This window comes from Cucumis sativus, chromosome 4 (assembly GCF_000004075.3).
Source record: "Cucumis sativus cultivar 9930 chromosome 4, Cucumber_9930_V3, whole genome shotgun sequence".
Classification (NCBI taxonomy): Eukaryota; Viridiplantae; Streptophyta; class Magnoliopsida; order Cucurbitales; family Cucurbitaceae; genus Cucumis; species Cucumis sativus.
The window spans coordinates 396726-534144 of NC_026658.2; the positions used below are offsets into that span (position 1 = coordinate 396726).

At 32.9% G+C, this 137419-nt stretch overlaps 23 protein-coding genes, 1 non-coding gene and 1 pseudogene across 31 annotated transcripts; 15 read left to right on the forward strand and 10 right to left on the reverse strand.

The window, feature by feature from the left end:
• The first annotated feature begins 6692 nt into the window (after positions 1-6692).
• LOC101207205 (ABC transporter C family member 14) lies at positions 6693-17577 on the forward strand. 2 transcript variants are annotated; one of them, XM_011654627.2, is made up of 12 exons: positions 6693-6881; positions 11122-13303; positions 13492-13812; positions 14081-14167; positions 14276-14899; positions 15016-15180; positions 15286-15580; positions 15671-15885; positions 16062-16367; positions 16568-16631; positions 16722-16961; positions 17042-17577. In XM_011654627.2, the coding sequence occupies exons 2-12, from the start codon at positions 11198-11200 to the stop codon at positions 17140-17142; spliced, it is 4524 nt and encodes a 1507-aa protein (XP_011652929.1). In that variant the 5' UTR covers positions 6693-6881; positions 11122-11197; the 3' UTR covers positions 17143-17577. The 2 variants fall into 2 exon arrangements, with proteins under 2 accessions (XP_011652929.1, XP_031740289.1); XM_031884429.1 differs by lacking the exon at positions 6693-6881 and adding an exon at positions 9609-9754.
• A 470-nt stretch (positions 17578-18047) lies between these two features.
• On the reverse strand, positions 18048-23072 carry LOC101214838 (beta-glucosidase 11-like). 3 transcript variants are annotated; one of them, XM_031884431.1, is made up of 14 exons: positions 22595-23072; positions 22275-22458; positions 22125-22188; positions 21952-22007; positions 20797-20872; positions 20605-20676; positions 20404-20491; positions 19995-20253; positions 19781-19896; positions 19384-19604; positions 19064-19092; positions 18856-18925; positions 18558-18648; positions 18048-18430 (listed from the first exon to the last, which is right to left on the reverse strand). In XM_031884431.1, the coding sequence occupies exons 2-14, from the start codon at positions 22422-22424 to the stop codon at positions 18247-18249; spliced, it is 1476 nt and encodes a 491-aa protein (XP_031740291.1). In that variant the 5' UTR covers positions 22425-22458; positions 22595-23072; the 3' UTR covers positions 18048-18246. The 3 variants fall into 3 exon arrangements, with proteins under 3 accessions (XP_031740291.1, XP_031740290.1, XP_031740292.1); XM_031884430.1 differs by having other exon boundaries at positions 22543-23072; XM_031884432.1 differs by lacking the exon at positions 22595-23072 and having other exon boundaries at positions 22275-22500.
• A 1088-nt stretch (positions 23073-24160) lies between these two features.
• Positions 24161-26280, forward strand: LOC105435153 (capsanthin/capsorubin synthase, chromoplastic). The gene is given in 3 exon segments (XM_011654629.2): positions 24161-24877; positions 25005-25596; positions 25599-26280. Coding segments are annotated over 3 exon segments (1473 nt in total). The 5' UTR covers positions 24161-24424; the 3' UTR covers positions 26027-26280.
• A 2316-nt stretch (positions 26281-28596) lies between these two features.
• On the reverse strand, positions 28597-30486 carry LOC105435154 (phytochrome A-associated F-box protein). Its single transcript, XM_011654630.2, has 2 exons — positions 29188-30486; positions 28597-29080 (listed from the first exon to the last, which is right to left on the reverse strand). The coding sequence occupies exon 1, from the start codon at positions 30404-30406 to the stop codon at positions 29267-29269; it is 1140 nt and encodes a 379-aa protein (XP_011652932.1). The 5' UTR covers positions 30407-30486; the 3' UTR covers positions 28597-29080; positions 29188-29266.
• Positions 30487-32803: 2317 nt separating this feature from the next.
• On the reverse strand, positions 32804-37108 carry LOC101206963 (NADH dehydrogenase [ubiquinone] iron-sulfur protein 5-B). Its single transcript, XM_011654632.2, has 2 exons — positions 36818-37108; positions 32804-33184 (listed from the first exon to the last, which is right to left on the reverse strand). The coding sequence occupies exons 1-2, from the start codon at positions 36965-36967 to the stop codon at positions 33083-33085; spliced, it is 252 nt and encodes an 83-aa protein (XP_011652934.1). The 5' UTR covers positions 36968-37108; the 3' UTR covers positions 32804-33082.
• A 3102-nt stretch (positions 37109-40210) lies between these two features.
• On the forward strand, positions 40211-48574 carry LOC101206725 (DExH-box ATP-dependent RNA helicase DExH8). 3 transcript variants are annotated; one of them, XM_011654633.2, is made up of 14 exons: positions 40211-40512; positions 40872-41049; positions 41155-41328; positions 41483-41630; positions 42340-42651; positions 42981-43127; positions 44145-44325; positions 45642-45919; positions 46032-46154; positions 46235-46379; positions 46506-46741; positions 46810-47001; positions 47333-47857; positions 48015-48574. In XM_011654633.2, exons 1-14 carry the CDS (start codon positions 40362-40364, stop codon positions 48249-48251), a joined length of 3027 nt encoding a protein of 1008 aa, XP_011652935.1. In that variant the 5' UTR covers positions 40211-40361; the 3' UTR covers positions 48252-48574. The 3 variants fall into 3 exon arrangements, with proteins under 3 accessions (XP_011652935.1, XP_031739695.1, XP_031739696.1); XM_031883835.1 differs by having other exon boundaries at positions 40384-40512; positions 40849-41049; XM_031883836.1 differs by lacking the exon at positions 40211-40512 and having other exon boundaries at positions 40949-41060.
• A 940-nt stretch (positions 48575-49514) lies between these two features.
• LOC101206482 lies at positions 49515-52571 on the forward strand. The gene is made up of 2 exons (XM_004152203.3): positions 49515-50378; positions 52083-52571. Exons 1-2 carry the CDS (start codon positions 49685-49687, stop codon positions 52187-52189), a joined length of 801 nt encoding a protein of 266 aa, XP_004152251.1. The 5' UTR covers positions 49515-49684; the 3' UTR covers positions 52190-52571.
• A 414-nt stretch (positions 52572-52985) lies between these two features.
• Positions 52986-54472, forward strand: LOC101206248 (mitochondrial zinc maintenance protein 1, mitochondrial). Its single transcript, XM_004152202.3, has 2 exons — positions 52986-53305; positions 54089-54472. Exons 1-2 carry the CDS (start codon positions 53068-53070, stop codon positions 54163-54165), a joined length of 315 nt encoding a protein of 104 aa, XP_004152250.1. The 5' UTR covers positions 52986-53067; the 3' UTR covers positions 54166-54472.
• A 1257-nt stretch (positions 54473-55729) lies between these two features.
• On the forward strand, positions 55730-58950 carry LOC101206002 (peter Pan-like protein). Of its 2 annotated transcripts, XM_004152201.3 has the most exons (8): positions 55730-55938; positions 56038-56149; positions 56320-56502; positions 56663-56893; positions 57170-57262; positions 57340-57527; positions 57992-58185; positions 58340-58950. In XM_004152201.3, the coding sequence occupies exons 2-8, from the start codon at positions 56132-56134 to the stop codon at positions 58465-58467; spliced, it is 1035 nt and encodes a 344-aa protein (XP_004152249.1). In that variant the 5' UTR covers positions 55730-55938; positions 56038-56131; the 3' UTR covers positions 58468-58950. The 2 variants fall into 2 exon arrangements, with proteins under 2 accessions (XP_004152249.1, XP_011652936.1); XM_011654634.2 differs by having other exon boundaries at positions 55732-56149.
• Positions 58951-67756: 8806 nt separating this feature from the next.
• LOC101205773 (UDP-glucuronic acid decarboxylase 2) lies at positions 67757-71623 on the forward strand. The gene is made up of 7 exons (XM_004152200.3): positions 67757-68536; positions 68650-68797; positions 69497-69576; positions 69657-69740; positions 70398-70472; positions 70723-70815; positions 71022-71623. Exons 1-7 carry the CDS (start codon positions 67931-67933, stop codon positions 71241-71243), a joined length of 1308 nt encoding a protein of 435 aa, XP_004152248.1. The 5' UTR covers positions 67757-67930; the 3' UTR covers positions 71244-71623.
• Positions 71624-71832: 209 nt separating this feature from the next.
• LOC101214595 (caffeoylshikimate esterase) lies at positions 71833-78936 on the reverse strand. The gene is made up of 8 exons (XM_004152315.3): positions 78412-78936; positions 78208-78301; positions 78012-78044; positions 74003-74149; positions 73289-73419; positions 73006-73143; positions 72490-72588; positions 71833-72415 (listed from the first exon to the last, which is right to left on the reverse strand). The coding sequence occupies exons 1-8, from the start codon at positions 78430-78432 to the stop codon at positions 72029-72031; spliced, it is 1050 nt and encodes a 349-aa protein (XP_004152363.1). The 5' UTR covers positions 78433-78936; the 3' UTR covers positions 71833-72028.
• Positions 78937-83181: 4245 nt separating this feature from the next.
• LOC101205540 (magnesium/proton exchanger) lies at positions 83182-90542 on the forward strand. 2 transcript variants are annotated; one of them, XM_004152199.3, is made up of 9 exons: positions 83182-83418; positions 84889-85291; positions 85620-85795; positions 85959-86077; positions 86172-86320; positions 87677-87807; positions 88955-89171; positions 89326-89455; positions 90124-90542. In XM_004152199.3, exons 2-9 carry the CDS (start codon positions 84898-84900, stop codon positions 90419-90421), a joined length of 1614 nt encoding a protein of 537 aa, XP_004152247.1. In that variant the 5' UTR covers positions 83182-83418; positions 84889-84897; the 3' UTR covers positions 90422-90542. The 2 variants fall into 2 exon arrangements, with proteins under 2 accessions (XP_004152247.1, XP_011652937.1); XM_011654635.2 differs by having other exon boundaries at positions 87689-87807.
• A 1106-nt stretch (positions 90543-91648) lies between these two features.
• Positions 91649-93307, forward strand: LOC101205063 (epoxide hydrolase A). Its single transcript, XM_004152197.3, has 3 exons — positions 91649-92322; positions 92477-92715; positions 92796-93307. The coding sequence occupies exons 1-3, from the start codon at positions 91858-91860 to the stop codon at positions 93040-93042; spliced, it is 951 nt and encodes a 316-aa protein (XP_004152245.1). The 5' UTR covers positions 91649-91857; the 3' UTR covers positions 93043-93307.
• A 542-nt stretch (positions 93308-93849) lies between these two features.
• Positions 93850-97081, reverse strand: LOC101205303 (U1 small nuclear ribonucleoprotein A). Its single transcript, XM_011654637.2, has 5 exons — positions 96866-97081; positions 96599-96771; positions 95729-95822; positions 95286-95371; positions 93850-94494 (listed from the first exon to the last, which is right to left on the reverse strand). The coding sequence occupies exons 1-5, from the start codon at positions 96951-96953 to the stop codon at positions 94207-94209; spliced, it is 729 nt and encodes a 242-aa protein (XP_011652939.1). The 5' UTR covers positions 96954-97081; the 3' UTR covers positions 93850-94206.
• Positions 97082-97830: 749 nt separating this feature from the next.
• Positions 97831-98608, forward strand: LOC105435155 (late embryogenesis abundant protein Lea5-A). The gene is made up of 2 exons (XM_011654638.2): positions 97831-97958; positions 98095-98608. Exons 1-2 carry the CDS (start codon positions 97912-97914, stop codon positions 98303-98305), a joined length of 258 nt encoding a protein of 85 aa, XP_011652940.1. The 5' UTR covers positions 97831-97911; the 3' UTR covers positions 98306-98608.
• Positions 98609-99210: 602 nt separating this feature from the next.
• LOC116403370 (protein SENESCENCE-ASSOCIATED GENE 21, mitochondrial-like) lies at positions 99211-100305 on the forward strand. The gene is made up of 2 exons (XM_031884362.1): positions 99211-99726; positions 99821-100305. Exons 1-2 carry the CDS (start codon positions 99650-99652, stop codon positions 100086-100088), a joined length of 345 nt encoding a protein of 114 aa, XP_031740222.1. The 5' UTR covers positions 99211-99649; the 3' UTR covers positions 100089-100305.
• A 1394-nt stretch (positions 100306-101699) lies between these two features.
• On the reverse strand, positions 101700-104832 carry LOC101214115 (annotated as a pseudogene).
• A 126-nt stretch (positions 104833-104958) lies between these two features.
• LOC101204815 (epoxide hydrolase A) lies at positions 104959-106402 on the reverse strand. Its single transcript, XM_004152196.3, has 3 exons — positions 105822-106402; positions 105455-105690; positions 104959-105350 (listed from the first exon to the last, which is right to left on the reverse strand). Exons 1-3 carry the CDS (start codon positions 106284-106286, stop codon positions 105104-105106), a joined length of 948 nt encoding a protein of 315 aa, XP_004152244.1. The 5' UTR covers positions 106287-106402; the 3' UTR covers positions 104959-105103.
• A 2286-nt stretch (positions 106403-108688) lies between these two features.
• On the reverse strand, positions 108689-110266 carry LOC101213874 (epoxide hydrolase A). The gene is made up of 3 exons (XM_004152313.3): positions 109608-110266; positions 109264-109508; positions 108689-109173 (listed from the first exon to the last, which is right to left on the reverse strand). Exons 1-3 carry the CDS (start codon positions 110070-110072, stop codon positions 108915-108917), a joined length of 969 nt encoding a protein of 322 aa, XP_004152361.1. The 5' UTR covers positions 110073-110266; the 3' UTR covers positions 108689-108914.
• A 2060-nt stretch (positions 110267-112326) lies between these two features.
• LOC101204575 (epoxide hydrolase A) lies at positions 112327-113941 on the reverse strand. Its single transcript, XM_004152195.3, has 3 exons — positions 113336-113941; positions 112978-113213; positions 112327-112830 (listed from the first exon to the last, which is right to left on the reverse strand). Exons 1-3 carry the CDS (start codon positions 113804-113806, stop codon positions 112581-112583), a joined length of 957 nt encoding a protein of 318 aa, XP_004152243.1. The 5' UTR covers positions 113807-113941; the 3' UTR covers positions 112327-112580.
• A 4004-nt stretch (positions 113942-117945) lies between these two features.
• Positions 117946-120506, forward strand: LOC101204329 (epoxide hydrolase A). The gene is made up of 3 exons (XM_004152194.3): positions 117946-118659; positions 119455-119693; positions 120044-120506. Exons 1-3 carry the CDS (start codon positions 118195-118197, stop codon positions 120288-120290), a joined length of 951 nt encoding a protein of 316 aa, XP_004152242.1. The 5' UTR covers positions 117946-118194; the 3' UTR covers positions 120291-120506.
• A 941-nt stretch (positions 120507-121447) lies between these two features.
• LOC101213630 (cell wall / vacuolar inhibitor of fructosidase 2) lies at positions 121448-122416 on the forward strand. Its single transcript, XM_004152312.3, has one exon. It carries the CDS (start codon positions 121545-121547, stop codon positions 122088-122090), a length of 546 nt encoding a protein of 181 aa, XP_004152360.2. The 5' UTR covers positions 121448-121544; the 3' UTR covers positions 122091-122416.
• Positions 122417-124836: 2420 nt separating this feature from the next.
• Positions 124837-128439, forward strand: LOC101204092 (endoglucanase 17). Its single transcript, XM_004152193.3, has 8 exons — positions 124837-125125; positions 125216-125422; positions 125563-125763; positions 125859-125951; positions 126085-126246; positions 127376-127490; positions 127626-127789; positions 127889-128439. The coding sequence occupies exons 1-8, from the start codon at positions 124874-124876 to the stop codon at positions 128219-128221; spliced, it is 1527 nt and encodes a 508-aa protein (XP_004152241.1). The 5' UTR covers positions 124837-124873; the 3' UTR covers positions 128222-128439.
• A 154-nt stretch (positions 128440-128593) lies between these two features.
• On the forward strand, positions 128594-128676 carry TRNAL-UAA. The gene has a single exon. It is a non-coding gene; the product is annotated as a tRNA-Leu (tRNA).
• Positions 128677-129626: 950 nt separating this feature from the next.
• LOC101203847 (sucrose synthase 2-like) lies at positions 129627-134538 on the reverse strand. The gene is made up of 15 exons (NM_001281959.1): positions 134438-134538; positions 134221-134353; positions 133907-134058; positions 133588-133780; positions 133294-133412; positions 132953-133169; positions 132649-132744; positions 132310-132483; positions 131795-131911; positions 131553-131719; positions 130785-131009; positions 130332-130653; positions 129998-130242; positions 129769-129907; positions 129627-129662 (listed from the first exon to the last, which is right to left on the reverse strand). Exons 1-15 carry the CDS (start codon positions 134536-134538, stop codon positions 129627-129629), a joined length of 2436 nt encoding a protein of 811 aa, NP_001268888.1.
• Positions 134539-137419: the final 2881 nt, after the last annotated feature.

Sequence of the window (137419 nt, forward strand, 5' to 3'; positions counted from 1 at the left end):
TAAACAAACTAAGGTTAAAAAGAAAAAGAAATGATAATTTTGAGAAAAGAAATTGGTAAGTTTTGAGAAAGTGAAAGGGACAATGGTAAACTTTATTGTGTGGTCATGAAACTGACATCATGTTTTATGCCACGCAGCAAAGTTCTCTTACAAAAAAATCTTCTTTTTTTCTAAAGTACAATAATGATTTTTAAGAAAAGTGCTCTTCATAAGGTCAATGGACCAAAATCATTTCATAAACAAATAAACCCTTACAAGGAGTTTGGAAGAATGAGTAATTTACAAGTAGTTTAATATTATTAATAATAGGAAAATTTCATGAAGTGATAAAAATATTTAGTAAAAAATAGCTGATAAGTGTAAATATGAAAAGTAATTAGATATATTATAGCTTTTAAATTTGTTACTTTTACAATTTAAGAAATGGAATGACATGAGCTCTATTATTATATATATATATATATGCTATTTATATGCAAACGCCCCACTATAATAGTTCCAGTGTTATGATAGTATGCATTTGGCGAAATGATTATGATAGATAGTGTTATGATAATAAACGTTTTAGAGAAGATATGATAGTATATGTTTAAGGGAGGATTGAGAAGGAGTGGAATAGTGAAAAAGAGAGAACATATGTTTTTCATAATCCTTCCCCTAAATGTCGAGTGAGTTAACATAACCAGCTCTACTCCCTATAATCCTAGGGCTAAACGTCTCCTTCTTCTTGATCATTAAAAATGAAATTATTTTAAATAACAAAATTTCTAAAAATATTTTTATATATAGCAATATTGTTGGTTCATTTTGGTGTATTTGAAAACAACATCATAAAAAAACTTGAGTCGTCTAATTTTTATTTGGTCAACGAATTTTAAAATGTTACACTTCTATTTTTTAGTTCTCCTTGTCAAAAGTGAGCATAGTTCAACAACAATGACAATTTTTTTAATTTACGACGTGAAAGTTTAGCCATCATTGTCGTTCATTTTCCATTTAGTTATTTTCGATTTAGTGGTAGGAGATGATATAATTGAGATTAGTGTGGAGGATAAAAGAGGTAGGTATGGTGGTAATGTTCATGAGATTTTATGTGTTTTTTCAAAGTTGAGTGGTTAGATAATTAGATTTTGTTTAGATCCAAGATTTTGTTTTTAAACAATAAAAGAATAGGGATTAGGAAATTGAATATGTGGCATTACTTGTCCTAATAACAAACCTTGTTGGATACTTTCAAAAATGTACATTTTTTCCAAATTAGCACCTAATTAATAATTAACTACAACAATGTTGCTAATTAAAATTTTAAAATCCCTCTTTCTCATACTCACTCATATAAATCCAAAACTACTTCATCAAACGTTTATATTCAATAATATTACAATAGAACCAAATAATTTCACATATATAATGTAAATAGAGATATTAGAAATATACTTAACTTGCTTCCACCCACGAGGTCACGTGCCTCTTATGATTAAGTTCTAATATTTACTGTTTTTAGGAAATGGAAATGTTTATCATGTCGTTTTTATAATCATAAATAACAACAACAAAAAATTATATAATAATTAGCAGATTTATTAAGGGACGAGCAGTCCGTACTTTTCCTTACATTCTCGATTTATTAATTTTAATGAGTCAAGTTACAATATATATTAAATAATACTTTATTTAAACTAAATTATAGTTCTAATGTAGTAGCGTGTCCCACAAAACCATAAGGTTTCGATTCAATTCTAATTTATTAGGACGATTATTTTTGTGAAATAGTTTTTATTCCAGATGTGAATAGTTTGATTTGATTTTCTAAAAATAATATAAAACTCTACTTTATTTTCTATCTCTAAAAAAAATCAACAATATTCTATGAAAAATGTATTATTATTATTGTTTCGATGCAATTTTTATTCCTATCTATTTAGATTATAGAAAATCAGGTAGAAATGGTTGGTTTTTCATATATATACATATATCTGAAAATGGATAGCAATAATTGGGAAGAACTATTTGGAAACGCAATTTGTAATTGAGACGTAAGGGTACATTACATGGAAGAGGGAATAGGGATTGTTTTATATGTTAATTCAATTCTTGGTGAGGTCATCCCTTACGTTATATTCTATAAATCACAAACCTTTCTCTACCTTCTTTTCTTATTCCTACTTAGCGTTACAACTAATTAATTGTGAACCACAACCCCTAATTAAAAATATATATGTGTTGCTTCGTCACTACAAGTCAATTAATTGGAAGATCAATAACCACGGTGTGTTGCAATTAATATCTATCCATTTTGTACTCCAACGTTGATATCCATTTTCTTTCATTATTTAGTTGTTGATTCTTTTCCAAGATATGAGAGATTTTGTAATTATACATCTCATTTCTTTTTCATTCTTTTTATAAAATGTGCAAATTTTCTTTAATTATTATAATCCAACTCACCTTCCCACAAATATTAGTTGAATTGTATACTTCCTATCAAAGGACCACGTTGTTTCATACTTAATAATATCTACGTTGTAGCTTTCGGGTGTTTCGTAATTTTAAACCTTTCAATTTTCGTATTTGGAACTTTCGATTTGTCCTAGTCATGATGTATATGTATATATAATTTTCACTTCAAAACCCATGGATAGAAAAAATTTCAATGATAAAAACTGAAAACGAGTGTCACTAATAAAAACATATCAATATTTATTACTTATAAATTTGCTATTTTTTATAATCCTCGTCGTTCTTATTTCCAATTTTAACATTTTTTTCTTCTTTTACCATCTAAAACTTTTTATAATTTTCATATCATTTCACTTGAAATGTTTTTGTTATAATTATATTTCCATTTATTTTAAAATCTTCTCCTCTTTAAGCAATATTTACACATACATTTATAGTATACACCTAAATATTATCTTACATGGTAGGATTAAAAATGATTAATTATAGTCTAACCAATCCACAATCAAGGTTTAATTAATTAATTAATTAATTCTAACAGTGTTGCCATCTATTTCTATAAGACAACATCCATATGATAATCGAGCCCAAATATATATATACAATTCTTTGTTTCTTTTCTCTTGAGAATGGTAAAAAGTGTATGGAACATGTGATGTTTATATTATTACTTAAATCCTTGCAGCTGCATGCAACATGTTGATTGTTTTACATTCATCCACAAACAACTTTTAAGATTAGATAAATCTTTGTCGAATCAAACTAACGTAATTGATCATGTCGATAAAAATCGTTTGTTTTGTTTGAGTAGTTCAATGAGTGCATCTATGCATACACGTGGAATGAATGCATAAACAACGTTATAATATGTATATTTAAACTCTTACGCATTACACGTATATCTACCATGTCTTCAACTACTTTAATTAATAATCGAGTTGTATTTTTAATCAAAGTAAAATATTTAGAGCTTAAATGTTAGGTTTTTTAAATGATAAAAGTGGTGAAAATATTTCCAACTATATACTTTTTGATTTGGGTAGGAATAACTTAACTAAATTTTTAGAGCCACACACCGCATCTGATCATCATCTTCGTTTGGACTATAAATATCCAAACATTTTCACTCTCAATTACTTCACCTATCTTGTTGTTATGTTTATTATGACATTTTTTCATCCCAATTTGTTATTTGGGAAGTTTGTTTGGATTTAATGGAAAATTTTGTTTTTAAAAGAGAAGTTAGTATGATTTAAACATTTTTTTTATAAGACATGGTTGTCCTTCAAAATGAATGGAATGAAATGAGTAACACATTATTATTATTCATTTAATTTAGAAATCAATCTCTTCGATAAGAAATACTTTCTTATCGCATATAAAAACGAATGCTTTGAATGTTACCTTTAACCCTAAATTTTTGAACATATATGTCTCATCCTCACACATATGGCTTTTGTGACAATGTGAAAATGATAATATAAATGAATTATATTGACAAATTTTCATCGTGGTTAATATCCATTTATCGGTTCTTTTAGTCATTTATTAGAGATGATAAATCAATACTCTTAACAATGTTATTTATTATTGTTAGTAAATGTGGTTAAAGAATCAATCATTATGACAATTTTAAAAAGTATAATTAATATACTTATTTTATGGTTGATTAAACAACTAAAAATAACATAATGAAGGGGATTCAAACGTAATTGACACAACCTTCCATTCTCGACGTGAGATGTTTAACTAAATCCTCAAACTCCAATTATTGTACTTAGAAAATGTAACGAAAGGTAATTATGAGCTCTTTAGCATACATTGTTCTCACCTACGTACTTATAAATTTTTTCAAGAAGTCACACCAAACTTTAGAGTTTCCACGACGAACGAACCACAAAGAAAAGAAGGTGTATCTTATTAGTATTTGTATTTTGGAGTAGTTTTTCATTGATATTTTTAACATTTCTTAGTCATATACTTTCATATCATCTTTAAAAAAAACTCTCTTATTTAATACCGATTCATTCATGTATCTCTTAAACTTACATTTCCAAGTTGAGAATATTTTCAAAATATTCTTTGGATGAGTGGAAGGTATAAGAAGTAAACTTGAACATTTTAAGAGTTCGCTTTTAAGGATCTTTTCGAGAAAGAAATTATATCAGAAATGTTGTTTTCCACAAACGTTTGGTCCAAAACCATAACATTCAAAAAGTCATCCATAATTCATTCATATTAATCTAAAAGTTCAAATTGCAAAGGACTTTATCCATATAGCATTTACATCCAACGCAAAAAAGAAAGCTATTTTAGCACCTTCCTTTGTTTGTGAAAGAAGAATGGCTAAGTATAACCAATATTATCATGCCTCATTCATGCACTTCCAAAATAAAGTTTTACTTCATAAGTACTTTTAGGGACCCTCTAATACAAAAGTTTGAAAATGGTTAGTATTCAAATAGAAAGGTTTTGTGCAAGTTTGTTTGATGGACCATATCTCTTCTCTTCTTTTATTTTCTCTTGTCTATTATTATTTAATTCCCCCTCTTCATTTCAACATCCCACCAACCAAATTGATTCAATCATACACATAAGAACGCCATGAGTTTTATAATACCTTAGTCTTCTTCTTCTTTTATTTATTTCTTAATTAATGATAATTTGAAGGGATTGTTCTTTTTAATCTGTTTGGATTTTTATTTTTCTTCAATTTTCATTAACAATTTAGGTTATGTTTATCGATTCGTAATGAAGTTTCGTGTAATCTTAATTAAATTTCATTGATAGGTTAATTGCAACAAACTACAATCATAAGTGTAATTATTGAACTGTGTTTACCTAAAATCCAAACTCAAATGGTAACAGTAAGATGTAATTTTGAACGCAATCGATTTGTTCAACTTCCGCTAGTCAATTTGTTTGGTTAGGTATAAGATGTCGTCATATTTTTCTAGAAATAAATAATGTAGGTATTTATATAAGGTTCTAGCAGTGTTTTTCAACTTTGGTTGTTTTCAACATAGCAACTTTTAAAAAAATGAATTAAGTCATTGTACTTTTTTAAAAATGAAAATCAAGAGACCAAATAAAGTCACTTTTTAAAAATATAAAAACCAAAATAAACATGGACTAAAATGAGCCAAAAAAAATTGAAAGTATAAAAATAAAAATATATAAATGAAAGAATTACAATATTTAAAAACCTAAAACCTTTTGACAAATAAAAAATATGAAGAAAAAAAAAGTAGAAAAATATTGCATTTAGATACTATTTTCTCTAATAGAAAATCTAGAGAAATTATGTATACATATAACTTTTTGAATTAATAATTCTTCTACCTAAATATTCACTTTCTCATAGCTTCATTTAAACCCTTTTATTTCTCTCTATGCCTTAAGGGTAGAAAAGAAAGATAAGACTCTTTTTTTTTTTCACTCCCATAATTAACGCATCCCATCACATTCACATCTACATTAACAGATACACACACACACACACACACATATACCTAAACTTACATAAATATTTTTCATCCAACACCCTACATATTATTGAACTTTGAACAAGAGAGGAAAAAAACACACCACATCACATCACCAATTAAAGCCCCAATGTCTAAGATGTTAAATAAATTCCTATTTCTTAAAGAAAATAAAAAAACCCCATCAGGTCATATCGAAGTTTGGACCAAAATACACTTATGAATCATGAATATTGACGTTGGATTATTCCCCCTGTTGCAGATGGATGGAACGTTCGTGTTCTTTCATGAGCCATTCACTCTCTTACTAAAATTTAAAATATAATTGGTGCGCCCTATTGTTCATTCATTATTAAATTTTTAAAAACAGTCTTTTCAATCTTGAGAAAGAACTATTATAACTCATTTAATCTAATTGAGTGTGGTTTGTTCTTAACGAGTATGGTAATTATAGGTTGTAAAGTACTCATGTTTCTGTAAACAATAACTAAATTAAGAAAGAAGGAATTAAATTTGTAAATGTTTATTGATGTAATATACATTTGTGAATATTTAGAATGAAATTAATATATTTTGAAACCGAATGTGGAAAAGAAGAAAAGGAAAAAAATAGTAATAAATAGAGAGTTATGATGGGCGGCTGTGAGCCACTCACCTTATCAACCACATCGGCTACGCCAAACTGATCAACAAAACTTTTCTTCACTCCCAAACATAGAATGCGATAATAATAAAGAATACCAAGGGAACTAAGAATAAAAGTCCAAACTTATATTTTCCAACTTTTTCCAAGCAAGCAAATTCCCATTCACCTTCTTCTTCCTTCTTTCTTCTTCTCTCTCTCTCTCTTTTATATATCTTCTACTCTTCTTCACTTTTTCCCCCTCAGCACCACAATTTCTCCATCAATGGATTCTCTATAACTTTTTACTTCAGGTACTCTCTCTCTCTCTCTCTCTCTTCCTCTTCTTCTTTTTTCCTTGCTTTCTTCAAGGTCGAAAAACAGACGAGTTTATATAATCTTAGATACGTTTAATGACAGTGTTTGAGTGTCTTTTGTTTTCTGTTTTCCAGATTCAGCGATTTTTAATGCCTTTTTCTGCGATTTTGAAATGGGTTAATGGGTTTTTTATTTTATATACATAAATTCAACAAAGTTACTTTGATTTAAACAAAACGAAACAAAAAGAAAAGCGTTTACTTTGAAGAATCTAATATATATTCTAGTAATGCCAACTTTTTCCAGAAACAGGTTTTTTAATGGAGAGAGAAAATAAAAAAAGAAGTTGGGTGCAGTCCCAAATATAAAGCTCATTGATTAGATATTTAAAGATGGTTGTGGGTCAAGAAGACGATATGAATGAAAGGGGCTGTAGAGAGACATAACACGTAGTCAAGTTTACAATTGATTCAATGGCTTAAAAGGATTAAAATGCCATTTTAATTTCCATTTTGTAATTTTGTTCAACTTTTGCTCTTATTTCATTGGTAAGTTTTAATATTTTCGATTCAGTTTAGTTTAATATCAATTTATTTATGGAACTTTTTATAAATCTAATAAAATGAGAAAATATTTGGTCAAATTTTTTGTTTTTCACCCTTTGACACTTGTTATTTATCAAAGTTTATTAAATAATAATAAAAAGCAAAAATATCAAATTTGAATAATTATATCACTTTAAAGTTTATCACTTTAATTCATAATTTATATAAGCTTACGATTTAAATTGATATAATTATGAATTTAGAGTTATTAATTTGAGGTTTAAATGGATATAAAACTTAAAATGGAGATACATAAATTGAAAATTTCTCAATAATAATAATATTCGCAAGTAAATAAAATACCTAAAATAATGGTAAAAAATAGTAAATTTGATAAAATATTTACCTAACAAAACTTTCAATTTCCATCGATAATGAATATTAATAGTCATTGACATGTTTCTATCGTTAACATTGATAGACAGGTATAAGTCAGTGACATTTTAAACATAATTAATCACATTCATTCAAATTAAAACTAAACATCATCAAAATTAGTTCACAAATACGTTACTAACAACTTTTGTTGGGAAGTATGATTTAATTCATTCTGTCTTTTCTAAGTTTTTGGAAATTGGTCCATGTGGTGTCCCTTCATCCTATAGTTGATTTCCATCCTCAAATTCAATCTCTATCTTTATATCTTATCAAATTATCTAATTCATGTTACTAATTTTTATTTATTTTTCTTTCTTTAAAGCAATATTAGTTTACAATTACTCTTACATAAAATGTTTACAATGCAATTATTGAGCTCATCAACCCTTCTCCTCCATTATTTGTGAATTGCTAGCTATTATTGCTAGTTTTGTCTTCAAGAAATGGTATTATCAAACAAGAAAGAAAATCTTTCTAAACAAATTTCCCTTTCTTGTTTTAACTTTAGCTAGTAGGGATTAGAGTTGGCTCTTCTTTTAAGGTGACAGATTTTCAATTTCTAAATCTTTTGTGCTTTTTAGCTGTCTCTTTGGATAATACAATACATCTTTGTTATTTAACAATATTTGGAAACGAAGAGCCAATCTCTTTGTTATCTTTAAAGGTATTATAATATAATATCTTTTAAGTTTTGAATCTTATGTCAGATCGATTCCTTCAATCTGCTCTGAATGTTCCTGTCACAAGGAATCAGTGTTTTAAAATGGTGTTTTGTTCTTTGTTTTTATTTTTAATTTAATCAAAAATGAAAAAAAAGGTCTTGAAAAATTATGTTAGTAAGCTATGGAGCTATATATGTATGGTGTTGAATCAGCAGTTGATGAACTTGAAACTTTAAAGATAAGGTGAATGTTTTTCTAATAGAGTTGGTTTGTTAAACTCGTTGAACCAAATAAAGAGTCGGAAACAAAATACACTATGAATTTTTAAAGAATTTGAAACCTTGTGATCGCTCATACTGAACCTATGAGGGTTCTTTTTGGAAGGACATGGCTGGTTTAAATATGAACAGAAATTTATTAATTTTCAAGATAAGTATTAAAGTGATAAACAAGAATCTAGCATGCATGGAACATGATCTTTAGGGTGTCAGGCAAGTGTTTAAAAAGCAAAGCAGAAAATTGAAGTTATGAAATAGAATCTTTACGAATATAGTAAGAAAAAGTATTAATAGAATTATGTCCGTACGAGAATTTTATGAACATTTATGCTATGATGTATTTTAATTGGTTTTGTGTCTATAATATCATAAAAAAGTTAATTGAACAACCAAAAGTATTGAATCAATATTCTATAGTAGTATGATCCAAGCTTTCTAACAACCACAATATCTATGCCTCTTATCAGCATTTTGAATGTGTCATTAAATGACTGTTTATTATTTTGTGTGCTCCAGTGCTCTACCATGTTTATGGCAAGTAATGAACGAGGTTGCAAATTATTGGAAATTTTCTTACTTGAAACTTGAAATTTTTTTGTATATTTAAAGTTTGGTAGGCTTACAGATGGCCAATGGCCAAAAGTTGGTACTTGGGTGCTTTTCAACCATTAATGGCTCACAAGGATCAAACCAGTCATATTCATTGTCAAACACAATTATGATGGATGGGCTCCAACCTTTTTTCTTTTCTTTTCTTTTCTTTTTTTTTTCTCTCTCTCTCCCTTAAATTCCCATTTCAATGGACTTCAAGGAGTGTGCGTGGCCATGTTTTATCCACATTTTTGCTCTTTTCTTCATCTGGGTTTTGATTATAACTCCTTCATTTCTTTCACTGGATAGACTTCAGGTCTTGGCTCGAAAATCCCATTTTTATTTGTAGCTCTAGGTGAGTTTTAACAATGCATTTACCCTTTTCTTAATCTGGGTTTTGCTTCAAAACTCTGGTTTGTTAAACTATTCCTTCTGATGGAAATGTGTTTATTGTTCAAATGGGTTTCCCTTGGAGCCTCTCTTTTTTTTAGTACCAAAATGGAGCTGCTGCTTTTCACATGTTATAACGACAAATTTTACTTTTGTCCATTTGGGTTTAAAGACGGGGGGTTTCTTTCTATAAATACTTTTGCTACCTTTCTTTTTCATCCCTTTTTTGTCCTTGTTTTTCTTTTACTATAAGCCAAATGGACATGTCTATTTCTTTTATCTTTTCTTTTATTTTGTTTTTTGTCCTTTTTATATGGCCTTGCTGAAGCTTCCCTTGGTTGTATCGCATTTTTTCTGTGTTTTTATCGCCTTCCTTTTCTCCCTTTACATCTTCCATTAAAAAAACGAGTTGCTTCAGACTTCAGAGTACGTAGTTGTCATATACTCTACTTTATTATTTAAAACTTCTTTACACATCGTTGGAGGAGCAAGGAACTACTGACTGAGTTGAGAGCCTTCTTGACTAATGTGTAGTTTAGTATTTTATGGGTATATTTAGTGCATTTTCTAAAGGAACTACTGTTTCCTCTTTCGAGATATCGGACATCAAACTTTAAATATGGTGTATTTTAAGAATATTAATCAAGTGATCTCTGTTTTGGGGGGAGGATATTTCCCGTTGGATTCCCTCTGTTGTTTCTGATGAGGGCTGTATTAGTGACTTGTGTTCTAATGAAGTTTGTTTTTTTAAAAAAAGGATATTAATATACACTAACCTTATTTATTTATTTATTTCTGTAAGGTTTTACTGATAAAAAATGGGTGAAAGTTTGAGTTATACAGGACAAGTACTATGCTAATTTAAGTATGTTCATTTTTTGGACAAAAGATTGTATCTTTTTCTGTTACCTTCCTTTCAAACTGGTTCTTTGGGTTCTCCTGCTATTAAATATTGCTTCGTTTGTTTGTTAATAACAAACTTAATCTTTCTTCATTGTTATGAGATTTTGTCAGTTTTAAATAAAAAGGGTATCTTTTGTTAACGTTATCTCTGATACCAAGTGTTGTTCTCCAGGGAACTTACCTTTCCATCTATTTTTTCTACTTATATTCTCATCACATGGCTACTTCAGTTTGGTTTCTTCTTATTTCTTCCATTTGATTGGATGTCAAGTTTTCTTTTCAAAGCACTTTTGTTTTGGTGCAGTTTTATTTTGGTTCTGTAATCATTTTTTTTTCTGTTCATTGCTTCAGAAGTCTTTGTATAATGTTGAAGAACAAGGGTTGGCATTATGAACTGACTTTTGCTTTTGTTTTCTTTTCACTTTTCAGGGAACGCAGAGGAATAACTGGAAGGTGTTCAACTAGAGGATGATCATTTAGTTTTGTGCTTATATAATTTTCAGCCATGGCTTCTACCTCTAATTGGTTGAGTTCACCTTCTTGCTCCATGTTTGAATCCTCGGGGGAGGACCATGCTCTTGGACCTATATTCCTATGGTTACGGTTCATTTTCCTTTCACCTTGTGCTCAAAGAGTTTTGTTATCATCTGTTGATCTTCTGTTCTTGGTTGTACTCTTAGCTTTTGCATTGCAGAAGCTGTTTTCTCGATTCAGGTCAGGTGATCGGATGAACTCCGACATAAGCAAACCTCTCATAGGTAGCAATAGACCTCTTATTACGACCACCATCTTGTTCAAACTCTCTCTAATTGTTTCTGGCATGTTAACCATCTGCTACCTTGTCATAAGTATCTTGACGTTTTCCTCAAGTGTTCAATCTACATGGAGGATTGTGAATGGTCCATTCTGGTTAGTTCAAGCATTGACTCATGCAGTTATTGCGATCTTGATAATCCATGAAAAAAGATTTAAAGCTTCTAAGCATCCTCTTACGCTACGAATTTACTGGGTCATAAATTTCGCAATAATTTCCTTGTTTATGGCATCAGCAATTATGCGTTTGGCCTCTACTGGAGCAACTGCTGAACTCAATTTGACTTTGGATGACATAATTTCCATAGCCTCATTTCCGTTGTCAGTAGTTCTCCTTTTTGTCTCCATTAAAGGATCAACAGGGGTTCTGGTGGCTATAGCAGCCAAGGAAGAATTTGATGGACAAAGTGATTTAATTGAATTGGCCTCAAGTAAATTGAACCTGTCTTCATTTGCTTCAGCATCTATTGTATCAAAGGCCTTTTGGCTGTGGATGAATCCCTTGTTAAGTAAAGGTTACAAAACCCCTCTCCAACTAGAAGAAATTCCAGCTCTTTCACCTCAACATAGAGCAGAGGTAATGTCAGCCCTCTTTGAATCAAAGTGGCCCAAACCTCATGAAAAGTGCAGTCACCCAGTTCGAACGACCTTGATTCGTTGCTTTTGGAAGGAAATTGCCTTTACTGCCTCTCTGGCTATTGTACGCACTTGTGTCATGTATGTGGGGCCTGTTCTTATTCAACGTTTCGTAGATTTCAGCGGTGGAAAAAGAAGCTCCCCATATGAAGGATACTATCTTGTACTGATTCTTCTTGCTGCCAAATTTTTTGAAGTTCTCACTACTCATCACTTTAATTTTAACTCTCAAAAGACTGGCATGCTCATTCGATGCACACTTATTACTTCTTTGTACAAGAAGGGCTTGAGGCTATCATCATCTTCCAGACAGGATCATGGGGTTGGACAGATTGTGAATTATATGGCTGTTGATACCCAGCAGCTATCTGACATGATGCTCCAACTGCATGCTGTATGGTTGATGCCATTACAAGTTACCGTTGGTTTGGTACTTCTCGCTGCTTATCTAGGCTTTGCTACACTTGTTACACTGCTTGGACTTATTGGTATTCTTATCTTTGTTGTGCTGGGCTCTCGGCGGAACAATAGATTCCAATTCAATGTAATGAAAAATCGTGATTTACGGATGAAGGCAACAAATGAGATGCTGAATTACATGCGGGTGATCAAGTTTCAAGCGTGGGAGGAGCACTTTGATAATAGAATTCAAGCGTTTCGAGAAATGGAATTCGGATGGCTAACCAAATTCTTGTATTCAATGTTTGGTAACATTACAGTCATGTGGAGTGCACCAATTGTTGTATCAACTCTCACCTTTGGGGCTGCACTACTGTTGGGTGTCAAACTTGATGCGGGGGTAGTGTTTACAATGACAACTATCTTCAAGTTGCTGCAAGAGCCTATCCGAACCTTTCCTCAAGCGATGATATCACTTTCACAAGCAATGGTATCACTTGGGAGGTTGGATCAATTCATGTTGAGCAAAGAGTTGGTTGAAGATTCAGTTGAAAGAACTGAGGGATGCCATGGAAATATTGCTGTGGTAGTTGAGAATGGCCGATTTAGCTGGGTTGACGACACAAATGGAGAAATAGTTTTGCATGACATAAATTTGAAGATAAAAAAGGGAGAACTTGCAGCTGTGGTTGGGACTGTGGGATCGGGGAAATCATCTATTTTGGCTTCGATTCTTGGTGAGATGCATAAATTGTCGGGAAAGGTATAGTTTCTTCTCCTAGAAAGTTTTAAGCAGTGAGCTTAAATGTTTGATAAGCTAGCAGTACAAGTTCATTTTACTCCATTTATGACTTGTATATTCAAATCAGCTATCCAATTTAAATCTGAACACAAACAAAAACACATATATGATTACTTTTTAATATCTTATGTTGCACACTTCCGCAACAGGTTCATGTTTGTGGAACGACTGCATATGTTGCTCAAACTTCATGGATTCAAAATGGCACCATTGAAGAGAATATTTTATTTGGATTGCCTATGGATAGAGAGAGATATAGGGAAGTTGTCAGGATTTGTTGCTTAGTAAAAGACTTGGAAATGATGGAGTATGGAGATCAGACAGAGATCGGTGAGCGCGGTATTAACCTCAGTGGCGGGCAGAAGCAAAGGATACAGCTTGCCCGAGCAGTTTATCAGGACTGTGATATCTATCTTCTTGATGATGTATTTAGTGCCGTTGATGCTCATACTGGGTCTGAAATTTTTAAGGTAAATATTTTATTTTACGCTACTCTGCTTCGTACGCCCTGCACTCATCTATGTAGAGAATGATACAACTTTTTTTCATGACAGCGACAAAGTAATACAATTTGTGAAAAAAATGACTTTTATTGTATGCTCTTTTTTCAATTATGTTACATATTTTAATGATTCCTGCTTGTTAAGGTCCCATACAAATGTTTACTTTTTTCCTCCCTACAATTTCAATCTCATAACTCGTCTAACTCATCTTTGGTCTATAACTATGTATCTTCAGGAATGTGTAAGAGGAGCCCTCAAAGGCAAGACCGTGATACTTGTTACTCATCAAGTCGATTTCTTGCACAATGTCGATGCAATCTTTGTAAGTGCTTGAAAACTGTCTATATTTGGTTTCTCAATTACATCTATCAAAATACTGTTGTCTGATATGAGGTTTCGTTGGGTCTTTTTTAATCTTTTTATGGCTTAGGTCATGAAAGATGGGACAATTGTGCAATCTGGAAAATACAAAGAATTAGTTGAGGGTGGAATGGAATTTGGGGCACTAGTTGCAGCACACGAAACCTCCATGGAAATTGTGGATAGCAGCAATCCTACGCTTGAAGTTTCTTCTCCTAAACCTCCTCATTCGCCTTCCCAGCATAGGGTAGCTGCCAATGGCGAAAATGGCCATGTTGATCAACCAGAGGCTGAAAAGGGTTCATCAAAGCTGATCAAAGATGAGGAGAGGGCAACTGGTAGTGTTAGCTTGGAGGTGTATAAACATTATTGCACTGTGGCTTATGGATGGTGGGGAGCTGCAGTGGCCATATTTCTTTCCCTAGTGTGGCAAGGTTCTCTGATGGCTGGTGATTATTGGTTGGCATATGAAACTTCAGCAGAGCGTGCTTCTACCTTCAATCCTACATTTTTCCTTTCTGTGTACGCTGGAATTGCTGTCCTTTCAGTTTTGTTGGTGGTAGCTAGATCATTTACTTTTGTATTTATAGTGCTCAAGACAGCCCAGATTTTCTTTTCACAAATTCTTTCTAGTATCTTGCACGCCCCCATGTCATTTTTCGACACCACACCATCGGGAAGAATACTAAGTCGAGTAAGTTTTCCCACCATCAATTTTTCTTTGAAATAGATACTGTTTTACCTTTAGTATGAATGACATTCAAGTTCTTCTTACCAAGTTCCAACTTTTATTTTCTCCTTTTTGTTTAGGCTTCAAATGATCAGACGAACATTGATGTGTTCATCCCCTTCTTCGTAACTATTGCTACTGCAATGTACATTACAGTACTCAGTATCTTCATTGTCACATGTCAGTATGCTTGGCCTACAATTTTCCTTGTGATTCCTCTTGTGTATCTCAATGTTTGGTACCGGGTAAGGACTTCTTTTATCACAAGGCAAATTTATTACGACCCTTGAATATATGTTCAACCAACCCCATGAAAAGCTCACAGAATTTATACCACATTTGTCCTCTAGGGATACTACCTTGCTACGGCTCGTGAATTGACGCGCCTTGACTCAATAACTAAAGCACCTGTGATTCACCACTTCTCAGAAAGCATACAAGGAGTTATGACCATTCGCTCTTTTAGGAAGCAAGATCAGTTTGGTGGAGAAAACATTAGACGAGTAAACAACAATTTGCGTATGGATTTCCACAATAATGGATCCAATGAGTGGTTAGGATTCCGTTTGGAATTTCTTGGAAGTATAGTGTTCTGCACTTCAACTTTGTTCTTGATCTTACTACCCAGCTCCATTATCAAGCCTGGTAAGTGAATTGTTCTTCATCACGAGAAAATATGTCAGGTTTCTTAAGAATTTGTCAGATTGTTGCTTAAACTGTCATTACTTATTGCAGAAAATGTTGGTCTCACATTGTCATATGGGTTGTCTTTGAACGCTGTCATGTTCTGGGCCATATATATGAGCTGCTTCATCGAGAACAAAATGGTTTCGGTCGAGAGGGTGAAACAATTTTCTGTTATACCGCCAGAAGCTGCATGGAGAATTAAAGACTCTCTTACTCCCTCCAGCTGGCCATACCGTGGGAATGTTGATATCAAAGATTTGCAGGTTACTTCTTGAGCTATCTTTCATTTTCTTCCTAAGACCATGTGTTCTTTCTCCAGCGTAATATTACTAACTATGTAGATGTTTCTAGAAGTGCTAATGTTATTAACCATACGTCAAAGCATTGATCTAATCCCTGATATATCGTAAAATTAAATTCATTTTTTCTTGAGGAACAGGTTCGATATCGGCCAAACACTCCTCTGGTCCTTAAGGGTCTCACATTAAGTATTCATGGAGGAGAAAAGATTGGTGTAGTTGGTCGAACAGGAAGTGGAAAATCGACTCTAGTCCAAGTGTTGTTCAGACTGGTTGAACCTTCAGCAGGAAAAATAGTTATTGATGGAATTGACATTTCCACATTGGGGCTTCATGATCTAAGATCTCGGCTTGGGATTATTCCTCAGGAACCAGTTCTTTTCGAGGGAACAGTGAGAAGCAATATCGACCCAATTGGCCAGTATTCTGATGATGAGATATGGAAGGTACACATATTTTGTTTATATGCTTTGTCCATTGGTTAAAACACACATTATCGTAAAGATTTGAAACATATGAAGTGCTGATGCTGCAGCACGATGAGTATTTCATTTCTGCCATGATTGTTTGCCATCTTATCTTTACGTTGTTGAATTTGATCTTTTCAATATATGTTGACGATACTTGAATATTATCACTCTTTCAGAGCTTGGATCGGTGCCAGCTTAAAGAGGTCGTGGCTTCAAAGCCTGAGAAACTTGATTCTCCAGGTGCTTATCTCATAATTTCATCTTCTCTAATCTTAAAAAGTAATGAATGATGGATGGTCTCTAACAATTATTTGTTGCCAAACTCATCAGTTGTTGATAACGGAGAAAACTGGAGTGTGGGACAGAGGCAGCTTCTCTGCCTAGGGAGGGTCATGCTAAAACGAAGTAGGCTTTTGTTCATGGATGAAGCAACTGCATCAGTCGACTCAAAAACGGACGCTTTGATTCAAAATATCATCCGAGAAGATTTTAGATCGTGCACAATCATAAGCATAGCTCATAGGATTCCCACAGTCATGGATTGTGACCGAGTTTTGGTTATTGATGCAGGCAAGTTTTCTTAACTCAACAAGATTTCAAAACCATCTAAAGGAATAACAAATAACATGTTTTTACTCAACATTGAACAGGGAAAGCAAGAGAATTTGATAGGCCCTCTCAGTTGCTTCAGAGGCCAACACTTTTTGGTGCATTGGTTCAGGAGTATGCCAATCGATCCCTTGAACTTTAAATGTGCTGTCTTGCAATTTGTTTGGCTTCTCGACGTTGTTTCTCGAGCAGAAACTCAATGGCATAGTTATCCTTGGCCTCACATTTTGTTTTCGATGAGTTAGAAGATGGCGGTAGAAAACAAGGCCTTTGCATCCTAATATGGAAAGGATGGAGTAGCAACCTTCACATCAGCTGCTTTGGTAACTGTCAGCATTCTCAATCTATCATTACTCTTTGGGAGCATTTGGCTCAGTTTTTTTTAGAGAAAATTTAGTAGATTTTGTAAGCTTATTGCTTATTATTGCTTCCCAATCAATTAGTGGGAAGAGCTATACTCAAAAGAAAAGGAAAAGAGAAGAAGAACAATTATTAGTATTGATCTGTTGAAGAAGTCTCTCTAACCATCTTTTTTCCTTAGTATAACACCTTAGTTATTGCATTTTGCTTTTTGTAACTTGTGGTTGTTTTCCTTGTTTACTTTAGTGTGTGTGTTTTTTTTAAACTATTAACCCAATTCTATATCAAAAAAAGTTTTAAAGATTATTGTTTTAGTTTTTGAAATTTTGTAAGTTTGAAAAACTGAGGTTCATGTAGTAAATATTTTTAGTTTTTAAAATTAAGACTGTAGACATAGCTTTCAAATTTCTTCCTTTACTATATACTTGTGATCAATAACGTTTAAAGAGAATAGTTAGAAATACAAATAATTTCTTACATTCGGTCATGGGAGGAAGTAATTGTGAATAAATAAGTTATGAATGCTATATAATAAATACCAAAAATATTTTTCTTACATTATAAAACAATATACAAATTGTTTGAATAATGAAAGATGAACATTATAAAAGTATATAAAAAAGAATTAGAACATAATTGTTTTAACATTGAAGCACTTATTCAACCACATAAGTAAAAATGGAGCAGTTAATGTAATTTTTGTGGCATCAAATCACCATCGTTACACTTTATTCGAAATTGTGTTATTCATTACATGGTATGTATGATTAGAAATTGTGTTATTCATTACATGGTATGTATGATTAGAAATTGTGTTATTCATTACATAGTATGTATGATTAAGAAGTAAGAATGGTTGGATTGTTTTTGAGCTCGAGAACTCCATTTAAAATACAGTCTTTCTTTTCAGAAAGTTTGAATACCACTGTGCTGAGAGTTTAGGATATCTTTTCAAATCTGGATCGTCCAAGTCCACATAAAATAATCCATAACTTGAATAATATCCATCTAATAGCTCAAATAGGTCGAGAAATGACCATGTGAAATATCCTTTTATATTCGACCCATTCCTGCAACAATTTCAAAATAGAAACTCAAAATGCGTAATATCACAAATAAGAAAATGAAATTGATGAATTATAAAATGAAAGCACATATAAATGATTATTTATGAATCAAAGAGAACATTAGATGTACCTCAAAGCATCAAGAACGGCACCAATATAGCTATGCATATATTCCACTCTTGGCACATCTTCTAACATTGAGCTTCTCTTCATTGGAAGTCCTAACAAAGACATTACAAATGGAATTTGAATTGATATAAAGGCATCAATTTGAATCCTAAACTTTCATTGGAAGTCCTAACAAAGACATTACAAATGGAACTTGAATTGATATAAAGGCATCAATTTGAATCCTAAACTTTCACAAGTGTATTGAAGTAAAGCATAATGGAGGGTTGAAAATGACGAGAGAGGGAGAGAGTGATCACCATTTTCGTAGACATAAGTTGGAGGGTTCCCATAAACTTCCTTCAAGTACTCTATCATGATTTGCAGGCTCTACAAATGTAACTCAAAACTATATATTCATTCATCTTTATACCTCAAAACTTAACTTAATAAACCCTAATGTTTATACATTACATAAATTATAAAAGAAATCTTTTCTTATCACTGATTAAACTGGGCAGCACTTACCTCAGGGGCTGTGACAGTTTCCTTCAACACTGCATATATCAAAAAGTAATTCCAACTAGTTAATTTTCCTTCCCACTCTAGTGCTTTTTCTTTTTTGTTTTTGATAGATAACCTTATAAATAATCAATCAACCTCTAATTTCATGCTTTTGTTATCTATGAATTAAAACACAAACCTATATAGTTTTCAAAAACTTTGTTTTGTTTTTAGGAATTGACTAAGACTCCAACTCTAATCATGTGTAAGAAAAATAGTGTTTATATTTAAAAAAAAAAAAAAAAAAACGAGAAACGAAAGGATTACAAAGTATTAAAACATACTCATTACTTTTGCTCCCATATCAGCTCCAAGGTCTCTAATTTGCATCATCAGGCTTTGAGGATCATCCTTGACACGCCAATTTTGGTAATGTATGATCCCAATGAAATCAGCAGATCCCTTCACAAGACTACTCTCAGCCTTCGTGAAAATTGGCAATTTTGAACCTACACTTTCTATCATCAACTTCGGATACTCACCATACACCAATGGATGAAGCATCCTATAAGTAAAAGCAAGTGTTACACATACATGTATATCAAACAATCAAACCTTATGATCACACTTCTTATAAGGATATAGATAAGCTATTGTTGTCTCATTGTCATATTATCTAATATGATCAAACCCTATAAAGCTCAAATAGGTATTCAATCCAATAAAGGTAGAACTTATTACCAGTTGAGAAGGAACTCATAGGCCCTTTCAACAGCTTTTGCGTCTTCCTTAGAGTCAGTCAAAGGAACAAACCGAAAGAGATACACACTGATCCCAACAAAACCATGTTGTTTGTGCTGTATATACATAGTACTTTCTTTTGTAAGTTCAAAACTATTTTCTAAAGCCAACAAAAACAAAAGCATGCAATTCCCCAGGGAAAAGAAAGAATTACCTTGTAGTTTGTGTTATACAAAGCTGCAGCTGATGCATGAGCCAAAAGACAGTGATGCATAACCAAATAAGGCTCAGTTGAGGAGTTTCCTTTATAGCAGTTCCTTGTACCAAATGGAGATGAACATCTATTAGGTGGCACAAACCCCATGTCATATCCTCCCAATGTAAACACATTGGCCTCATTTACAGTTGTCCAATGCAACACCCTATCTCCAAATTCTCTAAAACATACTTCTGCATATGCCTTGAAATCTTCTCTACATTATGATCACATTCAAACACAATGTCAACATAAATGTATCTTATTACACCCGACTCTAAAAGTCTCTATATATTTAGTCTGAATTCTCATTTTTACGTGCTGAAATTGAGAGATAACGAAGAGGAATATAACGTAGGCTTCTTACATAATTTTTGGACTGACCCATCCCCCATATTTATCTTCAAGTGCTTGTGGGAGATCAAAGTTATGCAATGTTACATGGGGTTGAATTCCTGTATATATATTTAACACAATAACATAAAATAAGAAGTTTATACAAAATAATTATATATATGTAAATTAATGCATGATTGATATAAAATTGGCAACAACAAAACAATCAAACCATGGTTGATTAGTTCATTGATGAGATTGTTGTAATATTCTAAGCCCTTTGGGTTTATGGGTCCTCTTCCACCTGACAAATACACAAAAATGTGAAGTCATATTCTCTATTAATCTTCTATTTTGTTTGTTTTTCTTTTCTTTTAATAATAAAAATGTATAGAAAGACTAATAATAATGGTATTTTAATTACTTGGAATAAGTCTTGACCATGAGATGGAAAATCTATAAGCATCAAGTCCAACATCCACCATCAATTTCACATCTTCCTACATTAACAAACATAAGATTAACTTAATAATCCTAATCAAATAGAGATGAACTAAGTCTATTTAGGCTAAGAAATCAGCAAGTAATGCAATTTTTTTAATCTTAAACTGAAATTATTTTAAATTAACTACAAATTCACGTATTATTAATTTTGGGATAATTTTTAATCCGCGCGTTCCCTAGTTAAATTAAGTAACGAAAATGATTGCTTTAAAGATGTCATATATCCTCTTTATTGAGTGACAATGCGTTTGAGTTCATTCAAATAAAATTGAATTATGTTTAAGTAAATCTATACTCAATAAAGTAATTGGGATAGGCGTGAGAATTCAAAGGAATGGTAATTATAGTCGTTTTAGGGGTAATAATTAAGTCTATAGTAAAATCCATCAATGATAAGACATTGTTGTTGGTAAATTTTTATTCTCAAATATTTGTAAATTACTTTGCATTGTGTTTTATCGCTCGACCAATACTTTGGGTTCGATTACTACAGTTATGACTCCCGAATCCATAGTCTAGATTGAATCCAAACAAATTCACATAAAGCCGAAATATGGAAGTTTGAGAATGGTTTACGAAGACTAAACTCCTTCTAGATAGTTGAGAGTTTCAAAATCCAAGGCCAAAAGAAAGCTTTCTAAAGTCTTAAAAAATTAAAGCCTAATTCCTGGAAGATTGAGACCAAACCTTCTTTTAAGGAGTTTGAAGACTTTAAAGATAAGAAGAAGACAGAAATGATCACGAGGACTTCAAAGATTAAACATTTCTTTAAAAGACTTGAAATTCATTTGAATACTCCAAAAAGACAAGAAAACAGGTCTAGAAGACCTTGAAAACAAAAATCGCTTTCAAGATCTATGGACTTGATGAGCTAGAAGTCAAAAGCCTTCAATAAGCTATTACTCGAATCCTCTAAAAAGTTGAAAGTTAAAGACCTTTATCAAGTCGGAAGAGAAGTCTTTAAGAAACTACAAGGTAGAAGACATATTACAAAATGAAAATCATAGACCAAAGCATAACAAAAATAACAGTACAAAAAGTGAATAATTCTCTTCCACAAAAGTCAAATACATACCTTATATTTGTGGTACTGATCACATGCCACATCACCATTTCCTCCAGGTCCATCAACTTAACCATAGATTAAAAATAACGATAATGATAAAGATAATGACTTCATTTCTTCTGCACCCAGAAAAGGGGAAAAAAAAAAAGGTCCCAAAATGATGAATGAGTTGATATGCATACCAGAATGGGCAAAAGTATCCCAAATGCTTGCTGTCCTTCCATCTTCAAAAGCTGCTCCCTCTACCTTTTATCCAAAGCTAAAGAAACTAAAATCTCTCATCAAAGTTAAGGTTATAAACATACCAAAAAGAAAAAAAAAGTAGAGTTAACCTGGTAAGCAGTTGAGGCAGATCCAAAAACAAAAGTGGGTGGAAAGTCACTTCTTGTATAATCATCAATAACAGCAACAACTTTTAAACTTGAATTAAATAACAAAGTCAACAACAATAATAACCCAATTGTGACACCCAAATTTGACATCCTTTCCCCCCCTCCTCTTTCAGCTTTTTGGCTCCTGATACCAACATCGAACACAAACAAATAGTTAATAATTCTGATCTCTTCACAGACTAATATACTTTCATTTCATTTCATTTACCAAATAACATCATTAATTACAAGCAATCAGCCATGAGAATGAGTGATCTCACAGAAGCTTAAAGGAGCGACGATGGCTTCAATTTCACAACAAAAAAAAGTACTCTCCCTCTATGTTTCTTCAAACATCAATACCACACCTTTCTTCTTTGAACTTTTCCACAAAGTATGAAAAGTCCATTTTCATACTGTACAATACAAAAGAAAACAAATAGTATATATATATATATATACTTGGTTGATGTTTGCACCGAGTCCTTTTCTTGGATTATTCTTTTTATTTTGTGGCTGTTGCTCACTTTGTGGGTTCTTTGTCTTCTTCTGCAATTGATATATTTGGTGTTATGCTTACAAGGAAGGCGAAACAATCCGTTTGTTGTTGTTGTTGCTGCTGCTGCCGACTAAATACAGAGAAGGGAAGATGGTTGTAACCAAAGACAAAGTATAAAGAACTAATGCAGAATGAAAAGACGAGAGAATCATGGAGGGAAATAGAGCAAAGAGATGGAGAGAGAAGGAAGAAAAAAATTGAAAAAAGACTTATCTTATGGTCAAATCGGAGTAAAATTAATTTAAAATACCTATAAATTATACCAAAATTTTAAATTTATCATTTATTAAAGTGTATGGTTGATGAACGCACTAATAAAAGTCCCTAAAAATATACGTAGATGCATTCGAAGTTATATATATTCATATTTGTTCATCTAACAAAAACGCGGAATCGTATAGCTTGTTACATGGTAAAGTTTTGTTGTTTGTTTAATTTAATTTGATTCATTTTCCTATGTATTACCCGTTCTAGGAACATTTTCACTAAAAACTAAGGTAATTAATAACATTTTTTATCGTCTAATTATTTTTTACATTAATCTATAAATACTTGTGATTACATTGGAAATGACATTATTTAATTAGTGGTATTTATTTTACCAACACACTGTTTGAGTTTGAAATTATTATCTTTAGAATAACAGGCCACTTGTAGTCTTGTGATTTTGGGGGTTAGTTAATTGAAAACTTATGACAATTGAAGCATTTACCATCACTTTGTGACATATCTCGTGTTCTTCAAAATGGGCCTCAACAGAACTAAGATGCTGATTATCTCCTTAATTGTTTTGAAATTAAAATAGCAGATATGCAACCTTCATTTTCAAGTATCAAATTAAATGTATATAATCTAATATATATGTGGTTGAAGAGAGTGGCAAATTGGGAAAAGAAGTAGAAGATAGTTCATGGTGCCCCAATGCTTTCTGTTATCCAGGTATTTGCCTTTCTTAATCAACTTCTTCAAATTAGGATTGGAGTTTTGATTCTTTTAGTACTCATATATGGATATTGATTGTATCACGATTTGAACTTGTTGTTGTTCCTTATGATTTAGAGGACAACCTTTTTAACGAGGCAAAATGAATAAAAAAAACTTATAAAATATAGTAAAATCAAAGATAGAACTCACCACTGCAAGATAACTTATTTCATGCTTTTAAAACCCAGTTTTCTATAAATTATGGATTTTCATTATGTACACTTTTTTCTTTTTTAACTTAAACCAACATATAGTATTATAAGAGAGTCATGCATTTGATTGAATTGTGTACCAAATGCCTTCAACTTATTCAATTAAAATTTAAGTTGTCCAATCAAAATCTATAAGGTGTAATTTACTCAAAAACAACTAAAATCATTTACAACCTACCTGCCTTTTATATTGCTATAACAACGCTAAACGACGCAACAAACGCATAAGAAATATATGGAATGTTTTCAATTGTGCCACTTCAAGATTCCTCCATTGTCTATACACTTTCCCCCCATGTTTTACACCAAAGAAAAAAGGAAGAAAACAAAGAAGACTTCCTGTTTCCATTATTTCAATGGCAAATTCCCAAATCCTTCTTTCACCGTTTTCATGTCTTCCCCGACTCCCCTCATATCCAATTCAATCACCATCCAAAAACCGCTTCCAAATTCACTCCACCTTTGCTAAATTTGACAACTTTCTTGACCTTAAACCTGAGTCCAAACCTCAACCCCTTAAGCTTGATCTCCCCTTGTTTCACCCCTATTATGATCGTTCCCGCTTCGACGTGGTGGTCGTTGGCGCTGGCCCCATTGGCCTGCGTGTCGCTGAGCAACTTGGTGGCTTTGGAATCAAAGTGTGCTGTGTGGATCCTTCCCCGCTTTCTCCTTGGTCTAATAACTATGGCGTTTGGGTGGATGAGTTTGAGGATCTGGGGTTGGAAGATTGCTTACACAAGACTTGGCCTATGGCTTCAGTGTATTTAAGTGATGAGAAAGTCAAGTATTTGGATCGCCCCTACGCTCAGGTGCTTACCACTTAACCTGATCTCATCTTTGGTGTTTATGTGTTGTTAATTTAGTTTAAAAGATGAAATAGAAACTCATGATAAAAATTAGGAGTGTTTTTTACAATTTTCTCTGTTTTCAACACAGGTGAGCAGGAAGAAACTGAAGATGAAACTAATGGAAGAATGTATAAGTAAAGGGGTAAAGTTCCACAAAGCCAAAGTGTGGGAAATCAACCACCAACAATTTGAATCTTCAGTATCTTGCAACGACGGAACCGAAATAAAATCAAACTTAGTAATCGACGCAAGTGGTTTCACAAGCAAATTCACAAAGTACTCAGAATCAAACCCAAGAAACTGCGCCTTTCAAATCGCCCACGGAATTTTAGCAGAAGTAGACCACCACCCATTCGATCTAAACAAAATGGTTCTAATGGATTGGAGAGACACTCATTTGAACAACGAACCATACCTAAGACAAGACAACAAAAAATTCCCAACATTCCTCTACGCAATGCCCTTCGATTCAAACCTAATCTTTCTCGAAGAGACTTCCCTCGCCGGCCGGCCGGCGATGCCGTACACAGCAGTGAAAAAGAGGATGGCGGCCAGGTTGCGGCATTTGGGGATAAAGGTGAAGAGAATTATAGAAGAGGAGAAATGTGTGATTCCGATGGGGGGTGCTCTGCCGAAGATGCCGCAGGCAGTGGTGGGGGTAGGTGGGGTGGCGGGGATGGTGAACCGGCAAGTGGGTATGCGGTGGTTAAGGGAATGGGGGCGGCGGGGAGGATAGCGAGAGTGGCGGCAGAGGGGGTTGGTGGTGGCGGTGGGAGGATGATTAGAGGGAGGGCATTGGAGGGGAGGGTTTGGGAAGGAGTGTGGCCAATGGAGGAGAGAAATGTGAGGGAGTTTTATTGCTTTGGTATGGAGATTTTGGTGAGGCTTGATTTGGATGGGATTAGGGGTTTTTTCAATGCCTTCTTTGATTTGGAACCATCTTATTGGGAGGGTCTTTTGTCTTCTAGGTTGTCTCTTTTGGAGTTGGGTATGTTGAGTTTATCTCTTTATCAACATGCTTCCTTTAGGTCTAAGCTTGATATTCTTACTAAGTCCCCTCTTCCTCTTCTTCAAATGATGGCTAATCTTACCCTCCATGCTTTGGGATGAATGAATGAATGAATAAGAGCACATTTGTTTGAGGGTTGTTTCATGTATATAGTTGGTTATTATAATTTAGTTTATAGTGTTATAATAGTCTCTCCAGAGGAGAAGAAAATTTGTGTTTGAGGAGTGACTATTTTAATCTCTTAGTTTGAAAGTTTGTGTTAGAAGTGCAAGTTGTTTTAGTATGACTTTAAAGTTTATGTATTTTAGGTTGTTTATTTGCTTAACATGCCATTCTTTACGGGTTTAGAGTTGTATTTTACTTTAATTTCTACTCATATTGAATTGTGTTTAAGAATTGCCAACTTAGATACATGCATCCAAGAAAAAGGATGGTTGGTTTTCATTAAAATGACAGTTCATGAAAAAGGAAAAATTGGCAAGTTATTATATTATATTAAATGAATTAAAATATACATAAGTTTGTTTGGTTTGTGGATATACAGAGGAGTTTCTATTAATGTCAAATTACTATAAAAGAATGCAATTAAATACTACGAACTAGTCTTCATAGTGATCGCTAAAGATGGTTGCATTGGTGGTCGTTTGAGGTAATTGTCGAAGTGGTTGGCAAAGGTAACAACCATCGACATTGGGGTCGAACATGGTTTTCGTTGGAGTTGGTCATGAATAGACTAGAAGAGACTGGAAAATAAGTTATAGAGAAATGTTATACCCAGGGAGGAGTGTAGAGGAATACAAAGCAAGCATTGGGTGCAACAATGAGTGAAATGGCTTAATCTTGCAAATTTAGATGTTGAACGCACATTGCAATGTTTTTTTAGAGTGCAAATCACGAAGTTAAAAGTCATGAAATTGATGTTAATAAAGCTTAGGCATACCGTGTTAATAAGAAACAAAATCTATGTTAAAATATAGTAATCGAGCCAAAAGTACTAATAGATATAACATCATTCAAAAGAAATTGTAAAATGACAAAGTTTAGATCTAGGTCTCGAAGTCTATTAGTGATATATTATATCGCTAATAGTATTCTATCAGCAATAGAGTTTACTCCTTATAGATTTTGCTAAATTTGTAATTCTTTAAAATGTTGTTATCCCTTAGTCTCCATTTAGTAACCATTTGGGTTTTTGTTTTTGTTTTTGAAAACTAAGCATGTTTCTTCTTCATGTCTTACAATGATTTACATATTTTTTAAATACAGTGGTTGAACTCATAGTCAAATTCCAAAAACAATTTATTGAAAACTACTTTTTTTAGTTTTCAAAAGTTTGTTTGGTTTTTTAAAAGGTTGAATAACGAAGAAAAAAAAGTTGGAGATAGACGTCGAGTCTACGAACTTAATTTTTTAAAACAAAAACAAAATAGTTAGGACCTTGATTATTTGCCCTAAAGTACTATTCCTTCAACTACCCCAAAAGCCAAATGTTAGAGAAGAGATGTTTATGAGTAGAAAGAAATGCCAACAAAGAAAAAAGAGAAAATTGAAACTACATTGAATCCATTTAAATATTTGTATCATATCTTAACCAATGGATGCTACAAGAAATTTTTATATCATACATTCCACAAATCAATCACTAACATTTAAAAATAATAAAAATTAGATTAGTCAAAATTATACCCAAAATTTTCAATTGTTTTTCTTAAGGGAAGAAATTCTCATTAGAAAAAGCTTTAGGAAGAATATTCGTCTATAAACAAATCGATAGAAAATTTCTATTTACCTCATGATATTTTCTACATTGTATTCAATAAATCAACAAATCCTATAGTCGATAATAATACGTCACACAATAAAATTAAAAAAAGTAACTACTAATCAAATGGTGGGATTGGTGTGTCACTTCGTTCAAGATTCATATGGTACTCTTTTGTTTGGTCTAAAGGTTGAGGGTGAATTCCAATGTTTCATTTTTTAAATATTGATTTAGTCCTTGAGTGAAAGTTTTGACATTTAACTAGAAGCATCTTCAAAGATCTCTACACAAATACACAAATGAAGAATCTCCCCAAATCTTTGTTTTCTTTATTCTATGCTTCCTTGAAAAATTGAGAGAATAGTGTTCTATTCTCTTTGGACCATTTTGTGGTTTGGATCCCATTATATATTTTACTTGAAAAAGGTGCATATACCTTTAGTGGATTTTTGCCCATTGAATGTGGAATGTTACTTCTTATGCCTAGAGTGATAGCAAATCAAATAGGCCTCTATTGGTGAGATTCTACCCAAAGATGATGAAAAAAGTTCGGTTTCATCTACGTCTCAATCTATGTTTGAATTGAGCATTTTGGACATGATTTGTAATGTCAAACTCACTTTGTTTTTAAAGTTTTCAACCCAACACTATTTCTTACTCTTTTCAACCTTCACGATCCTATTTCTATCCTTGATTCCTCACTCCTTCCAACACCGCTCAAATTTTCGATAGTTCTTATTATGTTCCAACTTCCATATTTATGGTCAAGATTACTGTCATAATGCATTGGTTGGAGTTCTATAAGGTATCGGACATAACTTGTTTTACACTCTTAAGTCTTCACAAGCAACGAGGGACTCAATAATAAGAGTAACATATGACTTTTGAGATTGGATTTAAGAACATTTGTCAACAATCAAAAGTAATATACTTCAATACTTCTAAAAGAATCACTCAAGAAAGTGCTTGTAGAAGAACTGATTTAACCCAAAAACACCTAGAAAGCACTAAATAGATCATCCAAACACAGTTTGGTTGGCCCTACAAATCTCTGAACATAGTCTTTTAGCATTTCTTTCATTAAATTAAGTAATTGGGAAACAATGCTCCCTAACAACAACCAAATACAAACAGAAGATTATAAGCACAAAATACCAAGGTTTCTTGTTTCAACTTATCTTTTAAGTGTTGCTTCATTTGAACTTCTCCTCATCATCCTCCAAAATTGAAGCTATGCTATTCCTCATCTTATAACTGGAAATTTCCTTAAAATATCTTCTTGTCCTCAAAATTTCAGCTGCTATCTCTCCTTAGCAGCTACCGGTTAAATGAAACATGTAAAACTCAAATGTATAGGCCTCATACAAGTAATATCGTACCTCAGAGATGAAACCTATAGCAACGGTTTTAATGGAAACTCGTGTTCAGTTCATGGAAACGGGCAAGAAAAGGAAAGAAGTTAAGCAATAAATGATATTAAATTATAGACAAAAGCGCTACCAAAACATTGCTTCCACTTCTTTCTAATGTTTGTTAATGGAAATTGAATGAGGAATGATGGGAAAAGCAGAAGTGAAAATCAAGTGTACAATGGCAGATCTGTCCAAGCTCCAGAGACATGGCCATTCTCACAGACATAAGCTCGAACAACTGGCTCACCATCATCATGATAACCAAAAACCCGCCTCAAACAGAAGGCAGAATGCAAATCCCAAGTCTCTTTACAAGAACAAAACGCACAATTCAGATCAATTTTGTTCCTATTCCCATCTTTTATGGTTCTCCAAACATGAGACCCTTTGAAATTCTTGAAAATCCCTCTAAAAAGCATGTAATTCCGTTTCTCTTCAATATGAACACATCCAGGCCAATCACAAATGTAAAGAGAATCACCTCGAAATCGACTCCGAAGCAGCTTATTCCCTTGCTCCCTGCTTAAATTCCAGACCCCAGATGCCAAATGCGACCGCATAGACCTGCAGATCTTCCTCCTCTTTGAAACACAAAATTCCCTATCCGTCATAAAAACCCCTTTTTCCACTTTGGTAGAACCAATTTGAGGGTCGAGAACATCAGGGGCTTCAGAATCATTATACATAGTATCCAAATACAGATCGTCGTAAAGAGACCAAGCACAATCAGAAGCAGAAGCAGAAGCAGAAGCAGAAGCAGAGAGATCAGAATTAACCTCAAATAAAGCCGTAGAAGAAGGGTTGGATTCGGGCTGGGAGTATTGAGAAGAACCCAATTTCATGTAATTTTCATCCGGACCCAGTTCCCGCTCAAGCCCAAAATCAGAATTCTCAAGAAGAACACCGGAATGGACGAGGCCAGGACAACAAACAGCGAGCTTGTGAAGGGAAGCCCAACCACCAGCAGGAATAGAGTCCCCGACGAGAAGATCGGAAACGAGAGAAGGGATAGCGTTGGAACACTTGGTTTTCCAGCAGATGTTGCGGATTGTGCAGGAGAATTTGGTGGAAACACAAGCTAAACGAGCCCAGTTGCGGGGATCGTCTTCGAGCTTGAAGAAGATGTTGAGAAGAATGTCGTCGGGAAGGGTAGAGAAGAGAGAATCGGCCATTGGAAAAAGAGGGGTTGAGAATGGAAGAGAGAGTGAAGAAGAAGAAGAAGAAGAAGAAAGAGAGAAAAGGGGTCGGTGGTGGTGAAAGTGGAAGGGTGTCGTCGTCGTCGTCGTCGTCTTCTTCAACATTTGCATCCACACATTTTAGCTCTTTGGTTTTGCGTCCACACAAAAGAAATTTCCCAACTTTGCATCATAAAAACACCAGCCAATTCCCCCAATTATTTCCTTTCTCAACTGTCACTTTTTCCTTTTTCTTTTTCTTTTTCTTCAATTCTAAATACTTTTATCAAATATTTTAATTTCTTTTATTATATTTAAAATACAAGACAAAATAAATAAATAGTGTTTATGTGTTTATAATAAATTTCTAATCTAAAATCACTTTTAAGTCTTTCAAAAAGTGATCTCAAAATTAATAACAAACATTGAAAATACTTAGACCAAATATATACTTCAATCAATTCTTTTTGTGTAAACCAATTATATTTAAAGCTAAAAAAAAAAAGAATATTCAGCATTTAAAGCTTCTATTTTACTTTATTCTATTTTGTTTTCCTTTATTTCATTTCAGGTCTAAAGTTTAATTTTAAAAATCTATTTTAATTCGTCAACTTTTAAACTATTGAACTGAATAAATTAATATTTTAACTGAAGATTAGTTTTTTTGTTGGGCTAAATTATAAAATTGTCTATAAATATTTTTGTTTGTTTCACAACGTACTATTAGAAGTAGAATTTTAAACAACTTTTGAACCTTTGAAACAATATTTGTTCAAAATTGTTGTTACATTGTTTTGTGTTCCAACTCTTGTGATAAAGGAAATTACCATAATCACGTACGAGAACTTTCGTATATTAGGTGAATTTCCACAACAATAATAAGAATACCTTAGTTAACAAATTGGTAAACAACTTGATGAAAACTAAACATATTTGGCTTGAAAGATTTACTATATAAAGGAACAAGAAGAAAGAAAACTTGTTCTTAACTTCAAAATTTTGAACTTTCCACGACCTAATTGATCAAACTCGATTGAACATCTTGAACATACATTATAAACATGAGAATACAAAGAAAGCATAAAGTCTAAGAAATTTCGTTCAAATTCAAAGTCCTGTTTTTGAAATTTCAACTCTATTTAAACTAATTAAAAAGCCACTTGAAAGGACACAATATTTCATCTAAATGGTCCAATTCCAACTTTAAAATAAAATCATTCAACTACCATCATACACGTAAATATATAATTCATTAAAGATACGGATGAATATGAATTTCTAGATTCATTTCAAAACATATTTTTAGATGCACACATAGTTATAATTCTTTCATTATGTATTAGAAACTTAGTTCATTCAATATTTAAGCTAAATTACCAATTATTTGCTTACCATCTCGATTATAATTATAAAACAAGTTCACTCCAACAATAGTTTCGAAAGGTTTATAAAAAGCTAAAGATAATATTACAACTTTCTAAAGGGTAAAGGTATTTTATTTTTACAACAAAGAACGCACGGCGATCAACATGTTTTACGATCTAGCTTCTTCTTTTTTTTTTTTTTTTTTTTTTTTTAGTTTTTGATTGTGTAAAAAGAAAAAGAAGAGAATATTAAAGAAGCAAAGGCAAGATAAAGATGTGGTGGAGATGAGTGTTCGCAATCCATGCGTTTGATTGATAAGATGGCTATCTATAAGAGAAGTGAAAAGGCAATGGCCAAACACACATTCACTTCACTCCATTGATAAGAAAGGAATCTCTTGTGAGTGTTGAGGTTGTTTCTTTATCTTGACAAACACCTTTCATTTTTTTCACAGTTTCAAAGCTAAGGCTATTCCCCATTTAAATCTTTCAGATTTCTGCAAATCTTATCCCCTCCATATTTCCAACTCATTGATCAACTTTCTGATGTGATATGTCTCTATTTCTCATATCATACTAATTTTAGTTTCGCTTTAAATTTCATTTTTCATTCTGTTTCAACTTTCAAATGTCATTCCTAAAATCTAGAACAATATATTTACACAAGTTTATTCAATAATGTCTGCAAGCCTTTAATTCGTTCTACATTAACATTAACATTTGAAGGTAATTTGAAGGTAACTACAAGTAGATTTGAATTTTAGTTGGGTTAGGTAAGCTGCAATATAAGAAAAAAGAGACATTAATTCTGGGAGAAGGTTTGTCAATCATAAGTGGGAAAACTCCTAACTTAGGATAATGTAAATAATTTTGAAGAAGGGAGGATAACAATTACCTAAACCAATGAACTAACTCCCAGTTAGGCTGATATATGAAGAACTAAACATCTAGCATTTGAAGCATAAACTTCACAATGTTTTACGTTTACCCTCTGCCATGAAATAATTTCCTCTTGTATTCAATGTCCATATTCAGGATTGAGATTCATAGAGGTTAGCAGTATCGGTTAAGAGGCCCTCGAAACGTTTAACATACGTTAAGGCTCCCCTTGATACGCGGATAGAAATTGAAAAACATATAATGACCCCTTTCCTAGAAAGATACATTTGAGGAATAGCCTTATTGATTAAACCAGAACTTGGAAATAGGATTTAAGTACCAATAACATGGTTAACATCATCTTCAAGCAGAAAATGCTGTCTTTCTGATGGAGCAATGAAAAAAATATATGAATTGGCTTAGTTGCATGACTTGTGAATTTCGTACCGGATTCAGAAAAAGACAGAATAGAATGTCATTAACAAGTCAGCAAAAAAAAAGTGTTTGAAACAACAACGGATGTCCATGCATTCTTCATTATTCAATCTCTGAATGACAATTATGACTATGCATGAGCAGCATCAACATGTTTACCCTCTTTGGCCTCCCGTTCAGCTGCCCTTAGTTTCCTTTGCTCCTCCTTATAAACACGGTTTCGTCTTTGGAACTGAAGGTATGGCCCAAACAAAGTAAATTGAATTAAAACGGATACTCGCAAAGCAGGCAGAATCCTTTTTAATAAAAGCAGATCATACTTCTACCATTTTGGATGTTTTTTTTAAGAAGGAAACGAGTCACAATATTATTAATAATGAAAATAGAGAGATAAAGCTCAAAGTACATAAGGGACATACAAAGATCAAAGGGGGAGAGGGAGAATCAGCAGGCGCACCCAGGCATCTCAACTAGGTTGACACCCCCTTAGCGCCCTCATCACATCCATACCATTTTGGATGTTTATCCACGAGTTCCTATTATTCTTTAACAGTGATGTGCTTAATCCTACTAATATAATGAATTTTGGTTGAGTTAATTGTTCTGACTTTTTTACGGAAACAACAGCTTTCATTAAGAAAAAAAGAAAAGAAAAAATATACCACCCTGCAAAAAATTCCACTGAGGAAAGGGCTTTCAACTCAATAAGATATTGCATAAGGAATAATTACAAAAAGTCTTTGAAAGTGAAATCCAAAGATAAACATGAAATCTCAGCAAGGACAAACCACACCAGGTCCCTCTCCATACCACAAAACACTATTGTTCCTCTCCTCCCAAAGATTCAACGATAATGCGCACACCTCCAAAAACCAAAGAAAACGATCTCTATTTGAAAGGCCAATGGAAGAGGATCGTAATTGAATACCCCACTTGATTGATAAATATTAGAATTCAATTGACAATCATAATGGTTCCATAAATTCATTTAGATAATTTATATGTTAAAAAAAAACAACAGCAAGAATAACGCCATAACATAATCTAACCCATTTGGGTATAGTTTTGTCATCTAGGTCAAATTAGCAATTGACAGAATCGAATACCAGCTCGACTCACTGTAAAATAGCAGGTATTTTAAAACTTTGGTTCTTAACGACATGGTGCATGACTAGTCTATGGAATAATCGCAAGTACTATCTTGTGAAGGATTCTAGTTAAAATTTCTAGCATCTTAGTTTGGTAGCTATAATTTAAGTTTTGAACCATGATTGAAACCTCAAAAACATGTAAGATAACCACTTGCACTTTGGACTAGTAAATCAACCAATGATGATGATATTAGTGATGCAAAAAAATAAAATAAATTAATTAAATTAAAGAATCGACCAGTCCATTTAACTATGCTTACTGATATAACAAACTAATCCATATAATATGATGGCAATTGCAGACAGAGGCCACACCGCTCAATGACATGAACAGAAAGGAATATGGTATTCCAATATAAGGTGGTACCAAAAATAGTAATCGGATTGAGGTTCATATCTGCCTCAAGTTAGCAGTATATCCCACAGAAAATCAAAAAAGATCATATGAATGCATGGTTGGTTTTTTTAATAGAAACAACTGCTTTCATTGAGAAAAAAAATGAAAGAATAGAAGGGAAACAAAAAAGAAGAAAAAAAAAAACAAGCTTGGAAAACCACTTTAAAGAAGGGGTTTCCAACAAAGTAAGATACTATTGGAGGATAAGTACTTATAGTCTTTGGAACAGAAACCCAAAAAGAAACATGGAACCAACTAAGGACCAATCATCACCACGGTTCCTCTTCATACCTCTAAAACTCTTTGTTATTCCTCTTCCCCCAAATATCCCACAAAAGAATAACCATGGTGAATCTATGATCATGCTAAAAAAAGTTAACCTATTCATACAAAAACCTAGCACTGTGATTTTTGTTACTTGGTGCTAGATTCACTGATTTAGGTATAAAAATAAAGTCAATTTCTAGCACAATCCATTTACCTTCGAGATAAATGAAAGTAAAATTAAGAGAACTAATAATGAAAACAAATTTAAACAAGCAGCAGGTACCAACGCCTAAACCAAAAGTGGGGAAAAAGGGGAGTAATTTAGCAAGTCATTAAAAGGGTAAATATCTCTTTTGGTCCTTGACGTTTGGGTGTGATGGAATGTGTTTGTAGTATTATGTAATTCAAAATTCATGTTGGCATTGAGTATTTAGGTTTTGATTTAAAATACAAAACTCGTTTCTTTTTAAAAAGAAAAGAACACTCATGAAATTCAAGAACTCATATGAAGCTATGAAATAGTGCAACAAACATCTGAAACAGAAAACCTAGAGATTCAAGACTTGAGTGTGTGTGAAGGAGTGGTAAGAAAACACGTTGAGATCTAACACTCAAGGGTGAAGGATGTTGTGGCCAGCAAAGATGAATTTAAATTGAAAGAGAAAATGTAAACTCAAAATCGGACAATGTGTGACAAAATTGCAAGCAAGAAACAAGAAGATGTGATGATGCAAAACCCTATTTGCAGTCCATGGAGTTATGCAAAACCCTATTTACATACTAAAGGCTCATTGAATGGCCATTAACCCCAACAACAAAGAAGCTTAGTTTTATATTTCCTAATTGTTTGTAACTAAAGTTGCTTTCTTCCATATAGAGACATGACATTCTTGTGTTATTCATTACTAGGCTGATAGGCCCGAGTTATGAGAGTTTATTCTCGTAGGCATAAGAAGAGAGGTGCAGTTACGTGAGAGAGAATGTAGTGTGCGTGTAGGTCCCAAAGAAAGTTGTTTGTTCAAGGGACTTGGGTTGCTGAGTATATATAGATATATATTGATTGGCTAGGTAGCATCTTACTTACATAGAAACTTCTTCTTTAGAGGGGTTTTTTTGTAGGTTTGGTTTTTTGTATGCCCTAGACCCTAGTATTCTTTTTTTTTTTTTCAATGAAGCAGTCGTTTCCATAATATATACAGTTTGGCTGAGTGGGTGAGGTAGGTTTTCGTTAATATCTTGTATTTGGGTTCTCTTAAGAGAATTGGGAGAGAGTGGAGCACTTAATTCCTTCCCAAGTTCTTGTTGATTAATAAAATTGATTCCAAGGCCTAACACAAGCATCCATTAAGATGCCACATAACCCAAAAATCAGTTCTGCTTATCACAGTCTTGTGTTAATCTTAGAAACCCGTGATGTTGTTTAAGTGGCTTTTTACAAATTCAAATCTTCACAAATCATAGGTAAGCTGTATCCCCGTTCTTCAACAATATAAAGGTGCCCTGTTTTATTTTAACAAGTAAGTATCTATATGTTCAATTTACCAAAAACATATCCCACTATTCTGTCCTGTTCTTTTGGAATAAAACAAACGCAGAACTCAATGCTGTTATTGTAAGTGTAAATAGATGCAATCTTCATAGAAAAGATCTATGTTCAGTAACATAAACACACTATTATGTGTTAGCAGAAATGCCTATACTGATTGATGTCCCCGAAGGAATGCCTAAACTGATTATGACTTTCTTCCCTAATCGATCACTATCACCTAAAGCGACAGAAATCCAAGTAGCCGAGAATTCAAATCTCTCCAGAAATTTTGTCAATCAACAAATTACATATAAAACGAGATCTAAACCACATCTCACTAAACCCCCTTCGAATGCGATGTCAAAAGCAAGAACCCTGGTCGAATTAGACAACAGAAGCTCAAAGGAACGAGGAACCAAAAATCTAATCCCGGTTCGGGCAATCAATCTAACCTATACATGAACGATTGGGAGAAAAACAAAACAGAAGCAATATAGAGTTAAGGGAAATGGAAGGTGTTACCTCCTTGAAATGGTGAAGGCACTCGAGGTAATCTTCACGGAGTAGAGAACAGTCCTTTGGTTCTCGGCAGCGGGACATACAATCGCTAAAATCAATCCAGAAATCGTAGCATCGGCCCTTGTTTCCGGTGATTCCCCACCCTGACGCCATACTTCTGAATCTCTTGAGGTTAGCACTGAATCGGAGTCTCCTTGTGTCTGTTTGATGTGGTTCGAACCGCCAAGGCAGAGTGGAAGTTCCCAAAATCTGATGGATTCTTGGTTTCGGGTTTTGAGTGCAACTATACAATTTAGTAGCAAACTTTAGTTTTTATTTTGAAAACTAACATATTTTTTTCTAATTCGTAAAATTGTTTTTCTCGATCAATATTTCCTAAAATGAAATTATCTACTTGTTGAGTTTTTTACGGGCATTATGATAAACAATAGGATTTCTCGTACACAGCTATATACAAGTAGCAGTTAGTTGAACTTATGTTGGCAACTAGTCTACATTTGTCTATGTGAACATAGTTAAATTAAATGAAAAACCGAAGAGAGATCAAAACTTTTTATTCCAAAACTTTATCCATGAATTTTCTCTATCATATTATTTTTCTTGTTTTGTTGTTCATGTGTCATTTGTTATTAATTCATAAAACTGTTTTCCTTTGTCGATCTCCAACGATATTTCCTAAAATAAGATTATCCATTTATTTTGAGTTTTTACAGGCATTATGATAAACAATAGGATCTCTTTGCCCAGCTAGTGCTACATACAGATGTCAGTTGAACTGAACTTATGTTGACAACTAGTCTACATTTTTCCTACGTAAACATAGCAACTAGTTGAACGGAACAATATGACCTCTTGTGCACAGCTACATACAGATACCAGTTGAACTGAACTTATGTTGACAACCAGTCAACATTTTTGCTACCTAAACATAGTTAAATTGAATGAAAAATCGAAGAGAGATCAAAACTTTTTGTTCAAAAATTTTATCCATGAATTTTCTTATCATATATATTTTTTCTTGTTATGTTGTTCATGTGTCGTCTGTCATTAGTTTTTTTAATAGAATCTCCTCCTCAATCTTAGCCCTTAATGGAGCGTTAATTTTTTTTTTCAACAATTCAACCTTTGATTCCTCCAAAATTTGAGAATTATATTTTTTTAAAAAAACAAATATATATTTCTCATCATTTTTTGGTACAAATGGTATTTTTTTCTTTTTTTGTTCCACCGTTCTATTACTTATCTACTTTTTCACAAATTTCTAACACTCCTTTGATACGTGGATTCATTTAATATATAACTATTGCACTTAAACAGTAGACAAAATACAATTATTTATATAATAAAATACCCTACAATATTTTAACCGTCGTAAAACATATGAGCTAAACATGCACATAAAAAATATAGACTAAAATTGGATGTTGGAGTTGATTGCAAGGAGGTGGTTGTCAAAGTCGAAAATTGGGTATTGGAGTTGTCATTGGAGCTAGATATTAGTGTCAGTAGTTGATCATAAGAGTTTGTTGCATTGTAGTAGTTTCTTGCACGAAGGTGGTTGTCAGAGTGATTGTTGGAGCATGAAATTGGTCATTGAGGTTACCATTTTGAGTGATTGTCTAGCCCAATATTGATTGTTGGAGTTATCGTTCAACGCCTGAAGTTGGTCACCAGTGTCGAGTATACAAAAGTAGTCATTGGAGTTGATTCATAGAGTGTGGCAACGATACTTGTTGACAAGGTCCGATGAATGGAGCATTTAAAATATTGGAATGAGGAGAAATTATAGTGTTGGTAAAATATACCATACCAACTCAAGTCTACCAACATTTTAAATCGACAAGTGAAACAACGAGTAGGTAGTATGTTATACCTACTTTTTATCATTAACGTTTAGCTTTTAGTTTTTTATTTTTAAAAATTAAGCTTAAAAATTCATTTAACTCCATTTTTTTTATATGTTACCTAGTTTTTACCAATGTAGAAAACCACGCTAGATTTTTAAAACAAACAAAAAAAATTGTTCTTAAAAAACTGTTTTTTATTTGAAATTTGACAAGTTAAAATCATGGTTGGGTGAAAATAAACTTAACTTTTAAAAACAAAATGATGGAACGATAACTAATTTGTTTTTAGTTTTTAAAATTTTTAGAAAAATAACTTATTTGGTATCCAATCGAGTTTTCAAAATTTTTCATGTTTGATAAGTACTTTATTGGTTCTTCATAATTGTTCTACTATGTAACACTATATGATGATGTGGCCCAATGGTGATCTGCTACCATTGCAATCGATTCAAAAAGTTAAAAACAACACATGTGTTATAAAATACGGTATTAAATTTGTTTTTAATGTTAACTTGAGTTTTTGGATTTGTTGATGATTTCATATGTTACTGGAATAGACGGTGTATGAAATTCTTTTCATAAACTTTTATAATGTCATTATCCCAAACTTGCACAAACATCTTTCGAATTTATAGAAAATCAATACGTTCGATTGATAATACCTCAACTCAAAATATTGACAAGAAGAAAAAATATATACAACTAAACATGAACTTCTCAAAAATAGTAAAAGCTACAAGGTTAACAACAATGGAGTAAGCCACACTAACATAGTCACGAAAGTACAATATTTAGAAAACATCTACTTTTCTAAAATAGAAAAATAGTGATCGTTAATGTATAATTTTTATTTTTCAAGAACTAAAAACATAGAAATAAATTAAAAACACACACAAATATATATATATATATATATATATATTACATTTATTATATTAGTGATTATAAATTATTTATGATATAATGAAAATAACGAATTGTCCTTCTTGTTGATATTGAAGCTATGAAAACATAAAAAATATCGATAGAAATAGAGACTTATTTGATGTTATCCAAAATTTACCCGGATAAATTACAAAAACCATTTATAAAATTGAATGGTAATTACAATTATACTCTTAAACTTTCAGTCATTTTAAATCTTAAATTTTACATAATAAAAGTATAAATTGTCATATAGATTTGAGGGTTTAATTTTATCATCCATGAGTTTAATTTCTAAAATTATTATGAACTTGAGAGTACAAATTAACTAATTTATAAATTTAAATTTTTTAAAAATAGAAAAATTTGACGAATTATTTACCGTGTATACGACAAAATAATTTTGAATATTTATAATTTATGGCTTTTTGGAATGTGACTTTTATTTAAAAAATAAAATAATAATAATAGAAAAAAGGAAAACGGAATATGGGTCCACGTAGTGTGCGAAATCCTTGCGGACGAAGTTTACCGTACAAAAAAGCAATTTCTATAGCATTTTCTGCCCTTTAAAAAGCTTCAATACATTTCCAAATTTACCCCTTCCTTTGGGTCAAATTACCCAAGACTAACTATGACCGTCGTGTCAACATATACAAAGCCCGCGTTCTTCCTCCTCCCCTCCTCCACGATCACTCTTCTCTCTACTCGAGCTAAGCTACGGACACCACAGGATTCCATTCTGAGATACAACAAACTCTAAAAGCTACGCCTTAATGGCTTCCTCTTCTTCTTCTTCTTCCTCCTCCTCCTCCTCGCCCTCTCCCCTCGTTTTCTCGGCTTTACCGGTCATGTCGCTGAGGGAGAGAATCGTAGAGAAAATCCGTCAGAATCGCGTCACGCTTATCGTCGGTGAAACTGGCTGTGGTATGCTACCTATTTATTCCTCCTTGTTTATTTTCTTTCGGCTGGATGAAGCATGAACTTACGGTTTTCGTCATGTGATCGTTGTTTATGATGGACACCTCTTCCTCCCTCCATTCTATTAAGTTTCTGTAGTCATTTGTGAGTTTTATTTATTTATTTATTGTGCTTAATGACTTGATATTTTGAAGCAAATGGGGGGAGAGATGGAAAGTAGAGAATGACAGTGTTCGTTTAAGTAAAGGCAATGTTTGCTATTAGGTTGTTCTATTGGTTAAAGCTGCATGGTTGTTAGTTTTTTCTAGATTATAGTAGTTATGGACTATCTATGTTTTTTAGGTTCTACTGCTTTGTGTTTCCAGGGAAGAGCTCTCAAATTCCTCAGTTTCTTTTGGAAGAAGACATGGGGCCTATTCTTTGTACGCAACCTAGGCGTTTTGCTGTTGTTGCCATTGCGAATATGGTTGCTAGAGCTCGTAAATGTAACGTTGGGGAAGAGGTTGGATATCATATAGGTCATTCAAAGCACTCATCGGAAAAGTGCGTATGATGTGGGAATCCTCCATTTCGTGCTAGAATTCATTTTTGCTAACTGTATTTTGAGATGTATTTTTGTATAATTTTACGAATGCTTCACGCTTCCAGATCGAAGATTGTTTTTAAAACTGCCGGGGTTTTGTTGGAAGAAATGCGTGACAGGGGTTTAAACGCACTCAACTACAAGGTGATTGTACTTGATGAAGTGCATGAAAGATCAGTGGAGTCTGATCTTGTTCTTGTGTGCGTGAAGCAGTTTCTGTCGAAGCACCATGATCTGAGGTCAGCACTTTGCTTTAGCCTTTACTAACCTTTGTTAGAAATTTGGCTTTTTTTTCCTTCTGATTTGTCGTTGTATATGGAAATGCAACTTTTGCAAGTTGACATTCTGGGATCATACTTGCTGTTGGAGCTGATCTTTTCAAGTATTTGTTAGGGTTGTATTGATGTCAGCAACTGCTGACATTGGAAGATATAGGGATTATTTCAAGGACCTCGGTAGAGGCGAACGTGTTGAAGTGCTTGCAATTCCTAACTCAAACCAAAAATCTTTCTTTGAACGAAAAGTTTCATATCTTGAAGAGGTGAGCTCTTTCTATTATTTCTAATTGATCTTGTATATTTTACTGGTTCTGTGATAAACCATTCTTTTATTGTGTATGTTTGCTTCTTGTTTGGTAGTATATTGAACATGGTAATATTTTTCAAATTACTTGATTGTTTAAACAATCATAATCAATTGCTTAAAGGTTGTCTTGGGCTAAAAATTATGGTAATAATTCTTATTGCCGTTGACCATTAAATAGACAAGCTCAAAATGTGATGTAACGAATCATATCATCTAAATCTATATGATTAATGATCTAAAACATCAATTTCCATTCGGAGTGAGCTAGGAAGATCGAAAAATCGAGCCGATCAATCAAAATCGAAAGAACCATTTCAGTCAGTTGGCTTAATATATATGTTGGTGATATATAATTAAATTTGCCTTCAACCACCAACTTAAGCTTTTAGGTGAATTGGTGATATATAATTAAATTTGCCAAGTTTTTTGTCCCCCTTTGGGCTTTGATTTCGAGGATCTTTTGTAATATTTTAGTTAGTTGGTCCCCATTTTTTAAGATTTTTTTCTGTGGGCCTGGCTTAATGAAAGTTGTGTTAAAAATGTGATTTGAAGTATTTGACTTGACAAAATTTTACATGGCCCACAAAAAGAAACTTTTACCAGAACGGAACCCTTCCAAATATTAGTTATTTTGTTTCAATTTTGATCATATTTTCCATTTACAGGTTACAGAATTACTTGGGATCGAGTCAGATTTACAATCATCTAGATATTGCAATGGTTTCAGTCCTTGTGCATCTCCTGCGGAAATTAAGTCTGAAGTACACAGACTTATCCACAATTTGTTGTTGCATATTCATAAGAATGAGTCTGATATTGAAAAGAGTATCTTGGTTTTTCTTCCTACATATTATTCCCTGGAGCAACAATGGCATCTCCTGAAGTCTCATAGTTCTTTTAAGGTTTATATTTTACATAGCAGTATTGACATTGAACAAGCGCTTACAGCTATGAGGATTTGGAAGTCACATCGGAAGGTATGTTTACCCTTTTAAAACAATATAACGACTATTCATGAAACAAAGTAGAAAAAATCTATAGTTTTTAAATTTTGATGTAAAGAAAGCAACATGGCAATTAATTTTAATGTGTTTCTGACAGTGCTTCGGATATAAGTTGGTTTCTGTTTTATTCTCCGTATTCTACCGTTGGATACTTCCACATTGGTTTGGAACTTGTTGTCCAGTTGGTTCTTGATAACCTTTTTAATATTTTCTAATTACTAATGTTTGACAACGTCACCTCCTCCCTTTTCTTACAGTTGACACTGTTATTCAATCGTTATGCGCTGAAATTTTTGCTGCAGGTAATATTAGCAACAAATATTGCTGAATCGTCTGTCACAATACCAAAAGTAGCATATGTAATTGACTCATGCAGGTCTTTGCAAGTGTATTGGGATAATAATCAGAAAAAGGATTCTCCACAGGTTGTCTGGATATCTAAGTCTCAGGTATATGGGCCCATATACTGCTTCACATCTTGTTCACATAAGTTCTACTTCTAATATTAAGTTGGCTTTTTTTTAACAAAAAAATTTAAATGAGGTTAGATATTGTTTACTTTGAGCAATAATTTTAAAGAAGAAAATTTATTGAGATGGGTCTAGACATATATGTATGGTCAGAAAAAAGTAGAGTTTTCAAAATCGTCAAGGCTTCTTCCTTTGTTTTGAATATGCCTTTCTTGATTATACATCATATATAATTCAGAAGACAACATTAGATTGCATGTGCATCAGGTCCTGAATTTCATTGCTATGTCCATTCTATCGCATGGTGAGTGTTTAGTTTTGTGCCTTATGGTAAATGGTAATAAAAGGAGAGATCGGATTCTGAACTCATTCCTATTTATATAGGTACACAATCACAATTGAACATGGTATTAATATAAAATCGTATTGCTTAATTGAATTCCTTTAGTTTTAACTAATCATAGTTAATTATAATATTGATTTTAGGTTTAACATGAATTAAATTTTATCAATAAATTTAGATGGCCTTAGTCTATTGGGTAATTAACATATAATTGGGTTTCCAGATAATTAATAAATAAGTATAATTATATTCTCCAATTGTCATTACTATTCCTACAAACAACACAAGTAATTTTGCCAACAATCCTATTTCCAACCATCTTAGTCTAAGCTTTCCATTCTCATTACTGCGTATTAAATGACCCTTTAAAGCCTTTTGGACTCCCTTTCTTTATGTATTGAGTTTTAGGTTCTTACTCCACTCTCACCCTTCTCGATCCCAATATCTCTCTTATCGTCATAGACTTCATTTTTTCTTATTATCACCTTTGATAGCCCCACCCTCCCATTTCAATAAAGAGACTTAATAATTTCCATTGTTGCAAACAAGGATGAAAAGTCAGATTGAGGACTTCTACATGACTGCAGATTTTCCACAAAATTAATAGTTTAATTATTGACCAAATTTCATCATTTACATGCAATATGCCTCAGGCTGAGCAGCGTAGAGGAAGGACTGGACGAACGTGTGATGGGCAAGTTTATCGATTGGTAACAAGATCATTTTACCACAACTTTGAAGATTTTGAACGACCAGATATACTGAGGTTATCATTGAGGCAGCAAGTACTCCTGATTTGCTCGACAGAATCCAAAGCAATTAATGATCCAGCTGGTATGGTATTCTTTTGGTGACAATTTTTCTTGCTAAACTGAGGACCATTTTCATATTTTCATCATCTTTTTATGTAGGGTATGTGTAGAAATTAGAGGAATAAAACTATGAATCCCCTTTTTTTCTCTTATTGAATATCTGCAAATTTGGTCTTCTTATATTGGAGAAAACCGTTCTAACAAATATGGAAAGAATAAAAACAATAAAAGATAAATATTAAATAATATTTATGTACAAATATAGAAATTCTACCAATATGTTAAACCGTCTCTTTTTTTATGAAAGATTTGCATTTTTTTCTTAATCACAAATCGAGAAGAAACCATAGAAATATATTAAAGGGATAGTTGCAAATTTATCAATTAAATTCAAATTAATTAATTATATAGCATAATTTTAAAAAATTTGCAAATATAGCAAAATTTGTCAAATTCTATCAATGATATAAGTCTATCACTGATAGACCATGTTGCAAATATTGGTCTATCACTGATATACCATATGAAGTCTATCAGCGATACAAGTCTATCAGTGATAGTTTTGCTATATTTGCAATTTTTTTGAAATGTTGCTATATCTTTAATTATTATTGCTAAAATAGTCATCTATTGCAATTTCTCTATATTAAATTCATATGATTTTAGAGGAATGAGACTAATGCCCAAAGTTTAAGAGAATTATTCAAAGAGCAAAAGGAACTAAGGATCAGGAGGTGCACACGACCATCTCAACTAGGTTTGACACACCCTTAGCGTCCACATCATTTCCAAACAAATGTACAAAGACTAAATCACATCTCAAGCTAAAGAAGAATTATTAAGACCAAAACAAAGCAAGTAGTACAAAACCCTTTCCTATGTGAGGACAAATACAAAAGAGACTCAAAATATAATAACTAGACAAGCTTTGATCCCTGAAGCAAGCAGTTGGTAGACTGTAAAGCTTGGTGCACTCCGAATAAGCACGAGGCTTGAAAGTAATAGTCTTCGAAATCCTTACATGAACTTTAGAACAATAATAAAAGAGAAGAAAAATCTTATTCTTCTTTTGAAGAAAAAGGAAAAAAATGGTTGAAAAATTGTTGTCTTTTCTTTTGTCTTTGTACTTTAAGCCTTAGTCTCATTTCATTCATTCAATTAAAAGTTCTGTTTCCTTAAAAAAAAAAAAAAAAAAAAGTAGTGCCAATTGAGTGCTATTGATCATCGTGATGTCTTTCTTCTTAAACAATTTGTTGTATATGTAGACAAAGGATTGTGTATGGTATTGCTGTAGTCTATGAGATGGATGGACATTGATTTATGGAACTTGGATTGTAGTCTTGCTGCAGAAAACTCTTGATCCACCTGATGCTAATGTCGTTGAAGATGCTTTGAGTTTGCTTGTTAACATGCAAGCACTTAAAAGATCTCCAAGAGGCAGATACGAACCTACATATTATGGAAGTTTACTAGCCAGTTTCTCGCTGTCATTTGATTCTTCTGTGCTGATACTCAAATTTGGAGACATCGGAATGCTCCATGAGGGAATTTTGCTAGGCATATTAATGGATACACAGCCTTTACCCGTACTTCGTCCTTTTGGAGAGAATAATTTGGTATTTTTTTACTATTGTTATTTGGACATTCCTGTTAAGAAAATTGTTATTTGCATGCCCCCATTTAATATCTGCAGACTATTTAATCAACTTTGAACGGTATTTGTTACAGTATGCAGAGTACATAAAAAGCTACTTTGATGGAGAGAGCATTGATACAATTCAACTTGGCTTTAAAGAAATGGCATTGTTGGGAAACTTGCATGCATTCCACTTCTGGGAAAGGGTTTATAAGGTATTTTCTTTGTTTGAAGAGTTAAAACATTTTTTCCCATGATGGGCACATACATACTCTAATCCCTCTTTCTATAACAGGATAAGATCCGAGTTGAATATTTGAACAAACTTGTAAATCCAAATAAAACACAAACTACCACATCTCCACCTTCCAAGAATGAAGAAGAATGGTGTTCTTTTCACAGTCTTGTGCATTCATCTCTAAATCACGTCTCTGAAATGTGTATGGACTTCATCATTCTCAGCGCACTTAAATTATTCTTTATTTCATTTTACCAGCTCTTGCTTCTGTCTGCATCTTTATATTTCCTTAGAGCTTATCCTATGCGTTTCTTTGTCTACCTTTTAGACGAAGATATCATACATACTTTGCACCAATTTCGACCCAGATTTTTGGGTATGTGTGACATTCTAAGATCATCCTACGCTCCTACTCAGTTTCAGCATTTGTGTGTTCTTAAATGTCTCGAAAATGGAGATGATCAGTCAAGTGAATCAAGAACCTGTGTGTCTGTACCTTATGTTGCTTCCAGCTATTCCAGGACCAATCAAGTAGCTGGGAAGTTGGCAGATGTGATCAAACAGGTACTCATATTTTAGTAGTACTATTTTCTGTGAAAGTTGATCGTTCACTAACTATTCATTTTGAACAGATGAAAGTTTTTTATGCGAAAGAAGAGCCAAACAACCATTCCTTAAGTTCTATGAACAATGGTTTTAATGATAATGGGACCTCTCTTTGTGTTTACTTTCTCAATGGATCCTGCAATCGAGGCAGTCAGTGCTTATTTTCTCACTCACTTCAATCGAAGAGAGCCACTTGCAAGTTTTTCTTCTCTCTCCAGGTATCTACTTGGGGATACTCGAAAATTTAGTCAATTATACCAATCCTATTCCTGACCAATGAAATGCTTGAACGGTGCTTTAAATTATTTAAGGCTGAAGCAACTGTTAATTTTTGTGAATTCTATAAAATAAAATTTTGTCTTTGCTCATATGCCTGTCAAGAAAAATGACAAAAAGAAACGTGGAGAATGTAAAGTTGCGTTTCCTCTTCTGAAGTATATGCTTCACGAAAGCTTTGTTGGGGTTCTACGGCTGTACAGCTGTCTTGTTTTTTTTCTCCTTCCTAATACTACTATAAAAAGCTAAAAGTGTATGGCCTTTTCCTTGCAGGGTTGTCGAAATGGAGACTCTTGTCTCTTTTCTCATGATCAGAGTCCATCAAAATCTCTTTCATTTAAATCAACTTTATGCCTGCCAGAAGATGGGATTGCTCATGCTTCAACGCTTGAAAAATATTTTCCTAAATCAGGTGGCTGCATTCTTGTCATGGATGATGCCGGGTTTCATTTCTCATCAAACTTGGCTCGCCACTGTGAACCATCTAAAATCATTTGTACAACTAATCTTTCACATTCAGATATCTACGACTCTTCATTAAATGACGCAAAAAAAATCTGGGAACTCTCCCATCCTGATGAAACCATAATTTCCAATGGGGAAAATCAAATTCCTTGGTATGATGTTAAATGTATATTGTGGTTTCCACGTTTTGCAAGTTCGAAGGAAAATCTGGACATAGAGAAGATTCTACTGCAGAATTTTTTTGATCTTCTAGCCATTCGAATATTGGCCGATGCACTCCATGGAGTTCAAGTTATTCTTACCATGAATAACATCAGATTTTCACAACTCCAGGTGATTTTTTCTTTCACATTAAGAAAAAAAAAACTTGTAGTCCGTCAATATTAGGTGATATAAAACATCTGAATGAATATTCTACCCTGTGAATTCCCAATTGCCATCATTTGCGATGATTTTGAAAGCACTTTGTTGGTACTTTGTATTGTTATAGGTTGAGAAGTTGGGGAGAGAGAGCTTTTTCTTCCTAAGCGAGTCATTCCCATATGACGAGAGAAGCTTTGGGGAGTTGCCAGACAAAATAACGACTAAAAAAGGGATGTTGACATCAAAGCCGGTCTCCTATGTTTTCGACTTGCGACCACCCAGTAGCGCCCTCTTTGGTAACTACCGAGCAACACTCCGTCAATGCCTATACAATGTTGAAAGACCGTCTCTGGTTTGCCCTTAATCTCTTTGTTGATATAGGAATTTACTTTTGTCTATAGCGTCTTGGCTTGATTCTACGTAGTACATAAAGAAGGCCACCTTAAGTTATCAAAGACCAAGTGAAGTAAATGCCCTTATTTCACATGGAACTTTGTTCATAGGAGAATTGATTCAAAGTCGAATGCTTATGAATGATTAGAGTATGGCTTTTGAACAGTTTTGGGAATTGGGTTTGGAGAAGGTATCGTTATGTTTTATTTTTTAGCAAATGTTTATAATATACTGATAGCGAGGAAGGATAATTTCTAGTAAAAGTGAGATGGGGTGAGATTGTTTTATATTTTATTTTTTTCCTTCATATATATTTATACTTTTTCATTAATATTCGATCAATATCAAAAAAAATTTCTTAAATCATTTTATAACTTTATTCAATATTTTAAAATATTACGAAGATGTTTTAAACTTGAGTACTTAATAGGTTTTCTTATTCCATGCAGAATTTAGGTGGTTCAATTGTTCAATTTTTTTTCTTTCCTACCATCTATAATAATAATTGAACGTTCAATTATCATTATTACTAGCTAATCTTGAAACCATCATTTATGATGGATTTAAAGATCAAGATGTGAATTAAAGCATTCAACTACCCTTCACGTTGATGCATAGTCTCCATTTTTAGTAACTCACCAACAAATCGTACTTTTAATATTCATTTGAATTAATTTGTTAATAAAATGACATTTGAAACATGGTATATAAGCATTGGTAAATCTATGAGTAGAAGAGACTCGAATTATTAATAAGCTTTCTTAATGTACATTGAAAATTCGGAACGATTATAGTTCTCGTGCTTCACAACTCACATTATATATTGAATAATCTACTTCTCCTACTAATATATCGCAACACCGTTATATGATATATTAATAATATATTAGAAATGTTGAACTTTTCGAAAGTATATCAATTTATAATGTTAAACTCTCTGACATGATACTTATAATATAATTTTATGAATTATAACAATAGAATTTCATAACTAAATAGTAATCCATTTAAATTTCATTTGAAAATTGTAAAAATTCAAAGAGGTTATTTGGTTCAATGCACACATAAGTTTGAAGGTCTCTAGATACAATGGTAGACGTAGATTCTTAGCTTATTCTTCTCAAATGTACTAGAAATTTCTCAAGGTTTGGTTTGGACTCAAATAATGAATACATAAAAAAGCTGTAGATTCTGGTGAGTAAAATCAGTACAATAAAGTGACATTAACCATAAATAGAAGCAATGGCATTGGCAGGAATGTAGTAGGAGATTCCCCAATTCCCCAATTCCCCAATTCCCACGTTCCCATCCCATCTCTCCTTCTTCTCTCCACGATTTCATCATATATTCATGGCTTCCCATCTCTGAACCACCACCACTCTCCTCTTCCATTCTCCCTTTCTCATGTCTCGCAGACCCCTAGATTCCCGCCATTCAATTGACTCCTGTACTCTCAAATTCCATGGTTGGACCCCTTTCCATCTCCCCAAAACCCTAGATTCCGACCCCCATAATACCTCTGCTCCCACTAACTCTAAACCCTACTACTCTTCTACTCCCCTCCATACCAAACGCCCTTGTCTCTCCGATCGCACTACCTCTTTCAATGTCGACGCCATTGACATGTCCGCCCTCAGTTTGATTGACGACGACAAGCCTTCTATTCCTCCTGCCCGTAGCTTCCGATTGATTGCTAGGAAGCGACGTCGGCGTGGTTCTAGGTCTGTTTCTGGCCGGAGTAGTGATCGAAGTGGGACTAGACGGTGTTGCTCCGTTGGGGCTTCCGCGGCTCATGGGACTTGCTCGGATTTTCCTATTGCGGTTGGGACTGATTCGAGTGGAGAGTTGTTTGTTAATGGGGATGCCAATTGGTCTTCGGATGTGAGTGAAGCTAAGAATTCGAGGAGGGAGAGAGAGGAGAAGGATCATTTGGGTTCTGGGTTTGTTTCGTCTAATGGTGGTTTTGATGCTCAGGGGAATGAGTCTGGATATGGTAGTGAGCCTGGTTATCGTGGTGATGGTGAATTTGGATATGGTGATGAGATCGATGAGGAGGATGAGGATGCTAGATTGCTGTTGTGGGGTGAACGACTTGGAGGTTCGTTTTCTTTCTCATTTTCTTCTCATCTTAAGAGATTACAATGGTTAATCACATTGATGGCTTGGACTAGACTACAATTTTAGTTTTAAATGTTGATGTTGGCTGTTATGGCACTTGTTGGATACCTCGTTTGTACAACAATTCTTGGGGACAAAGATTTTGACGTTCAATGTTAAGCCTAATAAATGGACGTATGAGTTTCTAAAGCATATATTTACGGTTAAATTATACCAAGACCATAAACCTCAGGCTTCGTTTCTGCATGTCTATTCATTTATTGAAAATTTTAAAAAATATATTTTTTCCCTAAAATAGACCATGGAACTAATTTACTTGAATGCAAATGATGTCACGTATGTTATTTGTGTTTGAAAAAAATATATATATATATATGTTTCTTATTGAATTTTCATAGATGTGTAAAAAAGTTGATTTTTTTAAAATCTCTTATATCTGACATCTTGTGTCCCAGATTTTTAAAGGTGTTGTCTCGACAATGCATCCGTGTCTATCTGGCTTTTTAGATTTTGAGATACATTTAGCTAATCCTTAAAAATTGAAATGTTCTCTTTGAAATTGAATTCCACTGTTCCTATCATCACATTAACTAAAAGATGGGTTCTTTTATCGGTTTGTTTTGAAATGATAAACATAATAGAGTGAAGAAGTGTACTAGGAGTTTGATTCACAAGTAAACGAGGAGTATTGGACAATCATTTTATTGTCCGAATGTAGCCGATGTTTGTCTGACATGTCATTTCAACGGTTCTATCTTTAGCTAAGGATGTTTACGATAACAGCTATTCAAACATAGGGGAGGCAATTGAAAATTTTGAACTCTAGAAACTAATGTTGTAATTTAACGGAGCAGACTTTTGAGGGTTTATTTTAATAATTTATTTTGTGAAGCATGATCTACATCTGAATTTAGTAGCTTTATGAACCTTTGATCTCATATTTAGCATTGTCTGGGAACTATATTCCTCTTAGAACATGGTTTCACATTGACTTGAAAAGAGTTAATTTTCTTACTCCACAACATGCGACTCTGTTTCACCTTCGGATGTCAACGAAAGCTTTATCTCTAATGACATTAAACTGGCTTGTTGTCTTATTCTAGTTCTGTTGGTGGATTTGTTTAAAAAGATGGCACGATATGGTAAAAAATCGTGCCGTGCCTTTCTACTTAAGATTGAATAAACTTGAGAACAACTATTTTGGGACTGGCTCCCGGTAGAGTTAAGGTGTTTAAAGATGGACAATTGTGGATGTAGTATTTGTGCTACATTTCGTTTCGAGTATGAATTTTATTTTATCTAGAAATTTATATCATTGTTAACTTTTCATCTATGCTTTTAGTTATGGCAATTTTAGGCAATTTGTGTCCTAGAGTTGATTTCGTTGAAAGATGAGAATATAACTTATCCTAGAAAATAGGGTAGTCCTCTCAATAAATGTCTTTTGCTCTTGGTAGAACGTAACAAGTTCATTTATCTTTCTTCTACCTTAAATGACTGCCTCCTGGTTAATATGTATGTCCTGCCTTCCGTTTGCCCAAAGACATCGATTGGCACAGCAATGACCAATGGGAAGATTGAATGCTTGATTTCAAATTTCTGATATGCACATACAGTCCGTCACCTTTTTCTGTTTCAAAATCCAAGTTAAAGAGATAGATTGATATGTTCACATTCTATGCAGATTCCAGAATGGAAATCGTAGGAGAGAACACATTTGCAGATCAGAAATCGCACCATAGATGTCGCCGTAAGAAGCACGAATGTAGAATGGTTGATGCCCTGAGGTGAAGCAAGACATCGAAGCCGAGCAACAAACACTGTGAATACTATGGGCCGTACCTGCTGGCATATGCTTCTGAGACCTAAAATTTTGAACTGCAAAGTAAAGGTTCCACACTTTTGAGAGTCTGCTTAGATTGGAGTTTACAGAATGGAGATTTTTCTTCATATTTTTTGGTGGATAGGATAGATCTATGGCTGCTATGAAATTTAGAACACCGTCATTGTTGCATCTATGGCGAAGAAAACATAATCTCGATTGCCAAATCATCTTTGATATTTTCTCAGCTTAAGAAGTAAACTCTTTTGTATCTGTCTTGAAAAAAAAAGGCTTGAGTTATTCTCGAGTCAACTTAGTAAATACAACTTTTGACTCCTGATTCTATTTCAATCGAAGGTTTGATAACTTAAAGGATAGAAAAATTGAAAGATGAAAGTTCAAATAATACTAAAAGAAATAAAAGAACAACATATATTCTTAGCTAATTAGTTCTTTAAGTTCGAAATTTTGTTCTATATAGTCCTATCCAACTTTACAAACTTGTTCATTGTACAATGACGAGTTCTCACTCAATTAGAACACAAATGCAATTTCATATCGAAAAAAGAGTCACAATATCCTAAAATTTTAATAGTAATTTGAGAATTTGTTCTCATTCATCTTGTTCCAAATCTTATGAATTTGGTAAGAATCCATGATTGCAAATCAACTTTCAGGAGAATTTAACATTTGACAGTGCTTTCGTGATGTAAATTTGAGTCAAGAAGAGTAAAAAAATTGGAAGAATCAAGAGTTTTGGTATTTTATTGAAACGACGTCGTGACCTTCTGGGGAGCTTCATTGTTCGTGAGGAAGCGCTGAAGCCCATTTCAAGAGGGATCTCATCATGAAAGGGGAAGTTCTAAGCGCCTACAGATCGTTGCTCAGGGCAACCAAAAGATCCTTTGCCGGCGACACCTTGATGCTGACCGAGTCGGCCTCCGAGATACGCCGGAAGTTTCAAGAGAGCCGCCACGTGACCTCCGAGCCTGAGATTCGCAAACTGCTCGAAGAAGCTCGGGAGGCATCCCATTTCATCTCCAATATGATCGTTCAGGCCAAGCTTACTTCTCGCGGCGGCTATGGTATTCTACTTCGTTCTTTTACATTTTCGGATTCATTTTCGGTTTCTTTAACAACTAATCAAACAATTGACCAATTGAATATTGAATTTGAAATGAACGCGTGGCAGTCTACATGTTTGATAAAATGCTTCACCCAAAATTTTCCGCTTTTTATTTACTGAAAGCTAGTGGGTTCGTAGAAAAACGCTGATGCTGATACTATTATGTACTCTTCTGGAGTTACTTGGTTTTTAATTTTACTGGGCCGGTGTTTATGAAGACTTAGATTAGGAATCGAGTTGTTTCAAAAAGAAAGAAAAAAGATAAGGAATTGAGAATGTGTGAACCGTGTTCGTATCGTAGAACAGATTATAGAAACACGAGTTTTTGTGATCTAGATTTTTGTTTACTTAACTTCGATAGCAGTGTTCCTTTTCCTTTCTTGAGTTCAATAAAGAGTGAAGATTCAAACATCACACCTCAGATTTTCAATGCCTTAACCTATAGATACATTCTCAAGTTGGAGTGTTGACAGCAAACTCACAAATTGGGATAAAACAAACCCGTATTTGAAACAGAAGTTTGAGTTCTTAACTTCGAATTATACAAACCCATCCAACAAATCAAATACCCTTCAAGGTTCTAACTTTAGAACTCAAGGACACCGTTATACAACCTATGGAACAGATGATGTTCAACCTTTTAAGGTTCTAATTTAACGTGCCAAACTTCCTAAAAAATTTCCTTCTCAATCCTTGTAAATAAAATCTGAGAGCCAAACATTAATTTTTGTTATCGCTGCAGAAATGAAACCGAGTAAAGATCATGCTGGTGCAACACTAGAAGTTCCTACTGAAGAGCTTCTACGCAAATCTAAATGATGAGGTGAGATGATAGACGCTGACTTCCAATTTGACGATTGTTTTAACTTTCAGCTATTTGCTCTTGCCCTCGGAGGATCTTGGAAAATTTTTCTGTTTCCTTTTGTTGGTTCATTTCATATCCATATTTATTTGTTCTCAGTTAAATGTACTTGGTTGGTATGGTTCTTGCATTGGGATAATGAAAGTCCCAACGTTATACCTTTTATTCCAATTTGATGGATCGAGAAAGTTGGACTCAAAAGTCAAAATTTGGCTTGCAACTCTTTTTAGTGAATGAAATTTTCGAGAATGATTTTATCAAGAAGACTGGCTTTAGCAGTAAGAGAAACAGTCATCCTCATTGAAAATCACTTTGTAGGAAAAGTGGACAATTTTTTCATAAAGTAGTGATCGGCAGGTAACTTTTGTGCTGTGCTATGCCATGCCATGCCAACAAGGGAGACTTCTTAGAAAATTGAAACTCACATTTGATATATTTTCTTTTTAGTATAACAAGTACTAGGATGGATGATTGAACCCTCAACCTTTGGAGAGGAAGGTTATTCCAATTATCATTGTGTTAAATTCACTTTGGCTTTTAAGTCATTCTGAAGTTCACCTCTCATTTTTACATTAATTTTGACATGAATGGTTGATTATAGTATTTAGCAAGTTAGAATAAGAGCAGAATTTTGTTGAATGACCTAATACCAAAAAAATTTTAAAACACAACCATTAATGTGTTTTTAGGGACATAAAAAGTAGCATGGTTGGGTGTAGAGCTCAACTACATACTATCAATTGTACCATTCTCCTGTAGAATGCGTGTACGGTTGAGACTTGAGAGTGATTTTGCTCAAAATTAATTTAATGTTTAATTTAACATTCTAAAATACAATTATCATTGATTAAAAGTATTTTCGAGTAGTTTTGAAAACGAAAAAGAAAAAGTGATTATAACTATTTAAAAATTATTCTCAAACATTTGATATGCCGTATTAAGCTTGATGAGTTGCTACAATTTGAATTTTATCCCACCTCGTCAATTTATGTAACTCATTAGGACCTTAAAGGATAAAAAAATAAAAAAATGAAGTATTATAAGAATCAACGAGAGAGATTTGAATCCTAATAAATATGTACATCACATTTAGGGTTTAATCCTAAATTCAATCTGTGATCGATGTCAAGAGTAAGAAAGTTTTGTTTTCAAGAGTTAAGATTTGAACCACTCCATTAGATATATCTTGAACAAGACCATATGTAAATCTAAACAAAAACAATCTTACAACTTTGATGCAAATATATAATTTCATACTAGAGCTAGTTTAACTTTTTAATACAAGAATGGACGATATTATTATGAATTTTGATTAGGACCTTGCAATAAAAAAAATTAGAACAATCAACTTTTTTGCGTTAGTGTGAGAAGCAAGGTTCAACGTATCTTAAACGCAGATCAAAAGACTAAACTTATTTTGAATTAAAAGTGATTAAACAAAATCTCGAACTCAAATTAAGGTCGAGAAGTACATTCATCCTTTTGTAAAGAGTGTTATTTTCAAATAGTGAAAACCAAACGAACTTATTTGATACAATTTCCCTCACAAAACCCTAAACCCTATCTCTCCAAAAGAAAATTTCTCGCTTTGCCACACGCCTTCTAGACTTCTACACAGACACCGCTCGCCCTTCTCTCTTCTCGTCGCCGCCATCCCACCGACCATCTTTAATTGCGTTGCTGCCCTTTGCTTCTCGCCGTCGTCCCTATCTCTTTCTCTCAGTTGATCGGTTTGTGTACCGATTTCATCCTAATCCTCTTCGGTCTTCCTCTGCTATTTGGTTCTGTGATCGAACTGACTTCAGCCCATGTTTAATTTTGTTCCTTAGGGTTGCCCATATGTGTATTTGACTTTCGTTTGTGCCGTAGTTCTTCATCAGCAAGTTTTTGAAACTTCTGCTTTCACTACTTTTCTGGCAAGCAATGGCTCGGATTGGAAACGTAAGAACACCTTCACATTCTTATGAACTTCTGTTTGACCGTTTCCACTATTAAAAAAAAAAGAGAAAGAAATCGAGGTAGATGATAGAGATATCAATAGTAGACTGAACGGCTTTGTGTATTTTTTGTATTTATATTTTGTGTTTCTTGTTGTAATTTGATTGAAACAGAAAAAGAAGCAGAGGTTCGTGAAGCCGATTAAGGTTAAGAAACAGTCTGAGGTAGATCATGTTACTGGGGAGAAAATCCCGAAGAGTTTTGTTTTCTCGAGAGGGAAGTTGCCTGGTCCGCTTAAGCAACTGCAAATGGATTTGAGAAAATTGATGCTTCCTTACACTGCTCTTAATCTTAAGGTACAAATTTATTGTTATTTCTTCTTTCATAGTGACTGAAACTTCCTTGAAACATTCAGATTTGATGCTCTGTGCTGATCGACGAAATAAGTTTATTTCTAGAACTTTTCACATACCCTGAGAAAAAAATCGTTTGTATTTCTGTGTATTGCTTTTGCAGGAGAAGAAACGGAATAATCTTAAAGATTATTTGAATGTTGCTGGGCCTATGGGTGTTACACATTTTCTCATGCTCTCCAAAACTGAAACTGCACCATATTTGCGAGTTGCTAGAACTCCTCAGGGACCAACTCTCACCTTTAAGATACAAGAGTATTCACTTGCGGTGGAGATTGCTCAATCACAATTACGGCCAAGATGTCCAAAAGACCTTTTCAAGAATCCCCCTTTGGTAATAGTCTCTCTTGTGTTTGTATTGTCTAGGTACCTTTACAAGCATGCAGTAGTCCTTCATGTTCAAGCTGATTTCTCCATTTTAATTTCTAGGTTTTAAGTATGATGATTGAATGAACTATTCCAAGGGAAAAGTTTTGACAACCTTGATTTATTACGTGTTTCAAAGCACAAAAGCTAGAAGTGTATTTTTAAAGAAACATGACGGCATTTTCAATTCATTGTTCATATGCAATTAGCTAGGTGAATCGTTCACTAACTTTGTTATTGGCAGATTGTACTTTCTGGTTTTGGTACTGGTGATCAGCATCTCAAACTCGCTACTATAATGTTTCAGAATATCTTCCCAGCTATTGATATAAATACAGTGGGTTTTCTTTCTAATTCAATTCAAAGTTGAGATCTTGTTTTCACTCTCAACATCAATTTAATTTCTACTATCAGGTTAAGCTTTCAACGTGCCAGAGAATTGTGTTGCTTAATTATAACAAGGACACAAAGCTCATTGATTTCCGACATTATTCAATCCGATTACAGCCTGTTGGTGTAACCCGCAGGCTTAGAAAGTTTGTTCAGAACCATCAAGTTCCTGATCTTAGGAGTCTTCAAGATGTGAGCGACTTTGTCACAAAGTAAGCCATGTGTCTGTTCATGTTATTAACCTTTCGTTTTTTTTCACTTCTAGTTGGTGGTTTAGATTCTATTTATTGGACACGCTGTATACTTCATAAGGTTTATTGTTCCATTGTTATAATCAGGCCCCTTTGCTCTCTACATATAATAATGTTTGCAATTGAATTTTCTAAATGTTCTATGGTTACGGATTTATGTAAATCCATTTAAATCTTGTGTTTCCCTTGATAAAAAGCAAGCTTTCCATAAGAAAGGGGTAATGTGAAAAAGAGAACTATAAATATGGTTCATTTGATTTTTGTTTTTCTGAAAAGCCTCAAATGAATCTTTTCCCTTACATCCTACATGATATCCAACTATGGGAAGGAACGAAAGGGATATGTTAAACTTCTATTTCTATCTCAAGTTTCTTATCTTCACTTTTATTTGTTTCTTACAAATTTTCTCGTGTGTTGTTTGAAAGGGCTGGTTATGGGTCAGAAAGTGAAGCTGATGATGAAGCAGCGACAGTCACTTTGGCCAGTGATCTAGGTAGAGTCAATCAAGCTTCTACCAAGAGTGCTGTCAAGCTTCAAGAGATTGGACCAAGGCTGACTCTTCAGCTCATTAAAGTTGAGGAGGGGTTGTGTTCTGGTGGGATCATCTTCAATGAATATGGTATGCATTCTTGAAAGTTTCTTGTTACATTTAGTCTTACGATTGGGATCCATTCTTGGTGCACAGAGTTTTAGCTCTCTGTCTCCCCTAATGGATTCAGTCTTAAAAACCTCTTTAGAAGTGTATTTTCGAGCAATCCTGTCTGGAAATGTAGGTGGTGAGAAAAAGCAGGATAACAAGAGTGACAAGAAAAAAGCTCAGGAAGTTGCTAGCAGTGAAGATGAGGATGAGGATATGAATGAAGATGAGAGCGAAGGCCAGGAAGTTGATGATGAAGATTAGCTTATGACTTCGTTCAGGTCTGAATTTAGGATCCTTATTTTCGGTTGACGGCGTAGGAACCAGTAGCCATCAGCAGAGTAACAACACTCTTGACATCAAATTAAGTGGGACTGAGTAAGCTTCCTTAACTATAACTGCATCATCTGTTTTGGGCTAAGAGATGCGCATAATGTGTTGGGATTGGAAGAACATAGTCAATTTTGCTTTTCTTTTTACTTTGATATTCTCGGCGAGGGAGGGGAGAAAGAGTTTTTAGCAAACGCTTGGGTTTTTATTTGGGAAGAAAATATCAGAAACTATGAATGGGGCAATTCTTCCTGCCAATGATATCTATATCGTAATACTAAGCTGGGATATAAGATTTCATCCTTCTATATGTATAAATCAAATATTCTACATGTAATGTTCTTTTGATTCATTTATCTATGGACAATTATATTTGAAATCTAACTGAAAATATAATCATATTTTGGTGATTGCTAAGTTTGTATCGCCATTTGGCCATCTTTTCATGGTGTTTGGATTACAATATCATTTTAATCATTTTATATATATTGACACATTGTAGCAGGGTGATGATCCTATCCTACCCATTCCTTGGTTTTTAATTTGTTCTAATTTTTAGCCATCTCAAGTTCATTTGAGATCAAGCCTGAGTTGTAGGTTACCTAATAATTGAACTCATTCGCTACGTTGGAATTCATTCCCTATCTGGTTGTACTGTAAATAGTGGTGTTCGATATTTGCATTCAAGATTTTTGAGAGCTTTCATGGATCTCAGTTTTTGGTTGAAGTACAGGGATGACCTTTAATTTCTCATTTTGTTTCAAATGCTTCAACTTTTTCCTTGTAGTTTGATGAAGATTCACAAATGGTTTCTGCTTCTATCATATTAATTATATGGTATGCTTCCAATAATGGTTCAAGTGTGTGGTTGTACTCTCTATTACAACCAAGTCAAAGTTAGAAATATACTTAATTTCCAAACATAAAAAACAAATGGAAATTTTAGAGTATTTGAAGTGTTTTGTGGGTAACTTGGGTTTGTATAAAAGGAGCACATGGGCGTAGAGTAGCGCAGGGGTTAGTTGGTTGGATTGGACTTCAAAGCTCAATCATGAAAGCTCATGCCCAAGAAAATGGTGCCGTTCATTCATTTTTCCTAACTTACCAAACAAAATATTATACTACAGATAAACTAAAGGGAATTTGACAAAATTGACAAAAACCCCTAAAACAAATTTACATATTTATAATTAAACAAATAAAAAGAGTGGAAGAAACGTGTGAGATCATCAACTGACACGTGGATTGAGTTTGGTCAACTTTGCTTCATAACGAAATCTTTTGTACACAAAAAGCCTTCCCCTTTAGACCATTTTTTAATGCATAACATAATATTATTTCATATTTCAACCTCACATATTAAGGGCCAAGGGGAAGTATCTCACAAACGAAAAAACAAATAGAATCTTTTTAATTTAATTTAATTGCTATCTTCACAAGAATTTTAAACAAAGGGCAAAGAAAATAAAGGAACATGCAGCAAACATGAATTCCCTTAACAAAGAAAAATGTGGGGTTGCAATAAATTTCCTTTCCTTAACATAACATACAAGCCTTCCATCTACTTAGAGCAACAAAGAAAAATATTATACAACTTCGAACATTGGGTAGATTTCAAGGTATAGTCATGTAAGCACAAAGATTACACTCTTTTCAAATCTGATAAATAATAGCATGTGAGATTACTTGTCACTTGATACATTCTACGTCGCAATTGATTGCATGCATACATTAAACATTAAACATTCGATAAAGTACATCTCCCACTAGTTTCATTATATTAGTCATAATTGATATATATTCTATAACATAAGAATGAAATCAAACTATATTCATATACATTACATTAAAGTTGAAAATTTTTATTAGCTGTTTTTATGCATAATAATTGCAACAATAAGATTATTGTTGAAAGTGAAAAGTGAAAAGATTTTGCTTTTAAAGACACTATTATTATTGGAAAGGAAGATGTGAATTGGGAGTGAAAAATTATATGTTGAGAGCCATGAGAACATGACAGCCAAAGTTTAAACAGAGAACAATGAAAGCAACATATAGGTAGCTTTAAGAGAGTATGAACTTGAACCTAATTGTGACTCAATTGGGTTTAATGTATGCCTTTAATTTTCATTCCAATACGTTGTTAGAATTAAAAATAATCTAAGTATCTAGAGAGCAAACATGACTATAGATACTCGGCGATGACAATATATATATCTTCATTGCCTTTCTAGATCAAATTTACCTTCTTTTTGTTAATCAAAGAAGGTAAACTTCTAGAAAGATAACAGAGATGAAAGATGTCAAAGGTTTGGAACGAACTATCCCCAACAAACAATTTCTCTTAGCAAATGAAGAAACATGACCGGTGATGAGTTTCAAAACTTTTAACAACGTGTGTGTTTAGGGAGTTGAGAGTTAGTTTTGAAGTTTAGAGTTAATAGATTGAAGTTAAGAAATATATGTGTATGAGTTGAAGAGTTCGTTAAATTAGAGTGAGGAAGAGATAAAAAAAAGATAAAGATGAAGTTTCTCAATAAATTGTTATGTAAACTTAAACAGTGAGTATTGTTGTAAATTAGTACCGGCTGGAGTCGAGTTGTTATATTTTAACGCTGAGATCAAATTCTTTTTTTCTCCTCCTCCAAGAAGGCTTTAGTTGTTCCAACATTCTACTCATTGGATCAATCTCCCCAACCGATCACATCAACCCATCGACAACAATCCCACCATTCACACTGTTTCCTTAGAGAGGAACCCTAAATCCCTATTCCTTATATTTTAAATATTTTAAACTTACAATTTGTAAACAAAGTTAACAAATTAAATTATGCTTTAATTAAGTCAACAAGGAACCCTTCTTAAAGATGATTAAAAGTACATTCAATTAGGTGAAGACTGTATTTACTATCATCTCTCACCACAAAGAACAAATTTATATACTAAAAACTAATAAATTAATTGAATAAATGTAATAGTTGACATTTTGATGGGATTTACTTTACAATTAATAATAATAATTTAGTTAACATAAATATAATTAAGATTTTTGTTTGAAATGTGTATATAGAAAATGTTGAATGTTTAGAGAAGAAAACTTTGCTTAAAATACTAAAATACTTTAACCTGAATTTTGTTTAGGCACGTGCTACTGCACATGACTCACATCCCTCTTCTTCTATCTTAGTTTTCTTATTCTTTAAGAAATCTTAAATCTACTTTCTCAAAATTAATTTTTTAATGCAAAATAATTCAAATTTTTTCTATATTTATATAATTTAAGATTTTATAAAGATAGATGGAGTAAGATTAAACAATTTTCAAAGTTAATTTTGAGTGAAATGGTAACTTCACATTTGACAATTATTTAATAAAAAGAGTAGGAATTTGAACCTAAAAAGGGAATTGATTCAAAGGGAGAAAATAGGGTTAATAGAGATTTAGGTTTGGTTATGAAAATTATAATATTGAAGCTTCCAAAACACTCATTTCCACCTAATTGGCCTTTCCCAAGTACACATTGCTTTTCTTCTTTTCCACCCCATTTCCTTCCTTCAACTAATTCTCTTTTTGGAATTCCGTTGTTTGTATATTTGATGCTTTTTAATCGATTAATTCATGGCATGCATCGACAAATATGTTTGGTTGAAAATCTATTAGGTAGTAAACGTTAAAAAGAGAATGTTATGTGAATTTTGAAAATATCGTAGTAATGTCGAGTAAGTTATTAGATATTAAAGTCATATAAAGAGACGAGATCTTCAATTCCTTTAATTAAACACATTTATTTCATTAAATTGAAACATAGATAGGTTTCAACTTGGTAAAGAATGTGTTTGACAGTACATCACATCATCATCAATTTATTAACGTACGTTTAGTTGTGTTTGGAATACTTTTTTTTTTTTCTCATTATGAAACCGTTGCAAATATAACAACATATAAGATAATCTATAAGGTATTAGCAAAGTCTTTTAAATGAAACGCTATATCTTTATACGAATAGTTCATCAATGATAATTTTTTGTTATATATAAAATTCTTGCAATAATACACATTTAAGGCTCTTTTGGATTGACAAGAAAAAATGTGATAAAAAAATAGTTTTTATTTAAACTCTTTGATAAAAGAAAATTGTTAAAAAGTAATATTTGAAAGTGCTTCAAACGGTTAAACACCGAACACTTCAAACTTTTTCAAAATGGTCTATTTAAACATTTGAAAGTTAAACCAAAACAAATTCTTAAATCCTTAATTATTTGTCTTAAGAATATGATTCATTGCAATAGTCGTTTTATTAATTACCTTAGTACGTAGACCATAGAATGAAAGACTCCCGCGATGGGTTAAATTGGTATTAACTTAAAAAGAAAAAGAAAAAAAAGAAGGCTTTCTTTTTTCTTTGCCTTCTTGTTATAAATGTACATTTAAAGTGAAAACTTTTTCTTCCAATTGAAAAAGAAAACATTTATTACAAAGAAAAGAATATTTGAGATGTGAAACATAATGATAGGAATTGAATTGAATTGAAGTTAACTTGTAAGAACAAATATAATTATAATGTCTTAATTTTGGGGGAAAACAATATAAGAAGAAAAGATATATATATATATAATAATAATAATTGAAAAGCATAGGAGTGGATGTAAAGTTAATTAAATGTCACGTGGAGCAAATTGAGGCAATGATTGAGGCCTTACATTCCCTCTCCATAACCCTTTGGATTTCTTTTCTTAACATTACATCACTTTTAAGGTTTCTCTGCACATCAACTTTCTTATAACTATATACATATTTACTTTATTTAATATTATAATTTCTAACCTCACAACTTATTATTCGAGAAATTGCATCATATGTCATAAATATTTAGAAAAATATAGTCAATGATACATCTCTTTTGCATATTGCAAATATGAAAAATATGACAAGTAATTAATGATATCAGATAAGAGGATGATAATCAGGAAGTTATTCGTTTTAAAATTTGTTAATTTTGTAATTTAGAAAATGCAAAGACATAAGTTTTATAATCATAATTTTTTCTTTTTTACTATTATTGCAAATGTTCCAAGTTATTATATTTTTTAAAACATTTTATTATTGAGTTATTTTTTTAAAAAATAATTTATACTTCTCATATTAGAATTATTAAACTTCTAAGTTTAAGAGATTGATAGATGCATTTTTAATCGATTTTTTTTTTTATTTCTATGGGTTAAACTTTATTTGTGTGTGGATTGAATTATTATTATTTTAAAGGATATTAAAATTAATATATATATATATAAGTTGGAAAGTATGTTGAATAGTCTTTTTTTTTTCTTTAGTTGGTTTTAATTAATTAGTCTTATACTTTATTTTGTTGTTTTAGGATGGTCTAATATTATAGTTGGTATATATTAGTCAAACAAACATAATGATTAAAGTTGAAACCTTTTTTCGTACTCGAAGATTATAATATTATGCATCGAATAAGTGAGAGAAATTTCAAACATTAATGGTTTTTTCAAAATAGTTTAAATAAAAACAACCTTTTGAAAAACACGATTTTCTCTCTGTTGTTGTTGGTTGTGGTGGTTTCGTTATCGTTTAAGTACATCGAACATAAGTCAAAGCGAACTTAGCTCAATAATAATTGACATGACATTTTTTATCTTAAAGATGTATGAAACGTAAATTTGAAACCATTTAATGCAATTAAAGGAATGGAATGAAATGAAATGAAAGAAGATTATCGTAGAAGTCAATGGTCTTTCGTGGCATAAATTTTCATCCTTAAATCTTGATGGAATATAATGTAATTATAAAGACAAAAATTAAAATGTCTTAAAAAGTTATTAATTTGAAACAAATAACAAATAACACAAAGCTAATTAGTTTGTTACACATGGTGACATTCTACATCTCTTCATCTCTCTCCACTTGGAATAATATATTTATCAATACACCATTTTACAATTGTCAATCAAATACTATATATTATTTTCATCCTACTTTCATTTCTATATTATAACATTTCTTCTAGTTTACAGTTCCAAATATTTCTCAAAAGAAAATAGAAACATTGTTTAGAGCAAAACTATATATTATTACAAATAAACACCAATCAATGAAGAGGTCATTATTCTAATTTCTAAAACCACCTTTATTCTTTTAAACTATTCTTTTTTATAGCCACCGGCAAAATAGATACAAACGTACGTTCGACAAAAAAGATGTCATGAGTTTCATTTCACTATACTATAGTTTGAAGAAGGGAGAATTGTGTTTATTTTGGTTTGTAAAATATGGACCAAAAATGAATGGGAGGATGGAGACAAATCCAATGGCTGCCATGGTTTAATTAATTTTTAATATATTAAAAAGTTTCTTTTTAAAAGGGAAATGAAAAAGGATAAAATAAGAAAGAAATAAAAGTAGTTGGCAATTAAGGTTGGGTTTCTCTATGGTTAGTGGTAGCCATTACATTGATCCATTTGTTTAGTGTTATTTGACCAATTGATAATTTGAAAATTCAAATTTGCCAACTTGGAACCCCTCAACCCCAACCCCTCCCTTTCTCTTTTCAACCCCTTTATTTAACTAATGAAAATGACTCTTTTCATTTTATTATTTATAAAATACACATACATATATATAATATCCTTCAACTATTTTTTTTTTTATGTTTCAAGATTAAGGTTATATATGTAAACAATTAAACCACTACTTCTATATCAATTGATTATTTTTTGTTTGTTACAATGTGATTTGAAGAGTATTTTAAAAAAATATACTAAATTTTGAAAGAAAAGAAAAACAATTTTGGATTTTTTTTTTGTTTAGTTAGGAAAGATAATTTAAGTTATAAAAAGCATTAATTAAATGGAATCTCTAGTAACCATTTGGTTTTAGGCCGTAATCCTTTTACGTTGATTTAGTTTTTTAAAATTAAGCGTATAAATATACTTATTTTATTTTTTTATTTATCTTGGTTTTAAAAATGAATGTCAATATTTAAAAAATAAATAGTAGTTTCTTCTTTCAAAAAAATGTAAAATTGTGAATTTTTTCTTTCTACGGTTCCAACTTTTATACTAAACAAATGATGCATGTCGTTGTAAGAATAGGAGAGGAAATAGATTTAATTTTCAAAAACAAAATAATTAGTAACATCATTTTAGTTTTTGATTTTTTAAGAATTTCTTAAAAACTTGTTTTAAAAAAAGACCGAGGAGTCATTTGATACAATAAAAAAGAGCGAATTAAATTGAGTTGATAATGAACTTAGGACTCCCTTGTAAAAATTAAATATTTATCTAAATTTTTTGACAATTATAAATAAAAAAAATGAAAAAATAAACATGAATTTGAAAAGCAAAAGAAACTCAAGTGAAATCGAAATGATCGTTAACGGTTGAACTAAAAAAATAAATAAATCGAAGAGTGTAACCTACCATGTAAAAGTTGGTGTGACACCCTTTTCATTTTTGCAACTACTTACATATAATTGTCCAATGCTTTAAGGTACTTATATATATCAACATAATTCTTAGTGCTATATATTTTGGTATTATATATATCTCTTCCCATAAAAGATTATAGAAATCAAAACAAATTAACATTTTAAATACTAAAATAGTCAAATGTGGAAATAAATAAATATGTAATTTGACTTTTTCTTCATTGTTTTTGTACTAAAAATTCATCACATTTGCATCAAAACTATGCACTATAAAAAATGACACATTATTTTGAAGATAATATATACTATTTTATATTGCAAATACGAGGATAAAATGAAATCCATAATCTATAAAAGGAATATTTTGCTAATTAAATAAAATTATCAAATTAGTATTGATTTTTGGAGTTAATAGAAAAATTAATTATTTTTACTTTTTACAAATTTCAACAAATTTACCCATGAAATTCAAAATTAATTGATATAAAGTAAATAATAATAAAGCATTTATTTCTACCAATAAGTAATAGAATGATTAGAAATGCCTTTAGATTCAATCATGAAAACACCAAAACTCAACAATAAAATATTTTAATTCAACTAAGAAAGTTTCCAATACAATCAAACAAAAACAATAATTAAAAAAGAAAATTGCTATTATCTCACCATTTGTTTGATTATTTTGAGTTTTAAGATTAAAATCGACTCACATAATTGTTCTAATTTATTAATTTTAGTTTCTAGCTTTGACTTTAATTTATTAAATTTATCACTAAATTTTGTTTTAATTTTTAATTCCCATATATATTTTTTCTTTTGATACTCATTTTTTTATAAAAAAACTAAATATATTGTTTTTTTTGCTAAATTTCTTTCTTTTTTATTATTTAGACATACTTTGCCAAATATTTTTACTATTTTTATCATTTTTGTGGATAAAAAGAGTCATTTTAGTTAAATTCCAAGTTCAAAACAAGATTGCTTATTTCTTCAAATATTATTTGATTTAGGAAAGCTTTGGTAGGAAGTAAATAACAAGTAAATTTAATTATAAAAATCATAGAAACTAAATTATTACCAAACGAGACCCAAGGGTACATTTTAAAGCTTATGTTTATTTGATCTAACATTTAAAAGAGTCTTAAATATAAATTTATCCATTATAACGGAAAACTTACGATTTTAAATACAATAAATACACATATTAAAAATAAGATTAAAACATATTTTTAATGAAATCATAAATTTTCAATTTTGTGGATTGGTAAGTGTATGTTTTTTCTTTTTCAAATGACAAGAAACTGAAAATAAATAAAAAACGTTAATTGTTAGAGATTTTTTAAACGACTTTAGAGTTCAAAATTACTACCAAAGTTGATGGATTGAAGTTAACCATAAACATCTATCATTCAAATACTTGTATTAAGAAAAATTAATCCAACATACAAAATTATGTGTTAGAAGCATTGATACCAAATTTAAACGAAGGTTATTTAAGTGTAAATTAAAATGAAATCTAAAGAGACTTAAATTAAATTAAATTAGAAGAAAATTCAAAATAAACTACAAAGCATTGACAAGAAAAAGAAAAGAAAGGAAAGAAATTAAAAATAAAACAGAAGAGGAAAATTCCGGAAATGCCACGGATCAATAAAATCAACAAAAGGACAGAACAGGAAACGTCACTACTAATTTACATACTAAAAATCAATGGTAATTCCGTAATATATTTCAACGCCAAACCTTTTTCTCTACCCTCCCTCCCTTTTAAGACCCTCCTAAATCAGCCTCTTCCCCCATCGGTAAACAAACAAAAATCCCCTCTCCTCGCCTTCCGCCGCTCGTGGCCGTCAATTCCCGGCCGTCCTGCCTCCGCCGTCGCCGGCGCAGGAAAAGAATAAAGTTATCCTCTAAACCCTGTTGTGTTCCGATCGAATTTGAAGTCCTAAAATGGGATCGGAGTTAATATTCAGAGGACACGACGAGACCCAACCGGCGGCGGACGCATATTCCCCAAAACCCCCAAAACCATGGCTGTCCGTCACCCGTCCGATTCGCTACATGCTTCGTGAACAGCGCCTCGTTTTCGTCCTCGTCGGCATTGCCATCGCCACTTTCGTCTTCACCCTCTTCCCCTCTTCCAATTCTCCTTCCCGGGTCGGATACGACCCGATCCCCACCGAACTTGCCCGGTGGTCCAATACGCCGTCGTACGAACACCGAGCCGGCTTCCAAGTCCACCGTGTAATGAACTCCGGCGGCAAGATCCCACTTGGGCTGAAGCGGAAAGGGCTCCGGATCGTGGTGACTGGGGGGGCTGGATTCGTCGGGTCGCATCTTGTGGACCGTTTGATCGAGAGAGGCGACAGCGTGATCGTGGTGGATAATTTCTTCACCGGACGGAAAGAAAACGTGATGCATCATTTTGGGAACCCGAGATTTGAATTGATTCGACACGATGTTGTTGAACCACTTCTTCTTGAAGTAGACCAGATCTACCATTTGGCTTGCCCTGCTTCCCCTGTTCATTACAAATTCAACCCTGTCAAGACAATCATATCCTTTTAACTTTTCAATCTCTCAATACTTCAATACTTCAACTTCTGGTTTTATTTTTCATTTTGAATTTGGGTATTGGGTTTTGTTTTTCTTTGACTTTGGAATTTCACAAGACCAATGTGGTCGGAACTTTGAATATGTTGGGATTAGCAAAGAGAGTTGGAGCAAGGTTTCTGCTGACTAGTACCAGTGAAGTTTACGGAGATCCTCTTCAACACCCACAAGTTGAAACCTACTGGGGCAACGTTAATCCCATCGGTCAGCTTTCTTCTTCTCTTCTTCTTCTTCCTCTTCCTCTTCCTCAAACATTTTCATAATTTAATCATTTCCTCTCGCGCACGTTAGCATCCAGCACCACACTATTGCTAACGCACGCCGTCTTTCACGGCTGCATGTTAACACACATAGGCTGGATGGATTCTAACATACGCACATGTTCATTTTAGTTAACTTAAAGTTAAATTTCTCTATAGCCATCATTCAAAAAGCCAGCGAATTTTCAAATTTATGTACATGCTAATCTTATTTCTTTTAAAAAAAATAATAATTGAGGAATGCTCATAGAATTCAATATTTAATACCTAACCAAACCCATAAAAAAACATATATAATTGAATAGATTAAGTAATTTTATAAGGTGAAAACAAGAACTTTGAAGAGATTTAATTTGTAGGACCAAATATTTAATATTTGAAGGAAACGAAGAGAGATTAAGAAGAAGAAAATGGTCGGAGTTTAGGTTAGAAGAGTTAGAGATCTCCGTGATTTGCGGGACCCACGAAGGCACACGCGTCATTCGTAAATCCGGGAAGGGGTAGAGATAGTAAAATGAGAAACCGATGAGGGCATTTCCGTCTTAATAATATGATTGGAAACCGCCAGGTTTGAATGTAGATCTGACGAGGAAGGACAATTCGGTAAATTAAGGTCTTATCGGAATGAATGAATGTGTGACAGGTGTCCGGAGCTGTTACGATGAAGGAAAACGCACCGCCGAGACCTTGACCATGGACTATCACCGAGGAGCCGATGTTCAAGTAATTCATTCATTCCTCCATTCATCAATAACCTTTCTTTTGTTATATTAATTAATATTAATTTATTTATACTTTTACAGGTTAGGATTGCTAGAATTTTCAACACTTATGGCCCAAGAATGTGCATTGATGATGGTCGCGTTGTTAGTAATTTTGTTGCTCAGGTATTCTCTGCATTTTGGATTAGATTAGACGTGGCGATTTTAATAGGGAAAAGAAATGGAAAATTCTCTGTTACTAAGGCATTAAATATTTCGTTTCCATGGATGGATATTTATTAATAGGGGCTAGGCTGATTCTACTGTAATGGTAAAAGGTTTTCCATTTTTCCCAATTTGGATGTGGCAACTTTTGATTTTTGACTTCATTGCTATTGTTGTTATTGTAGTAAAGAGATTTTTTGGATGAATTGGCGAAAGAAAATATGCTTAAGAGAGTTTGGGCATGATGTAGCAAATTTTGACTTAGTCTGTTGGGTTGGTTGGCGTGGTTTGGTGTTAACCATGGGATGGGATAGATATTTCAAAATGTAACGTTGCCGTTTGGTTTAATGATGCACGATAGAGACTAAATGAAAGTGTAGTTTGGAGGTCTCGAATGGAAATGGAATATGTTTTCTTTTTCTTAATTAAAATGGTTATGTTAGATGGTATAATGTTGAATTCACTTTTGCTGGGTCAATTGATGATATAACATGGTATTAGTGAGTAGATGGTCTATTTAATATTAAAATTACTTTTACCCATCAACTTAAGCTTTTAGATCGATTAATAATTTAAATGTTAAGAGGATTTTATTAATGAATCTTTTTGGCAATGCAGGCTTTGAGGAAGGAGCCTCTTACTGTCTATGGTGATGGGAAACAAACCAGGAGTTTCCAATATGTTTCTGATCTTGTAAGCACTTTCCCTTAATTTCTTTGTCTGTGACTGTGAGCATCTGTCCATTTTCTAGGCATGAAATTTAATCTCGACGTTTGTGTATATATACTCGAAAATTTTGTAGTTCGTTTAAGTTTTTCATATGTTGTTAGTGCTCAAGTTTTTGGATTTTATGATGATTTAAAACTGAACTTTCACTTACAATCAGTCTATTGTTACTTTTAACTGATATAAATCGACATCGATGTTTAATTTGGTTTCATAGGTGGAGGGATTGATGAAGCTAATGGAGGGAGAGCACATTGGACCCTTCAACCTTGGTAACCCTGGTGAATTCACCATGCTTGAACTTGCCAAGGTATTCTTTTTCTTATGATTTCCAAAATCCCTCTTCTTTAGACTCTTCAACTAAGAGAACAAAAATGACAAATGTTGGAAAATAACAACTTGTCTTAATTAAAAAAAATAGTTTTGACTAAGTAATATAAAAACAACATTGTAAAAGTGGTAGCGATGTTCATGACGTGTTTGAAAAATGATCATCAATATATGTTGCTTGAACAGGTTGTCCAGGAAACAATCGATCCAGATGCAAAGATAGTGTACAAGCCAAACACAGCGGATGACCCTCACAAGAGGAAGCCAGACATCACCAAGGCCAAGGATCTACTTGGGTGGGAACCCAAAATTCCTCTTCGCAAGGGTCTCCCGCTCATGGTCTCCGATTTTCGACAACGTATCTTTGGTGACCATAAGGACAACAGCGGGGCTAACGTGGCAGCGTAGTCAACTTAGGAGAATCAAACCAAGTTCTTCTTGTACCATTAAAATTAAGTATTAATGGTTAAAGTTGATAGTATAAAGTGGAGGTGCAGAAGCAAAAGGGAGTGAAAGTGAAGCTTCTGTTTATGGGAATCTAATAGGTTAGATTTTGGGTGGCATGATGTTTAGAACAATTTGGTTTTGGTTTTGGTTTTTTCTTTTTTTCTTTTCTTTTCTTTTTTTGAAAAATTGTTATGTGTTGTAAGTTTGATTAGAGGAATTGGGGTGGGGTTAATTTGTGGTTGAGGAAATGATGGTCCATCCCATTCACATCAATTACAGAATTCTAAACAACAAAAATAAAAGGATGAAAATTATTGAGCCAAACTCATTATTCTACAAAACTTTACTAGTTCCATTTGGATTTGAGATGTACTTGAAAAGAAAAAAGAATCCCATTCCTCAATTCTTTGTGTAGACTTTTCTTGAGATTAAAAGTTCAATTATGGAGAGTTTAGATGGATATTACTAATGGAACCAGAAAATCTACGTTCCCCTCTTAGTCCCTCCCTACAAATAAAACCTAAACAATTGAACTAGGAAACAATCAAGATTTAAACTACTTGGAAACATGCTGGCATTTATAAAAATCCATCAAGGATTCAAGAGCGCTACTCAAAAGTTTTATTTCAAGAGCTTTATTCAGTCAACTTAAGAAAGATTTTACACCCACCAAGATGAAGATGTGCTAGAGAGCATTTTCAATCAACAATGGTGGCACTATTAATAATTATATAAGAATACTGACATTACATCGCCGATTGCAACCGCCCCTTCAAACCACAGAGATAACTCCCACGATGATTCTGACTTCTTCGACTCTCTTTCCCACTGCTTAATGTGGTTTGGCCATTATTTAATCTATGATCAACGCCAATCCCATTTGAGCAAGTGGTGGATTGAAGTTGAAACTTCGCCGTGTTCCCGCCGGCGTGTTTGTCAAGCCAATCTATGATGTCGGAGAACACAATTTCGATGTTCTCGTCTGGTTCTCCTGATGTCAAGCCATGCCACATTCCTGGGTATAATTTTATTGTCTTATCTTTGCTGCTTGCTTTCTCGTACAATGCTCTGCTTACTTCTGGGTCTGTTACTATATCGGCTTCTCCATGTAATACGAAGAATGGAAGTGTTACCTGATTGATCTTTCGAGGTTAGAGAATTGTTAAATGTGGGCACTATGTGTGTTTGTATAAAGTCTTGAACTAACCTCGTGTAAGGTGTCTTCTAAGTTCATGCTCGCTCTTAGCATCTCCAGGGCTGTTTTTAGCCTGGGCTTGTCTTGGTATATTAACTTATTGTTCCTTATCTGCATTGTGAAGAAAAACTAGTGTTTAAGAGGCTAAATTTCACACAATGTTTGGTAACATTTGGCTTTTTATTTTATTTCAAATCTTTTGCTTGAGAAATAATCAAATCATCGTAATAAATGGACATAAATGATTATCAGATTGGGGAAAAATCTTGTAAAATGCAATGAGTGAGTCCCCAACACTTAAAGAAGTTAAATAGAAAGAGGTGAAGTTTCCTAATTGTTGAATGAAAAATCAATAGAGGAGCTTGAACAAAGAACGTGTGGGCAATAGCTTTATACTGTTAATTGTTAAATGCATGGAAGAGAAATTAAAAACTGTAGTTTGATCATGTATGTATCTAATGGTTGGGAGTGAAAGTGCATTCAATAATGTTTCCTATTCTACGTTGTGTTATAGTGTATTTGATATACCTCTTCACGCTTTATGGGGTCCTTGAAGGCTGAATTTATGACATCCTTTGTTGGGACAATTTTCCATTTGGGTATAATTTCTTCTACTCTTGTTAACAGATTCACAACCACAGGGTGCGGCTTCACCTTCTCAGATATCTAATGTTTAAACAGAGCAGTTAGATGAGAAATGAACGAGCAAATTGATTTTAAGAGTGTTTGGATGGACTGTTCCATAACTTTTTAAACATTTAAAAAGTCATTCCAAACTGACTTCTAAGGCAGGTCGTTAATTCATATGCACCTTGCACATTGGAGCTACGAGAACAGCACCATTCCAAAATCTGGGATTTTTCTTGTGCAGAAGAAGGGCCACAGCCCCACCCATTGACTCTCCATACAAGAACCTGCATTTGTCTCTGTACTCTTCCTCAACTGGTAAACCATTACTTAAAAGCTTAGAATCTCAAGGGGCATTTGGGAGTATAGGTTGAAAACTATATTTCATTATTGTAAAATATAAAGCTAATGAAACTGAGTAAACGTGGGAAAACAGAACATGTTATGCTTATGATAGAGATTTTGTTACGAGATTTTGTTACGAGATTTTTATACCTTGTGGTTTTACTATTAAAATGGCCCAATTCTAAAAATTAATGAGAACTAACACTTTGCTCACATCACAGAGCATTCCACCTCATTATACCTCATTATTATTTCTCTGGGGATGTCTTACTCATTGCAAAATAGTTGGAGTCCTAACACGGTTTTCATTTCTAATCATCAGTTGGCCGATTGTTTATAAATGTGATTGAAATGAATGTCGCATTAGGATTCAATTATTTCACGTTAGGAGAGACGTTTCTAACGCGATAGTGCTTTATGACATCACTAGGATTAGTTTTCATTCATTTTCTAAGATCAAGTCATTCAGTAACAACATTTTTGGAATTGGATCATTTGTACAAAAACCTCTTTCTATAATAATTCAAATATGAGATGATATGTGTTGACATACCAGAAATGGAAGTGAAGAAGGCGTAACAATCAGCAACAATGTTTTCAAACTTCTTGATATAGCAACGAGCTCCACTCGATCTTCCATGTCCTTCATAGTCCATCCCAAACACTGCGTACCCCGAAGTTGCAAGCCGATGTCCACATCCTAAATCAACTTTCAAGTGTTAATATAGGTAACACAATTAAATGAAAGTTCATTTTCCTTTTCCCCCATGGTAATTTACAAACAACAAGTCCTGACATTTAGAGTTACTTTGTTGGTATAATCATAACCAATGACTATCAAATTCTTTAAACCTTTTATTAACCATATTTGCTCTAAGATCACCCTCATTCTTATGATCTTGAATTATTCATCTATCCCCTTAGCAATTATAATTCTTTACACACATTTTAACAATTATAATTCTTTACACACATTTTAACTTAATAAAAAGTAGTCAAGTCTATAACATAAGTTATTATATTTATTAAAAGTTTTAGGTTAAATTATAAACTTATATTTATTAAAAGTTTTAGGTTAAATTATAAAGTAAGAATCTAGTCCTACGAAAAATTTTATTATATAGCTTTGTCAAACTATAAAGATCTAAATCCATATGAACTAAATTTGTAATATAACTATTTATTGATATTTTAACAATATAATTATGCATTTAAAAAATTCAATATTAATTAAAATCTTTTTTGGTGACCTGACCTTCACATGAAATCTGTATCAGTAACTTTTTCTTGTGAATTTTATCCTGGATATCAAATGTACACAAATAAAACTGAGATTTCTTTTTTTAAAAGAGAAAATAAAAATGGGATTTTAGCAGGTGTATTTTTTCTTTTACACACACATAGTTTCTCATCAAATGCATAGGGATTCTTTAAAAAAAAGAAATTTCATAAAATCCTGAAATCAAAAAGGTCGATATTAGTAACATCTACGATAACCATCACCCAAAGTTTTCCAAAGTAGACGAATAAAAAAAACCAAAGATATTCGAAGAACTGGTGGCATAATAAGGTACACATGAGCTTATGCAGAAACTAACAAATCAGGATATGATTTAGACATTATTCTAATCTTGGTAGGATCTATAATCATGCGATGCTGATGCACAAAGAAAAGAGAAAAAAAGGTAAGTAGATAAGAAAATGAAATTTGATTGATTGGAAAAGAAAGTTTCAGAAGGAAAATGAAAATAAATGTAAAACCAAATATTAAAGGGGAAGATGGGTGTTTTAGTCAACTTTTTTGGTTAAAGGTAATGACAACAATATTTGAATCTCCATGTGAATCAGAGTTTCTAAGTTAGGCAAAAAGATTGTTGTGGTGATATGTTACGTATAATAAAAACAAGTATAAAAAAGAAAAAAACCAAAGTGAAATATGGTGAGATGTTCGACACTTGTCATTGTTTGTTAGCCTTCCCAAACCAACACCAATAATTTCTTTAAAAAGAATAAGGTAAAACAATTTAAAGAGGCTACTTTCTTATCAAACATTTTCAATCTATTCAGAAGCCAAATAAAAAAAAAAATTAGAAATACAAACTCAGGAGAAAATCTTAAAAGTTCAAAAGTAATCACTTGTTATCATATGTCATTGATGATATATATATACAAATAAATTGCATTCTATACGTCAACAAATGATAAATTAGTTTTTTATACTATTGTATATTTGAAAAAAAGAAAGAACAAGAAGCCAAAACTAAATTTCTTTTATGTATTTTATTTTTCTTCTTTAAAGCGTGTTCACTAAACAGTTTTTTAAAATGAGAGACAGAATCAAAAACATCAATAAATGCATATATTTCAAGGTATGGACATAACAAATATAAATACCAACCGACAACCATGAAATCATTTTTACTAAAGGTTAAAACTTAAAATACTATAAATCTTCCTATACTTCAAAATCTGTTTAACTTTAGACCTTGATGGTTTTTTAATTTAGCCCCATATCTAGTTTATGGTTGATTTTTAATATTTTTTGATAATATCTAACAATTCTACTGTGAATTTTGAAGCATAATTCACGTATTTAATGCTTTTTTTTTAAAAAAAAAAGTTATTATTAATTTAATAAAAATAGTAATTTTGAGAAGAACTAAAATTGAATAATTAAAAATATATGGATTAAAATTAATCCAACTTCAAAATATAAAAACCAAAATGATATTTAAACTAGATATCCCATAAAAACAACATTATTGGTAACTACTTCTAGAGTCTTATTTGCATAAATTTGTACTTTCAAAATATTTCAAAATATTTACAAAGTACAATTCTCTAGCTCATTTGACTCATTTAAGTATATATAAATTTTGTAAATAATTTATTATTATTTTGCTATTTATAACAATTTCTCACCAAAATAACACTCCCCTAGCCATTTAAAATATATATTGTTTTTTTCTTTTTTAAATCTTTACCAAATCAAAAAAATAAGAACAGAGTAGCAGAAAATAAACTATGTTTGTAGACACGAAATTAGAACAACAAAATCGTTACGAAAAGAAACCTAAATTAAGAAAAAACTAATACTATTTTATTTTTAATTGAGTTTGAAATTAGTATAAGAAAAGTTGAAAACTTTAATTGGTCCGGTGGCTTATCAAATTACATTTTCACATTCACCAAATTAAATAGGTGGCAGTTGCAATTAGTTTCCTATTTAGTAGACGCAATTCTTGTATTTAAATTCATTTGAATTTCACACTCCTAAATAGAAACTTTTCAAAACAATATATTTGTTGTTCGGCTACCAAACACATTTGAAAACTTATACTATGTGTTTTTCATAAATGCATGTATTTGAATATTATGAAATGAAATTAGGGAATGAGAACAATGTTTTTCATACGATTTCTCCTAAAATTAAATCCCTCATAATGGTTTCCTATTTGAATAATAATTTTATTTGTTGAATTACTAATTTAACTTCTAAACTTTCAAATTCCCTATTTCATCTGCAAACTCCTTCCATTACTAAACACAATTTTACAGCCAACATTGATTTTGTTTCTAAAATTTGTCCAATTTTTTTATTTACATTATATTCACATTTAAGAAAAATGGTAAAAACAAATTAAGAATTTTCAAAACTATTTTTTTGAAGTTTCTATTTTATTTTGAAAATTAAGCTTATAACTTTCAAAAAAAATCTCAATTACAAAATTTATAATTATAATAAATAGTTTGTCCATTATCGATTGGGTTGGGTTATCATGTTGACATTTTCTTTTATCTCAAAGGCTATTTTTTCAATTCAATTTCCAACTCGAACAAACCAAAATTTTAAACACAACCCAACTCTACTACTCTACTTATTAATTATAAGGGTTATTCAAGTTATTCTTTCCCCTCTAATTAAATCTAAAAAATAACCTAGGTTTACTAGTCTGCCTATTTCAAGTAAGTTTGGTCCACATCTGCTTTTAAAAAATTTCAAAAACCAAATCTTAAAATAGCTGATTTTCATGAACACTTATAAAATTTTGCTTCAAAAGATTAAAAAGATGGATACATTACTGCATTTGCATTTGCATTTTCAAATCACAGCCCAACACAAATTTGAATACATTGAAAAAGAAGAAGAATATGTGGTGTTTATGTATTGATTTGTTGTTTCCAACAAAACGGGACAATGGGCCTTTGATTTTGCAAATTTTCAATTTCTGTCTCTCATTCAGATTCATGTAAGAACTCAAAATCAGTTTAAGTTTAAAAATATATATATAGATGAATAGGACAATTTAAGTATGGAAATAAGATGTAAAATTGGTGAAGGAATATAAAATTTGAGAAACAGTGGAGACATATTGGTCATCCGAATATGGGAAGTTGAAACGTCAGAGCTATCCTCATTTTTCTTTTTTGAAAACCGAGCCATGAATAATGCAAATTAAAAAAAGAAAGAGAAAATAACCCAAAGAGCAAAGCATTGAAATGAAAGTGAAGAACAATAACTACAGAGAGAGAGAAAGAGAGAGAAGAGTAATAATAATCACCTCTCATGAATCCACTGCATTCCATGCCGTATCCTGCGCAACCAAAACAAAGTAAAAACAATAACTCTCAAATTAATAACCACACCAATCACCATATTCATCACATTACTCCTCCTCCTCCACCAAAAAAATAATAATAATATTTAAAAAAAAAAAACAGAGAGATATATAGAGAGAAGAAGATGAAATGAACAACCATGGCAGAGAAACACTAGCGCTTTGGGTGAAGAATGCGTTGGAAGCCATCGGCATGTGAAAATCTGGACTCCTCTCGAATTCCTTATGTATTCCTTCCAAATAACCCCGCCATTTTCAGAACATTGATCTCTTTAATATTATCTTCTTTAAATCCAAACAAACCACAATAAAATTACCACACACACTTCATCATATATAATACCTCTTCATATTGAACCTCCATTTATTCCGAGCGCCGATTAGATATAGACAGAGAAGGAAGAAAAATAAAAAACAGGAATCAGTATCTTCTTCTTCTTCTTCGGATTATGGGGAGACGAGAGAGAATTAAATGTGGAGTGATGCGGTCACAGACTTGGAGAAAAAAAACTTTTCCGATCCAAACGGCAGAGGAACCGAAATGTGTGTAACAAACAGGAGAGAGAGAGAGAAAGGAACTTAAAAGGAAAATAGTATATTATATTAAATTATATATAAAGGTAAAAAGATTGGGATTCGTTTTGGGAATCGAAACTGATGAGGAGGAGGAGGATGGCGATGAGGATGACGATGAGGTGGAAGAGTCTCTCACATGCCAAATTATATACTTCTAGATTTGTAGCTTCATTCTTCTTCCTCTTCTTCTTCTTTTTCCATGTGTCTCCCAACCACTATATATATAATACACACATGTACATAACTACATCACCTTCCCTCCCTTTTCCATCATTTTTTACTATACTCAATCAATAGTAAATACAATACTTACCATACTTAACCACATAGACTTAGATCCGTGACAAATCAAGAAATTTGAACTTGAGTTAGAAGCGTACATCTAGATAGCAGTTTTATTTATGGGTAAGCTAATAGTATTGATCATTATATATATATTTAAATATATGATTATATAAAATTGAGAGTAACTTAGATCGGTGAATCCACCAATTTTTTAGTTAGGACTTCGAGATGACCCACAATTGTTTTACTAATTTAATTTCATAAATGTTACTATCCCATGGTAGTAGGTTTTTTTTTCTTCCTTTTGACCATAGGTATGTAAGAATAATCTTGACTTTACGGCCATAGTAAAAAGATTAGATCGGTTGAACTATGTTTTTCTTAATTAGTACCAAAAAAAATCTTTAAATTTTAAATTTTAATTTATGAAAATTAGTTTTGATTTCTCTATTTTTATTAGTTGTGTTTGTTGGTCTAAGTTTGGATGCTAATTTCAATTTTATTTTTAGATTTTAAAAGGTTAAAATTTTATTTTTCATCTTTATAAAAATACCTTCACTAAATCGATTACGATCAATTGTCTGATTGAAAAAAAATATTAAAAAGGAAAAATTAAACAATATTTTAATTAAAAGTAATGTTTAAAATAAAAACATTATAAAATTCTCTAATTATTGATGAACAATACCTATCAATCAGCTAACCTCAAACACAGGAATCCATAGCAAAGATTAGTCCTTTGTCTTCGCCAAAACGGGGGTGGGATGATGACACATAATTACTCAACGCTGACGCGTCCCTAACAATATGATGTACTCAAAATAAAAGACCTCCTCACATAAATATATAATTATGCCTCTAAAATTACATAACTACCCTTCCAATAAAACGAAATTAATTAGAAGTGTGGGTTTATATTTTCAACTTTGGTATGGTTCATCGCTGTGTTGAACTATTTGTATTATATACTTATTAATGTGGGTAGAGATAAATACATCTTTATCTTACCTACCTTGTCCGTCACATGGTAGTAGCTAGTAGAGAATTTATTTGAAGAGGAGATCGATAACCGTGACGTACAAAAGATAAAACTTATACATTCATGTGTGATACTTGCTATAAACATTTCCATACTTATTTCAAAGAGTGAAAGAGTATAGAAGGTATAGAGAGTATGAAGGTCATACTCAAATTTCCTCGTATGAAATTGTAATGGTGTATGTATAAAGAAAGTTGACTTAGGTTATTTCTTAAGAGTTTCGAAGTTGCCTCAAGATAATTAGATATAATCTACCGTGCCAAAAGGCAGGCTTGGTTTTTCAATTTTGCTAGGGTTGATCTCAACCAAGGTTGAAGCCAACATCTTGTTAATACATTTGGGGCAGCTTAGCCTGCCAGTCCTCTTTTTCTAAATTCATTTTTTGTCCTTAATTGCTACTGTCAACCGTTGTCAAGCTTATTTTTACTTGTTGTTTATATTTGAGCTATAAAATGTCAGTTAAATATATTTTAGTGTAAATTACCTATAACAATTCTTAAAATGTTAAAAGTTTGAGCCTTAACTCAACGGAAATTAACATGCATATTGGTGAACTAGAAAAAGAGAGAAAAGTAATTAATATTTGACAATTATTATAATTTTTTAAATCATAACGTTGTACGTCAACAGAAAAATATAGTTCAATCATTAAACATATATGTTATATTATGAGCTTCTTCATTCAATAAATTTGTTGATCTTTTATAAATAACATATCTTCTACACTCTATATGATTTTTATATTTTTTTATGCAAAATTAATAGTCAAATTTTTACGTGAATATCCAAAATCCAACTCAAAAAGCTAGAAGAACAACAACACTCTACCCAAATGAAAGAATCATAATAACCAACCAAATTTACAAAACCAACAACACATCACCTCATACCGTGAACAATAATCTTATTACTTTCACGGTGACAAAACATGAAAGAAACATGAACCAATCGATTTGCCAAATTCCAAATAAAACTAAAGTTACTAATTAATCTTTAGTTATTGATCGTAACATCATGAGAATAAAGGTGTTTATCCCTAATTAGCACTATATTAATTAAGTCTAAGAATATTGTCTAAGATGGAACCCACCCAACAAATTATCACGTGTCACAAAAGCACGTATTTGGTTTAAAAAACATATTTGGAGATCGAAAATTATGAATGAAATGAAGGTGTGTGAATTTGGCCAAACAACACTAAAACTAATTAGGGAGCCAAAAAAATTGTTATGGATTGTGATGCTCAACAAAAAGAAAAGAAAAAAAGGCACACACTTGTCACTTTTATTATTATTAATATTAACTATAGTTTCATCAATTTGGAGTGAGAAGGTAGAGACCTAAAATCAAACTCTTTGTCCCAAATTTGAGTTTTATTCAAAATGCATTATTCCTCTTTTTAAGCCTAACTCATGCACATATACCAAACACCCTTCAAAAGAAAACCAAGGATTAAAATGAGACACGCTCACAAATGATTAAGGGCCATAAAAGACAATTAAAATTGAAGCATAACTTTACCCTTAAAAGGATCATTTAATTTTTTAAAAGTTGCATCAACCACGAAAACATTTATTAAAAAAACACTCTATCTCACTTTTTTTTTCTTTATATATTGCGAATATGGACAAATAATCAGTGATATTAGACAACTCTATCGGAGAGTTATCGATTTTTAAATTTGCTACTTTTGTAATTTAGAAAATGTAGTGACGTAGACCATATTATCATACTTTTTTTTGCTATTTTTATAAGTACTCTTTTATATTTTTGAGAACGTAGATATAAATAAAATCTATGTATGCTTAAGAATTTATAATGTTCGATGTCTTTAAATAACTATATTTGTTTTATTAATCTAAAAATTACTTTGATAATTGTGCTTGTTTTGTAGGATTGCTATCGGTAAATATCTTAAAATTGCATAATGTTTGAAGAATGTTCTTATGACTATTTATTAACTTATAATTAATTTAATATAATTTCAATCTCTATAACATTTTTTTAAAATCAATTTAAATTTATTTTTTAGATCAATACAACTCAACAAAATAACAGGATAATTGTTGTAAATGGAAAAATGGTTGGCAATATTTACCAAATACATTTTCTTTTTAGATGATTATAACTTAGTCTGCATCATATTTTTAACACTATAAACCTCCAAATTTTATAAAATACATAAAGTCTACATCATATAATAATAAAAATTGTTGAAAATTTTAACATTTAAAACTAAATTGAAACATAGTGAAAAAAATATAAAGACTAAATTGTTACACACCAAAAATTCAGAGACTAAATGGATACAAAATTAAAAGTACAAGAACTAAACCGATACAAACCAATGTTTAAAGACTAAATTGTTATTACTTTTGCAAAAGTTTGGAGACCACTAGTAATTTTTAGGTTTAAACTTATTTTGGTTCATAAACTTTGTTTCTTGTCTATTTTGGTCATTAAACTTTTAAAACGGTATGTTTTAATCCTAAAACTTTTTAGAAGAATTTACTTTCGTCCTCAAAATTAGGATTTAGATAATTCTTTAATTGAATAATGAGTTAACTTCTATACTTAGATATAAGTAAGCTCTAGATTTATGATGTTAATTTATTCTATAAATCTTTTAGGCCAATGTAGAAACAATATACCTAAATTTTTCAAAACCCAACTATCTCACATTCCCTCCCGACTCACCACCCTTTATTTTTTTAAAATTAGAATTTTGAAGATAAATATTCCAACCAATCACAAAACAAAAAGAGAAGGAAAAAGAAAGGATTGGTAGGAAAAGGAAAAAAAATGACATCATAAAATATATACATTGGTTTTTCATTTTACAATATGGTTGAAATTTAGAGTTAAAATTTACCCAATTAATAATAAAAGTTATATTAATTCTAAGAGAATTGCATTGACAAAAACATTTAAAAAAAATAGTTCATAACATTTATTTTATTTTTTAATTTAGAAAAGAAATATCATCCTTTGGGTTTCCTATTTTTGCAAGGTATTATAGTGATAAAATATTTGATTTGTGGAATATGATCCCCAAATGTCAATGGGCATTTTACACATAAAACGAGCATTATAATATACTTTCTTTTTTCATTTTGAAGAAAAGGTTAAATAGTTTGTTTGTACTTTTTACGAAGGTTGATTTCACTTTTCATTCAAACAGAATATGAATAAAAAACAAAAACAAAATTATATTTTAATCCTTACATCTTCCAATCGCCTGGACGCTATACACAGCTACTCCGACTTCTCTCTACCTTCCCCTCTCCCCCCCACCGCTGCCGTACCTCACTCATACAACCTTTCAACTGCATTCATTTTCCATCCATACCCATACTGGACGGCCGTACTCCGCTGCCGGATAGATCACCCGGACGCTGATGTTACGGCCGGTTCTGAAGCTGTTACATTAGTTTACATACTCTTCCGGAGGTAGCTTCGTTTTTTTTTTTTCTTTTTTAATTTCACTTTTGTAGTTAGATCGTGTTATTGAACGCTTCGGTGATTGTTGTTCTTGTTGTTTTCTCATTTTTAAGTCGTTGCACTTCATTTCTATCCTATTGAATGATCATACTTTGATTGGTATTCGTGCTGAGTTTCTGCAGTTTTTATTTATTTATTTGTTTGTTTGTTATTTTAATATTCAGTAACATGCTTGATTCTTTTATATATGTCAGTTTTGGATTTTTCGTCCTCTTCACATCTTATTTAGTTGTCGAAGATAATTGACTCAGTTTTGAATTTTGATGGGCTTGATTAAAATTTTTGTTGTTTGAGATGGCGAGAGAAGAACTCGCTGCTGGTTGGTTCCAATGTTAAGTACTGGAGTTCTGTGCATAAGAACGCACGTGGATGAATTTTGAATTTTCTGTACAAAACGGATCATTAGGACTTGAAAAAAAAAAAGGAAAGGTGAAGAGCACATTCTACGATTGTTCTTCATACAGCCTCTTGTAATTATGGTCTTTTCATGATTTTTTTTGTGGGGGGGGGGGGGATCTGTTCAACCCTTGCCTCTAGGTTGTTTCTGTTTCCTTTTGATTGAATATACATTTTTGTTTCTCATAAAAAAATAAAAGTACATGAGCACGTTGTTAATGAAAGGCAATGAAGTTTGTATCCTAGGGAGAGACGACAGCCTCTTGAAAATTTGTTTGGCTCATCTCTCTACATATATACTATTGGGATACTATGAATGCTTTTATCAATTGGTATCGCAGCACCTTTTAGAGCATGTGAAGGGGTAAGAAGATGGACAACCTTAAGAAATCAGTAGATTAATGGTTGGGGAGTAGAAGTTTAGAATATACTAGTGATTGAAATGATTTTACAATGTTAGTGGAGGGAGTTAGGCTGCTATTGCAGAGACAAGAGGCTGTGCTTACATGAGTGAGATCGTGTAAATGAGTGAAATGGTTTTGAGGGGGCGAAGATGAGCAAAGCTGTCACCAGAAGGTTGAATTACCAGCATTTGATGAGAGAGATTCGGGAGGATGGCAACCTAGCACACCTTTGATTTTAGGGTTCGATTTCTGGTGGTTGTTTAGCACTAATTCTTTTTAGTTTAAGCTTGAGATCTTTCTCCAAGTCAACAAATAAAATTTGAAAGATTGTGAATACATTGTTTAAGTCAGAATGGGTTTGAAAGGAGTATTAAATGATGGTCACTGTACTTGAAAAATTCTTTATATCATAGTACTTCATGTCATATTTGATGTCTTGCAAGAAAACTTATGTCTGTTGATCAATCTCTTTGCTTGCAGATTTTGTTCTCATGGTACAATTTATTGTCATTTTACTTTAAAGGGTGGTGCTTTTTTTTTTCCTTTGTTTTCTTTTATCAGATTCATTGATGTTTTGCTAGAAAAATTAACCCCCCTGTATTGGACTTGTGTTTGGCAGTTGATTAAAATGGCATCATTTGCTATAGAAAATGTAGAAAGTGGACAAGCAATTTCTAGCATTTCTGGGACTGGAAAATGTGAAAGCTACTTCATTTTTAGTATTGAAACCTCCCTTGGGGATGCACTTCGGATATTTCTATATTTTATGGGCCTTGCATATTGTTTCGTTGGATTGTCTGCTATTACTGCTCGATTTTTTCGGTCCATGGAGAATGTTGTGAAGCACTCAAGGAAGGTGGTAGAGATAGATCCACACACCAATACTGAAATTATTAGATATGAGAAGGTCTGGAATTTTACAATAGCAGATATCAGCTTACTGGCGTTTGGCACTAGCTTTCCTCAAATATCACTAGCTACTATTGATGCTATTCGAAATATTGGCAACCTGTATGCTGGAGGTTTATTCACTTTCTTTACTCTCATAAGTTCTGAACTAGGCCTTTCAAATAAAAATATTTGAATCTCACTTAAATTTTTCTTTATTTATTCATGTTATCTGGTTAGCCAGTCAGATCCATAAGCTAATGTATGTCTTCTACCTGACACATGAAATTAACTTTGTATTACAATTCATCAGTTCTATTTATTATGATTAATACTATTACTATTATTATTGCCAGGAAAGTTAAAAGGCTTTTGATTATGACTAAGAAGTTAGAAAGTATTAACGTTTTCCACCTTCCCAGTAGTCTGATTATTTTTATTGTTTGACAAAATGAAATCAAGGTCTGGGACCTGGAACACTGGTTGGTTCTGCTGCTTTCGACCTTTTTCCCATTCATGCTGTTTGCGTTGTAGTGCCTAAGGCAGGGGAGTTGAAAAAAATATCTGATATAGGAGTTTGGCTAGTTGAGCTCGTTTGGTCTTTCTGGGCTTATATTTGGCTATACATTATTTTGGAGGTAATACTTAGAATTTTCTCTTTTATAGGATTTCTAAATGCTTTCTTGTCTTTTTGTATGTCATCACATGCATTTTGTTCTCTTTAATCTCAATTTTTGCTGTTGAAGCAACTCTAACTGCGTTATGTCAAAGTATCATAGCTGATATACATCGAACTCTTAGGTGTGGACACCAAAAGTAATAACTCTTTGGGAAGCTTTGTTGACTGTGCTACAGTATGGATTACTGCTTACACATGCTTATGCTCAAGATAAGAGATGGCCCTACTTGTCCCTTCCTTTGTATGCTGCTCTTTCTTTTGTCTTTTCTTGTTATGGTGGAAACAAGGCAAGTTCTTTTGGAAGTATGCTTCTAATCTCTATTCTGACTTGCCAGGGCAAGAACCGAGAGGCCAGAGGAATGGGTGCCACCTGAGATTGATATATGCAAACAGGATAATCCCTGTAGAGAGGAATTTCAAGCCCATGAGAATGAGCAGAGAAGCATTGTTGACATTTTCTCCATCCATGATAGTGATGGGAAAGGTAATGGTAAAATTGATTCATTTTTCAATTTGTTTTAAAAATAGGCTGAAGTGATACACTTTGGAATCCTCTTCTAGGGAACATTTATGATGTTAAGGATTTGAATGCAATTGTCATTAGTTTCCAGGGGCCTGAACTTTGCAACTCCATAACTGAGATCTTGATTGAATGTGGACATGAGGCTTATTGAAGTCTGTTGGTGGGGATTGATAGAATAACCTAAACGTGAGTCAAAAGTGAAAATGCACTAAACCCTAAATTATAATTGATTGTTTCTTTATTACAATAGAAAATTGAAGGATGGAAGCCATGGATGTTGCAAGAGAACCTCCCATCAAGAACTAATGTGAAGAAGACATTACAGAGATAAATATATATTTTAATGCTCACGTGTGGGAGATTAATTTATTCATATCAGGAATCAGAAAGATGATGAAACTTTCAATTCAAGGAATGTTTCTCAGTTTTCTCATTTGCATTTTGGAATTTTTTTTGCTCTTTTGGTATGTAAAGTTGATGTGAGAGTACTAGTTAGGGGTATATGGGTAAGATTAGTAATATATCAGTAAGGGTATAATGGTAAAATTAGTATGGTTTTAGTATGGGCATGATGAAAATTAGTTAAGGGTGCCTTGGGTATAAATAGAGGGTGATGTGTAGGAATAGAGTATCATGGTCAAATTCTTAATTTATTAGAACTAATTAGTTTCTTTGGTTTATTAGGATTAGGACTAGTCTTCTTGTATTGACAACTTTTGAACATTAATAAAATTCTCTCATTTGGCATACACTAGAGGGACTTTAAAATAGTGTTAGATAAAGGGGGGGGGGGGGGGGGGGGGGGGGGACTGATTTTGTTATTGTCCAATGTTGGGTGGGGTCATGGCTCGTGTTAGAGTAATAGTTGGGGGTACAGGATAAGATTAGTAGGATATTAGTAAGGAGTATTATGGATAATTAACCAGTAATGTCTTGGTTATAAATAAGAGAGGTCGGGCACCTTGGGGGTGTGGGTCATTTTGTTAAGAGTTTCCACTGTGGGAACCTAGGAGAGAGAGCCCTCTTGAAAGGCTACTAATATTGCAGAATGTGTTCTTTGTGTTTCTTCTAAGTTTTTTTGATTGGTGGTATCCTGAAATTAAGGTTTTAAGTTTTGATAGTTCATGCCAATCTTTTTTATAAATGCTCATAAGCATCATGAGCATGCCATTCCATTTTTACCTTTATTTGATGGGAACTTCTCTTTGTTTTATGAATTTATAGTTCCACATGGATAAATTGTACTTAATCTTTTGTTTTGCCTGCATATCTATGAAAAGAACCATTTTATCTGCATATTGATATCTTTTATTTTAGTATATCATGAAGTTCCTGGACACGATATTGCTGAATCCTCCAATAGTAATATTCCCGAGGAGATGGATGGAAAGGCAGACCACCCTCATGTGCTTAAAATTTGGAAACAACAGTTTGTGGATGCACTTTCGGTAATGTTTTTTATGCTTTTATGAGAACCAATCATTTTTTGTTGCCTACCGAGGAATTATGAAGCTTAGTTGTTCAATACCATTTTCTTTTTCAAATTGTGATGTGCTGGGAATTCCTAACCTTTATTTTGCTGTCAGCTCAACTTGAGGAAGGTGTTTTAATCAAATAGTTAGTATGTCTCAAAATGCTAAAATTTAATAAAAGGACTTTTCATCCCAGATGTATGGCATCATTTTAGTTCTTATAATCTAAACGAATGTGAATTATGTACGTTTCATAACTGATTGCCGGAAAACCAATATGGTTGGCCTTTGAAGTCAAGAAGAAAAGTAGATGTCTTTGATGCGGCAAGCTTAAATTTCAGTTGGCATCTATTCTATGAGTTTTCTTATACCAAATTTTGTAAGATGGGAATTATTGTGTGAGATAAACCAAAATGACCCATCCTTATCCAAACATGTCAAATTACCAATGGAAACATGTTAAATTACCAATGGACAAAATGTTTGATACTGTTGGTGATATATAATTAAATTTGCCTTCAACCACTAGCTTAAGCTTTTGGGTGAATTGGTGGTTTAATATGGTATCAGAGCAGGTGGTCCAGGGAAGTCCTGTGTTCAAGCCCCTGCATTGTCATTTCCTCTCCAATTAAAATCTATTTCCACTTGTTGGGCCTTTAAATATTTCAAGTCCACAAGTGAGGGGGGAGTGTTGGTGATATATAATTAAATTTGCCTTCAATCACTAGCTTAAGCTTTTGGGTGAATTGGTGATTTAATAGATACATTGCTTGTGGGCTTGAAATATTGTAGGATACCTAACAAGTGAAAATCAACGTTAATTGGAGAAGAAATAACATTGAAGAGGTTTGAACACATGATCTCTTGAACCAATTGCCAAGATACCTTATTAAATTGTCGATTGACCAAAAAACATAAGTTTTTAGATGAATGTGAATTTAATATTATATCATGTAACAAAACACTAATGTTATTTAGAAGAAAATTGCCAAATGTTCTTTGAACTTATTTAGTAAATATTCTTAACCCGTTTCTGTCAATGGGAACACACGTTGTTCTTCTCCCAACATTATTAGCTGAAAAGGTTAGTTTCAATTTTGTATATGGTGATTCCTTTTGGCAGTTGGAAACTTCAGAATCAAAGCAGCGGAATAACATCTATTTACGATCAGCAAGATTATGCTGGCAGTTGATTGTTGCTCCATGGAGACTTTTGTTTGCTTTTGTACCTCCTTATCACATTGCTCATGGATGGGTTGCCTTTATTTGCTCCCTTATGTTCATAAGTGGGATAGCTTATGTCCTTACTAAGTTCACAGATCTAATAAGCTGTGTCTCAGGTTCTTCTTATTGCCCAATTTAAAAATATTAGTTTTTCTCAATTTTCAGTGAAGGCTATTATGCCTCGATGGCTTTGGAAAGAATGGCCTCTCATTTGTCATTTTGTTTTTCTCGTATGTCTTCTCTAATTTTCTTTTTCCTTGTGTTACGCAGGAATAAATCCTTATGTCATAGCATTTACAGCATTGGCAAGTGGAACTTCTTGGCCAGATTTAGTGGCTAGTAAGATTGCTGCTGAGCGCCAGACAACGGCAGACTCTGCCATTGCAAACATAACTTGCAGGTAGGTTCTCTCTTAACTACATTACTAGACCCATATTCTTTTGTTTTTGTAAATGTTATGTGGAATATCATTATGCTCAGTCTGTCCAGATAAATATAAATTCTTAAATTACCAATTCAATGAAAGTTTAGTCTTGATATTTGAAAACATTTACAGGACTTAACCATCATGGTTGACCATGACCTAGTTGTAAATATGGAGATGTGACCTTAACCAACATCTAAAAGGTCATGAGTTCAATCCATTGTAGCCACCTACTTAGGCTTTAATATCTTACGGGTTTTCATTTTCATAACACTCATATGATGTAGGGTCAAACAAATTTTTCCGTGAGATTAGTTGACTCAAACACTTCCATATATAAAAAGAAATGTTTTTAAGGCTTTGAATTTTGAAGTCATGTTGGTATCCACGTGGATCCTTACCTTTAAAATGTTTTTCGATAAGTCATGGATGCTAATTTCAACCGTTTAGTTTAGTGTGACAATGCTGACTATGTTATTTAAATATTCTATGACTGGGTTATGTTAGGCCTACAAGTGATGCAGCTAAAAACAGAGATTAATTAAACAAAACATAGAAATCTGAAGGCTTATTCTCGATCTTTTTTAAGTATGGGAACCTGACGAAATGAAATGAAATGGTATTGTTGGAAATTTGATTTGCAGCAATTCAGTGAACATATACGTGGGAATTGGAGTTCCATGGCTGATAAGCACTACATACAACTTCATAGCATATAAAGAACCATTAAAGATAAAGGATGCAGGAGGGCTGAGCTTCAGTTTGTTGGTGTTTTTTTCGACATCTGTGGCTTGCATTGTTGTGCTTGTGTTTAGACGTGTAACATTAGGTGCAGAACTTGGAGGGCCAAAGGTTTGGGCTTGGATTACATGTATCTTTTTCATGGTGCTTTGGGTCATCTTTGTGGTCTTGTCTTCACTCAAGGTTTCAGATATTATCTGATTCTGATCTCTAAAGTATTTCCCCCATTTTGGTCTCTATCCACATATATACAACAAACTCAATTCACTGCAACATTAGTTTATTGTTATTATCTTTTATTTATTTTATTTTTATTTTTATATATGAATTTACTCTTTCCATTTTTTTTAAAAAATCTAGAATACACCATTATAGTTGTAAGGAGAAGATCCAAACTTTAGATTTTCTATATCTATTGTTATTTCATATTTGAATTTTGCTCTTTTTTTAACAAAATATTAATGGTTGATTTTCATGTTAATTGTATATATAGTTTTTTTTAGTAAAACAAATGGGGATGTGAGATTAGACCTTCAACTTTAAGAGATGCGTCATGTCAATTATCGTTGAATCTGAGTTCACTAGATCGTTTGATAAAGAATTTGGAAACAATAAATTTAATAAAACTAGGGCTATATTTCATGTTTTCGAAATTTGTTTTGTGAAAAGTTTATAGAATGAATTATAATTCAAATGCTGACAAACTATTGTGCACACCTTGACTAATCTCACGGGACAAGCTTTCGAACTCTATAGCATCCAAGCCACAAAGAAACTCCTAAGAAATTAATTAGTTGAACACATGAGCTCTTTAACTCATTGTTATCCATTGAAGGTTAGTTGTCAATAAATTATTATTAATTTATTTATAAACATGTTTTAGATTAAAAAAATAAGTGTATTAGGTAACCTAATTGAAAGTTCTCGTTTTGCACCTTTTGTATGTTGAGAACCAAAAGGTCTATGATTCAAAATTCACTCGTTTATACTAAAAAAAATTAATACAATAGAAAATTTTTAATCCAAGTCGAAAATGGATGACCAAAATTTTAACTCAAATCCAAAATATTTATTATTATTATTTTTTTGCTATATGATTTTATAAAAAAAAATTTAAAAATAGAAGAATTAAAAAACTATTTACAGCTCGTAGTAAAATTTTAATTAAAACCCAAAATGGATAACGAAAATTTTAATCAAAATCCAAAATATCCTTTGTATTGTTTTTTGCTATATGATGTAAATACTCTTTATTCTCTTCTATTTATGTAAATTCTCCTTTTTGATGCTATAATAATTTTTCCACCTGTCTTGTTTTGTTTGTTTTGAGATAAGTGAGGATGTTGATTGGGTTAAATCTCCATACACACATTACTAAGTTGTTGAATATTTAACGTCTATCTATAAGGCCTTTGACGGTGACCACAAAAACAAAAGAAATAGACCAAATAAAAGAAATGATTGGACGAACTCTTTGCATTCATCATCTGTCTTCACATTCCGGCCGCCTGCAATACAGATTAAGACATATACACATAAACAAAAAACATTCAAGAGCTTTTTGATATGATATTTATTCACATTGAAATCCATGCCGGCCAACCCTTTTCTTCACATTCCAATTGCAAGACGAGCTCATGGAGACCATTGAACACACCACCATCAACACTAATGGCATCAAAATGCACATCGCCTCCATAGGCACCGGCCCAGTTGTTCTTCTCCTCCATGGCTTCCCCGAGCTTTGGTACTCATGGCGCCACCAGCTTCTCTACCTTTCTTCGGTTGGATATCGAGCCATTGCCCCCGACCTCCGGGGCTTTGGCGACACCGACGCCCCTGAATCACATACAGCCTACACCGCCTTCCATATTGTGGGAGATTTGGTTGGGGCTTTGGATGAGCTTGGGATTGAGAAGGTGTTTGTTGTAGGCCATGATTGGGGGGCCATCATTGCTTGGTATTTTTGCTTGTTTAGGCCTGATAGAGTCAAGGCATTGGTGAACCTCAGCGTCCATTTCCTGCCAAGAAATCCAGCCATTTCTTTTGTTCAAGGTTTTAGATTTGCCTTTGGTGATGACTTCTACATTTGTAGGTTTCAGGTCATATCTATTTCAAACTACTTTTCTGTTTCTTCCCAATTGTTTCTGTTTGCTTATATTACATCTTTAATTTTAACCAAACACAAAAACACACTACTGTTTTTGTTTTAAATTTAAGTGTTCTTTTTTTTCTAAAAGAAATAATTTGTAACAGGTCCCAGGAGAGGCTGAAAAGGATTTTGGGTCCATTGACACAACTGAGTTATTCAAAAAGATTCTTTGTGGAAGAACTCCAGATCCTCCAATATTGCCTAAAGGGCTTGGAATTCGTTCTATCCCATCCCCACATGACCTTCCTTCTTGGCTCTCACAAGAAGATATCAACTATTTTGCTACCAAATTTAACCACACTGGCTTCACTGGAGGATTCAACTACTATCGAGCTCTCGACTTGTACACCCTACTTACATCTATCCATTTTAGTATGCTTAAGCATTTTTGGTTAATCAGATGAACTCTGTTGTTTGGTACAGAACTTGGGAGCTGACGGCATCGTGGAACAAAGCACAAGTCCAAGTGCCAGTGAAGTTCATCGTTGGGGATTTGGATCTGACCTACTATTTTCCAGGAGCCAAAGAGTATATCCACAATGGTGGATTCAAGACGGACGTGCCATTTTTGGAGGAAGTAGTTGTAATGGAAGATACTGCCCACTTCATCAACCAAGAAAGGCCACATGAAATCAGTGTTCACATCCATGAGTTTATCAAGAAATTCTGATCACTTCCACCCTATTGTGTTTATTGGGACTTAGAATTTCTTGCAGTTTGAGTTCTCCAGTTGTCCTTTCTTTTTCCAAAGACATTGAATAATAAAGGTCAGGGAATGAAAAGTCCTTTTCATTGTGTTTATATTTAGTTCATGGTTAAGGAAAATTATCAAATTGTTGTTCTCGAGTAGATGAGAACTGCAAGGTTTTATTTCTTATCAAGCTCAAAATTGCTTTTATGCAACTTAATTAGAGGCGATTCTCTATAAATTTATAGAGGTTTTCTTTCCTTTCTTATTTGGCCATATTTTGTCAATATATTGTGTTCATAATCTAAAAATGAGAAATTCCTACTCAAAATGAAATCAGAATTTTAAGATAAATAAACTCCTTAACCCAAATATAAAGTCAAAGTCTAGTATAGAGCCTCAACTTGGCATCTGTTTAACTTCACTTGACACTTCACAACGCAACGTTCAAATTCAGATTAGCACAATATTCCCTTGAAGCTCAAGATTCTTGAAGATGGAGCAGTTGTTCCCTAATGAAGCCCCCCCTAAAAGTTTTTAACTATTGTGTTCATAAATACTTTTTTCTTCCAACCAGTTTTCAGTCTCAGATATAATATAGTGAATATATAGTCTACAATATCAATTAGACTCGAATTCGCTATGCCAGTAAAAGTAATGGAGATATTAGACAAAATCTAGTTCAAGAATTAAGCTGTACTTACTGGGGATATCTCTCTCAACGCTGCAGCAGGATCTCATTTTGCTTGCATTTTGGAATTGTTGTGTCCTGTAGAAGTAGAACTTGGCTGTTCACTAAAATAAAGTCTATCAAATTAGGTCTCAACATCATTACCTCTTCAATAGCTCAGTTATGAAAGTTTTTAGTCTATTTTACAGCACAATTAGAAGGAAATACACTACTATGAAAATGAGAACAAAATGGGATGATGAAATCAAACTTTACTATAAGTTCAATGATAATCATGGTAACCGGGATCTGAAGATCTCTTCTATTCCTGCTTAAGAGAACTGATCTGATTGTATTAATTAGGTTGCGGTGGGGTAGAATTTCCAGCAAGTACGAGATGACAGTATTCTACAAACAATCTCCTGTACTAAGCATTGAATAATAGCAGGTGGCTTTCGGCCAAGTTTCACTCTATCCTATTTCTTCGCATAGGTTATCAACATCGAATTTTGTGGGTTCATCTTGAAACCTTGTAGTGCTTGCATGGCGACTGTTGATTGTACCTCATCACTGTATTCTACAAATGCAATACCTGGCTTTGCTTCAACCATTCGAACCTCCTTGAAACCAGGATATTGACAGAAAAGCATTTGTAGCATCATTGGAGTGGTCTCGTGTGGTAGATTTTGTACAAACAAAATGCTATTGGGCGGGGCAGGTGCTTCCGGTACCATAACTCCACCTGAATAAGGTACTTGAGAGTGCTGCACCATTTTCAGAAGAGGGAAAGGAGAGAGTGTTCGTTAGCAATCAATACTTTCCAATTAATAAACATAATTCAGTACACAAATTATTCAAATGATGAAAGTCAACAAAGACATGCCACCTTAAAATGCTTAGTCAATAGATAAAAGGCATATAAGAGTACATCCACTCATGCAGATGCAGACACCAGCCACCAAGTCCTAGAAATTAAAGTGTTGAACCATGGCAAAGGGTTCTTTAACAATCATGATATACAAAATGACCAAAGTAATAAATGCAAATAAACCCCAATATACGTTTTTTATTATCTTTTTCTATATATATGCTTTTCTCTGCGCAATAAACTAAAAAGGCAGATAAAATTCAAAAGAATTACTGAAATTGACAATGGACTCACTACGTGGGAGGGAGTAAAAAAATGATGTGCTCCCTATTTCACAGAGTACCATACAAATTAATGAAAAGGGTGAGAAATGAGAAATAATGAGAGAGCATCATTCTTAATAAGCAAAATTGGCCTCAAGAAGTGAAGTTCTGTCTCTTTATATTCCACTTCTTGTTCTTTATGATCTTATACTTTAGAATTACAATCATGTCAATGAAGCACTTAGAATGCATTTTTTAACCACAGAGAAACAAATAACATCTTAAGTGGCTTCGTTGGAGAATCAATCTAAGTCTCAAATCTGAAGTTAGGGATGGAAATATTATGGAAGACCACTATGCAATGGAATGCAAATAATAGAATATTCCAAAAACTAATGCTTAGGAATTAAACAGAGATACTTACCGCTGTTGCACCATATGCTCCAGCAAAAGCAGGATTCAGACCCATCCCAGCTTGATTCGCATCATGCTGCTCTTTCTTCTTCCTCCCTGCCACATCAAGAAAATGAATAAATCTTGAGAAAATAAGGTTACATAAATAATAAGGTAAGAGAACGAAATTACAAAATAAGACAAATGTTCAAGGTACTTGCAAGTTGGTCCCTCCCACTCCCGATAACTCTCTGACCCCAAAACCAGTCACTAAAACATTGCTTGCCTATCTCATTCCCTTAACCTTCATTTATAACCACATTTCATAACAAACTCTCCTAGCTATTGACTAATATACCTAAGGGAGTTCCTATCAAGTTATCGGATGAAATGCTGATACAAATCTTCATGTACCGAACTGTTCAAACATATTCAAATTTGAACTGTCAAATAGAAAAGAAAGACAAACTATACCCTTTTCCTCGTGCCTCTTTCGCTTCTCCCGAGGAACAAATGAACCGTCAGACTTTGCAATTATATCTGATTTTGTCTTTGCATATTGTATTCTCTACAAGATTGCAAAACAACATCACTTAGCTTCATATTGCACCATACTCCCACAAAAAAGCTTTGTCCAGCTAACAAAAGATGAATGATAGAACAGAGCAATAAATAATATAAAAAGCCATCTGAAATGCTAAACAGATATAGAATTTTCATAAACACAAAGAAAATATGGAAATTAGCCACCAGATCTACAAACAAGAAATGCTAAACAGATATAAAATTTTCAAAAGATTTGCAGAAGCCATGTTAGACAACCACTTGATGTGCGTCAAACTGATAAGAACCAATGTCATAAAGCTTAGGTGAAGTAAATTCAAACGCCTGCAATGTGATATATTGAAGAAGTAAACACTTCAAGATCAACTGCTCAGAGCTTATTCTATTACATGGTTGATCATTCAAACAATAGTTGTTCTTGAACCTCTCCGGAATAATATCAGCTATGAAAATTCATTGTATATTATATGTAGATCAGAACATCAGTTAGGCAATGAACCAGATTATTTAACAGCCATGTGTAAGTAAATCTCAACTTTTTTAAAACAAGATGAAACATAATCTAAAGACAATTCCTATTAGTTGCTCAGAAGAATACATCGGCACTTTCTAATTCGTCACTATCGCTTTAATTAGCACAAGTGCTCATACGAATAATAAAGATCTTTTTCCAGTAAGGTTCAAGTCTAGCCCTTCATCTTCACCCTGAATTTAGCAAAAAGAAATTAAAATTCTAGAAATTGGAAAAAGAAAAAAAAAAAAAAAAAGCAAGCACATTACCATAGGCTTATCATAGAAAGGAAAACCCTGCATCTGTCTAAGCGCATTAGTCGCAGAAGATACTTCTTCGAACACAACCCAAGCCTGTCCCTTGTGCTTCAAGGTCTTGAAAGCCAACACTTCCAGAATCTTCCCGAACTGCGAGAACACCGCGTTCAGCGACTTCTTCAGCTCTGCTCCACCAAGGAGGAAAAAAAATAAAATAATCATAACATAATTCAGAGCATTAAAGAAGTTTACATATCCCGCTGCTCCACTCAATAATACCTTCCAGCTTGATTTTCTCGTTGAGATTGTTAATGTATATGGTCATGTTGGGAGGAACTTCGTTGCCAGTGGTGGTGACCTCCGCCATTTCTTTCACCTCTGTCCGTAGAATAGAAATGCTCAAATGGAAAAGCGGAGAAACGAGGTCTCGGTCCGATACATGCAATGCCACTCCGCTCGCAAGAGGTCTGGCCGGTCCGACAGTGACTGAAAATGAAAGCCCTAACTTCGGATGAAGAAGAAGAAGCAGTAGCCCGCTAGTGATTTTGGGCTTAAACTGTTCGGGATTTCTCTTGTTGGGCTTATTTTTGGGCCTATAGCAAATTTGACGTCGGATTTAAATTACAACCCAAACTATATTTTTCATTTATCATCTTCCTTTCCTCCTCTTTTGACCATCTATCCAAATTAAAAATAGTCTACAAATTGATACTCACAGTTATGTCAAATGAGGTATGGGCACAATGTTGTAACTTTCTTCCATGAGAAAGTAGTTTGCAGAAGCGATTTCTATTACCATTATTAGTTTCGAGGAGGGTGCAAGACAAAAGGTGAAAGAACAATAAGTTGGGTGTTCGTATTTGAATTGTGGAATGCCCAAAGAAAAGTTTGACCCGCTTTGCCTATCTCTTCACCTTCTTACGCCACATACGACCCACTGCTCACCACTTTTCTTTTTTTTCTTTATCAATATAATTAACAATTTCTACGATTCACCCTAATAGATAAGTGGTTTTAGGAATTCACCGAATACTAATTGTTGAGAAACAAAAAGTATGGTTTGGTAGGAATTTAGAAAAATGAATGAAGGGAAGGTAGAAGGAAGTTGATATAGTGAAGGACAAGCACGTGGAATGAAGCAGCTTCTTCTACATCCGACTCTGTTTGACTATGTACTTTCAATAATTTCCAGGTCACTTCCTATTTTCAAAATTCTTGCATTATAAAAGAAAACGAGACTCTCTTTCCATTTCTCACACTCAAAAGCACCCACACACTACTCCCCTTTGTTCTTTCTAAAGCCCAAAACATTTCATATATCAACCATGCCTTCACCTTTCTCCACCCTCAATACCCTCTCCATTCTCTTCAGGTTTGTCCTTAGTTCAAATCTCTCTCTCGACCCCCTTTTCTTTTTTCACTTCCTTCAACTTAAATCACAAATATTTAGACAAATTAATTGCAACTTGATAATTAACTAATTAATTAATTCACGTGTGATCATACAGGCGGGGATACGCGACGGCGCCAGAAGGAGTTGCGGCTAGACTTGGCGGCATCATGAAGAAGAAAGAAGAATCTTTAAGAATTGGTAGAGAGAAGAAGGCCGTGTCGTGGGTTCCAGACCCCGTTACCGGTTACTACAGACCGGAGAACTGTGGCGCCGAGATGGACGCTGCCGATCTCCGGGCAATGCTCCTCAACTCAGCAACAAAGTGATTTATTTAATGCATGCACTTCATGAAATCAATGAGTAAAGCTCTTTAAGAGCGTAGAATAGAGGTTTAGCGTGAGAGGAATTAGGCATTGGAAACTATTGTTGGCAGAATTATATGCCAAATCACAAATTGGTGAGGTACTGACGCAGATAGGGTAGTATTACTCCAGGACGATCAACCAAAATATTTTTCTTACCATTTTTTAAAGTGTCTGCTAATGCTCTTATAATATTTATTATTATTAGTTCAATAAATTTTATATTATATAGTTTTGGATACAAGATTTCATGTCACAGAGCATAAATTTTGTATAAAGCTAAAAATTTAGCTTATAAATTTGTATTTATATACTATACATGTATCTAACAAATTTCTAAAATTTCAATTTTATATTTAATAAAAAATATTATAAAAATAAAAGAATCTTAAAGAACACAATTATTGAAAATATTTATAAAATATATCAAAATTTTGAATTTTATTGGAAAGTAAGATTCTATTTTGATAGATTTGTTAAATTTTTTAGTTTTGATACATTCCATAAATATTTTAGTTTATTATGTTAAAAAATTTACAATTAAGACTTAATTGACCTAAAATAAGTTAAACCTCACCTCTAATAAAATAATAAGTTTTGAATTTTTCTTTTCACATATATGGTCGACTTGTTACATGCAAATTTTAAAATTAAAAAAATTTAAAAAAGAATAGTAAATTTTACAAAATATTTATCATATATATTAAATTTCACTCTATATCAAATTTTATTATAGCTTATAAATAATTTAATTTATTTTACTATTTTAAAGAAGTGCTTCTTTAAAGTTTATATATTCATTACATTTCTTAATACTATAGTTTAAATATTTATTTGATACATTTTTAAAATATTAAAAATTAAAACTATTCATAAAATATATAAAAAAATAAAAAAATAGAGAGAATTAGATAGATTTTGTAACACTTTATAAAAGTTTTTTCACGTTTGTTATATACATCATTAATTGGGAGAAACGAATAAAAGCGAAATCGATCTTTAAAATTGAAATCGAAACAGATTAGGAAAAGGAATATAATGTAGAATGAATCGTATATTTAGAAATGTTTTCTTAACTTTATTTTAAATCCAATTTCCACATACCTTTTCCTATTTCCTAATTCTTTCCAGTTTTATATTTCATTTTATATAAATACTCTTCGGGTCTTTCCATATTTCCTCACTCTCAAATTCTGTGAAAGATAACTCAATACACCTAAAAACAATACATACGCCTTTCTTTTTTCTCCTTTTCATTTTTTCCACAAGCAAACCCCAAGTTTTCATCAACGAAACTGATTACTGACGATGGCACCTCGCTTCTCCTCCGGCGTCAAGGTCCTACCCGGTTTCGTTTTCGATGGCTTTCTTAACGCTATCGTCAGGTACTATTAGATGGGTGAAGACTATATATAATTGTGAAACAACTTACAATTTTACGAAAAGTAGTATTTTTTTTAACGTGGTGTGGTTGAACAGGCGTGGATATACGGCGGAACCAATGGCAATGGCAGCGTCAGAAAGAGCGACGACGTCTACACCGGCTGCGGGAGGAGTACTTCCGGCCACACGAAGCGATGGAGTGATCGTGGAGAAAGAAGAATCAGAAAGGAGTACAGAGAAGGCCGCGGTGTGGATACCCGACCCGGTTACCGGGTGTTATCGACCGGAGAGCAACATGGATGAGATGGACGCCGTGGATCTTCGTGCTAAGCTATTGAAGCCGAGAAGAAATACAGTTAATTGAACGAAGTTTGGATGCGCCATTGATGAAGAGAGCCATAGCTTGAGATTTGATCGTAAAGGATTTAAATATATGGATATCTTTTTCAATTCTAGATCAATTAAATATTGAAGATATCAATTAATTTGAAATATCATACCCTCATTTATCTTATATATCAATATGATCTTGCACATATTGTTTTCATTTTATTGCTTTTAAAGCATTTTCAATGCAACAACATTTTACCCTCAAGTAATTGATTGATTTTCGCCTTATTTTGCATAGAAAAATTACAAATGCCATTATAGTACTAATAGAAACAACAATTTAATAAATTAATAAATAATTAGATAAATGGCAAAAACCAATCTAACTAAAGTTTGTAAATTTGTTTGTTTACATAACACATTTGATCGACTCAACAAACACCAAACCCTCCTATATCCATAATATATAAATACGAGAGAAGACAAATATGGAAAAAAAAAATATCATATTCAATATATTAATAAAAAGAAAAAGAAAAATAGTTAAAAATAGAACGTAAGAATTTGTAAATAATTTTGAATTGTAAAGATGTTATATGTTATCTTGTGGCCAAGAACAAGACAAATAAAACGCAGTTGAAGCTATAAAGCAGCCAGGGCTTCTGTATCTAAAAACTAAACACTAGATTTAAGTTCAGACGTGGCAAGAACATGATAAATACTCTTCGAAACATTTGAAGTACTGTAGACGGTTTGGATTCAATCTTAACTTTAGCCAAATGAGATTGTAATAGAGACAATAATCCTTGATATTGTTTAGTAGTCAAAGAAAAAAGTGAAAAAACACGATCAATAGTTTTGGTTTCAGCTGTTTCAGGCTCCATCAATATGTAGTATCGAGCACGAATTTTGACTGAAGAAGAATTGATCACAGTAGGATGCATCGGATTCAAAGGATTCCCAGAAACATTACGGTTAGTTTAAGGAAGAAGAAGCGGATGATGATCAACGTCGTTCGTTAATCGTTAGCCATGGTTGACACGCAAGATGAAACATCTAAAAAAGAGTGCGAAAATTTTCATCTGATACCCATATTAACACATAATTGAGATTGTAAAATACTTTCCTTACTTTAATAATGCATAAGAAAGCTGGATGCTTAGTTGCTGAGGAGTTATTGAAATCAAGAGGATCAATCAAAGAGGACGACAATGATGACAGACCAATGAAGGAGAACCACTAGGATCTTGGCCCAACGAGGGGGAATGGTGGCATACAGATCTCGACCATACAAAAGGGAGGAAGAGTTTGAAAGCCAAAAGGGGTGGCAATGCTCGATGTTGGGTGAAATGGAATGGAAATGACTTTTGGGCTTTCGTACTTTGTGATTCTAAAAAAAATTGTTTTTTTAGCATGTACTTTGTTCACTCATGATTTCACGTCACTAAATAATATACTAAATTATTTCTAAGGATCCATGTTATTACTCCACTGTGGCAAACAATAAGTGAAGATGGTATAAATAATAGTGAAATATTTCCTATGGCCATTTGATTTGTTTAAATTTTTTTTTATTTATGTGGTAAAAAAGAGAAAGAGTATATAGTGGTTGATGTGTCAATATTGATTGTACAATTTGATCAAATTTGGAGGCAAATGGGGCCTAAACCCACCAACGCAATCATCTTTCCATTATTGGATTTTGTTCGGTAAACATCACATTAATACTGACGAATTGGCTGAAATTGGAAAGGAAGAAGAAGAAGGAGAAGATCTAATAACATATGATAGGATGGTGGAAAGGATAAGCAAAGGAATACTGACAAGTTCAGAATTTGGTGATGAAATCATAGATGAGAGCTTATTTCATCGGCTTTTTCTTGGTTAATGAAGTGAGCTGCTCCTTCTATCACCACCACATCTTCCAGAAGCGGTACGTCCTTCTTGAATCCGCCGCCGTGAATATACTCCTTCGCACCTGGAAAATCGTACACCAAATCCAAATCCCCCACTATAAACTTCGCCGGAACTTTGATCTCTCCTCTGCTCCATGGCCCGGTGAGCTCCCAAGTTCTGCAATATAATCAATCAATAAACACACATAAAATCAGTTTCTAAATCATCCATAAGATAGCATAGAATTCGAATTCGTGAATCCTCACAGGTCAAGGGCACGATAGTAGTTGAATCCACCGGTGAAGCCAGTTTTGGAGAATTTGGAGGCGAAATACTCAATATCTTCCTCTGTTAACCACGAAGGTAAGATTTCTGGAGTCGCCAGTAGTGTACTGAACCCTTTGGTATAATAGGAGGGCTTGGATGAACCCTTTTGGTATAATAGGAGGGCTTGGATGAACCCTTTTGGTATAATAGGAGGGCTTGGATCTTTCATCGTCAGGAATTTCTTCATCATCGTAGCCGTATCTACAGATCCAAAATCGGCTTCCGCTACCCCAGGTTTGTTCCAGAATTCACAACTTCCGATTCATCAGTTCATTTAATGCAATAAAAACTCATTCAATTTCATCTATTACATTCACAATTGGCGATTCGGCAGTGATTGAATGCGAGCTAAGTTCACTCAATTTCAGAGATTACAGAGGCATTCAAAGAGTCAACCATCACCTGAAATTTACAAATGTAGAAATCATCGCCGAGGTACAGTCGGGTAACGGCAAGCGGCACCATCGGGTAACGACAAGAGACGAGGGATTACGAGGAGCGTAATGAATGTTGGGATAAACATTCACCTTGGATCAATTATCCCACACACAATCTTGTGGAACTGATAGAATACTATTTCAACAATAATAACAATAATCAGAGTATATGGACACAGCGAATTTAACGTGTACAAACCCTCTCAACATGAGGAGTAAAAAATAGGATCGAAGTCAAAATCTCCACTATAATCGTTAATGGGTACAACAAAGTTCTCGCTAGTCACAACTAGAGGTAAGTATGTCAAGAATAACAATCCCGACAACAAACAACAATGAAAGAAAAAAGGAAAAATCTCACAATATGGGGTAGTCAACTATCAACTAGAATCTAACAGTAGATAGCTCCAAACAAAATCTCCACCGTCCAGAATGAGAATGAAGAACCTCATACACGGTCAAAATTTCACGACCACGAATAGATCCCCAAAACGCTGAAATACTAACCACGCAAAGATTTTATTTTTCTTTTTTCACTGTTTTGGCGTCATTTTTTTTTGTATTGTGTTGTCCATTAGTTAATTTCATAATAAAATTAACCTAATGGACTGGGCTTCAAATGAAAGAAGCCATCAAATCTCCCCTATTTCACTTTGAGAATGAATTTGTCATTCCATCGTGTAACGACAAAACTCAAGCTTCAATCTTGGTAGATTCTATCAACGTATCAGATCCATTATGATCGGTGTGTATCTTCTCAAGCTCAAACAATTATCATTTAAAGCATCTCTAAGCCACTAATATCTCACATCAGTATGCTTTGTTCTGGAATGAAATGCAGCATTCTTACCAAGGTGAATATCACTCTGATTGTCACAGTATATCACATGTCGTTGTTGCTTGAAGCCAAGCTCTTGTACAAAACGCTTCATCCACAACATCTCTTTACATGCTTCTGCTGCTGCAATATACTCTGCTTCAGTTGTAGAAAGGGCAACACATTTCTTTTCTGCAACCTTGACCAGAAGTAGACTTTCTGCTGTCTAAGTCCGTGCCATATTTGAATAAGCCCAACAATGGACTGAGCTAGGCTGGGCTAATAAGTCCAACAATAAAATTAACCTAATGGGCTTGGCTTCAAATGAAATAAGCCCAACAATGAACATGGAAGCCACGGGTATAGGAGGAGGGGAGAGGGCGGGGCATTGGAGTCATCGAAGCCACGGAGATGGGGCTATGGCATGGAAGCCCTTGGAAGCGAGAAAGAGAAGCTGGTGGCGCCATGAGTACCAGAGCTCCGGGAAGCCGTGGAGGAATAGGACCACCGGACCGGAGCCAATGGAAGCGAAAAGTGGATGTATATGCCATTGGTAGAGATGGTTGAGTGTTGGATTTTCTCCATTGATGTGTTTTTGTTTTGTTTATGCGTTGTTTGGTTGCGTTACTTAAGAAGCTGGTGGTTCAAGACGGACCTTCCCTCTTACGTTGCCACGTTCCACTTTCTACCTTTGTATTATCTTTAACATATCAAAACATAAAAGGTAGTAAATTTGGTAGACAGTGATAAATATTTTTATTTGTTAGATTTAAAAATGCAAATGACGATAAAAAAAAATTGAGATAAAATAAGTTTAATTTAAAAAACAAAAAAGGTAATAGTTAACTAGCAATCCATTAAGCTTTGCCTTTTAATTTCCTTTTAATTTAGAAGTTTTTAAGGAAGTTAGGTTTAGAGTTGAACTTAGACAACTCCCTCTAAAATGTAATATTGGGGAAGAGTGTTTAATTAGGCTCCCTAAGAAGACTAAGACTCCTCTCTCTCCCTGTGAGAGACTTATGCTCCTCCCAAGTTAGTTGTTAGACTTATCTCTCCATATATATTTTAATTGTGTTTTGATAGTATAAGTTAAACAAATGAAAAGAAATAAAATCAAGAAGAAGCAATGGCTAGAAAATTCATAATTAAAACATTTATCCGTATATAATACATTTAATAATTGCATAAATAATTTTTCCTCCTATTTATTGCACAAACATGTCTTTAAAGTCGAAAGGTACAGCAAATGCAGTAGTTTTAATATATAGTACAATGACAAATATATAACAATAACTTTTAATTGTTAAAAATAGCAAAGTTTAACCGATTCGTGTAAGTGTATATATGTGTAAGTTAAGTTAGGTTTTTGTTAGCAGTTTTCTTAATATTCTTTTCCAAAATTTTGAATTCTGATATAGGGATGGAAGTGTTAGGAAATCATTATTATCTCATATATATATATATATATTGTTCATACTCACGAAGTAATATTAAAAATGTAAACGTGCTAAAATATAAGACCATATGAGGTAAGTGCAGTAGTAGTAGTGGGGTGTGCCATGTGAGAATTATTTAGAATTTGGTGATGAAATCGTAGATGAGGGAATTTATTTCATCGGCCTTCTCTTGGTTAATGAAGTGAGCTGCTCCTTCTATCACCACCACTTCTTCTAAATGCGGTACGTCCTCCTTGAAACTGTCGCCGTGAATGTACTCCTTCGCCCCCGGAAAATGGTATACCAGATCTTGATCCCCAACAATGAATTTTGTTGGAACTTTGATCTTTGCTCCAGTCCATGGCCCCGTCAGCTCCCAAGTTCTACAAGCAATCAACAAAACACACGCACACAAACGACATCGGTTTCTAATTAGATAATCCAATTGATTCAAAATACGAAGAATATAATATGTTACTATCCACACAGGTCAAGAGCACGATAGTAGTTTAGTCCGCCGGTGAAGCCGGTTTTCGCGAATTTGGAAGCGTAATAATCTACATCATCCTCTGTTAACCACGAAGGTAAGGTTTCTGGAGTTGCCAGTAGTGTACTGAATCCGTTTGGTGCAATCGGAGCGCTTGGATCTCTCAACGTCAGGAATTTCTTCATCATCGTAGCCGTATCTACTGACCCTAAATCTGCTTCTGCGACTCCAGGTTCCTGTTTCAAAATTCACAATTTTCTGTTCATTATTAACCAGTACATTTAATTAATGCATGTGATTGAAACTCATCAGATATATGTATCCCAATTGAATTTGTGCTAGAGTTCAAAGACTCAATCGCCTTCACCTGAAATTTACAAATGTAGAAATCATCACCAAGGAACAAACGGATAATGGCGAGAGGCGGCATTTCCGGAATCCGAGGAGTATGATAAACACTCAAATTGACCAAAGCCTTGACTCGATCAGGCCTGAAAATGGAAAAGTACCAAGCTATAGTAGCTCCCAAGTCGTGGCCTACTAAGAAAACTTGATCGATTTCGAGATGGTCGAGGAGGCCAATGAGATCGCCGACGATGTGGTGAGCTGTATAGGAAGAAGGAGATGGTGGCACATCGGAGTCACCATATCCACGGAGATCAGGCGCTATGGCTCGGAAGCCCCTGGAAGCAAAAAAGAGAAGCTGGTGACGCCATGTGTACCAGATCTCTGGGAAGCCATGGAGGAATAGCAACGCGGGGCCGGAGCCAATGGAAGCAAGGTGGATGTTAATGCCATTGGTAGGGATGGTTGAGTGTTGGATTTTCTCCATTGATGGCTTTGTTTTGTTTATTCTCTATGTGGGTTTAAATAATGGAAGCAATTTTGCATGCAGGAGCCTTACCTAATTCAGTCACTTCCACACCCTTTCAATTTCATTGGACCCTTTAGATGCATCGCTGTTTTATAAGCTCGTTACACTTTATACACTACTAAAACACACTTAATTCATTACTTATATGTATATACGCATACACTACTTATATGCACTTTATTAAAAAAGAAAATTGAAATACACACATTTATAAAATGATTACTTAATGTTCATTTAACCCATGATAAAAAAATATTAAACCTTAAACACTCCTTCCTTGAACTTACAATCCATATGGAGAAACCAAGAATAAAGAAGTTTTCAAACAAATTTAACAATTATTCGTGTTAAATGACATATAAACTCTACTCACAACTTCAAATTAACACTTCAAAAACAGTTAACACACTGAAATTGTGCAAATGTATAAACTTTGCATATCAAGTCACTGACAATAAATAATAATGGATTAATTATTGTTGATTTATTACACTGATGGGTTGGTCCCAACAGCTCTTCATAACAATAGAAATAAATGCGAAAAAATGGTGTGATCCAAAGTAGTCTATAGTATATAAAAAAAAAATCAAGAATGTTTTTGAAAATTATTTTTAGACCATTTCATCTTTTTATTATCAAATAGATTATGAAGGGTCATTTCTAAATTTAAGCAAAACGTTTTTAATAACATTTTCCAATGTTTTTTTTTTTTATGGTTGATTTATTCAAACATTTAATTATGATATAAAAAGTTTAATGGTATATAGCTATGTTGTTGAAAAATGAAAAATCCCATTCCAAACATGAAAAGAAAATCAAAATTAAATCTATTTGGACTAATTAATGGTTTATGTATTTATGAAAAATTAATAAATACATTTTGACTCGTTTTCAAATAATATTGTAGTCATTAACGGTGTTAAAATAACTCAACCCCAATTAGGTTATTTGGGTTTGATTGAAAATCTTATTTTGTTGTCAATTTGACCAATTCGAGAATCTTGATCATCCAATTCATTTACATCGAGATCTTGTAAGCCATTAACATTTTTTTCTTTTTGAAAAAATACTAGTCGATCTTAAGATTTTAGGTGTGTTGTTGGAAGCAACTAGAGTTGGATTTGGTCGAATTGAAAAAAAAATGTCAATATTTGTAAGCAACTTGAGTCAGTGGATTGAATCGATTTGGATTAAATTTTAGTGAAAACAAAAAGTATCCAAATCCGACTCATCCGATCTGATTGGATCCATACACTTCTTTTTCCATCCAATCACTCTCTCTCCTCACACCTCCTTTTCTATCTTAAACCTCTCTTTCTCTTCAACCATTGGCACTCTCAAACATTATTGTAGTATAGATTAGTTTGAAGATATATATCAGGGTGATATGAAAATTTTGGGTGATTTTTGAAAAGAGAATGGGAAAAAATGGTGAGTCCAAAACTATTTAGGGAAAATCGGTCTTTTTTCCTTTTTGCTAAATATGAGTTTAGTTGCATATGTATGTTGTTGTGGACAAGAGGTCTGAGGATCAAATCCTCATTTCAGCATTTATTACAATACCTTTTGTGTTTCTTTTGTCATTTTGTGGAGTGGGTCCACTAGAATTATCGTTGTTGTTTTATTTTTATTGTTTTATTATTATTATTATTATTATTACTATTATTTCTATTATTATAATTACGAAAAAAAAGTTAGTGAAATGAAATATTTAAGTAGGAAGATAAATGGTAACTTTATTGTTTAATTCCATTTTTAATATGTTTAACTCTCTTTTTGATATTTTGATGATTTTTTTTTAACTTTATAATTTTTGATATTGTATAGATTTATAATTTTTGATATTGTATAGATTCAATTTTTGAATGTTCAACTTTGTTATAAAAGTATTTAATAATTTTTAATTCATATAAATTATAAATGATTTGTTATTAAAAAGAAAGTTAATAGAAGATGGAAGGATAAATTGAGATGAAGATATAAATCAATATCAAGCCGAAATTGAGATAGGATGTAAATCAATAATAAACTAATTGTGTGTGAGTATATGTATGTGTGTTTGATTGATGAATAAAAAGTAAAATATTTTTATAATTTTATGAAAATAATTTTTACATAAATTTTGTTATTTTAAAATTTTAATATTGTAATAATTATAATAAAGATAATAATAATAATAAGAAGAAGAAGGATGATAAGAAAATAATAATAATAATAATAATAATATAAATTGAATGGGCCCACTATCATATGCATTGATGGGGCCCACTGACTTCATTTCTCGTTTTTTTTCTGTAAAAAAGGAAGAAAAAAATTATAAAAAAATGAAAAATAAAATGGAATGATGCATGGGTCCACAAAATGACAAAAAAAACATCTTATTTTCCTAAATAATTATGAACACACCATTTTTTCCAATTTTTCAAATCACCCATATATATCATATAGATATTTGGGATAGTCACGTTGGCACTAAACGTGTTAAAAAACTAGTGGATAATAGGCAAGGATATTATTTCCTCCATCTAACTTTGAGTCGGTGCCCTAATCACCATTATTGGAGATTTAGTAAAAGTAGAAATATTTTTAGATTGATGAGACGAACTTGTTGATGAAGTGATAAATGAGAGAGTTGATTTGATGGGGTTTTTCTTGGTTGATGAAATGAGCTGCATCTTTTATGACCACCACTTCTTCAAGAAACGGCACGTCTTTCTTGAACTCTCCCCCGTTTATGTATTCTTTGGCACCTGGAAAATGATACACCAAATCCAGATCCCCCACTATGAACTTCACCGGAACTTCTATCTTTGATCCATTCCATGCCGCCGTTAGTTCCCATGACCTGCACCCAACCCCCACAGGCCACATTTATATATATATATACAATATGATAATTAATTTAAGAAGTAGGACTTTTTCCAATAATTCTTACAGATTAAGTGCTCGATAATAATTGAATCCTCCAGTGAAACCTGTTTTGGAGAATTTGCTAGCGAAGAAATCAACATCCTCTTCTGTTAACCAACAAGGCAATGGATTTGGAGTTTCCAATGAACTGAATCCCTTCTCTTTAGTATTATAAATTGGTGGCGCCACAGGATCTCTCATTCCCATGAATTTCTTCATCATTGTCGCTGTATCAACACTTCCAAAATCTGCTTCCGCAACTCCAGCTTCCTACTCCCCCACCACCATTTCAATTTCTAACATATCCATTCAAATCCAAACCTACTAATATAACTCAAATATCATTACACAATAAAAAAAGAATCTGACCTGAAATTGACAGATGTAGAAATTTTCGCCGGCAGAAGCTCGAAATCCGTCTACGAAATTAATGGATGGATGGCGTTTTAGATAATGAACGCTCAAATTCACTAAAGCCTTCACTCTGTCTGGCCTGAACAAGCAGAAGTACCAGGCGATGACGGCACCCCAATCATGGCCAACTAAGAAAACTTTGTCGAGTCCGAAATGATCGAGGAGGCCGATGAGGTCACCGATGATGTGGTGGAAGGTGTAGGAGGAAGGAGATGGTGGTGCGTCAGTGTCACCGAATCCGCGGAGATCAGGGGCTAGGGCTCGGAAGCCTTTGGATGCGAGGAAGAGGAGCTGGTGACGCCAGGAGTACCATAGCTGTGGAAAACCATGAAGGAAGAGTACCGCCGGGCCGGAGCCGATGGATGCAACGTGCATGTTAATGCCATTGGTGGGAATTGTTGTGTGCTCAATCTTCTCCATTCTTACTCCTAACCTAACCTAAACCCCTTGCTCCAGTTTTTATTGGAATTTCAACTCAGTTGATGTGAGTGTTTGACTTTGGATTTAGAAAAGTATGTTATCTATAAAGAGCATATACCAAGTTAGGTATATCCATGTTTAAGTACATTATCTCTTCTCTATACTTTGGTAAATATTGCACAAAGATGGATCTTACAAGAATGCACCTATCTTACACATACCATTTTCAATTGCTTGATTGTAATACACTCAAGTTTTGTTTTTTACTTACTATTATACTTTGGACCTTTGAAAATGTATTTTTTTTTCCAATGATGCCTCAACCATTATCATTGTCAAATAAGTACACTGACTTGTTTATTGTAAACATCTTTTTTCGTGGGGCCATGTGTCCATACAAGTGAGATGTTGTGCCATGTGAGTGGAACGGTGGTTCACCATTTCACACTCATTTTTGTTAAAGTTTTTTTCTTCTATCATTTTTGTCATTATTTATTAAAATAATATTATTTAAGAAAATCTATATATTTATAAACTAGTTATATTTAATTTACTATTTTAATTAATTTCAAATACCATTTAAAATAATTTCTCGAACCTTCCTAAAAACTAAAATATTTGTTTTGAAAATTTTGAATTTAAATAGACATATATAAGTGAAAACAAAAGATGAATAATGTAGATCGTGATAAACCACCTATGATTTGGAGGAAGTGTGTTTAGGAAAAGTAGTTTCACTAACAATAACTATAAGTGCGATACAAGTAATTCTTATATCTAATTATTAGACAATTAGGGTGATCTAAAATTGAAGTGAAACTCTAAAATTAAAAATTCTAAATATGTAATCTTTGGATTATGTACCAATATTCAACAGTTGTAGGATAATTCAACAGTTGTAGGATATTGTAATGTAGAAAATGTAATTATTAGAAATGTCAATCGACTAGAGGGCACGGAATTAAAAACAAAATTTGCCAACACTACTCACCACCAAGGTTACGTCAAGTATTTGTATTCTTGAGAATAGTAATCCCCATTTCACATCATAAAATTTAAATAACTGCATTATGTCTATGTCACAATATATTAGAGGAAATTACTAAATGATATTTTTAGTCAAAAACAAGAGAGAGAGAAAAACCCTATAAATTATATGATTGAAAACTGCATAGTCTATCCAAACATATGCTATTCAAGTCAATGACTTAAAGAGAGGAAAAGTCAGGCACAACAATCCATCTATGCTGCCTCGTTGTAATCGTAAAATTAAGATGATTGCAAGCACAATAAAAGTTTGGTGTGAGAATGGTTACAAACTTCTTTTATGTAATATCTCCTCGTTTTTTTTATGGAGATTATTTTTTCCTTTCATGAAGATCTTAATCATATATATTTTGTGGTCTTACTTATTTTGTAAGGATAATCTCTTTATTTTCAAGAGTCCAGGAGTTGTGTGAGTGTTAAAGGTAGGAAGGTTTTTTCACATTAAAATATTAAAGTACCTGAATTCACTATTTTTAACTTGTATGTGCCAACGTTGTCGATTATGATATTCTAGACTATGTTGGCCTATAATCATTGCGTTGTAATGTTATTGTGAATAAAAATAGTTTATCTCATACCTACAGAAATCTAAGCTCAATTTCATTACAAGGATCTCACAGTAAGCTTAATCATGATGGTGATGGAAGCCCGCAGAGAGAACCTAAGTAAGTAGTATTAAATGAATCTTATATACAAAGCTTATGAGGAGCTTTGTTGTTGAAACGAGCTTGGAGTTAAAACTAAAGAATAAGTTATATTGTGAGTCACTTGAGAAAAAAATTATAGGATAAATACTTTGCTGTGGTTAAACTTTTTATGTAGTAAAGTCTCTTTGATCCATTGGACCTACAACCATCTAGATATGGATGATATTGCCCCAACTTGGGTTATTATTAATCTCTATCTTTGTTATATCATGATATTAGTTATTTATTTGTCCGTCCAAAATGTTACCATATTGCGTTTAAAATGTATATCAACTTCGTTTTCTCAAAAAAAAAAAATTATAAAAATTACAAAGTATGAGTCAAATAAACTTTTAAATGTACCGATTTCAAATTAGTCTAGGTATGACTTTTTCGAATACGTAAACAATTTTTTTATAGGGTATAGCATTCCTCAGAATAATGTAAAGATGTAATTTCTTCAGAGAGAAGTATTTTCTAGGTCATTAGCTGGGGAGAGAGTTCTATTGACACCCAGTAACTAAGTGTATCCCCACATTGGTATAGAACTTTTCCAACGACCAGTAATGGAAGAACATTTGTTCAAGAAATCGATCAGACAAAAGGGGAAAGAAAAATATCACTACTTGGACTTGTTAAAATCCTTATTATTCTATAAACAAATGAAAAAGAAAAGAGGAAAGTGAGACACACAAATCAATTTATTAGCTTATACATGTAAAAACATAGATATAGATGATCAGGGTTGAAAAGGGAAAGAGAGAAAAGATGAGAATCAACAGAATTTGTTGAAGAAATCATGAATGTGGCAGTTGATTTCATCAGGCCTTTCTTGGTTGATGAAATGAGAAGTGTCTTTCATAACGATCACTTCTTCCAAACCAGGTACATCCTTTCTGAAGGCGTCGCCATTGATGTAGTCTTGACCTCCTGGAAAATGGTAAGTCAGATCCAAATCCCCCACAATGAACTTTACTGGTACCTTTATTTCTGCCGCTGTCCATGGCGCTGTCAGCTCCCAAGTCCTGTTATTTCAAACTCAAAAACACATTTAGTCATTTATCATCCCCACACAGTCCGAAACACTGTCCCAATTTTCACAAGACAAATATTGAGTTGGCACTATTTAACCAAATATTTTCATTAAGAAAATAATGTAGAGGGTTTGTTACCGGTCAAAAGCTCGGTAATAATTGAGACCGCCGGTGAAGCCAGAATGGGAGAACTTTTGGGCATAATAGTCAATATCTTGGGGAGTGAGCCACGGTGCTAGAGACGGGGGTGGGACACCTTCAAATTTCTCTTCGCCAGGCAAATATGGAGCCGATGGGTCCCTATTTGACATCACGTTTTTGAAAAACTCTCTTATATCCACCGATGCAAATTCTTTTTCTGCCTTTCCCGGTTCCTGTTAATTTTAATTTCAACACACACACACATCACTCAAGATATAAACACGTTTTTAGATTTTAATTGATTCATATTACCATTCCCAAAAGAAAAACTGTAGAACAAGGGTAAGAAAATGACCTGAAATCTGACCATATAAAACTGGTCCCCAAGAACAGCCTTGAAGCCTTCAACAAATGACACTTTTGGGTTTCTAGGGAAAAATTGGACGCTCAAAATTACGGACGCTTTGATCCGATCTGGCCTGAACAAACAAAAGTACCAAGCAATTAAGGCACCCCAATCATGACCCACTAACAACACCTTATCTATCCCCAGCTCATTGAGTAGCCCCACTACATCCCCCACGATGTGTAGAGCAGTGTAGGTGTCGGACGACGGTGGCGCGTCGGAGTCACCGTACCCGCGGAGGTCCGGTGCGATGACGCGGTAGCCGACGGAGGAGAGGAAAATGATCTGGTGGCGCCAGGAGTACCAAAGCTCAGGGAAGCCGTGGAGGAGGAGGACGGGTGGACCGGTTACTGGGCCGGCGGTGGCGACGTGGAGGTTTATTCCGTTGGTTTGAACGGTGATGTGGTTGATGGTTTCCATTTATCGGATGTTTGAGAATTGGTTAAATGGTGGGTTTGTTTAAATAGAAAGAAATTTGAAGCGAATTGTGAATTGAAATCGTTGGAACTGTTCATGTGTTGATTTCTCTAGAATCTTTAGTCATATCATGCTAATGTCACAATGTCATCTTGGATGTAAATTAAAGCTATGGTAGAAAGATACTGTTTTTCTTTCTTTTTAATTTTAAATTTGAATCATTGTATCATTTACGTTTCTATTTTTTTCAACCGACATCAGAGCTCAAAATTTCTTTCAATACATTTTTGCCCTAAAAGTCTAGAGTTCATAATTGGAATTTATTGTGTATTGGTGTTAATCAAAAGGAAAAACAAAGTTGGGATGGATTATATTCTTTGCTTCTTACCTTGAATCAATATGTTTGTGTATGTTTATCGACTAATTCCTGCATACGAATGTAAAGAATCGAAGAAAAGATGTGATTTTAGTGCACGTGACTCATTTGTATAAATTTATATGTGAACATCTTTTTAAAAAGGGATGTTTGTTCGACTTTTTTAGACTCAATAACGTCCTAAATAACCTTCTTATTGGAAAATGAACCTCATACACTTCGAATCATTTATTTAACTCGTTGGTACATAACTAGTTTGTTTTCTATTTTATATTTTTTAAAATAACTAGTTTGTTTTCTATTTTATATTTTTTAAAATTAATTTTTAAATAACCAATGTGTTCAAGTAATTAATATACATTTTGGCTGTTGTTTAAATAAGTAATGTGTTTTTAAAATTATGAATAAAACTGAAAATGAAAAAATAAACTTTAAAAAAGAATTCAAGAAACAGAAAAAAAAAAACTAAAAACTAAAATTCCATATATTCTAAAAATAAGTAAATATGTGAATATGTAAAAACTTTATTTAATAAATATATTTTGAAATAAGATTAAGAAGTTAATCTCAATTTATATATTATGAAATTTTGCTTTCTAAACGGCTTAAAATAATGGTTAGAAATTATTGGAGAATTAGTTATCTTATGATTCTAAAAAATAAAGATATGTACCTATTATATAAGTAAAAGGCACGCATTCCTTTTTAAATTAACAATAAATTTTCAAATCATATACTTGCTTTTACACTACACTTGACAAAATTATTGATTTTGATAAATAACAAGTTTTTTTTATTGATTTTGATAAATAACAAGTTTTTTTTATTGATTTTGATAAATAACAAGTTTTTTTTATTGATTTTGATAAGAGTTATTTTAATTGACCAATTTTTGTTTGGAAGAAAATTTGTAGTTATTTTGTAGCGAAATGGTTTGATTTTATTGAAATTCATTAAGGAGAAGTAATTTTAGTTGACATTTTTAATTGAATGAACTAAGGATGAAGAATCATAAATATTTCCCTCTCCATTAAGAAAAGAATTAAATGAAAAGATTATGTAAATAGAGGAACGATTACAGAAATGAAACTAAAAAAATTAAATTAAATAAGCAGTTTAATAGATTTTTAGATAATATTTGGTCTATTAAAATTTGAATTTTGAATTTTGAATATTAATAATTATAAGATGTTAAATTTTTAATTATTAATTTTAATATTACTAATGCAAAATTTTGTGGATAAGTTAGATGGGTTTAGCTGAATTCTTAGATGGTGTGCTTCTTTTTTCTTTAAAAAAGAGAAGAGATCAAATAGCTATATCTTTGGACTCTTAAGGAAACTATGCAATATTATTAGTTTGGTTTTTAAATTAACAATATTATTGGATTGAGAGATCTTAATAATTAACACAATTTAAAGTTCAAAAGTCTTATCAAATTAAAGTGTTAGGTAAGGTCAAATAAATTACAATATCTAATACAAATAAATGTATTGTTAGAGAGAACATCAACCACGCAAGAGAGTACAATAGAAGAGGAGATTAATTACAAAGCATTTAAAGGCAACAAAAAGATTATTGCTTACAATAGAGAGGCAATATGTAACATTGAGCTCCAAAATTTGATTCATTTTAGCATTATTTTGCTTTTAATGTTCGGTTTTATACCTTTTAAACGTATGAGATATGTGTAGAACATGCTAAATAATCACTTTAGATTAGGAAGTGATTCTCTAAAGTAAATGATGCGAGATAACATAACGCTTTTACATCCAACGGATTTAAAATATCAATTAAGAGAGGATGCTCAATTCACGTTAAAACCCTCGTAGAAGGAAGGGGAAGAGTACCCTTGTAGATATCAAATAACTCTATCACATAAACATTGAAATATTAAATAGTTCATTTATTATTTTCTAATTCTACTCATTTCAAATGCAAAATTACAAAAAGTTTGTTGCATGTGGGACAAAATAAGTTTTAGAAATTAGTTACATGATATACAAATTTATTTACTTTTGCAAAAAAAAATTCAATCGATGTGAAACATTTAATATACTTCGTATTAATATGCACTATTGATATCCGATTTGATACACTTGATATCCTTCTAATAAACACTTGATGCAAATTTGATACATTTGAAGCACATTTGACTTACCTTTGGTTCACATTTGACAATACAAACTTGATATATTTATGATAAAAAGATTTTGAATTTTTGTTGGGGGCATTTTTAAAAGTAGCAAAATAAATTAAAATATTTACAAACTATAACAAAATTTTGGATTATATCAATGATAGCCACTAATGGACTTCCATCAATTTCTATCAATGTCACTGATAAAAACAGATAAGTGACTATCGATGTCTATTATTGATAAAATTTAAAAATTATGCTATATGTTGTAAATATGTAGTTAAATTTGCTATTTTTGACAATTTTCCTTTTTGTTAGAGGATTGAAAAAAGAAAAATATATATTCATTGTAAAAATATAAACCACAAACACATTCTATTAAAGCCCGAATTAAAATAATCTGCATCATAAACACAAATTATTATAATCCAACTATATATATATAATAATTCACTTCCACTGCAACAGAAATGGTCTACGACGACAGTTATTTTCTGTCGCGAATAAAATCCATGAGAGTTATTTACAGTCATAAAAGCGGGAGTTATGGAAAGTCCTTCTATGACAGTTTTCGAAAACTGTTTCAATAAGATTTTTCATGACATAAAACAAATGTCGTTAATTACTATTTTATGACAACAAATAACTGTCATATTTTATATTATGACAACAAAAAACTGTCATCATTTGCGTATGAATGACAGTTTAAAAAACGTCGCAAATTCGTTTAAAAAATGTCAATGATATGTCAACCGTGACAGTTTTTTTAAAAAATAAATGTCATTGTTTTGCTATTAACGACATTTTTTTCTGTCAAATATAAGACAATCGTGACAGTTTTTTATTTTATAATCGTGACAATTCTTATCCCCAAACACCCCCTTTACCTTAAAGTTGATAACTTATTTACAAAAATGTCACGTTATTTTGTTTACCAAAATACCATTAATCATATTTACTTTATTGTCATTAAACTAAAAACCTTTACAATTTTGTCATTTTCAACATATATATATATACATACATATATATATATATATATTATGCAAATCAAGTATACATAAAATATATTAGATGTATCAAGCGTATATCATATCTCTATCATAGTATGTATCAAGAGTATTAAGTGTATACCGAGTCTATCACTTGAATTGGACTTGTTTCTTGCCATGGTTGCAAAATGTGGAAAAAATGTGTGACAAACTTACAAATTATAAACTCAGATGCTACCCACTCCAATTTTATAATTATATTTTTTTTTAAAAAAAAAGAGACTTAACCATTATTATCAATATAAGTAGCTAAAAGATCCAACCTTTTTAAGCAAAAACCCATAAACTAAGTGATTGACCTCTGATTGTACAAAATTTAAGAAAATTAAGTCGATAGAATTAGATTAGCCTATAGATTAAAAAGTATATATATTAAATTCCACCCTAATTTCTATGAGTGAAACTAAATCACTAGAACCAAGTTATTGTCAGGAAAGATTTAAGGATGAAATTGTTCCTACAAATAAGAACTTAGGAACTAAATGGTTAGTCTTATAAAAGTTTAAAAAAGGTAAAGATATGATTTTTAACTAAAATTGGAAATCCACGGTAGAGTCGACTACAAACGGTTACCGAAAGACACCATCTTTGAGATTCATACAGGAAACCAAAATGTGCGGTCAACAAAGATGGCGATTCACCAAATTTAATATTCCAAAACCAGACTCAGCCATGAGATTCTCCAATCTCAATCTCGAGCTCTTTCTTTTCCCATGTAAACTGGTCTTTTCTACTTTCTGCCCGATCTTTCTACTTTCTACACTCCTCTCTGGCACACCCAGAAATTCAAACTTGAAGCAGAGATAGAGAGAGTGAGTTTTCCATGGATGCGATTCAACACACCACCATCAACACTAATGGCATCAAAATGCATATTGCCTCAATAGGCAATGGCCCCGTCGTTCTTCTTCTTCATGGCTTCCCCGAGCTGTGGTACTCATGGCGCCACCAGCTTCTCTACCTTTCCTCCGTCGGGTATCGAGCCATCGCGCCGGACCTCCGAGGCTATGGCGACACGGACTCCCCTGGATCGCATACTTCCTACACCGCCCTCCATATTGTCGGCGATTTGATTGGGGCTTTGGATGAGCTTGGGATTGAGAAGGTGTTTCTTGTAGGCCATGATTGGGGGGCGATCATTGCTTGGTACTTTTGCTTGTTCAGGCCTGAAAGAATCAAAGCCTTGGTGAATCTGAGCGTCCAGTTCTTCCCTAGAAATCCGGCTATTTCTTTCATCCAGCGTTTCAGAGCTGCGTATGGTGATGATTTCTATATGTGCAGGTTTCAGGTGAATCTGAACTTTGATTAATTTCTAACTATGGATTTAATTAGGGATATTCCCTTCTGATTCTGCTCCTAATTTCGATTAATGTCTATGCTTGTATTTTAGTTGCTTATTAGTTGGATGAATGATGTTATCAATTTGCTTAGTTTTGGTTTTCTGGTGTGTAGATTGACTCTGTTCAGTCTCACTCAGACGCACAATCGAAGTTGCAAAATACCGATTGTGTTCAATTAAAGTACTGTTGATGAATCAAAGCTTAAAAGATTGTGTTCTTAACATGTTCATTGTAAAGTTCTTTATAGTTTTTTGGCTGTTTAACTGTTGTATCTTACCATTCTCCCATGTAAATGATTGCAAAATGTCCTGAGAAAGACTTTGATAGAAGTTACTGAGTTCATTTAATTGGAAGATTCCTTCTTGCTAATACATTCAATTAACAAATAATACTGAAACAATTTTCACCTTTTTTTGTGGTTCTCTCTTAATTCATCAAGTTGCTGATTAGAGGGATAGCCCCATCTAAATTTTGTTTGATTCTCTGTTTTGATCAACAATTTTCTCCAAGTTGGAAAGCCATGTCGAGCTTTTCTGAGTGTAAAGTCTTTCTATCGAACAAGAAAGCTGAAATTATAGCAATTATTGGTTTGGACCTTTTCTTTTTTTACTAATAAAACAATTTTTCATATCATTTATGTAATCGTAGGGGATGCTCATGTAACCAGGAAAAATACAAATGAAGTGGCTGTGGTTTCTAGAAATTCATGGCATCTAAAACATGTGTAGACTGATTTCTAATAGGTTCCAGGAGAGGCGGAAGCAGATTTTGCCTGCATTGACACTGCTCAACTGTTCAAGACAACACTGTCTACTAGAAGTACAGAGGCACCTTGTTTGCCTAAAGAATACGGATTTCGCGCCATCCCACCGCCAGAAAACCTTCCTTCTTGGTTGACAGAAGAAGATATCAACTATTATGCTGCCAAATTCAAGGAGACAGGCTTCACTGGAGCATTGAACTACTATCGCGCTTTTGACTTGTAAGTCACGTTTGTTTACATCCGAGTTCGACGTTAATATTATTAGATAACATGAGGTTTCAACTAAAGAACAATTGGTAACAGAAAAGTAATATATCTTATAAACATTTTGAGACCTTTTGATTTTTCCAACTTCCAATCCTCAACACATGACTCCGTCTGACACACTTTTCTGTGTTTCATTTTCAACAACCGTTTCGTGTTTTGACATTGAATAGTTGTTTTATTCGCATTTTCATAGCAAGAAACTGTTGAGTGGTGAATTGTTTCTGTTTTTCCTCACTTCGGAATGCATTTCGTTAGCTGTATCTTGTGGAAGGCTATGGAGTTTAATGGATGTTTTGTTGCAGAACTTGGGAGCTTACGGCGCCATGGACGGGAGTGCAGATTCAGGTACCCGTGAAATTCATTGTAGGCGATTTGGATATAACTTACCATTTTAAAGGAGCCAAGGAATATATCCACGATGGCGGGTTCAAAAGGGACGTGCCATTGCTGGAGGAAGTAGTAATAGTGAAAAATGCTGGCCACTTTGTCCATGAAGAAAAGCCACATGAAATCAATACTCACATTCATGACTTCATCAAGAAATTTTGAACAACATTTCCATTGCCAACTCATGTTAATTTCTGTTGGTGGGTCTTGAAACTTTTGATACTTTCAGCTTGTTTATCATTTTGTTAAGCCTTCGGAAAGCAAGCAGGAGCAGGAACAGTCAATTGTGTGTGTTTGGAATATTTTTCTTAATTTATAGTTAAACAATGGGATTTTGAATTTCTCAATACTAAATTTTCATCTCTATTTTTCAAATTATTAATCAACTTCTATACTAACTTTTCAACTTTTACATTTTAGCATAGATAGGTCTCCACTAAATTGTTTAATCATAATTTGTCATTTTTGTCATGTAAAAATTCTTTACTCAAATATTTTAATTCACTTTTTATGTAATGTGATAGTACAATTCATAAAGATTACATCTAAGATGGATCCGAGTATACCTTTATAAAATAATAGAACTTCTACGTGTTTTAACTCATTGGTATTGTATTTTTTATGATGTTGCAAAGAAAAAAAAGGGTCAAAATTAAAATTTTAGTCTTAAATTTTACAAGGTAATAACACATTTGAATAAAGAAAAATTGTTTCAAATTTTAAAAGAAAAATCTAATTTTGATGTAAATCTTAATTGCATTCATTGTATAAACTAATTTGAATAAAGAAAAATGGTTTCAAACCTAAACATAATTTTAAATCATTATGGCTTAACTTTGGTGCATTAGAAGTTTTAATTAATTCATTTATATTATATCAATAATCACTGAAAAATCCAATATATATATCAATAATCATTAAAAATCTAATTCAAATTTAACATCAATGAATCAACATTTATATATATATATATATCAATTACTTTATGAAAAAACAATATATATCAATGGCATGATAAAACATTTTCTTTTTTTAAGAAATGGAATTCATTAGGGAGAAAGTGGGATGAGTTTTGATCCATAGAATTGTTGTGTTCTATTTTTAGGTCACGAAACTAAACGTAAACAAATTAAGCTGAATAATCGGACAATGTGTGTCTAAGCTACATAAAATACTCTATTTTCTAAACATTACTTAAGTCTATACTTGTATGTATTTTGACCATGCATTCCAATGATTATAACCACCACTACTTTTCTCTATTTTTAGCTCTAAAACATAGAGAGATCAATCTTTTTCTTTATTTATTTACCTTGTCCCAGTAGTTGTCATCACCCCTACTCCCATCTCTCCCTCCAAAAAAAATTTGATAGTAATAATAAGAGGAGAAAAAAAGAAAAAAAAAAACATTAGGCCATGAAATTTTTTTCAGCCATTTTGTTGGTCCTCTGCCTTTGCATGGCACCTCAGCGCCTGGACGCGGCCGGGGCTGCACAAGAGGAGGGACTAGGCATGATACAGAAAATGTGTGCACAAACTAACTACAAAGACCTTTGCATCACCTCCCTGACTTCTGACCCCAACAGCTTCCCTGCCGACAAGATGGGGCTAGCCTTGGTTGCCCTCCGCCTTGCCTCCTCCAATGCCTCCGACATATCGGAGAGCATCAAGGTGATGCTCAACGAAACGAGCCAAAATAATGAGCCTACAGTACAACAAGCTCTGTTTGATTGCCTTGATGAGTATCTAGAAGCATCTCAACAACTTGACGACTCCATTGCTGCAATTATCGCCAAGGCCTATGGCGACGTGCAGGAATGGGTGCGTGTGGCAGTCACCAATGTGCGCACGTGTGAGAGCTCATTCCCGACGAAGCCGTCTGTGCTGACACCAAGGAACGAGGAGTTTATTAAGCTATGTGACATTGCACTATCCATCACCAAGATTGCAGAAACCAATTAACTATATAAATTTATAGTTTTTTTTTCTACCTTTTTCATGGAAGATTGGAGCAAAATGGCTGGTTTTGGCTATTCTTTATATGGTGAAGCTTTTTCATTATGTGTTTCTTTTTTCTGTTTGAGATATAGTTCCTCTGTTTAGGATGAGGAGTTGCTAATTGGTGTATTATTATTGTTTCAATGGGGAGGGAGATATTGAAGTTGGACACAAACACAAAACTCTTTTTTAAAAGGTTTTGTGGATAATGGCCGTCTCTATTTTTTTTCATATATTTGAACTTTTGTCTAATTTTATATATTAAAATTGCATTTATATGCCATGCAAATTCATGTCTACTACTTTTATCCTTATATATCAAGTTTCTTACTACTTACAATTAGTTGAAAGCATTAACGTTCATGCATTTGTATGATATACGTCTGTATTTGTAGGATGTGGAGTAATACATGCATTTTGGAGTGTTATAGGGACGGAGCAATTAGAAGCTAAATAGGAAAACATAGCTTCTAAAAAAAAATTACGAACAAAAATGTCTCAACGGGCTTATAGTCGTTTGATAGCAATGATTAAGTACAACCTTATGTTTCTAATTTATTTGCCACACAACAAAATATATTTAAAAAGAATAACAAATGTCACATGGTAACATTTTGTTATTGGACTATATAGCTAGGATGCACTAAGATAGATGCATCCAAGGTCGGAAGCACCTAAATTTGGCTCGGTCTCCTTGCCTTAACTTCTTTCTCTTGGAGCTTCCTCATTCGATGCATTTTAATATTGACAAAAATAAATTATCTCTAAATTCTTCTATTTTGCTCTATTTGCTCAAAAAACTTGAAATTAATCGAGAATCTTAGTTTAACTCATTTTACATATAGTATTTCTTTTAAATTCAAACAAATATATGTCAATCAAAACATAGTTTTATAGGTCAATAGAAAAGATACACATTAATTTTTTTAGTACAACAATGATGAAGTGGGAGATCGAACCTCCTAAACCTCTAACTTAATCAGTACTTCGACTTATTAATTACTTTTTCTAAATTCGTAGAATTCAATCTTAATTATATACTCTTTAATTAGTGGATAGAGGTGTAGGGGCCTCACAATTAAAAAAAACATCAAATTTACATCCTCTTTAACTCTTTGTATTGGTGGGCTAGCTCATACTACAAACCTCCACTGCTCACATGAATAATCCGGACGTAGTGACATTTAAGATTCAAATCTTTACCTTTTACATTATTTTATATACAAAAAGTAAAATAATGAAACCTTTTCTTTTCGTACAACTAAAAACAAAGAGATTTCATATCATACGTATCTCTTAAACATTAAAAACAAAACAAATAGAAAAACATTAGCATAAAGATGTGTAATCAAATGACACACTAGAACAACTAAAAAGAGACTAGCTAGATCCACAAAATTGGGATGCGATTAGTGAAAAAGTAGAGTCATGTGTGTCAGCTTTTGATGTGTTGAATGGAGAGAAGATATTGTTGAAATATATAAGGTTATTATACCTTTTGTTTTTTTTTACAGAGAAGCAGCAGGTAAGATAGAGAGAATTAATAAGAAGATGAGAACTGCGAAATAATATGCTTTTGCATGTGGAAGAGAGTATCATATATTTGCATTATTTGATGCACATGAATAATGGAAGAAGCAACAACAACCCCCCCTCTTAACAAACATATGCACTTTATGCCTTCACCATTTTCATCTTAACTTTGAATATTCAACATTTTATTTCAATTTTCAACCTTCCTTTTCTTTTTTTCTCTGTCCTCTTCCATAAAATTTCCAAACCACTTTTAAACTAATTTTGTTCTTTTTAAGTTCCTTGTCCATAGCTATTTTGCTATTTATTTTAAAAATTATATGTTGGTTTTCTTTTAATTTTATTTCATTTTTCAAACCCAAATTTTAAAAACAAAAGGTTTGTATACATGACAGATGATAAAAAAGTGGCATTTGAACCATTATTATTACTAATTCTTGTTGTTGTTGTTGGCCTCAAGAGTAAGGATATATATATAAATAGATACATACAAGATGGGTTAAGATAGAATGTGTTGGATATATATATTGTCACATAGAAAAATGGGGATGGGGAAATTTTGGTGGTGTGTTTGAGTAATGTGGTTGAATAAGAGAAGCTCCATTTCCCAAAGTACGTAGAAATGAAATATAATGTTATATATTCACTTTATGGGCATCGACCAACCATTTTGTGACTTAGTCTATGAATTCAAAGATTTTCAATATCATCCCCATATTTTCCCCTCCCCCCTTTCTCCAACCACATCAACATGCATCTCTTTGTTTATAGTACAAGTATTGTGTAAAGTCACAATTCATAAATCTTTTAATTCAACCTATAAAATCTAACAATTTAACATGTTAATTTTAAATAATATGAATTATGCAAAACTTAAAAATACATTTGATTTATAGTATTTTAATCTATAAAAAATGGAGAGAAGAATGATAATATTGGCTAAACTGATATATTGGTTCCTATAATTAATCTTAAGGATGGAATTTTATTTGTTAGTATTTGATTTTGTTTTTACATTTTTTGAATGCTATTTGCTAACTAACATTCATTTTTTCCAGATGAACAAGGCAGTGATCCTTTGGCAAACATGGACTTCATGATGACTGTAACTGACCAAAAACAGATACCCTTTTCTTTTTTCTTTAGCTTTTTGCTCTATAAATACTCCTTCTCATGTCCACCACCAAATTGCACCTCAAACCAAACCCAAAAACATGGCTCTTTCTCCCCTTTCCTTCAAACTCATTACCTTGATCTCTTTCCTTCTTCTCTCCCTTTCCAAGGCATCTCTCGCCACTACCCTTGGCCACCATCGTCGTCATCCTCGTTATACCCCTCATAACTATAGAGACGCTCTTGCCAAATCTATCCTCTTCTTCCAAGGCCAAAGGTCCGGGAAGCTCCCTCCGAATCAAAAGATGGCTTGGAGGAAAGACTCTGGTTTATCTGATGGTTCGAGCATGAACGTGAGTTAAATCACTGCTATACTCAAAAGCTTTAAGGAATTTTTTTAAAGAGTTGAAATTAATTATGAAAATTATAATGTGGTGTTTTAGGTTGATTTGGTTGGTGGGTACTATGATGCTGGGGATAATGTGAAGTTTGGGTTTCCAATGGCTTTCACCACCACTATGCTTTCATGGAGTGTTGTTGAGTTTGGTGGAGTTATGAAAAACGAACTCAATAATGCTAAACAAGCCATTCGTTGGGCCACTGATTATCTCCTCAAAGCTACTGCTCTTCCTGACACCATTTTTGTTCAGGTGATCTTCACTAAAAAAATCTAATGATCCAAATAAACTTTAAATCATTATATTCTTGAAAGTAATTCCAAACAGCTCTAAATCATTATATATAGTTGTGTATATATATAAGAAGGAATTAAGGTTTTGTGGTTTTGTAGGTGGGTGATGCTAACAAGGACCATGCATGTTGGGAGAGGCCAGAAGACATGGACACACCAAGAACTGTGTTGAAAATAGACAAAAATAACCCAGGTTCTGAAGTAGCTGCTGAAACTGCAGCTGCTCTTGCTTCAGCTTCATTAGTCTTCAAAAAATCTGATCCCACCTACTCCAAACTCTTAATCAAAACAGCAATAAGGGTAAAACTAGCTTTGAAATTAAAAATGAGAAAATTACAATATATATTTATATATACTTAACATTTTGGTCGTTCTCTATCAATCTGAAACTATAGGTGTTTGAATTTGGTGATAAGTACAGAGGATCCTACAGCAATGGACTCAACAATTTTGTCTGCCCTTTTTACTGCTCTTTCTCTGGCTATCAAGTAAGTTTTTCATCGTGGAATATGAAAATTAATTAACTAACAAGAGAAGATCATATTGGGATCATCATCATATGATTTTATAAAACAATGTTGATTAATTTGCTGTTTGCGAATGGATATCAATGGCATGCAGGATGAGCTATTATGGGGTGCTGCTTGGCTACATAGAGCTACAAAGAACAGTAGCTACTTGAATTACATTCAAGAGAATGGGCAGAATCTTGGTGGTGTAGAGTTTGATAATACGTTTGGTTGGGATAACAAGCATGTTGGAGCAAGAATTCTTCTTTCCAAGGTTCTTCCTTTTGCATATTTACTATGTACAATTAATGGATCATTTTAGTGTTCTACCTAATATCTTTTTCCACTGATGAAGACACAAAATTTAAATTTCATTATTTAACTCGTTCATTCTATTTCACATGAACTCGTATAAAAAAATCATTTTAAATGATAGAACTACTAAAAATATTTACAAATATACTAAAAGATGTCTATCTATCATTGATAAACTATATAAACTATATATATACTGTAACAGACTTTATTATATTAACAAATTTTAAAAATTATTGTTTGTACGAAATATTAGTATAGTAGCTTTTTTAAATGCAATGAGCTATAAAGAATTTTTGGGATTGGAACTCTCTGTTTATTTATTTTAGAACTGTTATAAAGAATCATTTTTTAAATGTAGAGTTTGGTATTAATTTACATCTTCTTTTGTTTTTGTTGAGTATTTTATTTTCACTAATGCAGCTTTTTAACACTGTGATTTACTTTATCATGTGATAACAAATTTTAAAAAATTTGGTGTTTTCTTTAAGGCAAAACACTTTTTAATAAAGTGATCTTTAAAACAATAAAATCACTTTTTAATTATTTGGGATCAACATTTTTTTTATAATATGAAAATGTCTTTTACAACATGTAAAGTCAAAAAAGGTATCTTTTGGTTGATTTTCAATTGTGATTTTGATACTATCAATTTTAATTTAAAAAATAAATTATTTCAATAATAATGAGTGTGTTTGATAACAACTAATTTGAAATAGTTTTAACGTGTATTTTAAATATTTTTATCACACATTTTACATAAACACGAGTTTTACAAAAAAAAAAAAAAATTAAAGTAATCCAAAAACAGACTCGTAAATAAAATGTGAGTCTAAACCACTAAATTATAAGACATTTCTTTTGTTTGTTTTTTTCATCGAATATTGATAGGAATTGAACTTCCAACTTTACAAAGATAAAATACGTCTTATCTACTAAATTATAATAGAATTTAGACAACGTTCATACTCTTTTTCAAATTGATAGAATATTAAATAGTTTGGTATGGCATATTGTCCTCCTTCAATAACCATGTGTTAGGTTTAATCTTTGATTTATATAAATATATATGTATATCAATTTTTCAGGCCTTTTTGATCCAAAACGTGAAGTCTCTTTATGAGTATAAAGATCATGCAGATAACTTTATATGTTCTCTCATACCTGACGCTCCTTCCTCCTCTTCTGTTCACTACACTCCAGGTTTTATATTCAAAATCTTACAATGTTATTTTCTCTCTAATTAATATTTTCGAAGATTTAACATTTTTTATTTATTTATATAATTTGGAACATATATTAAAAAGTTAATTGATGATTTGAAATATATGAATGTAGGAGGTCTTTTGTTTAAAATGGGTGATAGCAACATGCAATATGTGACATCAACCACATTTCTACTATTAACTTATGCCAAATACTTAACATCTGCTCACACGACTGCCAATTGCAACGGTCGTAGCATCACCCCCAACATTTTACGAACCATTGCCAAGAAACAGGTATCATTTCTTTTATTTTACTTCATATGTTTATTAACCATTACTTCACTTTTCTTTAGGAATAAATTTAAAGTAATTTTGGAGGAGTTTTCTGTATAGATCGATTACCTGCTGGGAGAGAATCCATTGAAGATGTCATACATGGTCGGATATGGCAGTCACTACCCACAAAGAATCCACCACAGAGCCTCGTCGTTGCCGTCAATTGCAGAGCATCCTGCCAAGATCGACTGCTCCTCCGGCTTCTTCGTCATGCATTCCAATTCCCCCAACCCTAATGTTCTCATTGGTGCAGTGGTCGGAGGGCCGGACCAAAATGACGAATTTCCAGATGAGAGATCAGATTTCGAGCAATCTGAACCGTCCACTTACATAAATGCCCCGCTCGTCGGATCACTCGCATATTTTGCGCATTCCTTCGGCCAGCTTTAGTCTACCCTCATCTTAATTGCATCAATTTTCATGTTTAATAGAAATGTAATCACGTGTATCGTGGGTTAGTCCGATCAGCAGTAATTTGTAAAATGAGTTTAACTCAATTATCGATAATTGAGTTCTCTCTAGAGGTGAAGATTTGATCTCATTCTCACAATCATTCTAAAATAGTATCTAAAATCATAAGTAATCATAATTTTCATTTCTCATTTCAATAATTCTTGAACCAACAAACAAAAGTAACGATATTCTCGTTTGTTTCAAAAATACTTCTAAGAATTTCGACTAAAGTTGAAGTAATACGAAATTAGTATAATGAAAACTTAAGTCATGATATATAATATGTAGTGAAGTTTTGGAAGCAAGAGAGCAGGTTTGCCCGAGAGGTTAAGGGGGAAGACTTAAGATCTTCTGCACATAAGTGCGCGTGGGTTCGAACCCCACAGCCTGCACACATCATTATTCTTTTCCATTTTTCTTTCTTCATGTAAAACTTTAATATTTTTGAAAATCCAACCTTTGTTTGATAACATTTTCAAGCTTTCTTTTCTTTTTTTAACCAAATCATACAAACTAAGCTCTTATTTAGTGACTATAGTTTTCTGGTTTTTTAACATTATGTTGGTTTCCTCTTAATAATTATGATTTTCACCTCTAATGTTGTGATTACAACGATACTTCACTTATTTCACAATGACAAAGCATTATGTAATCTATACTTCACTTATTTCACAATGACAAAGCATTATGTAATCTCACAAGACTTGAGAGGGGTGAGTGAGAAGGAGAGAGGAGAAAGTTGTCTTGACCCAATCATGATTGTATAGTCATAGTCAAAGAAATTTTTGTAGTGTTGCACCCATCGAACGTCATCCCTTCAAGGGTTCTTTAGAGACCAATTTACTCTCGTGTATAGATTGACTAAACACCTTCTATTGACAAGCAATTGTGTTCTTTACCCGTAACGAAATAGAAGTTCAAAGTTCAAAGCTATAACTTAAGAGAAGCCCCTCCCAAAAGCAAAATCAACACAACCTTAACTCCAAAAAGATGATTCTGAGAAAATTACCGATCATTGGTCGGGTTTTTACCAAAAGACTTCAAATTTATATCTAGTGTTTATTGAGGCACTAAAATGTTCGATACCAATAACTTGACCATAAGAACAAAACTGGTTCACCCATCTCTCCCCTAAGTTGGAAAGCAGTCGGTGAAGAATCAAGACCATAATAAAGAAAAAGGATTTAAAGGCCCAAGGTAATATTTCATCAATTAGCTGTCACATGTAGTACAAGATAGCTTCTTCCACAAACATATACACACAGATTTAACTTATTTTTGCACAGAGACTCAAAGACACGAGTCGTTTGTAAAGCAAACACTTGGCATTACCACCATAAGCTCAATGATCATCAACTGCCAGAGGAACAGATTTTGCCTGAAGCAACAAAAGCAAATTAGATTGTCATAAAAGCTATCCAATTACCAAACTATGAAGAAAATAACACAATACAACTCGGCTTGCTTAATATGAAAATACTCACCAGATCACGGAACTTGAGAATGTAGAACATCTCTAGATATCGACGTGTCTCACGCCTTTCAAGTTTTGAAACATACTTCCAGAAACCGTAAACTCCAGCCAGGGTCATCAGTCGTTCAGAATAAATTTTCCATGTATACCTATAATGTCATGTTGAGAATTATTATCTACAACACAACGAGTTGGTAAGTAGAAAATTTCAAATGTATAAATATACATGCAAATAGTACCTCTCGTAAATTCTTCGTAGCCCCCCTTCAGAGATTCGAATCCAATGACTTGGATCCTCCTTGCACTTCTCAAAGAAATCTACTAAAAGAGCACTAGCTTGGTCTGGATGATAAGGGTCGATGTGAAATCCAGATATGCCATGTTCAATGATTTCAGCAGGACCACCATGGCAAGTAGCAAATGTTGGTAGCCCGCAAGTCATGGCCTCCACAACAGTAAGCCCAAATGCTTCATAAATTGCTGGCTGCAGATTGAAATTTTTGAAGCCCAGGATTAATACTATTCAAAGAAATGAGGTTGAAGAATAAAAGTGCAAACTCTATAATCACCAACCTGTACAAAAACACCCCTGGTATCAGCAATATAACGATATAACTCGCCGTTACGAGCACGATTTGTTTGAGCCGATATCCAACGAAATTGACCGTGTAACTTGTACTTTTTCATAAGGTCATGCATTTTCTCAATTTCTTTCATTTCTTCCCTGTCTTTAGAATTCTTCACGTCAACATAACCACCAACAACAACAAGGTTTGCTAGCTCCCTCAGTCTGGCATTCTTGCCATACAGCTCAACCAATCCTGTAATATTTTTCACTTTATCTAACCTTGCCATGGTGAAGATCAGAGGTTTTGACCTATCATCTATTGTGCCACTGTACCCGCGCAAAGAATAGATCAGTATTTCCCACTTAATATGAATTAGTTCCTTAATTTAAAGATAAAATGATCCTCCATCTACTGATTCACTGAATGTAAAAGTTGGGCAAAAAGATCAGAGACTCACACATGTTCATCATTTTGTTCTGGGTCATATAATAACTTCTCTAGTGAATCATGCAAAGCTGTAAGCCTCAACTGCTTTTCAGTATAGGGAAAATAAATAGTCATGTCTGCTCCAGGAGAGACTATATTGAACTTTGGGTCAAAGACATCAATTCCGTGGACAACTCGATAGAGCCCAGGAAGTGTAAATGCAGTGTGGCTCTCATATTGACCAACCGTATTCTTCCTGCAAGTGAGCTCATTAGCCCTCAACATCTATTCTTTCAAGTTTTCAAGCATCTCTCATCTCAAATCCCAAATCTTTTGTAACCAAGTTGATTACCAAATTTATTGATTAAAAAAAATTACCGTGGAAACTATCAGTATGAGAGGGAAATATCAATGTCTAATCAAAGATAGAAGAGTGAATTAAAAAGGATGAACGTTCAAAGACAATAAATGGAAAAAGTGTCTATCCTAAAGAGGTTCATCAAAAGATTGGAAGAAGTTACTTTCTGTACATCATTGAAAGGTATATTAGAAAACACCAATTGCAAATCAGTATGTCCTCGGAGACCAATCACACGCTCAAGCATCAAGTAACTACAATTGCCTTGTTCCCACACATCGTGAACTCAATTAAGGAAGGTCAAGAAGGAAAAATTAACAAAAGCTTTATACATTCTATAAAATGATGCTGCAAGAAAATTTCAACAGTGACAGGGTGATGATACTGGCAAAATTGGTTTGACATAAGGAATCAAACAGCATAAAGATAGTTAAGACATACGTTCCAGCAATCTCCTGGTATGTACTGGTGATGATAAAATCTGCATTATTCATGGCTATTAAATCAGCAGTGAACTGACATGAGAAGTGATATTTCTCCTCAAAATTTTTCCAGTATATGTCTGACTCCGGATATTTTGTCTTCTCCAACGCATGAGCAATGGTACACTGAACATTGCAAACCAGATGTCAATAAAAGAAAAAACAGTTCCAATACCAAAAGCTTCTCCTAACCTAAAGTACCTGAGTAACTCCCATTTTATATGCCAATAGGGAAGCGACAAGATTTCCATCACTGTAGTTACCAATTATAAAATCTGGAATACCCTGCAGCTCAGCTATAATTTCACTAGCTGCATCCTGTTCCAAGTAACATGGTATATCAAAAGTCCAATTCACGCATAAGAACTGATATATCAACAGTACAAAATTCTTCAAAACTTGCAAGTCGATACACTGGAAACTGGAAAGAATAAAAGAAGTGGTGATGGAATTCAAATAGCCAGTAATGCCTCAGATTATGGGTTCAGCTGAAAAGGTATATGGGATGGACAGAAAACGTAATGGCATTAACAACATCATTTCACGAAATAAGTGCAAACTGCAAAGAAGCAAAGTACTGGCAATCAAATTATGAAGTATTAACAGAAGTATAGTTTAACAGTTTAGCTTAAGCAGTAGGGTTTGAATAAATATATAGATAGCGATGAGTAGCAAGTGAACAAGTGTTTAACCTTGTGTAGAATTGCACACATTACCTCAGCAAAGGTCTCTAGATAGGGCCATACATCAAACCTTGAAATCCATTTACGTAGAATTCCATTCTCTGACCTAAAAGGAACACGCAAAATGTGTGAATGCTCGGTTCCAATGACTTTTTCCAGATGCTGGTTACATGTAGTTCCTTTTGCATCAGGTATTAACCTGGTAACCTATAACAATAGCCCACTACATGGTTAGATTGCAGAGAAACTCTGACAACAAAAAATTAGAGGTACTGTCGCATCATATAAATAAAAGGAAAGAACTTGAGTTCTGACTCGTCAAAAGGAAACCTAAGTTTTACCCATAAAAGTTGGGGAAAGAAGCATACTTACAATTAAAATTCTAGGAGTTACATCTAATCCTTGCTTCCTAATTCTAGAAATCATTTCCTTCTCCAAAGCACGCACCTGGTCCAATATATAAACTACCTGGAAATTTGAAATTGAAAAAGGAAAAGATAGTTATTACTTTCAGTGCTTTCTAATGATGTTCTAAGTACTCATCTATTTAACTGTAGAAGCTAAAAGAGAAAGAGAGATATCCGGATCAGAGGGAACAAAGGTACTAAAGTGCAAGGAAAAGAAAGTTGACATCCAATAATACTGTTTGGCTAGCAAGAGGAATTATTTTCAGTACCTGGCCGCCAGTGTCTGGCAGGCCTAAAACATTGGCCTGACCAAAGTAACCATGTGGAGACAAAATGACAACATTAAACACCATTGGAATCCTCCCTAGAAATGTTTCTAATACAGAAGGATCAGGAGCTTGAAGGATATCCAAGAGAAGATGCATTGTTTCTAGCACTCGTTCTGCTGTATCACCCCAACCTCTATCGAAACCCAGTCCTTGTAATCTAAATGAAATAGGGAAGGGACATACTAAATATCAGTTGTTGGCACAATTATTATCATAAACAAACTCTGCTGCTTAGTGATAACAAAAGGCAAGTACCCACATGAGCAGGGGAATAATCTTACACATATTCAAAGTCCGAATAGGGTGTACTGGGCAGCAACTTAGAAAGGTGCTCCTCAGCCTTTGACAGTGCTGACTGTAGTTTGGAAATGCTTTGTATTCGATCATTCAACATTATTCCCTGCGCAAAACCATTATTAGAACACATTCAATCATGATTTACACTGGCACTTTTTCTTATGAGCTCAAAACTTGGATTCATAATCATTCACAGCATAAGTTTATATGATACCACAATATTGATCCCGCAAGTTTAGTTCAGTAATTAACAATTTAACACTATCCGGTGAACTTACGCTCCCTTTATATCTGTGGGCTCGAAGGAAGTCAAGTAATGGCTCCAATGACTCCCTGTTGCGGAACATAACCGATGACAGATGACGATTAAGGAACTGAACGCCATTTCCAATGGAGGAGGATCGGATTGGACGAGGAAAATTCGCATTGAACGGCTCAAAGTCAAGCTCAAGTATGAGATTTTCATTAAACCTGACGTTCTCATGCAGAGACCATCCAACATAAGCTCAATAGAAATATTGATTGAATTTATGAACTATAAGGATCCAAAGAATGACTGCTTCAGAAAACATATACAATCAAGAAAAACCCACTTACTGTCCCTCCACAAGCTCTTCTTTAAAATGAAGATATTCAGACACACTTAATTGCTCTACACTGAGTTCGTAGATATTGACACGGACATACTCCCAGACACCAGGTCTAGGACGAACAGCAATGGCAACAAATGGCGGCAGAACAATAGCTTCCTACGATAAAATCAACCATCGAAATCGATTAACAAACTTCAAATGCAGAGTCTGATCCAACAAACCCAAAAAAAAAAAAAAAAAAAAAAAACAGCATATTCAAACCCCAACGTACAAATTCAAAATGAGTTGTATTATATTCCAAAAAAGAAAAAGCATCACCTGAGCAGATTTGAGGATCTCGCCAAAGGGTCCAGTGGAAAGGTGCAGTTTGCCATCATCATCACCAATAATATTCTCAAGTTCATCAATCAAATGATGGGGCTGTAAAATCCCTTTTCCCTGATCAACATATCTAAAACATCCACAAGAAAACCATCAGTAAATAAAGTATTTCCATTGTCCTGCGTTGGACGAAATAGAGAGATAACCGCAAAACCTGGAGAGGAGAGAGACGAGTTCATTCCGGTGAGCAGAGAGTGTATCTTCTACACGTTCTCTTACACTGGGGCTACGAGTAAACTTCTTGGTAGTGGCCATGGAAAAAAATGGTTGAAAATTTCAAGGAATGGGATGATATAACATGTAAGGAAGAATCGAAATGGAAAAACAGAGAATCCAAAGCTGGTTAGAGAATGATGATGGAGGAAGAAGAGAGAGTGTTGAATACAGAAGCCAAGAGGAAATGGGTTTGAAGAAAAGACGGTGTTGAAAAGGACAAGTAAAATGGAAAAAAAACTGGCACCTGTCCTTCGCTTTGCGGTGATTTCATGACTTCATCTTCTTTGAGCTGACGAATCCATATGAATAAAAAAGAAACAGCAACTTCCAGGCCTTTCTTCTTTCTTCCTACCGGTTTTGGAATATTCCATCTTTCCATTTCGGATTTCGCCGGTTGCTATTTATATATATGTATAGATTTCTTAATCTTTGTCCAAACGCATCATCGAGGCGCCTCTTCTACCTTCTTTCTCTTTTCGTTGCTTATGAAGTTTAATACTTAACAATCAAATTATTTTAACCATTTCAACATCAGTCCACATATCCTAACAAAATAAACTTTGATAGAAAATATTATATACGACAAAAATATTCATAATTATATGAAATACATGTGTCATTCACAAGATGAGTACTATATACCTAAATTATTATTGAGTATTAAAATCGGTTATGGGTACACGATGTCAGTTGCTATTTGAATTTTCAACATATAAGTTTAAAATTATTACGTAGATTATTGTTGGCTAGTTCTTAGTGGATCTTGGTCGTTTCCAACAATTAGATTTCTTGTAATTTAATTATTGAAACCCAAAACCCAAGTGTTCGCCTAATTCATTAATTGAGGTATTATTTTAGCTCTCAAACATTTAAATTTGATACATATATACATGTATAAAAGAAAGTTACATTTACTAGAGTTACGTACTAATGGAACTTCTTTTTTTTTATTAATAATCCTTCGAAAAAATGGTCATCCAAAAACATGCTAAATGAATTTTGTGCGTTTAAGTTCTTACTCACGTATTGAATGGAATTTTTTAAGGAAACTATATCGGATGATAAATTTTTTTTAGAAAAAACAGTCAATAACACTTTTCTTTTGCATATATGACAAATATGACAAGTAATTAGATATATTAGAGGCTATCCGAGAATTATTCGCTTTTAAATTTATTACTTTTGCAATTTAGAAAATGTAGTGATATAGGTCCTATTATCATACTTTTTTTGCAAATGCCTTTTTTTTTCAAACCACAGTAATTATGAGAACATTATTTCAATACCAATCTTGAGCTCCAATGCAATCGTGAAGAAGAACGATAAATACAACAATTAGATTTAAACCATTAGCTTCTGTATCAACACACTTCTACAAAATTGTAAAATATTCAACTTTTGTATAAGGGACCATAAACCCAAAAATTTATAATCAAATAGACTCTAATAAAAAAAATACAACAAATGACAAAAGCATTTAAAAAAAAAAAAAAACCGTTTGTGGCACTTTGGAAAAAAACAACTTATAGCACATAAGTTTTTGTATATTGCGAATATGGCAAAATTAGTAATATTATATGATTATCAAACGATAATCATAGAACTTAGAGTTACTGAGTTTTAAATTTGCTACTTTTACCGTTTATAAAATGTAGTGACGTGAACTCTATTGTTATTTATTTATTTTTATTTTTTTTGCTATTATTGTAAGGATTAAAAAATCCATTAATGAAATAAGCCTTTTGCAAAAGAGAAAAATAAAAGAAATAAAAAATTTTAAAGAAAATTTTACAAAAAAAAAGAAATTATAACTTATAGCAAATTCTATCATAATCATTTATATGCTACCACCCTTGACACTTTTAAATAGGTAAATATTTTAATTTATTTTGCTATTTCTAAAAATGTTCTAAAATTTAAAGATATTTTAATGATTCACTAGTACTTATTTAATTAGTAGAAAAAGCTTTTAAATAGGTGGTCCAATGAAGATATGACACGTAGGCTAGTGAGTGTTAGTTTTGCATTCCCGCATTACTTGAAACGTGGAAGGCAATAAACTGTCTTTGAAAATATCTACCAACGTTATATTTATTTATTTCATCACCTTTCCAATTTTGATTTTATTATTATAACTTATATATTTTTCTACGTAACTAATTTCTCACATTACTTTACCCTTTGACCCTTTGACCCTTTGACCCTTTGCTTCCAATTATGCGTAGGAGTGACATAGAGTGGCTGATTATAAACATTCTTGTACTACATTCATTAATTATTCTACTGTAGCTTAATTACAAAGTTTTCCAAAAATTACTCATTCTTGTTGAGCTAGAATTTAATGGATTTGTTAGATTTGCTCACTAATTAAGGTTTAGTATAAATTAAATAAGCCATCCATGAATCTTTTAATTGAGTTTGGTATAATCTCTATTTTTGGGAAAATTCTTATACCTGGTAAATCTCTCAAAAACATTGCACACTACGTGGACATTGCACAATAGGTGGGAAAAGGCTCCTTGCACGAATCCTTTGAGAGATGGATCACTTCTTTCTTTCTTTCTTTTTTTTTCTTTGTTTGTTGAATGAAAAATTCTTTATACGGTATATAAAGCTATGTGATATTGATGTAATTTAAACATGTTTTAAATGTTAATTCTTTATGCGATGCGATAACTAAATTACGTTTCAAACGTTATGTGAATGAAAACTTTAGCGTTTTTCGTGTTTTAAGTTTCAACTATGTAATATTGATCATGACTATGCGATAACATGAGCTATGTGGAATAACTACGCTAAATGTTAGAACATCTCATCGCATATGCTGATACCCTATGAGAGATAGTCAAGCATTATAAGATATATTAATTATAAAAAGTGATAAAGTATTGTGCATTTTCATATTATGACATCTTCCAAG

What these genes read in the sequence shown, in the direction of transcription:
- LOC101207205 (XM_011654627.2), top strand. Translation starts at nt 11,198, where the DNA reads ATGGCTTCTACCTCTAATTGGTTGAGTTCACCTTCTTGCTCCATGTTT. An exon ending in CTGGGTCTGAAATTTTTAAG is followed by an intron (nt 13,813 to 14,080) that starts GTAAATATTTTA and finishes ATGTATCTTCAG; the next exon opens with GAATGTGTAAGAGGAGCCCT. An exon ending in ACAATGTCGATGCAATCTTT is followed by an intron (nt 14,168 to 14,275) that starts GTAAGTGCTTGA and finishes TTTATGGCTTAG; the next exon opens with GTCATGAAAGATGGGACAAT.
- LOC101214838 (XM_031884431.1), bottom strand. Translation starts at nt 22,424, where the DNA reads ATGTCAAATTTGGGTGTCACAATTGGGTTATTATTGTTGTTGACTTTG. An exon ending in ATGGTCAAGACTTATTCCAA is followed by an intron (nt 20,677 to 20,796) that starts GTAATTAAAATA and finishes TGTATTTGTCAG; the next exon opens with GTGGAAGAGGACCCATAAAC. An exon ending in CAATGAACTAATCAACCATG is followed by an intron (nt 20,492 to 20,604) that starts GTTTGATTGTTT and finishes ATATATATACAG; the next exon opens with GAATTCAACCCCATGTAACA.
- LOC105435154 (XM_011654630.2), bottom strand. Translation starts at nt 30,406, where the DNA reads ATGCAAATGTTGAAGAAGACGACGACGACGACGACGACACCCTTCCAC.
- LOC101206963 (XM_011654632.2), bottom strand. Translation starts at nt 36,967, where the DNA reads ATGGCGTCAGGGTGGGGAATCACCGGAAACAAGGGCCGATGCTACGAT. An exon ending in GCCTTCACCATTTCAAGGAG is followed by an intron (nt 33,185 to 36,817) that starts GTAACACCTTCC and finishes CCATACCTTCAG; the next exon opens with TTCCAAAGACGAAACCGTGT.
- LOC101206725 (XM_011654633.2), top strand. Translation starts at nt 40,362, where the DNA reads ATGGCTTCCTCTTCTTCTTCTTCTTCCTCCTCCTCCTCCTCGCCCTCT. An exon ending in AAATCACGTCTCTGAAATGT is followed by an intron (nt 46,380 to 46,505) that starts GTATGGACTTCA and finishes TCTACCTTTTAG; the next exon opens with ACGAAGATATCATACATACT. An exon ending in TGGCAGATGTGATCAAACAG is followed by an intron (nt 46,742 to 46,809) that starts GTACTCATATTT and finishes CATTTTGAACAG; the next exon opens with ATGAAAGTTTTTTATGCGAA.
- LOC101206482 (XM_004152203.3), top strand. Translation starts at nt 49,685, where the DNA reads ATGTCTCGCAGACCCCTAGATTCCCGCCATTCAATTGACTCCTGTACT. An exon ending in GTGGGGTGAACGACTTGGAG is followed by an intron (nt 50,379 to 52,082) that starts GTTCGTTTTCTT and finishes CATTCTATGCAG; the next exon opens with ATTCCAGAATGGAAATCGTA.
- LOC101206248 (XM_004152202.3), top strand. Translation starts at nt 53,068, where the DNA reads ATGAAAGGGGAAGTTCTAAGCGCCTACAGATCGTTGCTCAGGGCAACC. An exon ending in TACTTCTCGCGGCGGCTATG is followed by an intron (nt 53,306 to 54,088) that starts GTATTCTACTTC and finishes TTATCGCTGCAG; the next exon opens with AAATGAAACCGAGTAAAGAT.
- LOC101206002 (XM_004152201.3), top strand. An exon ending in TTTTCAAGAATCCCCCTTTG is followed by an intron (nt 56,894 to 57,169) that starts GTAATAGTCTCT and finishes TGTTATTGGCAG; the next exon opens with ATTGTACTTTCTGGTTTTGG. An exon ending in GATCATCTTCAATGAATATG is followed by an intron (nt 58,186 to 58,339) that starts GTATGCATTCTT and finishes CTGGAAATGTAG; the next exon opens with GTGGTGAGAAAAAGCAGGAT.
- LOC101205773 (XM_004152200.3), top strand. Translation starts at nt 67,931, where the DNA reads ATGGGATCGGAGTTAATATTCAGAGGACACGACGAGACCCAACCGGCG. An exon ending in TCAACCCTGTCAAGACAATC is followed by an intron (nt 68,537 to 68,649) that starts ATATCCTTTTAA and finishes TTGGAATTTCAC; the next exon opens with AAGACCAATGTGGTCGGAAC. An exon ending in GGGCAACGTTAATCCCATCG is followed by an intron (nt 68,798 to 69,496) that starts GTCAGCTTTCTT and finishes AATGTGTGACAG; the next exon opens with GTGTCCGGAGCTGTTACGAT.
- LOC101214595 (XM_004152315.3), bottom strand. Translation starts at nt 78,432, where the DNA reads ATGGAGGTTCAATATGAAGAG. An exon ending in ATGCAGTGGATTCATGAGAG is followed by an intron (nt 74,150 to 78,011) that starts GTGATTATTATT and finishes AAGTTGATTTAG; the next exon opens with GATGTGGACATCGGCTTGCA. An exon ending in ACCCCATAAAGCGTGAAGAG is followed by an intron (nt 72,589 to 73,005) that starts GTATATCAAATA and finishes TTCACAATGCAG; the next exon opens with ATAAGGAACAATAAGTTAAT.
- LOC101205540 (XM_004152199.3), top strand. Translation starts at nt 84,898, where the DNA reads ATGGCATCATTTGCTATAGAAAATGTAGAAAGTGGACAAGCAATTTCT. An exon ending in AGTTTGTGGATGCACTTTCG is followed by an intron (nt 87,808 to 88,954) that starts GTAATGTTTTTT and finishes TCCTTTTGGCAG; the next exon opens with TTGGAAACTTCAGAATCAAA. An exon ending in TCTAATAAGCTGTGTCTCAG is followed by an intron (nt 89,172 to 89,325) that starts GTTCTTCTTATT and finishes TGTGTTACGCAG; the next exon opens with GAATAAATCCTTATGTCATA.
- LOC101205063 (XM_004152197.3), top strand. Translation starts at nt 91,858, where the DNA reads ATGGAGACCATTGAACACACCACCATCAACACTAATGGCATCAAAATG. An exon ending in TCTACATTTGTAGGTTTCAG is followed by an intron (nt 92,323 to 92,476) that starts GTCATATCTATT and finishes AATTTGTAACAG; the next exon opens with GTCCCAGGAGAGGCTGAAAA. An exon ending in TACTATCGAGCTCTCGACTT is followed by an intron (nt 92,716 to 92,795) that starts GTACACCCTACT and finishes TGTTTGGTACAG; the next exon opens with AACTTGGGAGCTGACGGCAT.
- LOC101205303 (XM_011654637.2), bottom strand. Translation starts at nt 96,953, where the DNA reads ATGGCGGAGGTCACCACCACTGGCAACGAAGTTCCTCCCAACATGACC. An exon ending in CGAGAAAATCAAGCTGGAAG is followed by an intron (nt 96,772 to 96,865) that starts GTATTATTGAGT and finishes TTGGTGGAGCAG; the next exon opens with AGCTGAAGAAGTCGCTGAAC. An exon ending in AAAGAGGCACGAGGAAAAGG is followed by an intron (nt 95,372 to 95,728) that starts GTATAGTTTGTC and finishes TTGATGTGGCAG; the next exon opens with GGAGGAAGAAGAAAGAGCAG.
- LOC105435155 (XM_011654638.2), top strand. Translation starts at nt 97,912, where the DNA reads ATGCCTTCACCTTTCTCCACCCTCAATACCCTCTCCATTCTCTTCAG. An exon ending in ACCCTCTCCATTCTCTTCAG is followed by an intron (nt 97,959 to 98,094) that starts GTTTGTCCTTAG and finishes GTGATCATACAG; the next exon opens with GCGGGGATACGCGACGGCGC.
- LOC116403370 (XM_031884362.1), top strand. Translation starts at nt 99,650, where the DNA reads ATGGCACCTCGCTTCTCCTCCGGCGTCAAGGTCCTACCCGGTTTCGTT. An exon ending in TTTCTTAACGCTATCGTCAG is followed by an intron (nt 99,727 to 99,820) that starts GTACTATTAGAT and finishes GTGGTTGAACAG; the next exon opens with GCGTGGATATACGGCGGAAC.
- LOC101204815 (XM_004152196.3), bottom strand. Translation starts at nt 106,286, where the DNA reads ATGGAGAAAATCCAACACTCAACCATCCCTACCAATGGCATTAACATC. An exon ending in TCTACATTTGTAAATTTCAG is followed by an intron (nt 105,691 to 105,821) that starts GTGAAGGCGATT and finishes ATTTTGAAACAG; the next exon opens with GAACCTGGAGTCGCAGAAGC. An exon ending in TACTATCGTGCTCTTGACCT is followed by an intron (nt 105,351 to 105,454) that starts GTGTGGATAGTA and finishes GATTGCTTGTAG; the next exon opens with AACTTGGGAGCTGACGGGGC.
- LOC101213874 (XM_004152313.3), bottom strand. Translation starts at nt 110,072, where the DNA reads ATGGAGAAGATTGAGCACACAACAATTCCCACCAATGGCATTAACATG. An exon ending in TCTACATCTGTCAATTTCAG is followed by an intron (nt 109,509 to 109,607) that starts GTCAGATTCTTT and finishes GTGGGGGAGTAG; the next exon opens with GAAGCTGGAGTTGCGGAAGC. An exon ending in TATTATCGAGCACTTAATCT is followed by an intron (nt 109,174 to 109,263) that starts GTAAGAATTATT and finishes GGTTGGGTGCAG; the next exon opens with GTCATGGGAACTAACGGCGG.
- LOC101204575 (XM_004152195.3), bottom strand. Translation starts at nt 113,806, where the DNA reads ATGGAAACCATCAACCACATCACCGTTCAAACCAACGGAATAAACCTC. An exon ending in TTTATATGGTCAGATTTCAG is followed by an intron (nt 113,214 to 113,335) that starts GTCATTTTCTTA and finishes TAAAATTAACAG; the next exon opens with GAACCGGGAAAGGCAGAAAA. An exon ending in TATTACCGAGCTTTTGACCG is followed by an intron (nt 112,831 to 112,977) that starts GTAACAAACCCT and finishes TTGAAATAACAG; the next exon opens with GACTTGGGAGCTGACAGCGC.
- LOC101204329 (XM_004152194.3), top strand. Translation starts at nt 118,195, where the DNA reads ATGGATGCGATTCAACACACCACCATCAACACTAATGGCATCAAAATG. An exon ending in TCTATATGTGCAGGTTTCAG is followed by an intron (nt 118,660 to 119,454) that starts GTGAATCTGAAC and finishes GATTTCTAATAG; the next exon opens with GTTCCAGGAGAGGCGGAAGC. An exon ending in TACTATCGCGCTTTTGACTT is followed by an intron (nt 119,694 to 120,043) that starts GTAAGTCACGTT and finishes GTTTTGTTGCAG; the next exon opens with AACTTGGGAGCTTACGGCGC.
- LOC101213630 (XM_004152312.3), top strand. Translation starts at nt 121,545, where the DNA reads ATGAAATTTTTTTCAGCCATTTTGTTGGTCCTCTGCCTTTGCATGGCA.
- LOC101204092 (XM_004152193.3), top strand. Translation starts at nt 124,874, where the DNA reads ATGGCTCTTTCTCCCCTTTCCTTCAAACTCATTACCTTGATCTCTTTC. An exon ending in CTGATGGTTCGAGCATGAAC is followed by an intron (nt 125,126 to 125,215) that starts GTGAGTTAAATC and finishes GTGGTGTTTTAG; the next exon opens with GTTGATTTGGTTGGTGGGTA. An exon ending in TTCTGTTCACTACACTCCAG is followed by an intron (nt 127,491 to 127,625) that starts GTTTTATATTCA and finishes ATATGAATGTAG; the next exon opens with GAGGTCTTTTGTTTAAAATG.
- LOC101203847 (NM_001281959.1), bottom strand. Translation starts at nt 134,538, where the DNA reads ATGGCCACTACCAAGAAGTTTACTCGTAGCCCCAGTGTAAGAGAACGT. An exon ending in CTCGTCTCTCTCCTCTCCAG is followed by an intron (nt 134,354 to 134,437) that starts GTTTTGCGGTTA and finishes TGGATGTTTTAG; the next exon opens with ATATGTTGATCAGGGAAAAG. An exon ending in CCAGGGGTGTTTTTGTACAG is followed by an intron (nt 130,243 to 130,331) that starts GTTGGTGATTAT and finishes TTCAATCTGCAG; the next exon opens with CCAGCAATTTATGAAGCATT.